Raw genomic sequence first — 141649 nt, forward strand, 5'->3', positions numbered from 1 at the left:
ACAGTTTAATTTCAGGAGAACAGACGTTCACAGCACAAAACCATTACCAAAACTTACAGGAACGAGATTCATCTGAAAAAGGTGAAGGACTTAATGGATTTGGAACCTGTGCTACCTCTGGGTCAAGCCAAAAGTGCCCTGAGGAGAAGCTTGAGCTGTCATGGGGAATAGGAGACTTTGATCTCCAGGGCTGTATCAATCTTCAATCAGCACTGAATTAACAAGAACAATTCAGAAGCAAAGTGAAGGCTTCTGGGCTCTTATCACAGCCAGTCCCCTGTGACCTTCACAAAAAAAGCTAGGCTGGAAAAAATAGTTGTGTAATGAAGGCTGCACAAGGGAAAGTGATGCAATAGCTAAACTTTAGAGGACAGCACAGGTCTGTAGTCCCTGCTGAAAGGGAATCCAATCAAAAACAGCCAGGGGACACCCAGTGGAGGAGATGGATAGCTGATGACCTCTGCTGCTTTTGACAGTAAATGTCATTGTTTGCTAACAAAAAAGATCAAAAGTCCCTGCTAAGTTGCTTTGGAGTACTTCTGCTTGCTGTTCTCAATCAGTTCCCTATTTTCACTGCATTTATTGTGATCTGTTGAGGCTGTTGCTGCCTTTTGGAAGGGGTGCAGGTCTCTGGTATAAGCACACACCTTTTTGCCAGGTTTCATCCTGCTGAAGTTTAGCTCTTGAATAGGCTGGAAATTATTTCTACGTTTGTCTGTGACATGAACACATACTCATCATGGACAAAACCACTTAAATGTGAATGTTTGCATTCAAATTCTACATAAATAAATAACGTGTGCTTGGAAGATGCTTAGATTCCTCTTTTTTTTTTTTTTTTTTTTTTTTTTGGTCCACCATCTATGGATGTATGGAGAGGGCTATTCCAAGTTATGAGAGTCTCCAGCCTTCCTACTCTATGACTACACTAAAAGCTGCTGTTTACCATAATTTTGACCTTTCTTGAAACAAAATGTAAATCAAGTTCTGTTGCAGCCCTCCCTGGCAGCTGTAACTGCCTCACAGCTTCTTTTATTTGTGGTCAGCTTCCCATGCTGTAGTTCCCAGTGTCAAATCCCTGAGCCATCCCAGCTGGCATAAGGCCACATGGGAAAACAGGAACACAGAGCTGCTCACTCACTTTTGTTGTGTCTAGGCTGGTAATCAATGTGCTATTTCTAGTGCTAGTTCTCAGGGATATTTTCCCTGCAGATTTCCATGAGAGGTGGAAAGTCATCAGAAATGTGCATCTTCCCCTCAGATGCACCTGATCCCACAGGAATCCTGAGTGACAGCAGGAGAAGGATGAATCCCCTGTGATGATCTGGCTGTACATGCTCATCCCTTGATTCCTGAAGACCTGGGAAGTGTTGGGCTTTTTCTGAGGTGCAATGATCCCCCTGGATTCAAACACACCTGCAGTAACCTACACAGCACAGCTGGGACATGACCTTGGAGGCCAGAGACACAGAGTTCTGTTGTACTTCACAGCCCTGCTGTTTCCAGCCTGGACTGATGGAAGCAAAGGTCCAATTTCTCTTCCCCAAAGGCTGGTTACCTCCAAGGTAAATCACAGAAGCAGAGAATGGGTAAGGTTGGAAAGGACCACAATGGGATGTCTCTGGCTCCTCAAGAATAGGGGAGCCACTGTGTTTGGATTATAGTGGTGGGTTGTGCTTTTCCTCCTCCACAAAGGTTTATTTTTTACTGGGATGGTGTTAATGTCAGTTCATGTCAGATTGTTTCACTCTCTCAGAAGACTCAATGTGGGCATCAGTGCAGCACCTCACCTGATTCATGACAGTGAATTCTCCTGCACAAACACCATATACACAGACCTAAAAAAAAAAAAGAAAAGTATTATAATGGAGACCTTGGCAGCTGCTACCTAGATCTCAGGGCTGGAGAAACCTTAATCAACCCCTGAGCCTGCTGTGATAAACACTGCCACTCTCCAGCTTCCTGTGAGGTATGTGTCAGTGCTCAGCCATTGTACATAAGATGTTTGAGAGCATAAGGCACCAATATAGATCAGTCCTGACCAGAACAGGACCATCTACCAGGTGAAAATTGCACTTGAAATAAAACTGATTTTCCTGTCCTGCAAATTTTTAAAAGTGTTGTTAAATGTTTTAGTGGTGTTAATAAATGATGCTTAAGGCACTTAGGAGAGAATAACAATCTGTGCTGTTATACTAATAATGTATACTTTTAATCTCTTATGCAGCAGAACATGAGAAAGCAAAGTTTCTCTTTGCTCAGGGCTTCAGCTAGCATTGTAATATTATTAGATAAAATGTTGAACAGGGAAGAGGCTAATTATTATTATCCTCAAACAGTTGCACATCATGTGCTGAGCTCCACAATAAATTAGGAGATTATAGCAGTAACAATCCAAGTAAAAGTGCTGCTTTTATTCATTTTCAGGTTTTGAGAATTTATAGGTCATCTCTTTTGGTTTTTCTGTGTAACCACGAAAACTAAAGTGTTTTTGTCATCACTAGATTGCAGGAACTGGAGCTATTTGCAAAACAGACAACATTTTGGAACTCACACTGCCAATAACATATTCAGAGGGCAATGATTGAAAGCTGAAAATGGGCAGGTTTTGATTAGATGTTAGGAAGAAATTCTTTACTCAGAGGATGGTGAAACACTGGCACAGGTTGCCCAGAGAGGTCATGACTTCTCCATCCCTGGAAGTGATCAAGGCCAGGTTGGATGAGGGTCTGAACAATCTGGTCTGGTAAATGGCATCCCTGTCCATGGCAGCAGGTTTGGAACAAGATCTTTAAGGTTCCTTCCAACACAAACCATTCTGTGATTTCATGGTTCTATACTCATGCAGACTGACACAAGAGCCAGAACTATTTGAATGAGTGAAAGTGCTGGTGTAGTAACTCAGTTGCAGAAGAAAGTCCAGTTTGTTTGTGCAACTATAGATTTATATGAGGGTATTTGAAACAAATCAAGTAAATCAATTAAACGAATTAATAAGAGTGCATGAGAGATCGCAACTAAGTAAATCAGAAAAAATAAATGAAGACAGGAAAGCGAAGCCGGCTTTCATTCAGTTTGATATTGTAGACAATACTAATCCAGGATGGTGAATGTCAAACTTGGCCTGTGAGGGTCAGAACAACACAGCACCTCCCTGAATCACACTGTGAGTCAATATAATCTACTGCACAATGCCATTCTTTGCAGTTGCGTCCCAATGTCCCCTTCTTTAACGGGAACAATTAAAACTGGATCTTTAACTTACCCCTACATATTCTTTACACCACTGGGCACTGAATGAATGTAGAGCAGCCATTAACACAGGACATCTACCAAATACTTTAAGCTGTTTGACTGTACTCATCAAGATCTGTGAGACAGGTGACGCTGCCGAAAGATCAATTAATCTTACCAATCTTACCTCTTTAAAAGGTAGCAGTTAGCTGCAGAATCACTTTCTCTTTGCTGGTTGATGGTGGAGCAGATCAATCCATTGCCACTCAGCTCAGCTGAGCCAGGGTGGGCTGTCAGACCAGAGCAGAGTAGAATCTGATCCTCCAGAACCATAAGAATTTCTATGCTGTAAGAATTTCCCTAGTAACAAACCAAGCCAATCTCATGAACATTACTTTGAACTCAAGATCTTGAGAATGTTGGAATAGATCCAAGCAGAATGTTTCACCCACATTTTGCTTTTTTGGTTTTAAGAGGTGCGGGGAGGGGGTAATACAACAAAGAAAAAAATAATTTGCTGTCCAAGGAGGGACTACATTCTTTAGAAAACTTTGAGACCCATGAAATTAAATTTTCTGGATTTGTGGTTTTATTTTGTTTTTCTTTGTGTTTCTTTTTTCTGGTTGGAGTTTGATTTTATTTGATTTTGTTTTGTTTTCACGTAGGAAATTTGTTAGAATAGCAACTAGGACAGGTTTGATGCTTGATAAATTGACTTTCTTTTTTTTTAAGAAAATATTTTCTCCAAGATTTCCTACCCATCTTAAGTCTTCTTCTACTCTTAGCATCAAAAAAGATAGTGTGATACTCTTTCACCCATCTGAATCATATCTAAAGTTGAATCCCAGGTGATACCACATAATGCATGCTGTGACCCAGGGATCAATGACACATCCTTCTATTCGTGTAATAGAAATGCTCTGGATTTATTTGGATGTATTCTCTGTCCTCTCTCTCAAGAGGGCATTCTATTCCTTGTATTTCACAATATCCACATGCTGCTGTGTTCTGACCACAGAACATGTTCCTCTTATCCCAGTCAGCTGCATTATGTTGGGACACCATTAAATATTTACCTTCTGCAGCATAATGCAGCACTTAAACACTAAACTTGCCATTTCTGCCAGACAAACATAAACCATAGCAGGGCTTACAAAGTTATAAGTTCCAGATGGTGATGAATAAGTAATGTTGCACCCTGGGCCTAATTGCTCTAAGTTTTTAGATACCTGCAAACCATCAATTATACATTACAAGTGCTGCTCCTTAATTGTTTCTTGCTGGCACTTCAAAAGAAAATGTAGCACAACAATGGCACTGTGTTGCAGGGAATTTCTCTTTGAAAAGTATTTCTTTGCCGTTGCTAGATTTTTAAAATAGTCTCTGGCTCTGAACGAAGTTTCCAAAGCTGGCATTGAAAAAGTTTCCTGAAGATGAAAAAAAGGGAGTCCTCACTGCCTGCTTTATGATAAAAATGGGAATTTACTTGCTGCATGACACTCATTTTGCCTAATATATAATCCAATAAGAGGCTGGGCACTGTGCTTCCCTTATTAGTGACTTTCACAGTTTTATCCAATTAACTTGGAATTTTACACTAAATCAGACTCCACCAGCAGCAGAAATAATGACTACTGAGTGTTCCATAGTTCACTGTATCCTTCCTGCTCCCATGTTCCCAGCCTGGCTGCAAGCTCAGCAGGGATTAGCTGCCCCCATCCTTCACAAATCAGCAGATTTGTCTTGCCTGGTGAGCTCACTTGTATTTCTGCTCATCTTGACACAGCCCTGTCCCATTGCAAATGCACCTCTCCCAGGAGCTGGGGGCACTTGCAGAAGACCTCTAGTGAGAACCATTCTGACCTCCAGCATCCTGTGTTTGCCTCCCCTCAGTGAGCACTGACCCAAACAAACCCTGGCAATGGCTGGGAATTAGTATGGGCAAGAAACTGCTCTCAGAATAAACTTGTAGGTGGCCATCTTCCTTGGAGATTGAGAAGTTTAATAGCTCAGAGAAAAGCTCTTCCAGGCCAGCTAGCCATGGAGCCAGAGAATAGAATCATAGAAATAGAGAATGAATCACAGAAACACAGAATCAAAGAAAATAGAAACATAGAATCAATCACAGAATCACAGACTCAGAATCATGGAATCACAGAATCATAGAATCATAGAAGATAGAACATAGAATCATAGAAACACAGAATCTTAGAATCATAGAATAGTTTGGATTGGAAGGGACCTTTAATGGTCATTTAGTCCAACACCCCTGCAAAGAATAGGGATATCTTCAGCTGGATCAGGTTGCTCAGAGCCCTGTCCAACCTGATCTTGAGTGTCTTCAGGGATGAAACACCTGCAACATCTCTGGGCAATCTGTGCCAGTGTTTTACCACCTTCACTCTAAAAAAATTTCTTCTCTAATCTAAATCAACCCTTTTTTAGTTCAAAACCAATACCCACAGGCTCTGTTGAAATCTTGTCCTCATCTTTTCTATAGGCTCATTCAGGTACTGAAAAGAGGCAGTAAGTTCTCCCCTGAGCCTTCTCTTCCCCAGGCTGCACGACCCCAACTCCCTCAGCCTGTCTTTCCGGGAGGGGTGCTCCAACCCTCTGAGCATCTTGGTAGCCTCCTCTGGACTTGATCAACTTAATTTTAACTACAGCAAAGATTGGAAGACGGCAAAACAAAATCCTAGTGTGATGAACATAAAACCTCCTTTCTGCTGAGAAAATAAATTTCACAGAGTTATTGAAACAGAGAATAAAATCAGAACAAAATACTTCACCTCCTGCTACCTTCATCTTGCCAGATTTAATGACAGGAAAAATAAACACAATTTTAAAAATCACTCTGCCAGAATAAAATGCTGTAGTGATTAGGATACCTGCAGCGTGGACCTGCTGGCTGATTAGGGTCAGTTCAAAAATTGGTTTCTTCTCAGGGAATTCACTGATAAATTGGACTAAGGAAATGTCCATGTCTTGGTCTCCACATCAACATCCTTGTCACTGCCACAGCTCTTGGATTCTTCATAGTAACTTGGGAACAAATATTTATTTCAGTGAATTTTTCTGCTGTTTGGTGTCCTAGGAAACACCTTTAGAACAAATGCTTGGGCTTCTAGCTGAAGTCAGACAAATTATTCTCATCAGAATATTAGACTACTTGAATGTCTACTTATTTTAAAGCTGAGTTCCAATGTCAACACTGCCATCTTGTCTCCATACTGTTTATTAGTGATCCAAAAGAGCACAGGAGCATAATAAAAACAAAAAAAAAGTAGGTGTTTTTGCAATTAGCTGCAGCTCCTTTAGTGTCTTCATAATAAATTTTGTCAGGAGAAAATGAACATTCATCAGGGAGAAACCTTAATTATTACTTAAGCATTCCTCTACTAATATATAGCATCTGCCCTGCATATGTAGACAGATGTCGAATATTTTTGTGCATTGCTGAGTTTTTTGTTGACATTTGCAATTTTACTATGAATGAATTCCTCTCCTCTCCTCTCCTCTCCTCTCCTCTCCTCTCCTCTCCTCTCCTCTCCTCTCCTCTCCTCTCCTCTCCTCTCCTCTCCTCTCCTCTCCTCTCCTCTCCTCTCCTCTCCTCTCCTCTCCTCTCCTCTCCTCTCCCCTCTTCATAGAACAGAGAGCCTGCAGTACTCTTTTGATTATTATATACCCACATGAGCTACAAAACAATTTTTTTTTTCAAAAGTCCTGTTTAGAGGGCAGATAAAAGCAGGCACTGTGATTCATCAAACGTTAATTTAAATAAGCAGTACGTACACAGCTACCTCCAGAATTTTCATCTCACCAAAAATTTCCCAAATATACAACCTTAATGCATGATTCCTCCAAATTATTATGTCCACTTCAGGACATCTTCTTCTGGAGAATATGTAGTCATCCAAGTATTAGTCATTTAATTAGTTTAATCTAGGTCTGTGTGTCTCTTATTTCACTTTCAGTTGACTTGAATAATTTTTCTGTGTAGTCTCTGACCCCACAGACATCAAACAGCAAACTCAGTGGCTTTGTCCCCTGTTTTGTGCACAGCAAACTCTTCCCCTATTCGTTATTTCATGTATTTCCTCTGACCCACCTGCTAAGGTTTCTTCTGAATGGGCTTTTCTTTCCTCTGTGAGTGCAAGTGCTTTGATCTTTTTAATTCCTTTTGCAAGTGCATGGATCAAACAATGACTTCAGCCTCTAGATCTAACCTGATGCCCCCATTACCAAGGGTCAGTATAGGATGTTTTGGTGAATTTTTCTCTCTTGGCAATGCAGAAGAAACTTTGGGCTTCCTTTCCCTCTGCTGGAACATGGATCCCAGCCAGTGACTTGGTAATTTGTCTTATCATTGTGAACCCAGATGCATATATATTTTATTTCAGTCAATCTGTCACTTCACAGCCTAATCATCCAAGTGCTGCAGAGCCCAGGTACCCTGTTTATCAAAAATACAAAAACAAAAAAAAATTGTATTAAAAAATGAGCATTTGATTTGGAAAAGATGGTCCATACCAATGAAGATGCCTACACTTTTGTAATATAAAAGAGGATATAGAAGAAGAGAATTGTTTGGGCTCAAGGAAAAATTTCTCTGCCATTTGAAGTCACTGGAGACAGAAATCAATAGACCCCAACTGTGCTCAGTTGCACTATTTTCTACGATCACAGATTTTAGAGTTGGTAGAGTTATATTAGGCTTATCTAATCCATTTCCTTGTCATAGAACTGTATTGTTATTTACTGTACATTCTCCACTGCCTTTCCTGATTTAACTTATAAAACATGTAAAGCTTAAAATAGCAGGTTAAAGACAAGAAGTGAATCGTTAACTTAGGCTTATTCTGTCCTTCTACTAAAATACAGCACTTTTCTCTAAAACTGTGACCTCTGTGTATTCCTCAGCTCCTTTGTGACATTGCATCTGCTTTACAGCAGTGAAGATACAAAAAGTTTAAGCTGATTTTGTTTGAGACTTAAGCAGATTGTCCCAGGGTTTTCCATCCATTTTAAAGAACACATATTTCTGTCTCATTGCTGAGTTACTCTGAGTGTGAAATAGCAGTGCAAAAAGAGAATCCCATGGAAGAAGAAACAAGGCTCAGGTAAAGTCTGGTTGTCAGCCAATATTGTAAAAGGTTATTCATGTCCTGCAAACAACACACAGCAGTTAGGAGCTCAGCATCTAGGAAGTGGGAGTTTAGGAAAATGGCTTTAAATGATAAAAGGGATCTGCAGAAACACTTAGGAAAATGGTACATGAAATAATGAGCAAAGCAGTTGCTGAGACCCTGAAGAGTTGAACATTTCATAATATATGAAATTTATCATTTGTCAGGTAAAACACCTTGGCCTTGATACTGATCTCACCTCCTCAGATGTTACAGTGCTGCCTTTTCACTGACTCAGAAAATGACCCCAATTTCTACTATCACAGTTCAGAGCAACATTTCTCCCTTTCACTGGAACACGAGAGGGCTATTAACCAATTCTTTTGCAAGTTTAACCTTGTAGCCCCTAAAGATTCTTGATATCATCTGTTTTAGGGGGTTATGAGTGAGAAAAAAAAAAAAACAACCTCAGTCAAAGACATATAACTAATAAATGTATTCTGACTTCTAACTGGATCCTGGATCTTCCCATTCCTTGGTATTCTTTCAATGTCAGAATGCTTTCACTTTTGACTGTTGTTGGCATTCTTCTGTTTCTTTCAGTGAGAATATTTATCTCATATCATATATTCACAACTTCTAGGTGCTTCTTTTTCAGCTCAAGCATTCAGAAAGTTGCTGTTTCCAAGTTTTTTCAATCAATTTTTTTTCTTCCCCACCAGGGACTCTCTGATACCTCTTTTCAAGGAAGAAAGAGAAAGGCAAATCTCAGTAGGCTGCAACACAGAATGACAGGATCACAGCTATTGCTGGCTCTTGCTCTCACCTTAAGGCATATGGAATGCAAGTTATCCATACATCTACATGGCAAAGGAGATGTTATACACCTATAACAGATGTAGGGGGATGAGAAGGTCCATTGAGAAATCACAGAATCATAGACACCCAGAATTGCAGAATGGCCTGGCCTGGACCTTAAAGATCTTGTTCCAACACCTCTTCTTTGGAAAGAGACACCTTCCACTAGACCAGGTTGCTCAGAGATCCATCCAGCCCAGCTCTGAACACTTCCAGGGATGGGGCAGCCACAGCTTCTCTGGTCAACCTATGCCAGATCCTCACCACCCTCACAGTAGGGAATTTTTTCCCTAATATTTAATTTAAACCTGATCTCAGCATTTTGAAACAATTCCTTTATTGTCCTGTCACAATATGCCCTTGTTAATAGAAAAAATCTCTTAGCCTTACCCATGATGTGCTCCATCCTGTTTGATCAGGGCTGGGCTTCACAAATCATCAAAATCATCAGCACCAGTTCAATGCAAATATTACAACTGTGCTTTGTAGGGCAGGCCAGCTGTTAGGAACTGCCTCAGAAGGAAGATTAAAAAAATAGCAAATGTCATTACACAGCTCTGTAAATGGATGGTGCATCCACAGATTGTATGTGATATGCTGTCCTGACTCCCCTGTCTCCCAAAGGAAGAGAGGAGCTAGAGAGCAAAGAGATTTCATAGAAATCATTCTTTTTCCTGGGACATAATGGAATGAGAGGACTATAACAAACTGTGCAGCACCTTAGAATAAGCATCAGTTGAGGTCTTTAATCCTCTGCTGAAATCTGTAAACTGAAGAATGGGTTTCAACATTCCTTGATCTCCCTTTTCATTACAAAACAGTGATTAATTACAGTTTCAAGTAATAACTATTAGAACAATGTATACTTCTGCCACCTGTAGGAATTAACTCTCTTTGAATGTTGCTAAGACCTTTGCATCAATGATGACGGAGGAAAACGTGCAGTTTTGCACTAAAGGTCCATTTTGGTCCAGCTGCTATAGCTGCCCATAAGAATGCAGTAATTGAGGCATCTGGACCAATGGAGCAGTGCATGGCTCACCCCTGGGAGGGGTTATGGCCCTCATGTGTCCCTCTGTGATTCAGCCAGCAGAGGGACAGCCGAGGTGCCAAAGTCAAGCAGTGCAGCCAGACACATCCTTGCCTCACAGGCATTTCCCTTCACAGATTTCCAATTCCTCCCATTTCACTTCTCGGCAGACCATCAGAATGAGAGGTCTTTTGAGCCCTGTGTCTCACTCCAGTGACTGGCAGGGATCACAGACACCAACATTAGAATGTTGCTTTTTTAAGCACTTCATAATCATGTGCAAGTGAGGAATCCAAGTGAGGTGGCCTGGATCTCAATATTTCATTTTTCTCCATGGAAATGGGAGTAGGTTTCCCAGTGGTAGCCTCCACCTTTGTTAAGTTTTTGATTATAAGCATTTGTAGAAGGGAAGGAATACTTATGGATCAACAAGGAGCCACTACATGCTATTTAAATAATGCCTGTAACTACAACATGTTCCAAATTATTTTGACATCCTGAATGGAACAATGACAACAAAATGACTGAACATTATATGATTTGTGTTAATTCTAGCTAGAGCAGCTAAACACAATTCCTTACAGTTAAGTTGAGAAGAGATTTGCAAATTCCAGCAAATAACATTGTCAAATAACCCCAGAATTTCCAGCTCAGGTCCTCCTTAATTCAAAGAAACTCAAATATTTCCAGATCTGGTGTGTGTTTTCTACTCTGATGCAACTACTCTTTCCTGCACATTCAGATTTAGAAGACTAACATGCTATGTTTGAAATTTTAATCTAGACACATAACAAAGTATGACCTGAGTATGAATGCAGAAGAACCTGCAGTTCGAATGCCATTGGAGCCAGATTTTAAGGGTATTTTTCTTCTCTCTGAGTTTCAGGTTCTTAAACATCCTTAACTATGTGGCTCTGAGAGAGGCTCTTTATATGCAAATGATAGGCAGATTAATTCAGTAGCTCACTTGGAAGATTTAAGGGAAGGAAGGGAAGACTTGCCTGCTGGAACACTGAACCCTGGGTACAGCTGTTCAAGAAATACAGCAAAGGACAGGTTTGAACACAAGAGAACATAATGTACAAGTTAAATAGGTTCTTTCTGAGCTTGTAGAAGACTCACTTTCAGCTTTCACTCCTTTCCAATTTGGCATCTGGCCCTTCTTAAAATTTCCCTCTATTACAGTGGAACAAATTTAAACCCACTCCAGAAGTACATTTAATTCAGAGCTGGTCTTTTCTCTCCTTTTCTGGTAGATGCTCTGTTGTCAAGCAAAATAATCCTGCCCCTCCCAGCAGAATGAGAAAGATTCCAGCTAAACGCATTGCCCTCCACCTTCCAGCAAACATTCAGAGCTCTCTTCCATTAATGAGAGATTTATTTCAGCTGAAGAACATATCCACAGGGGAGCAACTGGTCCAGCTCATTTTCATGCTGATATATTTTCTTCTCTGGGAACTGCAGAGCAACAGCATCACCGCTGCAGCACACAGCTTAGAAGCCACTCAAAGGCACTCCTGAAAACAGCATAAAAGGTTTTCTGTCCCCAAAATGTCTATTCTACACTGCAGTATGGGGGACCCTCTCAGTCTGAGGCAGATTAATATGCATCTTCTGAGATGTTGTGTTATTTCTGCTGATTGACTGAGTACAAATTTTTACTGAAATCGAAATCCCTGATTCAATCTAAGAAATTTGGGGCTCACGTCCAGCTAAATAAAGAGCAAACATTTTCAGGAAAAATGGGATCAGAAAGCATCACATCAGAAATCAGGGAAGGGAGATACAGCACAACAGCTGCAAGTTTCATACAAGTGTGTGTTCATGGATTCAACCAATGTCTTCAAACTCAGTAGTTATAAACTCATCTCCTGCCCACTGTATTACTTCATAATAACCCACAAATGGTGACAAACCCATTGTCACTGCTTTAGATAACTGAGCAGAGATCTGCAGTTACACAGATCTTGTTATAAGGGTCCTCAGACTGCAAAAGGTGGAAAATCATTTTCACTGTGAGAAATGGACTGAAATAAGTAAAAAATGAGTCATTGTTTGTCTAACTGTTTCACATCTCTTTCAGAAGGCAACTTATATTGCAGCTGACAGAAAGTCAGATTCAGTAGATAAGAGCATCAACCAGATCCTTTGTGCTGTGACACAGAAGCTTCCTTCTTATAGGAGATCTCCAGTGGGATGATGATATTTTAAATTTGAAGGGAGACATTGATGACAAGTTTTACTGAAGGCAAGAATAAGAAAACAAAAAAAGCCATGTTGAAATGAGTGCAGCAAAATCAACCAGTTTCTAAATTTAGAATTAAATTAATAAATTAAAGAACTGAATTATGTTTCTAAAGTTGTTGCAGACATCTAGGAATAAAAGCAGAGCAAATTGGAAACACACCTATTTAATGTCCTTCCTTCCTTCCTTCCTTCCTTCCTTCCTTCCTTCCTTCCTTCCTTCCTTCCTTCCTTCCTTCCTTCCTTCCTTCCTTCCTTCCTTCCTTCCTTCCTTCCTTCCTTCCTTCCTTCCTTCCTTCCTTCCTTCCTTCCTTCCTTCCTTCCTTCCTTCCTTCCTTCCTTCCTTCCTTCCTTCCTTCCTATCACAGCCTTTCTTAAATCAAGAAACCCCCATTACAGCTGCAGCTCCAGGCACGCCCAGCTTTCCCCTCATCCTGAATTCCAGTTTGGTTTTTGTTTTGCCACAGAGCACATCCTACAACTCCATAAAGCAAAGACATCTGTGGCAGTCATATTTTCTGGAAAAATCCCCTTGCCCAGATTTCTCTCCTAGGAAGCTGGGAAGCCTCAGAGAGAAAGGAAAACAATATTATCTCGTTTGCTTCTCCTGTGTTTTGCTGCTTTGGAATGTATCTGGAGATTGTTTATCCAACAGGTGGTTGTTTCATTGCTTACATGTGAATTGTTTTGACTTATTGGCCAATTATGGCCAAGCTGTGTCGAGACTCTGGAAAGAGTCATGAGTTTTTCTTTAGTAACTTTCTAGCCTTCTGTCTGTATCCTTTCTGTATTCTTTAGTATGGTTTAGTATAGTTTAATTTAGTATTCTTTAATATAATATAGATCATAAAATAATAAATTAGCCTTCTAAGAACATGAAGTCAGATTCATAATTTCCGTCCTTCATCTGGGAACCCCGCAAATACAAGAGACATCTGCAGGTAAAGACCTCAGAATCACTTGCTGTAAAATAAAGAAAAGATGGAGCAAAGTGTTTTTAAAAGAGACAGTTTCCACTCTATGAAAAAATTGCTGAATTTAACATGGTATAGGATGACCAATAAAGAAAAGTGATATGGCAATAAACCTATTTTTTGAGCTGTTAATCTTTCTTTATCATGGAAATTTAGAATATATGAACAGCATATTCATGAAATGTGATGCTGGAATGTGACTACTCTGTTATTAGTAATTATTCTACAAGCTGTATTTCATTAAGTTCAGGAATTGGAAATCATTGGAGGAAGGATTTCAACCACATGCACTCTACTTACTAGAATTGTATGTGATGTAGAGATATCTCAGTGGATTTAGTATTTTTCAATAGAGAATGTGAATTCCTGCACCATTTCTTTTAACAGCAACACACACACAAGCAGACAAGACCAAACAAAAATACCTTCCACCTGACTGGGTTTTTTATCACTGGATTGTACCAGCCATTATTTCAATGGACCCATTAATTTGTGATAGTAAAATTATCTCAGTTTTGATCCCAGCACTAGAAAAAGTCAGTTTTAGTGGACAAAAGTAAACCAGGTCCCTTAATACCAGGAAATTCTGAGGAATTTTCTCCATGTCCACTCATGAAATAAGCAGTGGGAATCCAGGTTGTCTGCAGTGGGATCCCAGACACACTTAATGCTCCTTCCCTCAGAAAAGCCAAGAGAACCAAGGTACTTCATCCTGCTCCCTGCACACCACTGGAGAGGAAAGTATGATGTCTCAGATATTTCAGAATACAAGATGATTTGAACATGGCTCGGGGGTTTTTTTGGTTTCTTTTGTTTTTTTTCTTCCCCTCTTCTGTATTTCCACCTTCTTCTGCATCTATTTAGGCTCCAACAACCCTGGAAAAAAACTGGGTCAGAAGTCAGTGGCAGAACTTTGCAAAACCCCACCATGGGTGAGGCTGTGACACCATGAAACCCCAGCTCCTGTGAGGAGACACCATCTGACTGCTGCCACCTCCCTCATGGGACCTGATCCCTCCTTGGAATCCTGAACTCTTTCAATTCAGGACAGTCTGACAGGCAAGAAAATAAGTTATCACAGCTTCATCCTTTTCCTGAGGGAAAAAGATGAAGAGTAATGTGGCTCTTTTCACCAGAGTCTGTTCTATTTGCAAACACTTTTCTCTGCTGTTCCATTTCAATCCCATATAAACAATTATTAGAAATGCAGATTTATTTTTCCAAATGTAATTGTGTTCTGCAAACCACTCGAGTGCTGCTAACCATGACTAATGTTAGCTGGCAAGGCTCACAGGGGCAGCAGCTCTTGGCTGTAGATGTGTTTGTGGCATTTCCCTTGGAAAGAAAATACAGAGGCTGAAAAATTGTGCATAAATTATTCCTTACACTTCCAAAAACACTCATTTACCATTGCTACCTACAGTAAAAGCAAATACACACTGAGGAAAAGCCTCCTACATAGGACTTCCTTTACAAGAAGGTTATGAGCACACTATAATTGTAGCAGTGCTGTGCAAGCTTTTTAACCAAGGACTTACAGGTCACTGCCACCCAATAATTACAATAAATTCAGTTTGCCTCTATTTATTTTGTTTTACTTTGCAAACTGGTACTGCAGCAGTGAAAAAGCCTGTGTGGCCACAAGACTGCAGCAGATGGATGTGCAAAGCAAGATGAAATTGTAAAAACCATCAGATTCTTAGAGATATCACAGGCAGAAAAATCAGATAAAATAACTAAACTGCCTTTTCATCATAACAGTCTGCCTTTTGTGGGTGTCTGGGCACAGTCAAAGCTCAATGATTAAATGTAGGCATCTGTATCAGGTAAGCTGGATCACACCTTTTATTTCTTTGCTTGTTTGACAGAACAAAATATCTAGGAAAATAACTTTTACTATTCATATTTACCTATAAACTTTTTTAAAAATTAGATCTGTATTATATTGCAATATTGTACAAAGATATATGATGAAATTCATATTAACTTCAGGACATTCATAAAGTATAATTATCTTAAGACAGCTGTACATATGACTACTTTATTAAAAAGAATTGTTTCATTTATTTACTATGATGTAACAGTTTGCTTGCCATAGAACAACTTTTCATTTTCATAAATACTCTTAACAGCTGGGGTTTGGTACATGCTAGAATGAGATCACTGCCAGTGTGAGGACTTGGCTTCAAAACCATCCTCTGGGAAATCACTGTTGTTTTGACAAGTTAATTGTTGGTCTAAATGCATACAAACATGCATACCATGGCATGTTTATAATAGGTAAAGGTCAGTGAAAATTGGGGGTTTCTAGTTCTCAAAACTGTCAGGATTTGTGAAATCTCCGTTTTAGAGATAAAGAGGTAGAAAATGTAGCGTCTTTTCCAAGGTTCAATGGAAGGTCATTCAAGAACCATAATTAAAAAGCATTTATTCTGTAAAAAGTGCTCCAACATTACTAGAATTGTTCAAGAATGACTTAATTCTCTAATCATTTTGTCTTTTTTTCTTCTGCAGTGTCACTGTTGGTCCTTGTCTCTGTGAAATATTTGAAACTTTCTAGGACTACATTTCTTTTTAAATCTTTGTGCAAGGACTTACACAAGGGAGTGCTGGAAGTTAACAGTGTTCTTTGGACAGGAGGATGATAAATAGCATTGAGAAGAATCCTGATTAGAAATCAGTTTTATTGCCTCCTAAACCTGCCAGCTCACAAGTTCAGTTGTTTCTGCGGAAGTCTTTTAATGACTTAAACAATATGCAAAAGAAAGACAATATTGATGGCCCTAATTGAGGCTGTTAATTACTCCAGATTTCCAAACTTCCTTGGTGGACTTGAGAAGAACTAAAATTCCTGTCATCAGCTTTGATTGTAGCAGAAGTTTAGGAGGGAAATGGTCAAATTTCTCCTCAAAATGGACATTTGTAAACTCAGGAAAAAATATTTTTTAGAACTTTAACCACAAAAAATATATGATCAGGTAGGAAAACATTTGAAAACTGAGCTGCAAAGACAGACAATTGAGTAGAGGAGATAGGTACAATTCCTGTCTGAAGGGTGAAATTAATTTCAAGGATATGAGATGAGGTAGAACTGTATCCACCCTCACTACAACACATACACAAGTGGGAAGAGATTTAAGGCTCCCTAGACCTCTACTAATTTAGTATTTTCATGCTTGTTAGCACTTCTCTTTGCAAAAAAAAACCTGTTTATGGGGAGTTTTCTTAAATATTTGCATATAAAAATAACACTTCTGTTTTTTAACTCTCTAATTTCTTATTTATAGCTGGAAATGGTGCCACAAACAAGGAAAGTAAAACAATGCTATACAAAGATTTAGCTCAGGCAGCTAATAGAGTTTGGGAAGGTCACAGAATAAAGTATATAATAAAACAAGAAAAAGAATCAAACTTTCCAAACTGTAATTTGAGCATAAAATGTAAAAGACCTTTTAGACATGCAGGTCTCATACTGTAAGCTGATCCCAAGTACAGTTTGATATGAATTTTCCCTTTTTCAGAATTCATAAGATATGAATGTGTGCATCTGTGGAGATCAAACATAATCCTTAAAAATTCATCACTAAAATATATAAATATTCCTGCTCTTTATATAAATTGCTGGGAATTTTATCATCAGAACTGTGGCACTTACAATTGTACACATCAGAGATCCAGGGAGATGTGTAAAAGTTTTGAATAGAACATAGTATATTATGGTTCTTTTAATCCATAGAGGTTTATGAGCTTTAGAAGGGACTCCATATAAAATTAAACCACATTCATCCAAATAAAATGCATTGAAATAAAATGGAAGAATCTCAGTGAATATTCAGCACTGCAATGCTTTTCCACTGCTCAAGGATAACACTGCTGAAGTCCTTGCTGCTAAATAACACCTAATGATTTTTTCTGCCAGCTAAAATATAAAAATAACTGTAAATATTTATCTATCATTACAGGGGCAGATCTCTATAAAGAACAAGATAACTACTGTGCAATGTTTACATATTTATTTTAAATGCAGTAAAGGCTTTCCTCCAAACCTAAAAGAGTGGCAATAGTCTTTTATACTCTATGTAAAGAGGAAATTTAGGTGGAGTTTCTATTTGTTGAACTTCCCAAAGGATGAATGATTAATAAACTCCCAAGCCTCCCATATTAAGAATGTTTAAATAAAAATAAAATATTTGGATACAATAGAAAGAATTAAATTAATTTCACATGCTTTGTATTTTAGATGCCTCTTTTTAAGATAGTCCCTCAACTGCTTTTATTTGTAGTCAGTGGAGAGAAATAGAAACTGAGATTTGCCTCATCCTACTGCAGAGGTTGAAAACAGTCCAAATTATTTCAAAAATATAATATTTCTCTTAGATGATAATTCTGTTCAAGATCAGTGGTCGTTGAAGCTACTAAACCTTCAGTGAAGCTGAGTGTGTGGAGCTTCATCCCTTACTGCAAAACCACAGCAAATCACAGCAGAAAGGCTGACTCAGGAATTTCTAAAAGTCAGTGAAGTCAACAAATTTTGAGGTTAGCACGGCTTGGGAGGAGTGAAGATTTTTATTTACTACAGCAGTTTAGTTTACGTTACAGCTCTGATCACACCCCACTTAGAGCAGAGAGAGCTTTAAGGTTCCACAGCAAACCCTTCCTAACAGATTGGTGGTGTCAGCAAGGTGCCAGCACCAAGGTAACACCGAACAAAGCTGCTCTTACAGCTCCCACAAGGCAATTATAATTAATGTTCAGGAGCAGTATTGCCACAAGAGATCAAATTCAATGCATTAAAGGTATTTTAATAAGCAAAATGCATGAACTTCCCCATTTGCTGCCAGATTAAACCTTACTTTACTTTGCTGCCCATGATTTTGCTCCTGCATAGTGCTTTTCTCATGCAGGCTCTTATGTGGGGTTTGCACCATGGAATGGGTTTGCATATGTCACAACAGCTTCATTTAAAAAAAAAACCCACTGTCCAGGCACAGTCTTAATGAAGGACAGAGGAAAAAAAAAGGTAGGACCAGATTTGCCATTTCACAAGAGCAAACAAGTCCAAGCTTTGGTGGGAAGTCAGAAGAGTTTTAGACTCAAGTGATACCAATAGTTTCACAATTAAATTTCTAACTGTTTCAGTGTTATGATCATGCACTAGATTCAAATAGGCTTTTATGATTTGCTCTAAACATAGTTAACTCTGCCTTGGACTCACCATATTCAGGGCAGTATGTGAATACAGGAGCTCATCTGCTTACCTATAAGGAAAGGAGAACTTTGTTCCCAGTGTTTGACAAGGTTCTCAGAAAAATTTTGTTCTAGGATTATCCCAAAGGCCACCAGGACTCAATGCTCTTCCCTGTGCATAACACACGAGGCTTAATTTTTTTGGCAGACGCGGTATGTCCCAAAGAAATAAAACATTCAGGACATTTAGAAGCATTTCTCTTCAGTACTTGGACACTTGGTGCACAGAGTCTGACTCCAGCACATGGAGGATAAATAATGATACACCTGCTTTCAGTGGTTAACACAGGGCACTGCAACCATGTGCAACACATGATATCAGATATCAACAGATATTCTCATGGACCCTGAAGATCCTAAGATCCATGCCCAAACATTCTGCTTTGAGTGTTTTCTGAGTCATGTCAAAAATTTCAAAACTCTGCTTCAAAGAAAGAATTCCAGAAAAACCAAAAATGCCCCTTTGTCCTCCAATTCACAGCAGTTGCTTAAAACAAAATAAAACCAAAACAAAAAAAACAAACAAGCAAACAAACAAAACCAACAAAAAAACCTCCCAAATAAACCCAATCCAAAAAGCAGCAGACCCTCAAAGTAGTAGCAGTTGTTACTTTCTGTGAGTAGTTACTTCAGCTCTTTCAACATTCATAAACTGTTTAATTCCTCTTAGGGATGAAATAGGTGTTTGTACTTGTAGGAGGACACAGAAGGACAAAATTGTCCACTGCTGTAAGTGTGCAACCACAGGCAACCAATAAAGCTTCTTTGATTTTCTGTCATATGTCATCAAGCTTCAGAACTTGTTTTAATCTCTGCTGCTTTCCCCAATGCATCCAAACATTTATGCCTTTGTTTCCCTTCCTGTTACATTTTTTTTGCTTTCTGGCTGAACTTTGTGCCCTGATCAGCACAACTCTCTGAAGAAGCTTCATCTGCTTCTGCATTGTGAGCTCCAGGGCTGGTGCAGAGCTGGTCTCTGCTCTAATTATGGCACCAGCTCTAACTATATAATTAAGTGTAGGCAATAAGAAGCAAGTAATACTTTCAGTTTATTTGCTTTGTGAGGAATCACACTCATCTGGGTCAAAATGACCTGACACATACTTCTGCATGCCATCTGTTTCTGTAAAACACACACACTGCTTCTCAGTGCAGTATTAACCCTCCTTCTTGTGTTTCATCACTTATCCTGAATTGCTTTTGGTGGGGCATTTTGTAGAGGCCAAACCCTGTAAAAGCCTTGACACTAGGAAGTAAAAATTTTAATGTCTCAGGGGAGAGAACCTCTCAGTGCATTCTGATCATTGGCATCATTTGTAAGACTGCAAGGATTTGGAGTATGTCAAGTTAGAGAGGCCCCAAGTCCAAATCTCTGCTCCATGCAGGACTACCCAAAACTAAACCATGTGGCTAAAAGCACTGTCTGGACACTCCTTGAACTCTGACATCATTAGCATCCTCACATTTCAACAGAATCTTGAGCATTCATCCTGTTTCATGAAGAAAAGCATTATCAAAATGTGATCAAAACTGACAGCACCTTATTTACTCATTCATCTTGCCACAGCCCCTTCTTAAGGTGCTGTCCCTTATGCTGCTGCCTTCAAGTTCTTGGTGATCCACTTGACAGTATACAACTAATAGCATTCCTAAAGTATGGTCATTGCCAAGCTCCTGTTGGTGGGCAGCACTTGAATTCAGCCTGTTCTGAATTGTGCCTCACTAAATACCCAGGAGTGTCACGTACCAGTGGTTTCTGAGCTGCAGGCTACAGAGGAATGGCTGCAGATACAAGGGGAGCATCTGTCCTCCTTCTAACCTTTTACTGGTGACACTGATGGCATTGGACATTATCCTCCAGAGAACAACCTATATTAAGAACCCCCAGGGCTGGGGTTGGCCAGAGAGTGGCTGCAGCGTTGAGGTTTCAGCACCTACAGTACCATGATAAAGCCTTTTTTAACGTGACTTTGGCCACATCTGAGAAGAACACACAGTGGCTGAAATCACATCCCTTGAAACAGCAGCTGTTCTAGATGTGTTCCTGTTTTCTCTCTGGCATTCTTACCAACAGTTTACCTGGTAAGGACAAGATAAAAAAAAATTAAATTCTATGATGTTACTTTTCTGGAATGACCATGTCTATTGACCTGACATGTATTACAAGGGCTGCCATGAGGAGCCAGACTTAGCCCAGATTTTGGGATCACAAGCTTTTCCCCAGTTGGAACAGCTTTGAGAAAAGAGAAACAGAACAGGGTAACCAAAGAGTTCTGTGTCAAGAAGTATTTTTGGATCTGTTTGTTGTGATGGCAAAGTCATAGCAACTACCACAGTCCCTGGCCTTCACCATGGGCAGTGGTTTTGTTCTCCTGCTCTGCAGGTCAAGGCTGTCCTGCTGTCACTCTTCATGAGGCCACTCTGTAACCAGAAGCACAGAAATACAAGGTGCAGAGAAGTGATAAATGAGCAGGGAAACAGAATGAAGTTCTCCAAGCAGTGTAGTCAGGGAGGTGGGAATATGTGTGATATGTGTGGGAGTAGAAGGAGAAGGCATGTATTTTTAAGACAGTTTTACTATCAAAAGTAGAATTTTGTTTAATCTCCCTTCTCCTTCAGCATCCCATTCAACCAGTTGGTGCTACAGCACACCAGATTTGGGGTTTGCTCTTTTTCTCACCATCCTTGTATGTGTCTTCTACAGTTTCTACATCTTTCCTCAAGTCTATGTTTGTACTTTGCCTGTTTTTTCGTGTTTCTATCAGCTGTCTTCTCTTGTGCCTTATTTTTTCACTCCCCCATTTACTTTCTCTTCTGTCTTTCTGACTTACTGTGTTCTTCTGGCCTCCTTCCAGCTTTGCAGCAGTATTTGTCCTCACAGCATCTTGCAAGGTTTTCCTTGTGCAGATAGGTCTTTTCTTTTTCTTAAAACATAAAAAATTCTAGGCCTTTTCAGACTTTCTTTTTCAAGTACAAAATTTTCAAGTGTGTATTTGAGACACTCCCACCAACATCTGTTCACCTATTAAAAAATCAAAAAAAACCATAAACAACTCTTGCTGTAGAGGTGTTGGATAAAAAAACAAAATTTGCCTAATGAGAAAGAAAAGCAGAAGGGTTCTCTAAGAGAAACAACTTTGCCAAAACCAAAGATGTAATATATAAACACATTTCTACCACTCCTCATTTTGGGAACAGTGACTCAGATTTCCCTAAACCAGGCACCTGGTGACTGATCGGCTGAATTACCCTCCAAACCCTGCTGCTCTCTTACCTTCTACTTTTACTCAGACACTTGGTTTCCATGCAGACATTTCCGTGCAGACTCTTTTGTTGTGCTTGAACTTGAGACTGAACCCTGCCCACAGAGCCCATCAAACTCGTTAAATATCTCATTCCAGAAAAGAAAGTCTTTCAAATCCTAGACCTGTTTCAGAAGGAATGAAGCGGCCCATCAGGGCTCAGTTCAGTCACAGACACAAAGCAATCTCATGCCCTTTGAGATGCGCTGGAGTATCCAAAGATAACCAGACACATTTGGCAGATGCAGCATTGAACCTACAAGAGATTTTTGGGATGTCACCCTCAGGCCAGGGAGGGTAACCCCAGGCATCTCAGACACCTCTGCTCAGTGGAGCTGCACTGTGAGCACCTAAGGAAGTCTGTATTAAAATTAGACAATTATCATTATCTCAGCTTTGACTACATGACAATCCTTCTCCTCCTCAGTCAGCACACACAGCTGTTCAGCTCTCACCTTGGAAGGTTCTCTTGGAGGATATTGCACAGTTTCCCACTGTAATCTAAGTCCCACTAAAATAAGAATTTTTAATTCTGAGGATGGTGAGGCAGTGGCAAAGGTTGCCCGGGGAAACTGTGGATGCCCAGTTCCTGGAAGTGCTCAAGGCCAGGGTGGATGGGCTTGGAGCAACCTAGTGGAAGGTGTCCTTGCCTATGGCAGGGGGTTTGAACGTAGATGTTCTTGTTGAAAGTGTCTCTCAACCCAAAAAATTGGATGATTTTATGATTTGTTCTTAGGTATAGTGGGGGTTTTTTTGCATTATATATATATATACACATAAAATTATTTCAGCAATGCATCATAAGGCTCATGATGATGAGCCTCAAATGATCTCAAACAATACTTCAACCTGACGTGGCCTGAGGCTGGACATGCAGCAGTGGTCCTGTTTTTCACAGCCTAACAACTGTAAGTATTTCCTTCACTCCCTTGCCTTTTTTGAAAATGTGAGCCTTCCTATTTTTTTGTTCTCCATGTCATCCCATTCATACCTTATTTTTATTTCTAAAACATTGTGCTATGTCCCCAGTGAACACCTTCCCAATCTGCTCTCTATGATTTCCCTTCAAACCTTCCCCTCCTGCTCAGCCTAGTTTGCTTGTTTCTTTCTGAGAGTTCTATTCCAAGCTTTCCTGTCAGAAACCCAGAGAAATTCTGAGTATTGTGTAGTGCTCTCTGTCGCTCTCACTTTATGGAAAACAAACAATTATGGCCAAAATCCAGCCATGAGATATTATTGCAGAATTAGATATGTCTTGAAATGATCATTGTTGACAGGGGCTGAGTCTTCCCATATCGAGGTCCAACTATTCTTAAACTTGTGAAACAAAATAATATTTGTACAAATTCAGTCCTGGGCTGACAATATTTGTCACTGAAATGAAAGTACAATAAACAAAGCATTCATACATATCCATAGAAAATTTTCAGACCCTTTTAGAAAAAGTTTTTCTCTTTTAGCTCCCAGTTTACCAGCATCTTACTCCCATTTGCAGTTGACCTGGTCATCCCTTGAGCTGGACTTTATCACCTCTTAACTGTCCCCATTCTGGGCCTCTATGAGTCAACAGTCTCTAAAGATGAACTTAGGTGTTAAATTTTCATTCCTCTTTCTGTGTTTTTCTTTGTCCATGGAGTATCTTGGCTAGAGGAAGTCTTTAGCACTATGGAGATGAGCTCACATTTAATACTGCTGTCCCTCCTTGAGCCAATTGCAAATGACTAGAGCGCTTTGATCTCCTGAGGGAGAGAATTTTCAATAATTACTTACTTCAGCCATATTAATTCTCAAAGTAAAAGGAAGACTTATCTCGCACTCCAGGACTGGGGAAGCAGACCCAGAAGCTGAGCCTTGAGGAGTTAGGAACACCAGGTTGTTCAGCTGAAATATTTTGCTTGGTTTTCCTTTTGTGCTGCAGAGAATACTCCTGGTCTGGCGCAGGCTTAGGAAGTAGGGCTTCCTTTGTTAGAAACAGTAAAGCCACAGTCACCTGGGACTGGCAGCCCTGGAAAGGACTCTGCAGTGAGGTGGCTGCAGAGGCAGTGAAGGACAGCCAGTGCCCCAGATCTGCCTCTGGGAACAGTCACACTCGTCCTCCAAAGCTGGAACATTTTCTGATCTGCACCTTCCTTTCCCACCCATGTGCTGGCAGCAGTCCTTGCTTTGCTGCTCACATGGGGAAAGTGAGAGTTCACAATCACAAAATCACCTTGTTCAGCTGCCACTGCTGCTGATGTAGCTGAGCAAACTTCTCTCTGTCTATGGAAGCAGTGGCAGATCCCAGGAGCGGCTCAGCTCAGGATCAACCGTGGGATGGCAGCAGTTTGGAGGATTTTGCAGCTGGACCGTGACAGCAAAGGGATGGGAGGTTTTACTTGAGGTCTGGACCACGGAGCTGTGGGCTACATAAATGTAAAATTCAGAAGAAATTATACATCACACAAATTATTTAATCATAGCTTAATATGAGCTCTTTGATGTCCTTTGATTTATGTTTGTCAGCATCTAAAGTTTAATAAATTATCTCTCCTGCCTGGGCCATGTGGAGTGGTGGCTTTGATAATTTTTGGTTTTCAGGACCAAGGAAAAGTACTGGAAGGCCACAGTCCATAGCTTGGAGACTGTGGAGGTAGACACTCAGAAATACATGAGCAACAGAGGCTGAGAGGGATTGTCTGGAAAAATATAAGCCAGACATTATATGTGACATTTCCTTGGTGTTGGTGGGAGAATTTTTGCTGTCCTGCTTGAGCACAGTGGATAATCAAGGAGTGGAAAGCACTGGGATGAAGAAAAGCCCTCAGGTATCCAAAGTATTTGATTAAATAAAATCAGTGCAATTTGCATTTTAAACATCTTTTGGGGGATTCTGTGGCTTGTGAATTGCTATATTGGATTGTAAAATCACTAGATTAAGTGTCCTGCACTTTGTGCAGCAGTCCAGTTTTTCAATTCACCAGTTATAGAGGGCTTCTTCTCTTCCCTCTTTCATTCCACTTGCAAAAAACCCAAACAAACAAACAAAAGATCCAGTCATGGAATCTAATGTTTAGTATTCTTAAATAAGTTGTTTGTTTTTTTTTTTTTTTTCCTCAAAGACCTCCTTTTTCATAGCTAAGGAAAAATTTTCTTAGAAAAACATGCATCTCAGCCCTGTTTTCATTCATTTTCAAATTATTTCAAGTGTCACTTTTAGGCCTTTTTAATTGGAGTGTAATGGGGCATCACTAGATTCTGTAACCTTGCAAGTCTGGCCTTTATCCCCTCTCATCATTTCACTTAAAGGTCAAATTCAGCAGGAGCTGTGGCTGTTTCTATTAAGACCAAATTAGACCCATGGATGGAGGAGAATAATATTAGACACCCATTAAAAATGAGCAGTGCTCAATGTGTTCATGGTACATTTTTCTCCTCTTTACCATTCTCAGTCTCTGTGTTTGTGAGACTCACCTGTCTTGCAGTCTCACAGTGCCCAGCAGTGAAGGCAACACTGTTTTAACACTTGACTCTACTAACACCCGGTGTGAAACCTATATTGACATTTAATAGTCCAAAAAGATTACATCCCAGCAGACATGATTCCTTTGTGTTTTTTTTGTTGTTTTTTTTTTTTTTCTTTCAAAAAGCTTCATTTCATCCAGTAAAATTTACTGTGAAATCCAGAACTATTCATGCCCCAATCAGCATATTCACATCTCAGGACTGTCCATAGCACCATTGCTTTCATGAATCTCAGTGTATCTGTAGATTGGTTAAACTTGCTTTTGCAGAGCCAGTAAGTGCTTTGCAATAATCCCAGAAATCATCTGAATTTACCACAGTTCTCACAGCTTAATTATGCAGGAAGGGCTGGCATGATACACCCAACAATTTGGAGGGAAGGTAATCGTATAATCATAAAAGGGCTTGGGTTGCAAGAGGCCTTAAAGATTATTCAGTTCCAACCCTCTGCCATGGGCAGGGACACCTTCCACTATTTCCACAGCTTTTCTGGAGAACCTGTTCATATTTGGTTAAGAAATTAAGTTTCAGTGACAACAAGCATTGCATCCATCCTGTATAAAGGGAAGCATCTACAATACCCTTAAGGCTATCTCCTTTGGTATTTTAGGGGTAAAATAGTGTAAAAATACTTTAAATTTCTCATCTATTCGAGTTATTTTAAAATCATTCATAATGTAAAAGCAGATAATAAACACACAATGATTAACTTTAAAAAAACTCTACATGGATCTTATGCAGAAGAAAAAGTTTGTCTTTTTTCCCCAACCAGAACAACAACTCAGCAACTGAACTTTCGTGTGGAAGTTAATCTACTTTGTTCCCTGCTCAATTCTATTTGTGAGCTTTCCCAAGTATTAAGTCACCTGTAAAGGAAAATATTTGTCTAGCAAACTTACAAGTGTTGTTTTCTGTTTCCATTCTCCTCTCCTTGTTAACATTTTGTGGGCATTGCAAAGTGAGTCTGAACAGCCTCAGTTCCTTTTGTAATTGACTTATTATTGGTTAAATTCAGAGACACTCCTGCGGAGTGTCTATTAATTGCATCCAGCGCTGGGGTCCCAGCACAGGGAGGATGTGTTGGAGTGAGGCCAGAGGTGGGACACCAGGATTATCAGAGGCATGGAGCAGCTCTGCTGTGAGGAAAGACTGGGAGAACTGGGAATTTTTCAGCCTGGAGAGGAGAAGCTTCAGGGTGACCTGACTGTGGCCTCCCAGTGCCCACCTGAAGGGAGTTGACAAGAAAGATTGAGAGGGACTTTTTACAAGGTCCTGAAGTGACAGAACAAGGGGGAACAGCTTCAAACTGAAAGAGAGCAGGTTTAGATTGTCTGTTAGGAAGAAATTTTTCACTGTGAGGGTGCTGAGAGAGGAACAGAGAAGCTGTGGGTGTCCCATCCTTGTAAGTGCTCAAGGCCAGGTTGAATGGGGCTCTGAGAAACCTGGTCCAATGCAAGGTGTCCCTGCCCATGGAAGGGAGCTGGAAACAGAGCATCTCACATGAGCTCACACCACAGATTTCCTGCCCTCTTTCTCCACTCCTGTGCACTCTGTAAAGTGCCAGCCTATGACAGGGTGAAACAAAGGTGGGGACAGCAGGGGAAAATTGGAATGGCACAGCTGTTCCTTTGCTTTGTGAAGGTTCAGACAACACCGCTAGAAATAGGCAGAGCAGGCTGGGCACAGTAAAGGCTGGCTGAGTTGAATATGAAGATTTCAGTAAAAAACACAGCTTTGTGAAGAGCCACATCAAGTGTTCACTGCACCCACAGAGCCTCATGATCCACGCTTGTTCCACTACAGCAAGAGTTTGTATTCATGCTAACAGACACTTCCTTCTTCAGTATAATTTCTCCTTATGTCCAGATATTTTATGCATTTAACAATATTTAGGATAATTGAGACTAAGCATCCATTTAAGTAATAGAAAAGGGCTTTACTCTACAGGTTATCAGGCAGATGGGGAGATCTCCACCTAATCCCAAGGAGAAAGAGAGAGTTAAAGTTTTTGAATTCGAAACCTGAAGTCTTCTTATGAATATTCTTGTTCCATTGGGCAAGTTAAAATTAATAGCCGGTGCTATTAATTTTAATGATGCTCTAAGACTAGCAGAGGCATCTCCTGTTACTGAGCATCCCTCACAGAGTGTGAGACCCACCTGCCCTGGCTCTGTCACCCTGAACAAGTACATCTGCATCAGAGTGTCCCTCTGTGCTGCACAGAGAAGTCAAGTTTTAAGAAGTTGGTTGAAAATTTAAATATTCTCAATAGCAAGCGACAAAGAGAAACAAGAAAATTACTAAGATTTGTAGCCTATACCTGGTCATTTTGCCTTAAGGGTATTTATAAATGATGAAATAAACTTTCCTAACCTAATTTTCTTACCCAAGTTGAAAGCAAAGAGAAAATACAATACTTGGGCTCTTCTTACTGGTTTCTGAGCCTTTTCTGACTCTAAGGGTACCACACTTATTATCATAGAAACATAGAATCACTAATGCTGAAAAGATTATCAAATCCAAGTGTGAATCTACCACCACCAGCATATTCACCACTGAACCATGTCCTTAAGTGCTATTTCCATGTTTTCTGAACACTTCTGGGGTTGGTGACTCCATCACTCCCCTGTGCAGTCTGTTCCGCTGTTTGACAACTCTTTCCACAAAGATTTTTTTTCCTGTTCTCTAATGCAAACCTTCCCTGGGGAAACGAAAGACAATTTCTGTATCCTAGGAAAGATAATCCAATATGCCTTAAATACAACCACTGTAACAAAACAGCCAAGGACATGCCTTGATTTTGGATAGTTTGACTTTGGGCTGTCTCTAAGCCAGCTTTCAGTAAGCTTAGATATGTAGCAAATGTTTTATAGGGAAAACTAGCCCAAGAATACACAATTGTTTATCATAGTGAGAACATCTCAACAATTTTAGAATCAAAGTTGTTTGCGTTCCTAACTTCAACCTTATTTATGATAACTATCAACCAGAATTACCATATTTATAATTTATTTTTTAAAACTGGGTGAATAGGACTATGACAGTTATAGACAAAGAATAGAAAACTAAAATTTATGAGAAGAACACAAAAATATGGGATGATTTCTCCCAAATTACTTTTCTAGGGAAAAATATAATCAATCATAATTCTCAATCTGGCTTTGTTAATATTTCCAGTTTTAATTATGCATAGACCAGAATGCTAATCAGGGAAGAAGCATACCTGTTAATGTATGATCAGAGGAGACAGCTTGTCCTAAACATTTCTGAGTGACAGTGGTCCAGAAATTAACAACTATCTCTACATACAGAGAGACAAAGTCATAATTAAAAGAGGATAGCTAATAAAATAAGAGCTTCTGGTGGACATATTTCTTCATCCAGCACAGGTCTATTTGTGGCATTCAATTAAAAGTGTAAATCAGTGCTACTGCTTTGTTAAAATTGCAATACAATATTTCTTGCAGTGGTGCATTGGTTTTAACATTGCTCTGTTCCAGCTTGCCAAGGTCATCAAAAGTAAATTCTGAGAAACCAAAGATCCCCACTCCTAAAAACAACTGTTTCCCATGGAACAGAACCTTGAAGGGATAAAATTCAATGCAGAAAGTGTAAGAGACTTTCCCAGCACCACCCTTAAATATAAGTTGAAATAACATATTTCAGGAGCAGGAAGAATAGGAAATCAAAGTGTTTTGTGAGACAATGGTGACAAGAGGTTTGGCTGCTTTTCTGTTTTTTTTTTTTTTTTTTTTTTTCCTGAGAGATCATCCTTCTGGGAGACATTGTGACTTAGTTTTGGGAAAGGAGAGTACAGCTTGCAAAAGGAAGAGTTTGTGGAAAACATAACAAAATTAGTCTGTAAGGACATGCTATAGGCAAATAGTTTTCTCCACAGGAGGCCAATTTAGCTCCAGAAATGTGGAGTCTATGCATTATTTATCTGCCAGAACACAGAAACTAAGACTTGGTGGGAGATAGATGACTTGAGCTTGTATGAAGGTACTCTAAGATGACAGAAGTCACAGATTATGGGAGAGGTTGTTGCAGGGGGAAAGCCTACTTAGGTGTTTAAGCTAAGTCAGAACAGAAGCAGTTTATTCATTTTTTATCAACACATGATTAACTGACAAATGGTGAGCTGTCTGCTCAGAGTCAGGAGCAGTTGTGTGACAGATGATGACAGGACTGGATACCTACAGATGTTAACTCCTTCAGGTTTCTCACTGTACTGTCCCCCCTGGCTGGCTACCAGATCCCTCCAGCATCCCAGGGCGGGTGTTTGGCTCAGCCTGGACAGGCTGGTGATGTCACAGGGCAACTTCTGGCACTCCCAAACCAGGCCCACTCTGCTACTCCTCTCCCTTCAAGATCTCTCTACTACAATACAAATGCTCATGCCACTGCTTTAGTTCTATTTGGGATGACTCTTAATTTCAGAAATCCTTTTATAACTCACCCGTTATTATTTCATATGGCTGATGGTCATCTTCTTTCTTACTATGATGAATTTGGGGGACACTGGCCTCCAGTTTGTGTGTTTATCCATGGTCCCTGTGTGCTCTGACACTCGAGGCCAGGGACGATTGTCCAGGCTGTTTGCCAAGTGGGCTGTGCAAGCTCTCCATAAAGGATGACAGCCACATCTCCTTAAACTGCATCTCTGGCTTTGAATTTTAATACTACAATTTTGCTTGTTCTACTTAAAAGATGTTGAAAGAGGCCATTTGCTCTTATAGTTTCCTGCTTGAGTTCCCAGTGGTCTTTTCCTCTTGAAGTTTATTCCTTGCATACAATAAGTCTTCCTTTTTTCATGTCTCTGTGTTTGTACTGATAAAATTGTCTTTAAATTTAGCTGCTTATTCTATTCACTGCCTGTGGGCTGAAGCCATAAATCTCTAACAGCCATAACCAGAGCATCTGGCAGCCATTTTACATTTGGTTCGCAGGAAGAAAATGCAAAGGAGACTTATGTGTAAAGCTTTCTCCTTGAGAATGTGCAGTTATTCCCTTTGTTTTGAATAGAAAAGGGGGATATAAATGATCCTAGGTGTCTCAATAAAATATTACAGGGCAAACCATATATTCCTTGCCCATGCAAATCACATTAGTGAGAGCTATGGATTAATTGGTCCAATCCCCATATAATTTTATCACATTTTCTTTGCTCCTTCCCTGCCATATAGCCTCATTAAACAGCTCTCTTTGCCATGTTGAGAGAGAAAAAAGTAGCTGCACACTATTATAACTTTGGTATGCGTGTACATAATGAATTTGAATATCTATTATTGTAGAAATAAATACAGATAGTGATCTCTCTGTTAACATTCTCTGTACACAAAGACAAATGAAAAGACAATGTTATTAGGATCCCAAAGAGAGTCAGTATTGACTGAAGGATGGCAGCTAAATTAGAAGCAGGGGCTGTAGAAAGTTTTAACTTGCTTTTCTCAGACTTCTTTACTATGATCAGATTTTTTCTGCCGTACTGATGTGTATCTTTTGGCAGGCCAGGCAAGGAGTTGTAGTACCAGGGGAACTATTTACAAGTGTAAAAGTGTACACAAGAGAGGATATGAGTGTATCCTCAAGTATGTTACTGATGTGCTAACACAATTTCATGGATCCCGGTGGACTGCATTATGTTTCACATAGCAGAAGCACGGTGCTGCTGGCAGTAAAATACACAGAGACCGCCACTTTTTTGGGCAAGTTTATTAGTTTCTGGGCTCAGCTGACTCTACCTGCTGCTCACTTAATATTTCTGCAAGCATTAGTGAATTGAAAAGATGACAGGAGTCTCTGGCCTCACTTGGAGCTCAGGCGACTCATGATGGGATGCTTTGGTGTGTTAAGATGCCACACGCTGTTGTGCTTCCTGCACTAGGTTAAAAATCATCTTGCAGACTTGTTTTTACTTCTGTGAGGCTTAGTAAAATGCTTACCAGGGGTGGGGAGTCTTGCTCTTCAGTTCTTCTCATCCCACTTCCAGATAAAGTCAGTTTTGGCTACTGAGCTTGCAAGAGATAAGCAAATCCTTGGGCCTGAGGGACAATTGCCTATCATGAGGTCTGCTTTTTAATTAAGAGGACTGAGAAACAGTGACCTTGCTGTATTTTCTCTGCACAAGTGCAGAAGTAGGATTAGTGATGCACTCTTCTGGGACTTTGCATTAATTTGAGGGAATCTTGCTTTGAAATGAGCATCATCCAACTTCAGCCAATTTCAGTTCTGTAGTCTCAGCAGTGCAGGACACATCACTTTCCCTTTACCCAAAGGAAGCAGAGCCTCCTTCATAAAGAGGTGGGTGAACGTCTGTGAGATTGACATCTTCAACTGTGGCCCTGGTGTTAGCAAGGGGGCTTGTCAAAGTGTACTGCAAAGAGTGTGAGGTGTGCTTGGGCCAGCTGAGGAGCCTGACACTCCACAAAAAATAAATTAACACAGACACATCTGATTTAACAGGAAACCTCTTCCTTGCGCTCAGTGATATGTGGTGGTTGCAAATGAAGAAATGGCAACACTGTGTAGTAGAGGTCTACTCTATAAAATATGGCCAAAACAAACATGTTCAACCTAATTTTTGAAGAGTGCTAAGCCACAGATGAGATACCACAGAGCATCCTCAGGCGTGACAGGGAGTGTGGGGCAAGTCTGCAGTCAGGGAATGGGATGTGCACTTCTGACTGCACCCTGATCCCAAGAGTCCCAGACTAAGTTTGGAGCCAGGCAGCTCAGCCAAGGCTGAGGAAAAGCTCATGTACAAAATCCATTTTCCAGCCTGAGGCAGTTTGTGTCACATTGTCTGGGAACACTTCCTATGTGATTGTGAAGTGAGACCTTAACTGCCCTTTGAAAACCTCCATCCTGATGGCTGATATCAGTAATTTATTCTGCATTATCCAAGCCACATCCAGCCACTGCTTAGAGCTGAATCCCTTCACCCTGAGTGCTCTAGTGAAAAGCAGTGGTGGTAAAATATCTTGAGTAAAGCTTTTGACATGTGATTGCAAAGCATTTTCTGTGATTGAGAAAAATACAGGCTGGATGAATGGGCTTAAATGGGCTGGATATTAGTTGGATTACCAGGCTTAAAGGGCAGTAATGAATAGCTCAGCATCCAGCTGGCAACTACTAAGTGGAGTACAATAGGGAGTGATTCTGGGACAATATTATTCCACATCTTTATCACCAGCCTGAATGATCAGACAGAATGCATCTTCAGCAAATTTTCAAGTGAAGATACAGTGTGTGGAAATATGTCAAATGACAGTAAAACTTCAAGTTACAAGGAACTTGATAAACTTGAGCCTGGGAACAACTGAAATCTCATGATGTTCAGAAATGAAACAACACAAAATTCTGCACAGGGGTCTTTCAAACTGCATAACTGGCTGCTACAGCAGTAAACTTCTCTTGCTTGTTTATAGGAAATTCACACCTGCAATGTTGTAATCTGCTTTGGATCTCCTATTCAAGAGTTGATTGGAAAAACTCTTGCAGAGTGCTAACAAAGTTGTCACGGACTTAGAGGATACAACTGTCAAGAGGATGGGGGAACTGAGTTTGTTTAACCTGGAAAAAGGAATCCTAAGAAGAATCTAATTGCAGACCACTTGAAGGATTTTAAAAGGGATGGAGCCAAATTCAGCTCAGTAATAGTGACTGGTGGTAAAACATTCAACAAAGCCATGAAGTGCAGCTTGGATGCTTGAGGTAGGTTAGTAGGAAACAATTTTCACTAGGTGGGTGGTGCAGGCCTGGAATAGCTTGCTGTTGAATTTCCAGTTTCTGAGGTTCTCAAACTCCAACCAAGCAATGTATGGTTGGCATGATTTGGTGACAGCAACAGCTCTGCTTGAGGTTGGATGCTGGATTAAGTCCCTCTGGAGGTCTGTTCCAGCCTAGGTTTCTATGATTTGTTCCCCAAAGGTACATTGACCACACAGATATGACAAATGCTAACCAAGAACAATTCATTTTCTCATCTCTCTCCAGAGGCTGTCCTAGGTAATGCTGGCAGAGTTATATTTTGTAGTCAGTATGCCATAAAAGTCCTTTGTACAATGGAATCATAGGAAAAATTACTGGATCTGAAGGGATAGCTGGAGGACTAGTACAAACCCCTTCTCAAAGAGATATCCTCAAACCAAGGTCAGATGGCTCAAGGTTATTCAGATCTTGAAAATCTCTAATCTTATCATCACAGAATCATAAAGTTATTAAGGTTAGAAAAGACCTCTAAGATCAAGTGCAAGTGTTAACCTAGCACCACTGTGTTCATCACTAAGCCCTATGCCCAAACGATAGATCCACACAGCTTCTGAAAATTTCCAGGGCTGGTGATTCCACCACTTCCCTGGGCAGGCTATTCCAATGTCTGACCATCCTTTCAGTGAAGAAATTTTTCCTAATATCCAATTTAAACCTCCCCTGGCACAACTTGAGGCCATTTTTGTCAAGCTGTTCCAGTGTATAACATTTTCATTATGAAGAACATATTGAAAAGAATATATTGTAACTTCTTCCTGCTGTCCATTTGCACTGTGTGTCTCTGCAAATAGCCTGTTTCTCCTGTAAGTCACTCATTAGGACATGGGAGATATCAGTGAATCCCCCTCATTGCCTTCTGTTTCCTGGCTGAATAAACCAAACACCTTCAGCCTCCCGCTATAGGTTGGGTGCTCCATCTCACTACAACAGCACACTGCTGAATTCTGTTCTGTTTGCTTTCCCCAGGACCTTTCTTGCAAAGCTTCTTGTTGGAGTAGCAACCCTGTCCTACAGGTGATTAGTTAGTCCCCAGGTTTTTTTTGCCATTTGCTGTAATCCACAAATTTGCCAAATCAGTCCAGTTTATCTGCAGTTTTTCTGTCCAGCCATCCTTGTTCTGGCTGCAAGGACACCAAGGGAGACTGTGAAAGGGCTTGCTAAAGACAAGAGGAAGAAACAACCACTTCTGTCCTGTCATTCTCAGAGCCCATCTTCTCTTCACAAAAAGCAATGGGGTCAGTACAGCAAGATTTAACCCTGTAAATACAATTGAATTATTCCCAGTCACCTTCGTGTCATTCAAGCACGTGGAAACAACTTCCTGGGAGACTTCCTGTAGCCATCTCTGGCAAGACGTAAGACTGACAGCCAGTTCCCCCTTTACTTTTTTCAGGTGGGAGAAATTATTATCCCTTTGTTTTATTTTATTTTATTTTATTTTATTTTATTTTATTTTATTTTATTTTATTTTATATTTTATTTTATTTTATTTTATTTTATTTTATTTTATTTTATTTTATTTTACTTTATTTTATTTTATGCAATCCACTGGGAATCCCCAATGGGCACAACCTTTTAAAGGTGTTAGAAAGTGTTTTCCATGAATCTGACCAACTCCCACAGCACCACAAAAACCAGGTAGTATAGAATTAAATCTATAATTACATTTTCAAAGGGATCTCAGAAATATCTTTCCCTTTAGCCAGAGCTTGTATAGAATTAAATCAGCAGATTCAATGCAGGGAAGCTCTCCCTCCTCCCCTTCCATATCACAATTCTAGTATTATTTTCTAGCTATTACTAAGAAATGAGGGAGGATATAAGGGCTAAAAATAAAACCAAAAGGGTTTAATTTAAAAAACAATCAGATTTTCAGAAATACATTTAAGAATATAAAGTGGGAAAAGCTTTGGAGAGAGCAAGAATAACATTCTCCTGGAAAATTTTCGGAAGCCAAACTGGAAATGAGCAGCAAAATAAACTGACCCATGAGCTCCTGTTGGCCTCCAGCAGGCAGCATGTCTCTCTTCATTAGAGAAGTGAGGGAGGGACAGATGAGCTGCCCTGGTTGTTCCTTTTGCATGGCTGCCAATGGTGCAGCAGACAAGTGTTCCTAAGTCTCCATACTGCACAGAACTCAGATTAAAATCAGATTTTTGGTTTTTAATTTTCACGTCTTTTTTTCCCCATCTTCTATTCATTCCTATTTTATTTCTCCCCTTTTCTGTGAAATTTGTTTATTTTCTTTTCCCCTGAATTCTTTTTACTGTGCTTCTCCTCATCATATTTATTTTTAATAGCTTTCCTGGCATGCTCTTTGATTATTCCGTGGTAGCCAGAATATTCTGGGTCCAGGGATATTCTGTGGTATCTCCAGCGCAGCATTCCACCCGCTGGCTTGTCTTCTATTTTACAGTCTCCAGACATACAGACTCATGGGGCACTAATGCAGATAAACTTTATTGCATGCTTGGAGCTCCACAGCATTATTGTAACACAAAAAAATAATACTGTTCCATAATGGTTAAGAAAATGTATTCCTATTACAAGGGAAAGTTACTGAGACAGTTTCCTAAGGCAACCTGCAAATTCGTCAGTTGGAAGACTCTGAGTTAGCTAGCCAATCTTCAGGTCTGGATAATCAGAATAGTTAAACACCTCTGATTATTTCTGCACAGTCTCTTTTCCTCATTGTTCACAGACAGAAAATTGAGTTGAATCCTTGTTATCCTGTCTCAATTTCTGCCCACCTTCCAAGCAACTCTACTTTTGTTTCCCATTGGAAATGTTTATCAATCCCACTTCTGCCTCCAGAGCTAAATCCCCTCCAGGATCAGGTCTGCAGTTCATTCCTCACTCTCCAGCGTGTGCTCACAGCCATCAGCTGCAGCCATCCTCACTCCCTGACTCAGAGGGAGCTGCTGTTCTGTTCCCTGAGCACTGCCAGGATTTATGGGAACAATCGCTCTTACTGCCTTCTGTCCCATTTTAACACCAGCTTCAGAGATGGAGACCCACAGTTTGAGAAACATCCCTGTCATGTGTCAATATTCTTCTTTTTGAGATTCTCTTTCAGTTCCTGCTCTCTTACACATCAAACTTCAGGAATGACAGCTTATGCCAGACCTGCCAGGGCTCTTCCATTCAGTGCAGCACAAGTGCTGCTCTTGATTTCAGCAACATGTAAAGTTTTCAGACACCTTCAGCTTGGTCTGTCATGCTAAATATCCCCATAAATACCTGGGAGCCAGCTTTATTGCTTCCCCACCTTCTAAGATCTCTATATGATTGATAACTAAAGAAAAAAAGGCGGGAGTTAAACTCTGCCAGCACAATAGCCTCACTTCCATGGCCAAAAGGCTTTTGGTTTTGAGATGTTGGTTTCTTCTCTCATACTGAGGTATGGATACTTGCAGGGGGGCAGGAAACCAGGCAGCATCTGGCAAATAAGAGAGTTGGGGCACCTGAACCAAAGTGGTGCTAATGTCCTTTGCATGCCACATTACCTGACTCAGCAGGGAGATTCAGTCAACATTTGAGTGTGTGTGGAAAAATTTGTCCTGTAAGCTCAGGTACAGGATGGATAAACAGGGCTTGGCTGGGCAGCCACCCACAAATCTGCACATCCATCACAGCTCTGCTGTTCACCTTGACTGCTCCAGAGCCATGAAATCACCAGGCTGCAGAAAGCCTCAGCTCCTTCACCAGAGCACCAGTCCCAGCCCTCGTCCCTCCCAGTTCCCTGGTGACTGATAAAAAGCCTTTCTGCAGCCTTTGCTGCAACCTCCTCCTATAGCACAAGCAGCCCATGGGACACTCAGGGAGAAATAAAATTCAGAAGCCTCCTCCCCATGCCCAGATCCCTGAGGATCTAAATCACTGCATGTGCTCTGAGCTTCTCCAAAGCTCGAAGAATGTGGCAGGAAGAACCTCCCATCCACAGATTTCAGAGGAGCCAGTTGCAGATGATGGGGATGTAGGATCCTGTAGAATTAGCAGTGCTAATGCCAGGTGCTAACACAGGGGAAGAACTGGAATTGGCAAACCTTCCTAGCGAAGGGGTTTTCCTGCAGCAGTCAATGTGTTAAATGCCAAAGAAACAACATTTGACTACAGGAGTAAAGATTTGTTTTAAAAACTAAAATTCTTTCTTTATTGCAAGAGAGATACTGTTGTCCAGCCTCCTCTGATTCCTCAGATAATCATAGGGGATTGTTTCCGTTTTCTGGTGATGCTGATTGTTTTTCATCTTCCCAGAAATATGTCTGCTAACTTCTGTCATCCTCTTGATGCAGTTTCTTGGCATCACTGCTCAGAAGCGTGGTTTAATGAGAGGGAAGAGCTGGAGTTACCCACTGGCACATGCTCTCAGTCTTTCTCCAACTTCTCTTTAGATTGAGTGAACTTCTGTTATGCCAGATATTAAATTGCTCTGAATTTTACACATGGCCAATTCTATTATTCTCTCTCTCTTGCATTTTTTTCAAAAAACAGTTGGCTACTCTAAAAAGGTCTTATGCTGTTTGCATGGTGTATAGGTTATATACTGTGCACAGTGGGTTTAGTGCACAAATATCCAATCAGGCCAGCAGAAACCAGTAACTGGGAATTTGAATATATATAACAAAACAGCCAAGAGTGCCAGTGTCACTAAACAAAACCCTGGTGCCAGAAGAGGGACCTCAGCCAAGGGTGACAGTGCAGCCAAGGAAATGTCCCCAGAGCATGAAACAAGATGGAGTCACAAATGCCAGCCAGCCCTTTGGTGTTCCTTCACCCCCACAAGGAGTCTCCTTCCCCCATGGAAAAGCTGTAGGTCAAGTGTAAGAATGGCTGTGCTGGGACATGCAATGGGGATGGGGAATCGTGGGGTTTAGGTTCTGGAGCTGTGACATTCCTGCTGTGAGCAGTTCTGTGTGATATTCCATGCTGCTCACCCGCAGTAGCTCTGACCTGTGACCTCCTGGGAGTGAGCATCCTGCCACTTGTAAGCCCCGTGAAAGGCATTAGGACAGCATGAAGGACTCCAAAAGCACAGATCAATAGATCAATTCTCAGGACCCCAGATCGATAGATCAATGCACAGGATCACAGATCAATAGATCAATGCTCAGCAGCAGGAGCAGCAGCGTGGAAGGGCTGGCTGCTCTCACCCGCAGTGCAGGCGATGCTTTGCTGCCTCCTCAGCAGCTGCCCAAAGCAAGCTCTGCTCCCCACCTAAACTGTCTCAGACCTCACCAAACCTTTGCAGCACCCTAAAGCCACACCAAACTTGCTGATGTCACTCAGCTCTGTGCTCTTGTCCTTTCCCCAAACTTGCAGCAAGCCCTTCCTTTCTTCCTGAACCAAGTCTGCTGCCACAGCAAAAGTGAATTTTGTCATCCTTTGGATATCATCCTAAGGCAGTTTATCTCATTCCTGCCTGCAGTGCTGAAAAGCCTTGAAATGGCTCCTCTCCAAAATGAAGCTAAAAGGGTATTTTCCTCTGCTGACGAACAGAGTGAAAGATTACTGAATGGATCCTGTAATTTTTGTTGGTTTCGGCAGGGTGGCTGCTTGAAGGGAGTACCTTTGCCACAGTCTCCTGCAAGGACAAGGAATCTTTTTCGCTGTGTATGTACCCCCAAATTCAGACAGTTTGACAGATTTCACCTCCCCAAAATCAAATCCCACAAATTAAAGCATGTGTAGCCAATACAACTCAATACCTGTGTGGAGAGTCAAATGCTTTTGCCTCTTCAATCAATTATTTTTCCACTACATTGCACTGGATCTTATATAACAACTATTTAACTAGATAAAATCCACCTAAAATGTTCAGTTGAAGGAACGGAAGGATATTCTTCATGACAGATGAAATATTCTTTCAACCTTTAGAAAATGAATCTGAACTGCATTGTAAAAATATTTTAAAGTAATTCTGAAAATGTCAAAACTACACTTGCAACAATTTCTCTTTCTTTTTCTCTGGGTTTTTAAATGAAATTTCACTAGATTTCCTGAAAAAAACCCCAGCAAAGTCAATAGTTTTAACCAGTCTTGCCTACCTTAGAGTTTTCCCACCTGCTCTAATACCTGATTGAAACAAAATGTGTTGTCTGCTAATTTCAAAGAGCTCTGTTGTGAAGTTCACTGGAGACAGTTTTTGAGGCCAAAAACTAACCATGCATTCAGCTAATGTTTAAAGAGTGATTTCATGGTGCTAAAAAATACTGAAGCAAAGCATCACATTCCTGCTGTGTGACAGACCAGTCTTGCAAGAAGGGCTCCTTCCAAGTGGCACTGTGCATGAGGGCTCACAGATTAACACCTGACACAAGTAATCAGGTTGGAAAATTGCTGCTACTGTAATTGAGATGTTCAATTGCAATTATTGTTGGAGGCAGAGAAGCAGTCAGATTCTTGTACTTGCACCTAACATGGAAATGCTAGCATGGAAATGTGCCTAGCATGGAAAACTGCAGTGCTGCTGCTTTGTTTCCCAGAAATTAGAGCTGATCTTCAGGGGAAGGGTGTCACTAAAAGATGCATGGAAGTTTATCTATGAATCCAGAGGAGACTGTTGAAGTGAATATGTCTAAATCAACGAGTATTGGGACTGATGTTCCATTGGATTCCAGCTTTCCTTGCCTATTCCTAATTTCTAATATCTTGGTATAAAAGAATCTGGAAGGAGAAACTTGTTGGGAATTTTCATTTGGTAGCACCCTCCTCTGGCAGTTGTTCAGCCATCTCTGGCTGTAAGGATCAAGGCAAATGAGAACCACAAACACACTGAATCTGATGGTCTGCTTTAAAAATTCAACCAGGTCAGTCAATTGATCATCACATTGCACACATCAAAGCATTACATCATTACAGAATTACTAGTTAGAACTATTTTTCAGCTCTTCCTTGAAAAGCAGCTTGAGGGTCTAAGTATATCAGGACAACAATTTTGTCTCCCCTGGCTCTGCAACACAAGCATAACCTCAGCCTTTCAAAGTACATGAAGCCCTATGCATGCAGTTAATTATAAACAGTGTTGAAATGGAAGCTTAAAAATGGAAGGTCGTGTTCCCTTCATCTGAACATTAAATCCCTTCAAGATCAGTCTGCCCTAGATAGAAGTGGCTGCATTCAGCTGTGTGGTATCTGTATTACAAAATGTTCTTTGAAACGAGCCGGTGGTGAAGGGAGTTTGACTTGTACTTTGCCAGACAGCCAAAGCAAAGAGGAAGGGTTAGGTACACAGCCTCTGCTAAGTGCTCAGCCAACAACACAGCATGTTTGTCAGAGCTGCCTGGCCTCAGGGCTGTCTAACAGAGAGCTCCTTGCTTTATCCCCCAAGATGGGATTCAAGGAAGGGCAAAGCCCATGAATCCTGGGGTATAATGCCTGTAGCCACTCAAACACACACAATGCACTTGCTGGTATGCCAGGGACCACTGGAAGGATTTATCAGCCACCCCACTTGAAACTAATATTCAGCCACAAATGTAAAACACTGAGAGTTGGAAATCTTTGCCAGTTTTCTGTCATTGCAAATTGACACGGGCCAGAATCCTTTGATTTTCCCCAAAGGTCAACAACCAGCAGAAAGCCATACCAACCCTGACTCCAGGTCATCCTTGGAGAAGGGCTGTCTCTGCTCCTCCCTGCAAGGGTTGTCAAGCATTGGAATGGACTGCCCAAGGATGTTTTGGAGTCATCATCCCTGGAAGTGTTTAAGAAATGACTGAACATGGCATTTAGTGCTATGGTTTAGCTGGCGTCAGGAAAGCTGTTCCATCAAAGAACTCAGTGATCTTGAAAGTCTTTTTCAGCCTAACTGCTTCTATGATTTGCTTTCTGCCCATGTTAACCTGGTCATTGTTAGATGTTTCTCATGTTGTTAAACTGCCAAAGACAAGTCCTGTGAACCAACTCCAGCAAATCTCTGTGGAAATAACTTTTCTGGTCTGACTGTACCACAGACACCAGCTCCCAAAGGACTGTTCCCTCTCACTAGAAGCTCTTTGCACCAGCTTTGCCTGCATCCTCTGAGTTGCTGAGGGGGTCTGGGGTCTGCCCGGGGTCCACCCACACCTCCCATGAAAAACAATACCAGCCAGAGACTGTGGGTGCTGCCTGGCGTCAGCTGTGCAGCACAGACACCCTGGGTTTGTGAAAATTAACCTCTTCTTGAGATTCAGCCCCATTCAAACCAGTTCAATCCACTCTTCTTCACTCCAGGAAGTACCCTCAATTATCTCTTGGGTGAACCGAATAAAGAAGCTGCTGCTCTTGCTTCTTGTGGAGAAGGTAGATGGGTCTTGGCATGGCCACCTCAAATTGCAGCCAAATACTTTTCCTGAGGTTAAATAATACATTTTTTAAAAAAATTGGTTTCTGGTTTCAATGAAAACCAAAAATGTGTCATTCCTCTTCAGTTTACTCTTTGTATAGTGTTTTTAAGAGCGGTGAGGTCAACTTTAGACCTTGGATTGATTTGTGTATGCTGTACTTATGTAGGATTACTTGGGAACTCTTGGAGGCTGTTTTGACCTTCAGCTACAAAGCTAGACTGTTCTGTATCTCTCCTTCCACTTTTAAAAACACAATAGTAGCCTTTTCCAGCAGAAGCCTGTGCTTTTGGAAGCATCCAAGTGCTATCCAGACAGCAATCAAGTATGATCAGTGAAAAGTTCCATTGCCCCTTGTGCAGAGTAACCATCACCTCTCTGGCACAGAGCAAGGCCAGGGCCTAAAGGAGTATGTGAATATTCCCAAATGCTGCCTTTTAAAAAAAGAGAAACAGCATGAAGTGCATTCCTGACATAAACCAGCAGAAAATCAACCCCAAAACAATGATGAAAATTTGTGATTCAGATTATGCAGGTACATGGGAATCAGTAGGATTAGATACCTTGACAAGGAAAAATAGGGCTGATACCTTTCACAAAACTATTTTTTGCAACTTCTGCTCATATTCAATAGAAATTGGTGCAACTCCTGCATTACAGTCTGATCAGAGAAGAAAGAAAACTATAAAGGATTTTACTGACTGGTGCCCCAAGGGCTTGGATGAGCATCAATTTTACCTGGGCAAACTCATTTTGCAGAGTCAGAGCTTTGCTTTTTGGACCTCATTGGCTATTTAGCTTTACTCTCTCCCTTTTCTGGCCAAAACTGTAGTATGCACTTGTCATTTAAAATTCCAGCACCATATTCACCTGATAAGAGTTCAAATTATAAAGAAGGTGCCATGATATAAATCTAGCACTCTGGCAAAAATCAGAATTGATAATGTGGGAATTGATAACATACAAGCTTAATCTATCCCTCTTTTAAGTTTCACTGTCATTTCAAGGCCCACCTGGGGTTGTTACATGGGATGGCTTTTAGGTTGGGTCAAGTTTATGAGAAGAGATTAATAAGTATCTATGGATTATATCAAAGCAAAGACAACTACAGTACACTCATCCAATTCTTCCCAATGGCACATGGATTTCATTACAGTAGGTATTAACTGATATAATCTTAAATCAAGATAACAGTTAGAAGAGGTCTGATTTTTGAAAATTCCTTTTATAAAAATTCCCAAATGAGAAGGGACAACTAAAACCAAACCCATCCAGAAATGAATCAACACAATAGAATAAAATCTAGTTTGATTTTTTTTTTTTTGGTCAGCTCCTAAACTGCCTGTCTTCATTCTATTTCCTATCCCTTTTCCCATCAGACACTGTGAGTTTGCACTCAGTGGCATCATGAGGCTGGAGGTGATTCCAGGGCACTTGAGGTGTCTTCTGCTCAGTCCTTCAGTCCATCCAGCCTGAAGGTATTTGTGCCATCAGAGGCCTGGAAGAATGTTCAGATGCCTACAATTCCCTGTGCCCAAAGCCTGGTGACTGCAAATGACAGTGGAAATGATATCCTGGCAATCAGAGCCAAGAATGAGTCACCTGCTGGTTTTAAATGGGACAAAGAAAACCAATCGTATTTCAATCCTGCAGGTGCTGGAAATTGCACATTGGGGTAAATCAGTGTAAAAGATTCATTTATTTTTTTGTGGTTTGTTGATGCTTCTGGAAAGTAGAAGCTCAAGCAAAAAAGCAAAAAAAAAAAAGATGTTTGGTTGAACTGAAGCAAGAAAACCTTCAGATAACTTTTGCTGATTTTCAAGTCAAAATCCAGAAATAAATATAATTTTAAATCTACAGTTATTTCAGTTTTGGACATTTCTCTAATGCTAAATCCAAAGAAATCTGAAGATTTATATAATTTTGGATCAATACTTTTTTGGCCATTGTTATTAAAGAAAGGTGACTATTTTTTAATTATATTATCAATGTTGTTTCAGGAACTGGAAATTTGGAAAACTTTGCGCAATATCATGAAATCTGACTTTTTTTTTATTTTTTTATTTTTATTTTTTTTTTGCAAAGGAAAAAAGATAAATCTGGAACCTTTTGTACAGTTTCAGTCTCGACATATGTGATATATTGAGATTCCCTGTTACTCAAGTTACAAATGCTCCTTCTGTTGCAATCACTTGAATTTAATAGTAAGGCTGTGCCTCAAATACAATTTTTTTTATAAAACAGCACTTTAGCTCAAGGGAAGCTGTCTTCATTTTACGTGTGTTTCTGCAGGCAGACGTTATTAACTTCTGTTTTCCATAAAGTCAAACTACCCAAAATATTGAGGGCAGCACACAGAAAACAGCTTTGTACCAGCAGAGCTCTGAGGAGTCCACGTCACAGAATCCATCCTGTGCCCTAATCCCAAAAGGACAAGACAAAAAACAGCCTCAGCTCCTAAAAGCAATAGCTTGTGATCTTTAGTTCTCAGATCCCTGATTCAGTGACTGCAACAGCAGCAAAAATAGCAGCTCTCATACACATGTTCTAAGTGCAGGTTAGGAATTGCAGCTGAAATTGTTTCAGGGGGATGTTTGTAATGCACAAATCTCTGTCTAACCTATCCCATTATCTCTGGGACTGCAGAGGTATTACTGCACTTCAAAAATATTTCATGACAATATTCTACAAAAACACTAAAAAGGTTTTTAGAAATCTGAGGAGAAAATCCTTCTCCTACCCACAGCTGGAAAGGTGCTATTGTCTCATTGATGATGGGAATAGCTGGACTAGAACTTAAGCACAAATGAAATCTGCTATCAGCACTGCAATTCATGTTTAAAAGGGGCTCTCACTCAGTAGCCTTGCTGATAATCTCTGCATGGCATTGTGTCTGTTTTACGGAGTGTAGGGCACAGCTGAATGTCTGGGACCTGCCCTGAGCTCCTCTCTCTTGAGCCTGAAACCCTGGCAGACCCCAGGTGTGGTAGCACGGATGTGTCTGTGAGACCTCACGGCAACATCAGGCTGCACATCCAGCACCTGGCAGGGCATAACTGCATCAGAAGGATCCTGTCAGAGGTAACTAAGGGCATCCTCTGGCTAGAAGAGCAGCAGAAGGAGCTGGAAACCTCTAGAAGAGCTGTCACACTGCTAAGCTCTGCCCTTGGGCAAGCACAGCACCCACAGAAGGCAGGAGAACTTTTTTAAGGGACTGGCACTTCATATTGCTGCAAAAATTAAATCCAGGCTGGCTCACCGAGTTCTGAAGGAGCATATCTTTAGAAAATTTCCTATAAATGTTTAATCATTTAATCTTGGATGGCATTTAATTAGCAATCTAATTAACTTTTTTGTATTTATCACTCTCAGAGGATCTTGGCACCTTCCACAGCAGGGCAGGGGATCACAGCATACACAGGGGGAGTTGCTGGGCAGGGGAAGCCCAGGGGAGTTCCAAGACCCTCCAGAAGCTCTCCAGAGCAGCTAAGGAGGCTTTGGGGGCCAGGGCTATAATGGCATCCACCCCCATCCCTACCCAGGACAGCCCTGGGCACTGAGACAGGGCCAGTGTCAAGGATCAGGATGGCAGCTTGTGTGGCCTCTGAGGCAGGAGGATGTGCAGAGAGGGCAATTTTTGACAAAAGGACGTTCCACTGGCTGACTGGAGAGACTTAAAGCCCACAAAACAAGCAGCTGAGCACCTCGGGGTGTGTGTGGCCTGCTGCCAGGCCCAGGGCACTTGCCCTGCCCTCCCCTGCAGGCAGAGCAGTGGGGAAAGGCTGCTGCTCTCCCAGTGCTGGCCAACACCTCCTCCACACAGACTGAGCTGCTGAAGGCAGAGGTTGGGTCTGGGGATGTCACACCAGTGCCCTGACAAAAGGACAGCCCTGTCCTGGGGCACAGCCAGCCCAGCAAGGGAGGGGATTGCCCACTTCACCTGGAGCTCTGGGGGCAGTTTTGGAGGATTTAATAAGGAGGATTTAAAGGTATTAGACAGCATGCACAGGAGGGCTTCAAAAATGATGAAGGCTCTGGAGGGGAAGCTGTGTGAGAAAGGGCCGGGGGCACTTGGTCTGTTCAGCTTGGAGAAGATGAGGCTGAGGGGAGCCCCCACTGAGGGTTCAGCATCCTCATGAGGGGAAGAGGAGGGCAGGCACTGATCTCTTCCCTCTGGTGGCCAGCGACAGGACCTGAGGGAATGGTCTGAAATCAGGGGAGGTTTAGGTTGGATATGAGGAAAAGGTTTTTCACCCAGAAGATGGCTGGCCAGTCGAACAGGCTCCCCAGGAATGATCACAGCATCAAACCTGACAGAGCTCCAGAAACACTTGGACACACTCTGAGCGTGTGACAATCCATGGTGTCATTTTTCAGAATTCTGCCCTGTGCAGGGACAGGAGATGGACCCAGTGATCCTTGTGAGTCCCTTCCCATTCAGGGAGCTCTGTGATTCAAGGCAGAGCAGAGCTCAGGCTGCAGGAAGGGCCTGGCCCTTTCTCCTGGGGCAGGGACAGGGACAGGGACAGGCAGCAGCCCTGCCTGCAAATCTGTGCCCAGGCAGAGGAACACCTTGCTTGCCCCACCTGGTGTACTCAGCCCATTGGCTTCTTCCACTCTTCTGACACAATTCATTCAAAGACACAAACCTGCTGAAGGTTTTCAAAGTAGCTCTCAGAAAAACATGAAAAGGCAGAAATTCATCAATTAAAAAACTTTTAATGAACTACAGAGGTGTTTTAATGGGTTTAATTAATTGGTATTTAAATGGATGTTATGATTGGCGTTTAAAATGAGCAAGTGAATATGTAATCTAGAGTGTCCTCTCTCCCTTTCATTGCTTAGTAATGAGGAGAAGCTTCAAAAACATCTGCTATTTACTTACATATCAGTACAGAACAAATATCTGAGAACCTCTTACATCTGCTACCAGTTTCCCTTTCACACTCTGAGTGCTTTGTCCATGCTAAATGCAAATTATACTGAGAATTTTCATTTTGAGAAGAGATGCTGCATCATTTGGTGCTTGATGATAGGAAACAAAGTTCCTAAAATGGCCAGAAAGAAGCCAGTATGACATCTATTAACAGGACAATTCCTGAAGGAGGTGATCTTTGCTATGTTAGCAGAAGAACCTGTTTTCTTTTGTTGTCCTCCTGCTCATTTTATCCCCTACAACAGCCCCTACATCAGTCTCTGATGAGTGCACACTTCAGTAGAGACTTTCAGAAGTAATTAGGGTTGAATTATTTTGGGGAAAATACTGAAGTAACTTGCAACTGTACATGTGTGAGACTGGATCTAGAAAAGAAATAAAACCTGGAATTAATAATGAAGTCGGTGTTACTGCCATTCAGTGACTACATTGATTCAATGTTGGATTAAAAAGGAAAAAAAAATAAAAAGGGCATGGGGACTAAGGACTGGCAATTAGTACAGGATTTTGGGGTATTTTAGCTTAAGATTGAACATGTTATTTGTGTGTTGTTCTGTCACATCTAACCTACTGTCTTTTGGTGCTCTGGGAAGAGAGAGTTTGGGACTCAGAGTGATGAAGCAGTTTCCTGATGTAGTAATTTATGGGAAAAGACTGCCAGGTCTCTGCTTTACTCCAAAATGTTTTAGCAAGACCCAGGCACTTGGGTGATCAGATCAGGTCTCCAGAAAGACCTGAGGAGGGACTGTCATCTATATCTTATTTATAACATGGTATTTTCTACTTCATCTAAATGAGACTGTACTGCATGTGCAAATTGCTCAGTGCCTGGAGGCCAGAGAAAATAGCACCAAAACTTCTTCTTGCTAAAGGGATGGAAATTACCTTATTTGCTTTCCAAGGTTTCAGGAACCTGAGAGAGATCTCTGAAATATATAAGGACATAACATATTGGCTTCAGTGGCTTCTGATCTGCCCTGTGCCAATGCCTAAATACATTACAGAATGACCAATCCTAGATCAACATTCCTGGCAATACCCTTATGCAGGAATAAAGTCTCAGCACTGCTCTATTTTCTGCTTCCAGACAGAAGGAAGGCAGATTTTGCTCAATAGTTAACACCACCGTTGATCTAAAAGCAGGTCTGCTACCTCATTGCAATTCAGGTGCCCCTCATCTTTCTGACACAGCCTTTGTTCTCTTGGATATTACTGTGTCCCATGAGCTATTTGCAAACCCCACAATGATCAGCAGTAATGAGAGGAAAGAACAGAATCAGCATCGTTGGGTCTGTCTCGGAACGAGCCAGGAGACATTTTGAATGTAAGCCATGTTCTTAAATTTGCAAACTGCATGAAAAAAAAGAAGAGAAGGGAAGAAGGAAGAAACTAGAACAGTCAGATCAAGATCAAATTCCCCAGCATTAGAAGTTTTTGCTCATGCCAGTGGGTTTCATATAAAGACTAATTAAATTGTCTGAAAAAGAGACACCAAAGACTACACGGCAGCAAAATCTGCTGGTAGCTGTACTTCTCTTCTTGTTAATTCCTGGAGCTTGAAAAATCTGGTTTCTGTTTCAGTGCTTTCAAAGGCAATTTTTTTTATTTACCATATTTCACTGATAATTATTTCATGCAGTAACTTTTATACAAGTGGTTGCTGGATGATTATGCTCCAGATGTCTATTAAAGTTGATGAATGTATTTTGGTATTAACATTCTGTAGAATGTAAAACAGTTGCAAAAGGACAGATGGCCTCTTGTAATTACTATTTCTGTTAATTATTTATATTTCTCTTTTGTCTAGAACTCCAAAGAGATGAGAAGATTGCTATGTGAGGTGCTGTTTATTCCCAGTGAAAGATATGGTTTCTGGACAAGGAAAGAGCAATTTGATAGGTAAGAGGGAGAGTAAAGATTTATTTTTTGTTATTGTACAGATGAGATGCTGAAGAATAAACATGAGAAGACCTTGGCTGCATTTCTACTAGCAAACTAACCGGCACCAGAGATTTTCTCCTAAACCTGAGATAAAATGTGCTTTTTTGTGTCCTGTGTGACCTGGCACGGATAAGGGGCAGGAACCACAAAACTATGGATAAATGCAAAGAATAAATTTATTTTAATTGGCAAACAGGGGATCCCTAAAGCAACACCCGGGCAGAGGCACACAAATGAGAATGCAGCCACCATGGAGCTTGATCCATCCTGGAAGACCAACAAACTTGCTGTTTTCACCTGTAGTCCAGGCATCCCCACAGGTGTAATTTATTGCTGGGCTCTGTTTTTTATCACAGCAGGTCAGGAATCACAAGCATGTTTGATAGGGTGCCTCTAATGCTGCCAGAAGCTTGTTATCTAAACACATATGTTCTATTTGTCCAACAAACAAGGCCAAACAACAACTAGCATAATATGTGTGGGGTTCGACACCTCAGCTACAAGTCCTTGAGCATGTTTACAATCTTTCTTGCCCATCTTCCATTCTTTTCCCACATGTCCCAACTCTTAACCACTCTTAACCTCCAAAGATGTCTGAATTAGTGTTTGCCTAGTGCTCACTTTCAAATTGTGCCTAGAAGTTGTCTGGGAGAGCCAGACTGGGAAAAAAACCAAGTTTCAACAAGTAATTTAATGATTTAAAATAGAGAAGGCTGAATTGTAGTGCCCCAGTGTTACCCTATTTGTGCATGGTGCTGTAGCACCATTTTAGCATGGGATCAAATTGACACAACATTGACATCTGCAATGTAATTGTCCACTTAGATGCTCTTAAGCTAGTGGAAATATCCTAAAAATACTTATCCCACTATCTAAGGGATTAAAGTCAGGTTTTTCCTGCTTTGGCAAAAGAACTAATGCAGCCAGACCTTCACCTTCTGTTTAAAGTTAGCAACAGCACTGAAATCAGTATTTTTTTTGTGCTTCTGAAGAAGATGAGATGATCCCAGATGTAATTCAGTAAGACAAGTTTGGCATGCAAACTTCATTAAAGAAATATTTTTTAAAATATATATTTGGGAAAATAAATGGGTTCTGCTTAGAAACTGAAATTGGACCAATAATCTGACCTCCTTTCTGCAACACCTGCATCCAAAATGTTTTAAGAATTTTTAGAGTTTTGACAAAAAGACAGTCCTTTAACTTTTTCTTGGAACTTGAACTAGTAAGGAAGAGAACATCTCCAAAGATGGAGATTTCAGATCCTTTGCAGGTAACTGTGATAAAGTTCTGATCACTCTCGTTGTAAAAAATAATTTCCTTATATTGAGTTTGAATTCTGCATTTTACAGATTCAATCCACAGCTTCTCAAACTGTCACTGCACACTTCTCTGAAAAGTCTTTTGTCTTCTCTGTGTCCCCCAGTCAGAGAGATGCAGACAGCAAAAAAATCACCCCTGAAGCTTTCTCTTTTTTAATTCACACAGAACAAACTCATTTTCCTCTGTTTCATCTTTTACATCTGGTACTGCTGCTCCCCATCCATCTGAGGGTTCACCTACCCTGACTCCACCCCGTGAGTCCCCTCCACTGGACTCAGACCAGTATCTCCATGCCTGTCCCTCACTGGGGAGCTCAGGACATGGTTCTCCAGGTGGGTGTGACAAGTGCTGACCAGAGAGAAGGATCAGTTTAACAAGGCATGATGGCTGAATTCTGGCTGATGCAGCCCAGGAGGGGGTTGCCTTCTTTATTACAAGGGCACATTGCTGGTCCCTGGTCAGTCTGTGCTCTGCCAGGACCCCGAGCTGCTCATCTCCAAAGCTGCTCTCTGAAGTCCCAGCCCCCATCTGGTGCTGGGGTTACTTTGTCCCAGGGGCAGAACTTTGCTTTTGCCTTTGTTGAACTTCATGAGGTTCCTGTCAGCCCATATCTCCAGCCTGGGAAGGTCTCCTTGAATAGCAAATATCTTCTGTAAACATGCTGAGAGACATCTCTGGCCCATCATCCAATTCATTCATAAAGTGGTGAAGCAGAAACTACTGGTCCCAGTATGGATCCCCATGGGATGTCACCAGGAACCAGCCACCAGCTGGACCTAGCACTTTGAATCACTCGCTGTTTAACATTTTTCCTTTTCTAGTTACATCAAATCTCTTCTGAATGAGGAAAAAATAAAAAGGAAGAATTCATTTCCTGATAGTAACACAACATATGTGAATAAAATGATCAAAAATATGTCTATAGCAATTAGTGGCCAGCTCTGGACTGAAAAAGTAAACTGATATTAATAATGTTTTTGTTGGGTTCTGTTTCCAGTGCCTCTGCTGACAGGACAACCTTGGATTAATTATACATTGAGAATTTTTTCACTTATACTGATAAAAGTTTTGAACAAACCAATTAATGTTATTGACAATATCAGTATATTAAAGCTGTTGTCTTACTTATTACTAGTCTGCAACTAGTCTTCATCTAGTTCTATAAAGTCAGTCAACTCAGACTAAACTGAGTTAGTGAAACAAGTCAAAAAATCTATTAGGATGGTCCGTTTCTTCTGTGAATTCCTCTGGAGTTTGCTTTCAGTTAGAAAACCATTTGAGTGTATGTGAATTCAGCATCAGGATTCCAGAGCAGTTCTGTAAATACAGAGCAGTAATGTTTCTCAACTTTAAAGTTCCTTATGCTGAAATAGAATACTGTTGTTTTGTTTTGTTTGTTTGTTTTTTTAATTTTATTTTATTTCCTTTTATTATCCCTATTTGAACGGTATAGGGAGACCACAAGAAAAAAGCACCCTGCTGAGTTATTGCATAACCTTAAGAAAATGATCTGTCCTTGTCTGGACAGAAGAGGGCTGATAACAAAAGCCCTTCCTGGGAAATATTCAGGCACATTCCTAAATATATCACAAGGATGAACATTTGCCATCCATAAAGTTAACTACATCTATAAATCAGTTATAGTACCTGGGCTCTAAGGGGTGGGTGTGCATTCTCTCCATCACCTTAAAAGCTCTGCTTGTGGTACAAATTATGACCTAATTATAAACACAGTATAAAACTCTGGTGCAAACATGTCTGTTTTCCTCCAGCAGAGCACCTGACAGCATCCAGAGCAGTGGCAGTGGTGCTGCTGGTAGCAGGTTTCTTGTTAAGACACCATCCCCTGATCATGCTTGATGTCATTCCCATTGTATCTGACTCCTATCACTCCTCTTAGCCCAGCAGCAGAAACCTGCAGCAGCATCCCACTGTTGTGAGGAAAAATTCATTTTATCAAACTCTATGTTGTCCCATGGCATCTTTCCCGATCGTTTTCTATTTGCTGCCTCTGAGTGAGGACATCAGGGGATGTCTTTTGGAATGTAACATCCAATTATAGGAATTTTCAAAGCAAGAATGAGGCAGTATCAGCCACGTTGCACTGCTGCCTTTGTGAACTCCTTTTAAGTGAACTTCATTCCAGATCCCAAAGGGCCCTTTCTTGCCTATCTTGCCTCTTAATTCGGTTCCTCTCCTCTCATTTTCCAGTGCTCTGTCACTTCTGTTTTATGCCATGTTTATAAGATTTCTTTTAGAAGTACTGTCTGCTCAGGTGGAGAAATATAGTCACTGTTCCCTCCACTATTAATTTTAATTCATCTTTAATGCTTACACAATTCCTTCCTTCATTGGTTTGGCCTATATATCTGTTTTCCTTTGGATCAAAGACCTTCCTTAAATCCATCCCCATACTTAATAATCCTGTTTCATTTTCTTTTGGCTTTATAATGAATGTATTTTCTGGAAAATGAAGACAACAGACCTCTAAAAGTTGCTGTCTCCATCTCAGTCTCTCAGACTGGCTTTCTTTACACAGGCTGACATTTAAAATGTATGCCTGTATGTTGTATGTATACACAGACAAGCATATATTTCTGAAACACAGGAGTGAAAATGCTGCCTGAACACAGCATGGTTAGAAATCCATCACATCTTAGGTCTGACCTAGTAAGCCAAAAGTTACCAATTCTTTCAGATTTAAATGGGGGTTTTTAATACCAATGTGCTTGATGGTTTGATTGTTTTTAGGATTAGTCTTTCTTAGTTAACTTTGGTTCAAATTATTGGAAATTCCATGTTGTTGTGGAGAGCTTTGGGGTCCACCAAGGGAAAAGATTTCCGAATTGAAACAGGATGATAACTCAGTATCAGGACAAGGCAGTGCTATTGTTTATACATGCTAGAGGTGTGCTAGTAACAGAAAAAAAGGATAAAAATTACCAAGGGAAATGCCACGTGGGAGGGTGGAAGAGTATCAAGACAGCATTAGACTGCAGCCCATCTCCTTTAAACTGAGTATCTATAAGGGCTACCTTCTGTATATACTTAATTGCTGAATTAGACTGAAGATAAAAGCATAGGCTTGCCCCCCTGAGGAAAAAAAGACTCTTTCAGGTATTCCAGACTCAGGACTCAAACACTGAGGAGTCTGTCATCACCTGAAAGTGACTTTCAGAAAGACCATGTCAATCTTTGGAGGATCACTCTGTTTGTAGCTTATAAATACTGAGTTCAGTCACTCCAATGGAGGCAGTAAACATTGTGCCAAGTTTTCACAGCCTGCATTGGAATAGCAAATAAATGAGTTTGCCATCTTCTTTCTTTGCCACCACACCAGGGAATGACATTTTCCCGTTAACCAGTGTGGGGGGAACCTGGTCAGCATATTACACAACACTGATATAAATGTTTTACTCCAGAAATTAGTGCCAGGAGAATTCTGTACCATGTTTAGACCAGGCAATGGAAGGGAAGGCCAGTTAAATAAGATGCTAAAGTCATTAAATGTTTCCATTATAAATATTTATCTTTGGCAACATAAACACACTGCTATTCCCTGATTGTCATCAGCTATTAATTGTATATGTGATTGTAAACACACTTCTGTTGTTTCCTATGCATTGTGGACTCCAAAGGCTGAGAACAGTTAAAAAGCAGTCAAAATTTATTTCCAAATAGCTTGTTCACTAGACAGATTTCCTTAATAGCTTTTTCCTTGGAAGGATTTGAAATTGCACCATATCAAATGTCGAAGCAACCGTCTCAGAGATGAATTTGAAACACTGAAGATTAAGGGGGCTTCAGTAAGTCTTCACAAACTCGTGGATGGGTGATCTTGCTGTATAAATTTCCTAAGTAATAACATAAGAGCACAAAAATGCCTATTTCAAGAAATCGTAAATGTCCATTTTTAGCAGCGTGCTGTCACCAACAACAACTGCAAGCAAATACAAACTGTGTAAGAGTATAACAAGAAGCTAAGTAAATGACATTTCCTCCTCATAGTCTGCCAGGTACTGGGAAGAGCTCTGCAGCACCACTTCTGTTCCATATAATCTGTGTCAGCGACAATATGGTCATCTTTAATATAAATAAACATGAATTATTAGTTTAGTGGTGAGGCTGATAGTTTTCACTCTATTTTACAGTCTTTCCATCCCTCAGTCTTTCTTTACTTGACAGAACCATTGGCCCCCAGCTACACCAGGCTAAATGATGCCTCTGAAGCCATAGGAATCCCATCTCAGAGGACTCCTAAGTCATGGAAGTGAACTCTTGTATGGAACAGAGCACCATGGGTGCTTCACCAGGCATCTTACACCATGTGGTGAATGTCCTTTAAAACTTTCTACAATCAGTGCTCTTCCATGGCAGTCTCCTGGCTGCCAGATAAAACTGAGGGTAAGATATTTACTTAAATTTTTTTTTTTTAAATACCTATCTTATACACATTCCAAATATGACTGCCAAATTGGATAATCAGTTAGAGAGGATAAAATCAGTTGCATCATCTAGCAGAGAATTAAGTGTAGAATTAGAAAATGGTTGGTTGAATAAAATATTGAAAGGGTTTGGATATTCTCTGGTTGGTTGGCCTCTCTCTTGCAAAGTATAATTGTGATTGTAGTGATAATTGTGATTATGATACTTGCTTTAAGCTGTGTGAAAAATATGATCTTAAGTGCAACACAAAGAACAAATGTGATTTCTGTAAAAAAGCAAAGGGAGGCCTATGAAGGCTGGTGGGGAAAACAAACTTCAAAAGCCCCAAAAAGGGGAAACGTTGCCAGAGGGAGAACTATTTGCCCAGCTGGTGGAAAATACAATGCTTATTCCATAGGATCATGTTAAACATTAAATAAAGAAAGGAACACCAATGTGCTGTTGATTAACCAAGTGTCCCACAAAACAGTGAACCAGACTAGTTGGGAACTAGTATTTGGGAAGTAACACCAAGTTCATGGAGAACTTTGGGGCTGATGACCACCAAGGATCTCTTGAGCCTCCTTTTCTCCCAGCTAAACACCCCCAGCTCCCTTTAGCTGATCCTCATCAGACTTGTCCTCCAGCGCCTTCACCAACTTTGCTGCTCTTTTTTGGATGGGGTGACCATTTCTGAACAGGGAGTCAAATAACCAGCCTCTGCTTTAGATTTGAGGCACAAGGACAGGCAGGAGTGTTGCAAAATAATGGGGAGAGCTTGAAGAGAAAGCCAAAACCTCAATCTTAAGCTCAGTGCAAGCTTGGCAAGTCTACGGAGAGACAGGAGAGAAAGCCAAGTGCTAGACTGATACATTACAGTTGTGGGATCCCAATGTTCCTTCAATTGTGTCTTTAGCCAGTTCACTTTGCTAATATTCAGGACTTTCAGGGGGCTTTCATTCATCCTTAAATGACCTCTCAGCTGCAAAGGAATCATGCAGCCTGCAAGTTAATCAGTCACATCTCAGCAGTGTAATTCTGTATAGCACAGGAAAGCCCAGGAAAGCTTTGCGAGTTCACAGTCATGGAATGTTGATACTTCCCTCTCCCGCCCTCTAATTGGTGCTTTATCAACTGCAACTCCTCCCCTCCCTGAAACAACAGCATTATTAATTAATATTTCACTTGGAAGGGATTTCTTTGTGAAGGTAACAATGTCTGTGTGTCTGTTTCTGTGTCTGCTTATCAGAGAATTGCAATGTCAGTGGAGCATTGCTGAACGCTGGATAAGTACACAAGATGTATTTGAAAAAAAAGCTTAAACCAGATTTTCACATTTACAGAAACACTTTTTCTGATCATTTTGTTTGAACAGTGTCATACTTTACCTTGATTTATGAAAATAATAACAGTAAGTTTGTAATTAAAAGAGGTTTTGTAAACAAACTCCAAAACTTTTAATTTCCAAAACCTCTAAAATGTTAACATGAGGGGGTTTGAAGCTTTTTCTCTTGATTTTTGAAATAAAATTTCATCAAAATCAATGGGGCTTGATGGACAATATTGAAAGTATTGACTAAAGTTTCTGGAAAATATCAATAAGTAAGTACAACCACATTCAGCATCTTGGAAGAAATATCTGACTATAGAAATTTGTGTGTAGCATTCCTATTAAAAAAAAACCACCCAGATCTGTTGCTGCCTGCTGTTAGGATCTGGTGAGTATCTCTGCAGATTGCAGACATTCCTGCAGTTTTCAGTTCCTCTGTTCTGCACTGCACAGCTCTTTACTTAGCACTGAATTTGCCTATAATGATCACACTTGTGTATAATTACTATTCATGTGCACTCGGTGCTTTGTCATCACTCCTAAGGACTGAATAACATCTCTTAGGATAAGGAATAAAGTAGAAGGAATTAAATTGTTCTGTCATTTAGAGGTATGCCATGGCTCACGTGAATGTCACTTGGTGCTGCCAGAAAATCTGAAAGTTGAACCTTATCCCCACTCCCTCTCTCTCTGCTGAATTGAATTCTCACAAGTCTTGCTCTCGAGTTTTTCATCTCTAGATTCTGAAATCATTAGAATGATTTTGGCATTCCTTCCAAGGAAAAGGTCAGGAAAAACTCAAGGTCTTACTCTAAGAGTCTGGTTGGAGCTGTGGAGGCTGTCTGTGTGTAGCCTACAAGCTGAGCTTCTACACAATGCTGAGAGATCATCACATCAGTCAGCTGAAATCTCAGATTCCCATATGGAAGGGCACCAGTGCTACGGGAAACTGCTACTCCAACTAAACAAATGAGACCTGTTCTGTGCTGAAATCCAAACTAAAAATATATGTGGTGCTACCAGCTGCCCTGGTTGCAAAAAGAATTCACATTTGTACTTCACTAAGGCTGAAATAATTCCTTCAAATGCTCAAGAAATATTATTAGAGATATGGTTTAGTGGTAAATTTGGCAGTACTGGACTGAAGGTTGGACTCCATGGGCATAGAGGTCTTTTTCAACCTCAATGATTCCACGATTTTAGATACTGAAAGTTTAGATTTTATTAGATAAGCACTTTGACATTTCAGAATTTTTGATCTTTCTCAAAATATTAGGAAATTTCTCTTTAAAAAATTATTTTGAAAAACGAGTGTACGAGATTCATCATGACATTTCTGATTTTTTTTTTTTTTTTTTCGTTTTTGGTGACCTTTATGAAAAAGACAGATTTTGCAAATTCTTATGTGGCAACTTCCTGCTTTCAAGAAGTGGGAGTCTCCTTTCCTTTTCCAGCTGGCAGGCCATGCTGGTTTTCCAGCACAGCCAAGTACTGAAAGACTGTTGGGTGCGAACAACATTCAACTCCCCCCCAGAGATATCTCAGACAGGGAGAGTGAATAATCCTCCTGCACTGCCTGCAGAGGGAAGTAAGGTGCCACCTTGGAAAGTACAGCTAATTTTTGGACATCCAGAGGGATGAATGTCACTCAGGGAAACCAAAGGAATTGGAATACTTCTATGAGTAAAACTTAACTTGGACAAAGAGCTGCAGTATTAAATTCACACTGTATTCTCACCTTCAAAACTAGATTAAAAACACCTAAGTGATCTGGAAGGTGAGGTCAGAAACAAAGAGTTTGGAAAGGTGAGGAAAGAAATATCAGGCATCAAAAGGGTTCTCATATTTAATTGTAAATAGGAAAGAATTGTGTCAGGATAAAATCTGACATATCTCAGACATTTCAGTTGTTACAAGAAAAAAGCCTATCTTTTAATCTCCTGGAAGAAGTTTGCTTGTTTCTCTCTTTCCTTTTAGAAAAAAAAAAATAGGGAGGAAAATCTTTTTTCAGTCTGACATTCAGATTTGCTCACCGACTAAATTGGTTTTGGAGTTCCTTATCAAAATATTCTGGGAAACTATCATACAAATGCAGTATATATTAGAAATGTCAGAATACCATCTGTGAGCAGAAAAGAAAGAATAGCATGGGAACAGAAAGGAAATATCTGTGGGGTGTTTTTAAATTAGGATGCCAATACTCTGATTTCTAAAATTCAATCAAAGCATGAGTGTTGGATATAAGTGAAATGCTGCACTTCATAGTAAATGTTTTGTATAATCAGCAACTTTACAAAGAGATTCATGGGGTGCTGGTTTATTTTTAAAATTTCATATCGACATAAAATACCCTGAACTCCCACCAAAATGCATAAGCTCACTTGTTTCCCAGTTGTCCTAAATTTAACAATTGTCTGTTGCTTCAGAAATTAATTCACAATGGTAACTCAAAAATTATTCTCCACATCTTAATGTGACAATTTTTGGAATTTGAATATAAAAACAGTGTCTTCACTGCAGGCCCAATATTCAAACTGTAGATGTCCAGAAAAGGCCTCAGGAGTGATTAAATTGAGGGATATTAATTAATCTGACTTCTTCATTTCCAGATATCTAGAGAAGAAAATCCAGCTTTATGTTGATAGTCATGGTCTTCAGCCTGAGGAAAGCCCAGTCCCTATGAAATAAAAACAGACAAACAAAAAATTGTTAATTCCATGCTGTAAGGCAATTCTGCCCATCCACAGAAAACAGCAGATCAACCCCAGATTTCAAGACTGAAAATTATCTTTATTTCAAACCACTGCAACAAATAGCTAAGTAGTGAACCAACCAGTGAGGAGAAATAAAAGAAGAGCCTTACAACATATCCAAAATATATGGCTTGAGTTTGACTTTCCTGTAATGCAAGTGAAAAATCTGAATTAGTCATTTTGAAATGAAGCAATAAACATTTTGTCACTCCAAAAATGCCAGCCTAAGGCATGATGATTTGATGTTGCTATGCCTATTTTACTAAGTGAAATCCAATGGAAAGCAGATTTGTTTAATGACTTTTATTTTCTTAATGTCATTTAGTTCCCCTGAGGTTTCTGTAAATTCTTCTGTACTGCAAACTCTCTTCAAAGCAGAAGAAATTCTGGATTGAAGATCTTCTGGAAAATTATTTTATCAACTGACCCACATCACTGTCAGAATGATTTTATTCAAGAGAGCAATGGGCTGAATTGAAACCACAGTATTGGTGCAGAATCATTAGCTCATGGCTTATCTGAATTCTATCTAAGAGATCCATCTAATACAACTGCTGCAGAATAAAGGGGAAAAAAATCCCTATTCTTAAATAAAATCAGCTAAGAAAGATGCACACAAAAATAACAATGGGGCTGCAATCCCCAAGTGATGCCAACTTGTTTGTTTTCCTCTTTATGGAAGAGGAATGCTGTTTACAGTGCTGTGTGCTCCAACAGAAACCCCAACACACACAAGAGCTTTATCTTTATTGGTCTCTGCTGCTGTAGCAGCCTCTCTTGGTTTCTTTTTGTTCTTATCAGTGTTAATGGCAAAGATCATTGCAAAGCACAACAGAAAGAGAAAATATTATCATACATCACATGGCACAGTGTAAGTCTCAAATTGGTGCTACTAACAATAACCAGAATTAATACTATGTTACACAGGAAAGAGTCAGAAAAAAACACAAATGTAATCAGTTAAACTGGGTTTCGGTTCAACCACCCGGCTGAAAAACACTTGAGTAAAAATAAGGCCACAATTAATACAAACCACCACACAAGTAATAAAGTTATGTATTGAGATGGTTCCTGTCAGTTGAATCTCATATAGTTCTAAATACTGTGTGACTTTCAGAGCAGCAGGGTGAACTGGATGTGGGGTTATATCACTGGGAAACAAACATTTTTACTCTTTTTTTTGACAGTATTTGTCAGTATTGACAGTATTTTGACAGTATTTTTTCACTATATATTGTGATCCAAAAATATCAAGTAACACATTTAAGAGCATCTGTCACAAATACAGTTGTGCACCTTTATCTGAATCAGATGAAAATTCCGTTTACCAAAATAATATAAAAAAATGCTGAGATCTTTCAGTAGGCCTTGCAGTATTTTTTATACTAAAATCCAGTTCCATTTGCTGCTAATTACTGCTACTCATGTATTAATTAATTTGATTTATTTTTACATTATTTCTTCTTCAGAATGTTATTTACAATTAATTGCATATTATTTTACTATGATATAATACAATAAGACCTAAGATTCCAATAATATAAAAAAATATTTAAATCCTATAGTTATTGCCATGAAAGAAACAAAACACTGATTGCTTTCCAAATTATTTGGAACCCAAATTTGGAAAAAAAACCACAAATTCTGAAACTTTTAAAGGAAAGATGAAAAAACTCAGTGATGTTAATACATTCTCTTCAATAAAAATAATTTCTTCAGATCCAAAATATATAATACTACTATGTCTTGGCTGTTGTTCAAAGAGTTCTTATTTCAAACACATTTACCAGGACATAGCTGTAGTTTTCATTGAGATTTGGGAGCAATAGGGCTGAGCAGACATGTTATATCCAAATTCACGCATATCCAAATTATTTTCAGAAGTATTTTATTTTTCCTCACAGTGCTGCTGCATATTTTGCTTAAGAAAATGTCATCATTTAAACTCACAGAAGCTTTTGATGGAAAATCTGTTTCTATGCACCACACCTGGCTCCAGATTTGATGCTGTGATTGATGTCAGTGACATCCCTGCTGTCACTCGCGGGGGTTCAGTGCTGTCAGCTCGTCCCCATCCCTGCTGCCCTTCCACAATCACCAAAAGGAAAGTTTCTCTTTGCCCCCAGAGGAGCGCCCTGGCCTCCTGGCCCTGGCCCGGGGCGTGCTAAATGAAGGGATTGAAATCACCAGCCTGTCCCTGAACAGCCCCTTTTGATGGAAGCTGGGGTCTGAGTTTCAGAGCCCTATTCAGTGTGCTAACACACATAATTGATGCCTTTTCAGCCTCCTTTGTTCAAGTCTCCAGTCAGCCTAATTAAGTTCTTGTGATGCAGTAATGAAGTAAACATTTCCACGAATATCTGCATTAGCTGGATGGCAGATGCCTGCAATTAAAATACTGTAGCTATATTAGAGCACACGTATTCCATATTGCTTTCAGATCTGTTGAAAACTTATCAAAAGACTGTTTGTGAGTTTTTTCCAACATGGAAAAACACCAGCCTGAGTCATGACCTAGGACCTGCCAAATACCAAGGGAAGTCAATGGGTTGTGGACTAGACCCTTACAGAACTCAGACTCACCTTTGATTTTCTTTCTGTGAAAAAAGCTTGGCCACGGTGATACATGATAGAAAAATTGCATAAAACCACATGAGCATTCTCTTTAGTTGATGAAATTTAGTCAGGGTCAGATTTAAGTGGAATAGATTGAAAAGTTGGGTGAAAAAAGGTGTGTGGAAGAAGGGACATGGTAGATAGCTCAGCTCCTTTGCCAAAACAGTCACTGACATGACTTGAGAGGTTTGAGAGCTCAGTAATGTACACACACCTCACGATGCCTTTGAATTCAGGACCAGAGGATGGGTCTAGACATCCCCTGTGGCATGGAATATCTTAATTTTCATTAAAAGGTGCTTGACTGCTATACTTAAAGGTTCTTGAACTGAACCCTTTATTTCAAACTACCATCCCTCACAGCCAAGTAGGCACTTCTAGCTTTGCAATTGCTCTGAAATAGGCACACTCGGTATTTAGGGGGGAGAAAACAGCTCCCATTTGCCATCTACACACAGCACCTAGGCTGGAGCTATCTCCAAATAAAGTACTCACCTCTCTGCCAGAGAGATGAGGCTGTGGCCTCATTAGCTTTGGCCATTACAAGGTAAACCCCCATAAACCCCCACCTGGAGTGGGAGAGCTTCCCTGGCAGGTTTTGTCACCCTGACAGAGCTCTGAAGGACAGAGTTCAAGAGCAGGGGAGCTGGTGATAAATAGGAAGGGGTCAGAGAAATCTGACAGACAAACCATGTGGAGCAGAGAGGTAAATGAATCAGAGGGCTGGCTTGTATTACTGCAGAGGAGAAAGAGGCAGCTCACCCAAAGGGCAAGAAATTAGAAAGGCTTTCACATTAAATCTACTGCACAAAAGTAATCCTTGATTTATACAAGAGGAAGGAAGGAAGGAAGGAAGGAAGGAAGGAAGGAAGGAAGGAAGGAAGGAAGGAAGGAAGGAAGGAAGGAAGGAAGGAAGGAAGGAAGGAAGGAAGGAAGGAAGGAAGGAAGGAAGGAAGGAAGGAAGGAAGGAAGGAAGGAAGGAAGGAAGGAAGGAAGGAAGGAAGGAAGGAAGGAAGGAAGGAAGGAAGGAAGGAAGGAAGGAAGGAAGGAAGGAAGGAAGGAAGGAAGGAAGGAAGGAAGGAAGGAAGGAAGGAAGGAAGGAAGGAAGGAAGGAAGGAAGGAAGGAAGGAAGGAAGGAAGGAAGGAAGGAAGGAAGGATCCATATGTTCTTCTGTCTCTTCACAGTCAAGGGGGTTTTTGCATCAGTAAAATAAATCCTTTTTGGGAAAATCACCATCACTGCTGGTCTGCAGATCTAACACATACATTTCTGCCTTGTTAAAGAAACACTTCTGTGCTGCATTTTCATCTTTGTTCCAGATTATGGAAATGGTAGGGACAGGGACATGGATAGCAAGAGCAAAACAAATAATAGAATCTTTTTCTTCTTCTTTCACTCCCTCCTTTCCCACTTCCCTATTAGTAGTTGTGTTCTTCCTGCATTGTCCTTCTACCATGGACTGACTGTGAGTTCCAGGTCAGAAGTAAGTCCTTCATTACTGTTACCCTCCAGAGCTTCCTAATGAGGGAATTACCATTCACAACTGTTGTGCCAAACACAGAAAGCAAATCCTCTTATCACCTGGTTGCTGATAACATCTGCAAGCCAGCTCCGAGCATCCATTCACCTTCATAGTCCCTTTTATTGCAAGAGAAACCAGTTTTCTGCAGCCCAAGCTGGAGAGGACACAGATTTTGATAAACAGCCCCCAGCCCACCAAGAGCTCCCTTCTGTCGTGCTGTTTTCCTGCACTACTCCCAGATCTTTGGCTGAAAGCTCTCTGGGAAACATTTCACCTTAATGTGCTAAAGGGAATGAAATACAGAAAACAGATTCAAGGCACCTCTTAGGGCTCCAAGGCACTGCACATTGCTCTCAGGAGCCTATTTTATGGTGCTTTGTCCAGTGCAGCTCTCATTTTGCCAAGGGGCTGTATGGGATCCAGGGGGAAATGGCTCTGAAAGTGAGCTGTAACTCTCTACAGGCAGTTAGGAACTCAGCAGCTAACAAATGGAGGAAAACTGCCTGGTTTGTTGTGCTACCACAACACCCAAAACAAGGCAACCCTCCTGGCACCAACATAAGTAGGCATTACTTTATACTGCCAGGAAAGCTAGAAAAACTACTTAGAAAAGTGTGTGCTGGAGTAAGAGCCTGGGTAAAGTGAAAATAAAATAAAAAGTGTGCTGAAAAAACTGGAGCAAAGTAATAGAATGGGGCTTTGACATGATTACAAATCAACTCTGCTCCACACCAAAGGGTGTAACAAGTGAGGAAATTAACTCTAGGACACTAAACCATGGCTGCAGCCTGCACGTGGTAGCAGTAGCAGGTCAGTATGTGACAGATTTTCCTCTTGGATTAAACATGTTAAATATTTTGTTTTGGAATGTGGCAGTTTTCCCAGAGGTACATTTGTTTCCAGATACTTATTTTTCAGGAGGTTTTATAGATTGGCACATTCTGCATCCTAAAGTTAGACACTGAAAAAATGTGGAAGCAGAGAAGGCATTTTTCCCCCCTTTTTATATTGCCATTTAAAAACATTTTCCAGTAAATGTGCCAAATTGTGTTTGTGCTTTAAAAAACTTGTATCAACAGTAAGTGACAATCTTCTTTCTTACCAGTCTAACATTTCTCCTCCTTTTAGGTTTTAAAAGGACTAAATAACAACACATCAAGACATCAATTCCACACAAAAACTGATGCTGAGTTTTGAAGCGTATGTTCCAAATTTGACTTTTAAAAATGTGACTTTTTGGAATATTTGCATCACACCACTCATCTTTTTGTCACAAATGAATGGTTAACAATACATTTCACAGAAATACAATCTAGGAATTTCCATTGTAGCATTTCTTATAGTTGCTTTGCTCCTGGTGGCTAGTGAAAGCCCTGCTAATTAAATGCAGGTTATCTTCATGCTAATATCTCATCTGAACTATTCAAAGGATTAGAAGTGTTTGCATCTAACAAAGATGGGTACAAAATCTAGTGACAGAGTGAACCAGCATAAACACCATATTCAGGCAGTAAATAATGTCTCTTAAAAGACCCCATTCTTATTGAGAATCTTTCTGATGGTGGTACCTTCAACTTCCTCTCCCCATAAGTTACTCCTGCATTTAACCACCCTTATTACATAAGATACAGGAATGGATTATCTGAAGGTCAATTTTCTTAACCTTTCTTTACCTTTACTTTCCCTTCTCTTTACCTTTCTTTACCTTCTTTTCCTTGTTTTGCAGCCTGTGTTTCCTGTTAAGCCATTGTCCATAAATTTGAAAACCTCACTGGTGCCACACATCTCTGCATGTAAAAAGCAGCACATAGGGATTAACTCATGTTTTCATTTTTAAATTTTTTTAATGGAGTGAATTAGGTAAGCTCCATGGAACTTTACTCTGTAAGGCTGGTTTCCAACGCTTGAATCCTCTCCTGAATTCTCTCTAATACTATTTTCACATCTTAACATGGGTATCCCACAACTAGAAATGGCTTAGACCAATCTTATCACACCCTTATTTATGGGAAGGAGCACTTTTTTATGCCTGAAATGTAGTTTTTTGCAGGTTGGACTCTAGAGACCCCCGGACATTCATCGAGTCCTCAGCAAGTCTCCACATGCCATGACAAAGCCTGTCCCCTTCTTTCCCTGTGCATTACTTTTTTTATCTGCACTGAAAGGTTAAATGTCTAAGTTTAGACAGGAAATTATGATATAGTCAATGCAGTCAATCAGATCCAGAAATTCAGTTGATCTAATATAGATTTACTGTGGGAAAAGCCGAACTCTCCAGGCTTGAAACCAAGATATTTGAATCATTCTAATAAATTATAAATTGCTCCATATTTGCTGTTATGTCAGTGTTCACATCATCTGTCAGTCTCTAAATTGCATTTTTATTTCCTAAAATATTGATAAAAATGTTAAATGCACTTGCAAAATTATCTGAGGACCCATACAGGTAATAGCTAATGAATAACACCTGTTTGAGATCTGGCACTAAGACAGTCTTTAACCCATTTAATACCTGACTACTTAATGAAAGAATTCCCCATCAAAATAATACTAAATCTAGTGATTTCCTAGTCCAAGGAAATTTAATTTCCATCCTATTTCTTTAACTAATAATAAATACACTCCTAGTCAGTGGGAAATTAGCAAGAGGCTGTGTGGGGTTCAGTTGCTGACCGGAGTTAAACCACAATGCTACCTGACAAATCTGGTCCTTGGCCTTTCTTTGAACTCTTTGATCTGAGTATTTTTAATAAAGAAAAGCACTAGTTTTACAGCTGCTATCATCATTTCAAAGATGTGCATATATGAAAATTATTATGGCTAGTATAAATTTACTGTAGTAACATAAATTCATTACTCTGTTAATTATTCCAGGTATATTATGTGCACAGAACAATATCCTGTATAACAGCTAATATTCATTTGGCCTCTTGGGTGATTCAGGATATAAACTCTTAATGCTTAAAGATTGCACTCCCTTATGCTGTGATATTCATGCAATAACTCACAGATCTAACCTTCAATTTCAAGGGATGCTTGCAAGAATTTTGGTTTTCCATTCGTCCCCCAAGCTATTAAGGCCATTTCTCTGAGGCCAAAAACTACATGATTTTACTGGTGGTCATATGTCAAAACTCTCCTTCCCCTGAAACAAATTGTCTAAATCCAAATTACCAGTGGGAATAGTTTCTGAGAAATGTGATCCCCAGCCAGTGCCAGAGCCCTGTCTGTGGCTGTGCTAATTATCACACTCCAAAAGTGTGCCAGGAGCTGTGCTGGCCATTAAACCACACAGGAATTTGGAGGTTGTGCCTCAGCCTGAATCCTGACACCAGTTTGTTCCTGGCTGATCTCAGCTGCAGTTTATGCACCACTGAGACTCTAATGTGGCTGATGTCAAAGCCAGGAAACTAAAAAAACTACATGTGGGCAAAAAACAATGTCTCAAGGATCAGGAAATTCCTTATCCACACAGCTGTCTCATGGAAATCATCAGTACCAATGTCAAGATGTTCCACTCTTTGGTTGACCACCCTGAGGATCCCATGGTGCATGTTTTCCTCTCCAGGGCTTGTAAGGGTAGGGAGGGATATGGGGATGTTAAAGTTTTTCTTGAAGTTTTCAACTCCTTAAGCCTCAGAGGTCACATTTTGCAGATCTAGCTTAGAAGCTGATTGCATCCTCCTCTGTTACCACCCTTTCTGTGCTTGCTGTGTCACCAGACTGATGTTTACTGTTTCTCCTGCAATGCTTCTAAAATGGAGCCATTGATTAGCCCTACAACATGAAACATTTCTTCAAAATAATCTGACCTGAGGAATGATTTGATCAGAACAACCCGGTCTTTGTTCTCTCTCAGACTGTTGACTCCCTCTTTAGTTACTTCATGGAACTTGCTGTGACACAAAACCATGTAGAGATGGCAAATAGCTTCAAGTTATTTCCCTTGATGCCTTTGTGGGACTGCTTGCTCATTTTAGACATCCAGCTTCAAACCTCTAGGGAATGGCAGACACACCAGGGTGTGCTAGAAATTGACAATTAAAGAGCTATATCTGAAAAATCTTGGAATAAGTAATAGCAAGGATGTCGAAAGTCAGTTTGGTGATTTAAAGAGCCTAGGACACTGGAATGAGAAAGTTTAGAGTTTGATTCGATTCTTCATGTGCTTGAAGTTTTGATGGACTCGTACAACTTTCATTCTCTGGCAATTTATACAGACACAGATTTGGAAAAGAGTTTTGCTGAGCTCTAGTTCCAGAGCAATTTATGCCACTTTCTCTCTGGAAAAATAGATCATAATGAAATGAATTTAGGGTTCTTTATTCAAAGGCCATTTAGTTCCTTCATTAGATTGTTTTAGTAATATAAATTGCCTGCTGCTGAAAAAAAACCCTAAACTTTTCAATCAGTTTTACCATGAGAACCAAGCCTGAGGAAAAGTCATTTAAAAAAAAGTCTGGCAAAACAGAAAAAATGAATGTGCCTCTACAGCTCAGCCTGATAATAACCTCCTCTGTAAAATTACATGAACTCCTGCTCTGTAAAATTGTGTGAACTCTCTGTTCCAGAACAATAGTATAAATGAGTCAATTGTAGATCTAAAAATTGTTTGCCAGCTGCTGTCTGTTCTGTTACCAACACCTGTTTTGGCTCATGCCCTCATTAATTAAAATGTGATGAGCAAGCAGACAAGTTCAAAACATAATGCTGACACTCTCTGTACAGCTGACATGAAATCCATATCCATAGTAGTTCTCATCCAAAACTAGGAAGTATTATGGCTCTAATGCAGTGGGCAGGGGGTTCATGGTTTGGGGTTTTGGGATTTTTTTCTTCCTTCCAAACTGCTACATTAATGAATCTGTTCATTAAGGCTACATTTGGTTGTGGTAAATTGAGGGGAGAAATCATAGGCTTTCCAGACCAGAAAAGCATCTTTAAAAAATTATACCTATTAAATACTACCAGTTAACCATTCCAAACATTATTTGGCCATTTAAAAATGCTAAAGTCATTACTATTTTTCATTGTTGTCTATTCCTTCATTTCAGGACTGTCATAACTGGAAAATAATCCCTTTTAAGAACTTGTACTCCTAAGCACTTTGCTGTGCTGCAGCAGAAGCCTTCAGACCCCCATGACATACAGTCCTATCTGTTTTTCAGAGTTGATTAGGCTGGTTGGAAGGATCTCAAAACTGTGAATGTCACCCTGCTCAGGCTGAAACTTCTCAGAGCTCCCTGCTCTGTTTTCTTCATGATGGGCACCACTTTTTCCCTAGAGATGCACAACCAACCAAGCTAAACCTCCAGGTTTCAGGACTGCCTGCATAGTCTAAAAAAGGTATTAAACATTGATAGAAATATAAGTAATCTGGCCACTTGTGCCAGCATCCTGTAATTTTTCCACAGGGTTGCATCCTCTTTAGTGCACTCACCCACAGAGTGGAAGGCCTTGTGCTGATGGAGAATTTTATACAAAATTCTGTTGGAGAGACTGAATAAATGGGTTGTGTCATGATAAAAACATTATACAATGCAATTTGATGTTGAAAGAGGAGAACAAATGTCATGGAACCAGAAAATGACCAGGCTGAAGGGAGTCTTGTCCTAGTTTGGGAGTTAAGGAACTCCTGGCTGCAGAGTCCCAGCAGTCCTACATTTCTTGTGCATTATATATTCAATATAGACATTTCAGAACCATCTGGACACAGTCTCATGCCCTGTGCTCTGGAATGGTCCTGTTGCAGCAGGAAGGTGGGACCAGATGAGCCACTGTGGTCCCTTCCAGTTCATTCTGTGACTTTGTGATTAGATCATCTGAAAAACCCATTCCTGCAAGTTGAGTCCCAAATCCCAGTTGTGCCCACTCACCAGTCACTGTCCTAACAGAGAATTAACACCTCCTTGTTGCTGTTTTTTCTGGCATTGGTCCTGTCTTGTCTGCACAGGGCCTTAAATTCAAGGGAAGAAGAAGTAAAAATAAAAAAGGGGAGAAATATTGAGGCAGGATATCCTGAGATATTGGAGAATGCACATGACAACCACCTCAGACCCCAACATTAACCTTTGTTGTCATGAAATGTATGACAGAGCTGAAAGAAGCATCCAGAAGATGCCAGATAAGTTAATGTCTAATTTCTCCTTCCTGAGATGTTAAAAAAAAAAAACCAGTTCTGTAATAAGAAAGTAGAATAATTAAAATTATGGAAAAAATCCCAACAGAGATAATTTCTCCAGAAATGTTTCTCCTTGTCTTGTTCATTTTCAACATAAAGCTTCTGAATATTAATTTGACTATGTACCATGAAACAGAATTAAATAATTATATACTATATCTGCTGTTTAAGAAGTTCTGTTTATGAAATTAAATTGATTTAGATCTTTCACTTTGGGGTTTCTTTCCCTAGGTTATTGTTAGTGTTGTGTTTTCCAGACTGTTGGAAAAAAAATAAACCATGTCTATAAAAGTGAGAGAAAGGGAAAGCAACAAACTGACCTTTTCTAGCATAAAACATAGACATTTTTACTACTGTTTATTTTTTTCCTGCCCCACATTCTGGACTTATCCAGCCCTAATGTGCATATCAAGTGAAGATGACTGTACAGAGTTCATCTCATCCATATCCTGGGGTTCCTTATGCCAAATATTGCTGGTGGGAGGCACAGTCCTTGCTTGGGAGACAACTCATATTATTCAGAAATGTCCTGAAAAATTAATTTGAAGCTCCTTTCCCCAGTGAATCTCTATGTTGACTGGCAGCTAAGTGTTCAACCCAGCAGGATATATGCAAAGGAAAACAATTCCTGGCATGGATTCTCTCCCAAATAGACATTTATTTCTTCATGGTCTTTAACAATGGCTGTATAGTCCCTTCCTCCTTGAAATTTGCAGCCTTCAGATATTTGCAGTTTTTACTCTGTTTCTCTCTTTTTACTCATGTGGGTTGTGCACAAATGAAAATGAGTGAAATTCCCATTTCCCAATGGTCTGTAACCCTTTTGATAGCAGCCAGTACCAAGAGCATGTATTAATTTTCCTTATTCTTTGAATTTCTTACAATTCACCAATCTATCAGTGTCTTCAGAGTCCTAACAATTGTTGTGTATTTTTAAACTAATCTCCAAAGAGGAGGCATGGAATTTTTTTCAATGGCAGATGAAAATATAGCAGTATTATTAGTTTTCAAATACACATGTAAAATTGTATTCAGGGCGCATAATGCAGAGGAAAGGTCTCTTACATCAAAGAGATTAATTAAAAAAAACACGAGAAAGCTTGAAACTGCTACCTGCATATACTCACTGCTAACAAGATTGCCAGCCTTTATTTAATAAATAGAATTCTCATGTAAAATTAGACAGGAAAGATAATGAAATTAAGCATATGCTTAAAGTAGCTCGATTCCATTATTTTAAAATCCTATTAGGAAATAATTATGTCTCTACACTTACTGCTTTTGATGTGTATCAATATTCAAACAGGTGATATTGGAACTGAAAAGTTTTTTGAAGGAGTTTTGATCCAGGAGCAGTTATGGCACAGCCCTCCAATTAACTGCATGTTTGGAGGGTGTTGTAAGGGAACAGAATTGAGCCTCAAAGCAACTCATATTCCTTGCAGCAGGCAAAAGTAATCAGGTGAGGCCAGAGGTATCTAAGCAATTAAAACTTAATTTTATACATTTAATTTGGAGTACTCCTCCTAACAGAAATTTTGTTTCCAAAAAAGACTTCACTGAGTTGTGACAGGAGAAGTAGAGCTTGTTGGGCACAATGGATCCTCTGTCACCAATCCAAAATCGAGGCAACTCCACCCTGAGGAGTGAGAGAGCCCAGAGCTTTATCTGAACACAGGGCACCATCCACATCAGGCAGGAGCCTGAGGACCCCAGCACTGCCTGACCCAACACCATTTCATCCCATGGAAACTCAGAGGTTTCTGATCCATCCTCCAATGCACACCACGGACAGGTCTGACTGTTCCTGGCCAGAACAGTCCATGGGATGGCTGGGGCAGCATTCCTGGGAGCCTGGTGTAGGTGGCTGCCTGAAGTGGATCCATCAGCAGCCCATCTTCCTCAGTTTCACACACACCAGCACAGGAGTGCACACTGTTTATGGGAAGGCTCTGGTGCCATGGCAGGTTCTGTCCCAGCTCCTCTGGTTGACTTTAGGTGCCTCAAGGGAGAACACTGCAGCCAAAACTACCATCAGTGTTTTGGGGCAGAGAGGTAACAATTCAGTCTCTTCTCATTCACTTCTCTACAAATTCAGGCTAACTTTATAGAAGCCATTTAGCATACATTAGCATAAAACAAGAATTGTGAGAGACAGGGATAATGAGGCTCATTAACTTTATATCTGCTTTTATGTGGAAGAATTGCAAGGGTGTGTACTGAGTGTGGTTGGGACTGAGCTGACATTCTCCACAGTGTTCCATTTTGGATCTGTGATGAGAGCCGTGCTGACGACACAGCCATGAGTTAGCTGTGGCCAAACACTCCTCCTCCCTTCACTTTTAACCTGTCTTTACCTCAACACACAAGATTTTTTGACTTTTTCTCTTCCAGCTCTTTTCCCCATCGTGCTGGGAGGGGGATGACTCAGTGTGTGGCTGTGTGGGTGGGTACCTGCTGGCCAAGGTAAACCTGAGCTCTATCAGAGATGGTGATAATTGCTGCAGGCTCACCAGAGGAAAAAACTGTTTCAAAGAGAGATTTAGGTTAGATAGTAGGAAGAAATTCTTCCCTGTGAGGGTGTGAGGCCCTGGCACAAGATTCCCAGAGAAACTTGTGCCAGGGCCATCCCTGATAATGTTCAATCAGTGAAGCTCTGAAGCAACCTGTTCTACTGCCAGGTGTCCCTGTTCATGTCAGGGGATAGAAACTGGAGAATCTTTAAGTTCCCCTAGAACACAGGCCATTCTATGATTCTATTATAAGATCAAACTATGTAATGCTTTATGTTTTTCAAAATTAGGCCACTGAAAAATTCAGATATGGATTTAGGACTGCACCCATATTCATCACTTGTGACTCTAATGTTTCTAAACATGTTACTGATGGATCATTTTTAGCACTAACTTTTCCTTGAACCTTAGCTAAGTTAGCTTTCCCTATATAGCTTTGAATAAATGAATAAAAGAAAATGAAGATCAGAGGGTGGTGAGGAGGGGGTGTCTGTGATCCCAAAATAACACTGTGTTTTATTTTATGCTTTTCCCTTCCTTGCAGCAGAAAACAGGAAGAGAATGAGCTGTGACATCACTGGGTATCTCCAGCTCTGTAGGACACCATATTCCAGCCCCAAGAGAGTGTCACTTTTAGAGGAGTGACCCAATGGCTGAGTGGTAAAAGTGACCAAAGCAAAGTCAAGGCCAAGGGGTGAAATTTGCAGTTGTTTATTGTGCTGAAAATAAACAACTAACCAGTGTGTTTAATCTAGGACCCGGCCAGCCATGCTGTCAGATGCACCTCCAGAGGGAAGGGCAGGCAGATTTGGAGGGAGGAGGTGGTCACTATAGAGACAGGCCAGGGCATCTAATTTCCTAAATTAAGTCATCTCATTAAGTGCTCTCATCTAGAAGAATGTACCTAAATTATTCTGTTCATCTTTAAAGCACCAGAACTTTGCTAGTGGGTGGATTGATACCTTTAGGTCACATGAAAGAGAGGCCACCCCAAAGAAAGTTTGGATGTAGCCACCTTGTTCTGGAGACTAGACAAGCCAGACATGCCTCTGGTGTATCTGACTAATACTGATGTAGCTAGAGATGACAGGAGATGGGAGAAAGGTGTTTCGTCACCTTCCACATTTCTCCCAGATTTTACTCTTTCCATTTAAACAAGGATTTGGTACCTTTGTCTCAACATATATCCATAATACAAGGTTTAGCTCTTCTGAGTGTTTTAAGCACTTTTTTCTAGGTAATTTTCAAGAAAAGTCTGGACTTTTGTACTGAAGTGAGTTTTATATCTCCCCCTTTTAAAACACTTTATTCTGTGGTGATCCTGCAGCATTTTTCAGCTGGGAGAACCTGCAGGGGGAACCTGAGCAGTGTCAGGTATTCATCTGGATTTCAACAGGTTTAATTACTTGCTGACCTGCTCCCATTTTTCTTTCTTGTATTTATTCAAGCTGTTTAAAAGAGACAAGGCAAGATTGCACCTTCTGCTTCCTTCAAATTACTTGGAAAGTTCTATGCCTCACCAATACAGACAATGTTGATTTTAGAACAACCCCTACAAATTGCCTTTCTGCAATTTTATACGTATGGGAGTATGCACAGATTCTAAAGCAAAGTAAATAGATAAAATCTCTAAACCTCAACCATATAAAATATTAATATTGAGCTAGCAGAGATTTTTCCCATGAAAATAATTCAGATTTTGCTGACGGGTGTTTTCACTGTGTTAAACCTCAGAAAACTTTGTGGGTTTCGTTGTTTCCAGCAAGGACAATTAAAAAGAGTGTCCTGGAATTATAAGTAGAACTTAATTTGAAATCTTCTACTGGCTGGTTGAAACACTAAACTTTTGCTGGTTCAGAGCAGCTTCTCTTTAAAACTGTTAATAACATTCTGGCTGATCCCAGGGTGTTCCTTGCCATTCCAGAGCTCCTGCCACTTCAATTCCAGTGAGCTGTCTTGTCCTGCCTTGAAGCTGATCACCCAAACAACCTGACATGGACTTTGTCAGTCACAAAACCTGAGACTGGAAGGTTTTAAAGGATAGAGAGAAGGATGCAGGAAAAGGAGGAGGGAGAGGTTGTGTAGGAGCTCCCATTTCAGTGACAAGCACTTTAGTGACACTGTTATGCTTAGTGAAGCATAATCACAAATCTCATTTGTAAATGTGGACTTTTTTGTACATGAGATGGCTTTTTTCCCCATCTTGCAATATTCTAGCTTGGCTGCCCAGTTCTAAGACAGTAGATGTGAAAAAGAGTAGTAGAGAAGGGGTCAAATTACACACTTACACCAGATACCTGTATGGATTTAGGAATTTAGGACTAGGAACCTCAGCCCCATTCTTTCTAGTTCAAGACATCCATATCAAATTAATGTAACAGAGAAATGTCTTGCTAAAAGTCCATTAGATCTGCTCCACCAGATCTTTGAAAGTCTCTTCCAGCACCTTTCTTTTGATAGTCCATCCTCTTGCTGAATTCCAACTTCAACTTCTTTATTATTTATGCCCTATTTTGTTCTTCTTGCACAACTATTCATTTCCTTCAACCCCTCTTATTCATTTTTGTTGCTCATATGACTGTTATTACACTTGACATTTTCTAGGGCCTGGGTCATGAGTAAGTTCTGCCTTATGGACAGACCAAAAGTTAGATATCTTTCCATAAACAAAGCTCTAACTTAGTTCTTTTTTTTTTTCCCACTTCTATTTCCTGCCTTACATGTTTGAGCTGTCAGGGATGTAGGGAAGGATATGCTTACACCCAAATATCTGCATGTGTTATCTTTAACAATCAGGGCCTTTGGAGAGTGAACTGGAAGTTAATGGAGATGACAAGGAGCAAAGGCAATGAGGAATAGCCATCCTACTTGCCTGTCACCCAAGAGGAAATGAGTTTGCATTCTTCAGAGTGCTGGCTATTGAGTGGCACTTCATCTTGGTTGATTTTTACATTGCTCCAGAGAGCAGCAGTGCAAATCCCTTCATTACTGACCTGGCTGATAACAGACACTGCAGGAGACAGAGATGAGATCAGTGTGGGTCTGTGCTCACAGTCTGAAAAGTCCTGAAAATCTGCTAATATTGACAGTCTTCTAGAATTACGAATCATTTTCCCAGGCACCACTCTCCTGTGTTGAACAATTATGTCAACAACTTCCAAGATCATGGGAAAAAATCGACCTTGCTTCCTTGGTGGGAATACTACAATAAACAAAGTATGTTGTAAAGACCTGAGCTTGAACAAGAATGGATTAAAACAAAAAAAATGTGCTCAGTGGAGATGTGTAAAGCACCTTCTGATGTGGTTGGTGCAGCGACACAAAACAGAGTAAGTGGCTGCCCTCCACTTTTTAGAAATAACCTTGTGGTTTATTTTATCACAGGATTACCATCCTGTGGAATTTGGTTCTAATAGTTCCTACAGAAACTCACTCAGGCTCCTTTTGTTGAATCTCAAGCAGTAAAATAATAACAAATAGGTCTGTGGTGTTTCAAGCATTCACCTTTTCACATCTCTTGGACATATCTCTCTTTTGTAGCCTCCTCTGAAACTCTGTGTTTGGAAAGTAAGCACAAATTCTCAACCAAAGTTTGGATTCCTCTGTGCCTCCCAGCAGGACAGCAAGAATAATAATGATATTCACCCTCAGGTGGTCTTTGCCATAATACTGAGGTTTGGGCTGTCTAAATGCACTGCAGGGATGTGCAGATGGATGTAGATGCAGAGCACATTCCAGATTATACTAGGCCCAAACTTAGGAGAATAAAATACCACATATTAAGAACTGAGATACATTCTGTTTAGGACAGAAAGAAATTTATGTCTACATAGAGAACAATCTAATGAGGATGTGATGTGGCAGAAAAAAAGATATTTCCAGCTTAGTGAGGAAAAAGCAAGCAAAGTATTAGCAAGAGCTTTGTTCTCCATCACAGTTCCCAAATGAATTCCAAGGTCTCATTTCTTTCTGCAGTTCATAGACCTTTAAACCCAAGGACTTTTTTTTTTTTTTTTCATATTACCATCCAAAACCCAAGTCACAAGAACTTTCAGAGACTCAAAGTTCCGAAATTTTGTATTTCTGGAACCTATAAACTGTGATACAAATTTCATACCAAAACTGATGTATCATTTATCAGGTATGAACAAGCTGTGACAACAGTTACTATAGAGAGATTAGTCCCTAACCAGACAGGAAATATAGTGATCTTCCAGGAGAATGGTTTGTCTGAATTTTGTCAAATATGCATGATATCATGCAGTAGTTTTTTCTCAAGTTCCCATTCAGTATCTGACTTTTCTCAGATTGTGATTAATCTATCGAATTCATACTTAAGTAGACTGAATTTGGACTTTCAAATGCAGAAAAACATTTGCAACTTAGCTGCCTGGGCATTGGTTTTGCTTTCTGGACAGATCTTTGCACACTGAATTGCTGGGAACATGATAATAATGAACAGCACTTTTGACATCATCAGTGCAGTTAAACAAGAAGACAGACCCTTTCAGGAGAGTGTGCACTGATTCGCTTTAGATCAGCTGGAGTAGCTGCAGCAAAAGAGAAAAAGATGAAAAAGCGAGATTGAAATGGAACAATTAACCTCTCTGCAGGAAAAAGGGCACAAAAACTACCTAAGCTGACTGCAGATAGCTGTAATTAAGGGATTGTAACTCTCTTTGAACTAGCTAATACCACAAAGACCAAGACTAATCCATTTAGTCTACCACCCCACCTCCCACTGGTCAAAGATAAAGGTTTATGGCCTGTGATAATCAGGAGATTAAGTTGAATGACCATAATGAACCCTCCTAATTTTCAGCTCTGAGGAAAGACCCATTTTCTTCCCCACACAGAGGTGGTGGTCCAAAGTAGGTCTTTGGACAGCCATCCAAACTTAGGCATCATCTGTGATTTGAGGTCCCTGAGGGTTTCTGTGGCATTGACAGCAGAGTGGGAAATGCAGGAATTCCTCTGAAGAGTGTCTGGTTTTCTGCAGTGGCAGCTGGAGTCTGGGTAAGGTTTCCCATTGCTGATTGAATCTCATTTGCTGCAAAGGCCACCATGTGAGGTAAAAAGCCCAAGCAGAACACAGTGATTGAACCAAATGTCACACAAGGAACAGGATGGAAAAATTGGTTTTTATGATCTCTACCTCCTGAATTGAGCCCTAAACTGAAATTTCACAGTATTGCCCTAATTAAAAGAGACAACAATTGAACTCATGTGCTGATGTAGATGGGTGGTGTTGGTCACAAGTCATGCTGAAACAAATGGCCTGTGAACTTCAGCAGATGCCAGAGGAGCAGAATGAGAGGAACTTCCTCCTGCCTCAAGAATCACAGCTAGAGCTGGACCTCAGCCTCACCCAGCTTCATTTCCTCTCATTTACAGGCATTCAGATCCAAGGCTTTCTGTGTTCCTGCCTGCAAACTCTCCATCACAAGCACCATTGTAAGTACAATTATTAATAGCACTGAGGAACTGCATGACTTTAGCCATTCTAAGAAAAAAAAACCCTGAAAATACATAATTTTTGAAGCCACACAGATATTTTTCAGCAGAGCAATTTTTCCTTCCAAATATAGTACTTCATCAGCAGCAAAGGATGAGCTTTTTTGTTGAAACAAGTGAAGATATAATTATATGTTTTGAGAGTATCTGAACTCTTTTTTCCAAATTACTTCTTTTTAACTTTTTGAGATGCCATATTCCATAACAAGTAGTTGTTAAAGCCTAAAATCAAGAGGAACATTTCAGGATTGTAGAGGCAACTGGGGAGGTTCAGTTGTTTTAGGTTTTTTCCTCTCCTCTAGAATAGTCATTTTGCTTCATAAATAACAAAAATTTCTTGGAAAGGAGATATCCAGTTTCCCCATGGCCTTACTGGCTTTGTTAATCAGCCTAAGAAACAGATAAATGAAAACATAGAGCTTAATGTAATATAAGGCAGCATGCTTGCAATTGCAGTGTGTGCCTAGAGACAAATCATTGCTTGACACCTCAGTGGAATGTTGGATTTCACTTCAGTGACTCAGTCCTGCCTTTTTCACGCTGGTTATCCCAGAAGGAAACTCGAGCAGGGTCCTTTCCATTCATCATCTCTTTTTCTATATAGGCCTTTGTGAGCACTCCCAGAAGATCACAGAGAAAAATGTTATGTACCTGTGCAAAATCATAAGAAACATAAGAGGGTCACAGTTCTGCAGGTCACCATATTTGGGGCAGGTGTTTGCAGAAATTACTGCTAAGTGCTGTGTTTCCAATTTGTCCTGCTTTCTGCACAGACATCTCTGCACAGCTGTAAAGGACACCCAAAGTAAAGGACCATGGATAATCACACCCAGCTCTGGTACGATGCTGTGGTACTGCTTCCATCATGAGATTGGTGCACCACAGGTATTCTTTGTTTGACTCAAATTTTCCTGGTACATCCAGGAAAACACAAAAAAGAGGAGAGGAGGAGAGGAGGAGAGAGGAGAGAAGAGAGAAGAGAGAAGAGAGAAGAGAGAAGAGAGAAGAGAGAAGAAGAGAAGAAGAGAAGAAGAGAAGAAGAGAAGAAGAGAAGAGGAGAAGAGGAGAAGAGGAGAAGAGGAGAAGAGGAGAAGAGAAGAGAGAAGAGAGAAGAGAAGAGAAGAGAAGAGAAGAGAAGAGAAGAGAAGAGAAGAGAAGAGAAGAGAAGAGAAGAGAAGAGAAGAGAAGAGAAGAGAAGAGAGAAGAGAGAAGAAGAGAAGAAGAGAAGAAGAGGAGGAGAAGAAGAGAAGAAGAAGAGAAGAAGAGAGAAGAAGAGAGAGGAGAGAAGAAGAGAGAAGAGAGAGGAGAGATTAAGACCATTACAGGTACAGTGTCAAGAAAGATTTGCTGCCTACAGCTGGTCATACTTGGCTAAAGTGGGAATTTCCAGCCCTCCCAGGTGGGCTGTCTTTCAGAGCCATCTCTTTCTTCATGTACCTTGTTCCTTCCAGTATAAGAAGTCACTACTCTTGGATGTCATCATCTGTGTTTGCAAATGAATAACTGTTTATGGCACTCTCAGAAGCTGTTGTAACTCTCTTTTAGTAATGCAGGATTCTTTTCTGCTAAATGGAAACTTGTTGCATATCCCATCTGCCTACCACCTCACCTTTGTCCACCACCAGACTTGTATTATGCCCAATTCACAGTCCAAGACAAGGACTCTTTCTCCTGAGTTTGTTCAATGCCTGTAGTGTTCCAGTTTGTATGAGAAATATCTTCTCTGAAAGGCATGACACTTTTCTCAGATATGTCTCATCTGTTGCTTAAGGATACTGTGATCTTCATCATATTTATAGCTGGGATAATAAGAAAACTTCAGAAATTTTCAACTAGCATCAACTAGTTATGTCTTTTAAAAATATTTCTGAATAGGCATATTTCATTTCTAAACAAAATCTGTATGGGTCAGATCCTATCACTAGTGTAGCTACTGTAAAGTAACAGTTCTGTTGATTTATGTTATCTGAGAATCAAATCCTCGTTAATGGGCTTTCCAGTTCCATGAAACACAATATATGACATGCAAGACTTAGATGAGGTTAATTATCTACCTTGCAATAACCTACTTTATAACACCATCATGTCCAAATTGGCTTCAGTAAGCCAAGTTGGTAAGTTCTTGGCTTACTGAAAATCTGACATGAAAGCAATGAGAGCTGGCCAGATTTCAGCACTTTTTGGAATCAACCCCTAATTCAGGGTTACCTTTGGTCCTCCCTGTCTGGATGAGAGAAGTTCCCCTTTGCCTTTTAATAATTCCTTCTGATGAAGCTCCTTATCATCTCCCCTCTTTTACTACAATGTCCTTTTCTCCAGCCTCCATTATTTAAGATTCACATATTTTATCCAGTACCAGAATTCCACAGCCCATAAAGATTCACAGGAGCTCTTATCTCTGATTTTCATGATGAGCTACGTTCAGTCTTGCACAAGACCCCATTTTCCAAAACACTGTATAAACACATCATTAGAAGCAGTCCCTTCAAGAAATTTTCTAATCGAAGCATGAAGAGGAAGGTGAAGGTGTCATCTCCCATCCTCTGCACTCAAGTGCCTCCTGCATCACCTCGACTTTCCTCTTGCTTTCAGTGTTTGGAAGAGAACAGATGTGGCTGGGCTGCAGGAGGCCAAGTCAGAAGCATTCTTTCTGCTCAGGAAGTGTAATAGTGTTTGGCTCTTCAGGGCTGTTTATAGTAGCCAGGACAGCAGGTGTGTTTGGATGGTTCAGAACACCTTCTGCCACTTTTGCAGGCTGTGTTCAACCATAACATCACTGAGCCTGCAAATGAACTGCTGAAGTTACTCCTGTGCTTGTCTTTTATACTACCTGTGCCAAGGAACATTAAGGGAAATATTCAAATATAAGGGGGACAGAATGGAAATGGAGGGAACCCCTACCCTTAATATACACGGGGTTTTGTGTCTCAGAAAATTGCTATTTCTACTTCCAACCTTATGCAAAAATCCAGAACAATGCTTGTTGTTGAAGATCCTGCTGGGAGGGACCATTTCACAGCTGCTGAGGAGGCTTCCTCAGCCATCCACAGCAGGAAGGATGTGACCAGGCCCCAGGAAGCTGTGAGATCACAGCTTACATAGGCACACATTCCTATTAAAGCAGCCTAAGAGAGACAATGGGATGGTGCTGTAACAGCAAGGGCACCCAGTGAGCTCAGTCAGGAGGTGTCAGGTTTTCTGCCATCACAGAAGTACTTGAATTATTGTTAGCTTGATTCTTGTGCCTATGCTACATAATTACAGCACAATTTCCTGATGCCAGCCTTAAAAAATTGTATCTCATCTACTTTAATTACTGGAATTGCTGTGCCAGTGCAGTGAGAAGGACAGCACCCTAAAATAGGGGAGTTGTCCAAGGAAACTCAAGCAGTGGGGTGGAGTGGGGTGCTCAAGGTGTGAAGGAACCAGAGGTGAATCCTACCCCACAGAGACTGTGTGGACATATAAACACATCCATAGATCTGAGTCACACATCTTGTCTTATTCCTACCAAGTTACCTGTGCCTTGTCTCGTTAATTCACTGTCCATCCTTCTCTCTGTGAGAAGACAGATTGTGGGAGATAGATGTGTTGCACATATTCATGAGTAATCCTGTGTATGTCTCTGTGGTCAGCATTCATTTACAGGATGAACACTGGATAGCATTCAGGAAAAATACCCAGAAATAACTTGCATTGAGAATAATTCCCTTCATTCAGCTGAAATGCAAACCCAAGTAAGGGTTTTCAGTAAGAAGACTGAAAGTTTAATATTGCAGTATGCAAAAAGTTTCTTTCATCACTTTTAAATAGGTGGTGCTATTCAGTTCTAATTAATTCTGCATTTCATTTCCTATGAAGAAAGAAAGTAAACCACTGCACTCATTTTATCTTTTTCCAAATACTATTTACTCAATTTGATTAATCATTATTATTCAACAGAAGTTCTTTAAAGAAACTCAGATTAAACTCCATTATGCAAAGCATTGTATATTCATACAGTAAGAGACAATGCTTGCCTCAAAGAGGTAACAGAATAAATAGATAACAGGCTTGTTGAAGTTCTCATTTTATGGACAGAATTTATACAGCAAAACCACACTGAATGCCCAAGGACAGAGAGGATTTCTAGAGCAGAACTGACTTCAAAACCTAGAACTTTTAGAATATGTCCACAGGGTTTAAGGGATTTAGGACCAAAAAGTCTCTCATAAAAATACCAGGCACAGACAATATCTGAAGATAGCACTAAGCAGCACTTGCAGAAATACTCTTCAAGCCAGAAATATCAATAGGATTCCCCTTTCTCATTGCATCTGGGCTTCATGAGTTGTCTATAAACTACACCACATGCACCTGCACTAACCAGATTTTTGGGATACAGTCCAAACAAGGCTGGACCTCTCATTATCTGTAGATAAGTTTAAGTTCCATAGAAAATAGTTGCCTGATTTTATCCTATGTAACACTGTGCCATCTGAAAGCTTGTACCTGGGGCTTTTGACTAAATGTGCCAATAGAACACAAATATTTACATCATTTTTTTTCCCTGCTGGCAAAGAACATCAAAAAGAGAAACATCATATATTTTTTCCCTTAGCAACTTTAGTCTACTCAGGATTGTGAGTTGTAGGTCATTAGAGCACAATATTTTTCCCCCAGGGCCTACAGCAGAGGAAGAACTGTTTATTCCTTATTTTCCTCTGCTGCAAAACATCTTATAAATTTCAACATAGTTAAAAGTAAGTTTTTGATAACAATTGAGTCCTTCAAACTGCTAGACTACATTTCTTCTCTTTATCAGCCTTGAGATGTTCTTTCCTTACACTGTGGGGAGCTACCCAGTTAAGAAACCAGCACAATAAACCTCTCTCCTAATTTCACAGAAGTAACATACCATAAAAACCATTTCAGTAGTGCCAGAGATCAGAAAATACCAAGCATTTCACAAAAAGTGTATTTAAACATAGGCCAAATAATGAAATACTTTTAACTTCTATAATTTGCTGTGAAATTGCTGCTTAAGACACTTCCCAGTAATGGAAGAGGATGTTCCTTCTTCTTCAATACATGCAAGCTTTCCCCTTTTTATAGGACATACTACTTGATTTTTGTCCAAAAAGAACTGTGGCATTTTCTGTTGTGTTTGCTGCACGTTCACTGATATCTCATCACTGCCTCTGACACCTCCAGCACCACACCAGGGTGAACAGAAAGGAAAGCACAGTGACTGATCTGGTGCTACAAAACAGCACAGGACTCTGATTAGCTAACGAGGGCTTTCATTAAATAAAGATTTGGATTGGAAAGGGGCTGTAAAGATCATCTAATCCCTACATCAAGTTGCTTAAAGCCTCATTCATCATGACTTTTAATGTTTCCAGGGATGGAGTAGCTACAGCTTCTCTGGGCATCCTCTTCCAGTGTCTCACCAGCAACATCATTAAAAATTCTTCCCTATGTCCAGTCTAAACCTACCCTCCTTCAGTTTAAAACCATTGCCCTATGTATTATCACTGATTAATCAATTTTCATAGCTGTGACTCTACAAGTCAGGCAAAGATTAAGTAAATGCTAATATTCAAAGGAAATGGTAAAACTACAATAAATATAAATATAATACTGGTACAAGGAAAAAATATGAAGCTGTATCTCACATAACTCAGGAAGTCACCTCAGAAGATTTTAATCAGCCTGGTCTGTTTTGGCTAGCACTGTGGTGGGTGCATGCAAAACAGGGGAAATGTTCTTTCTTTTATTGCTAAGGAACAAGACAAGGTGAGGGGAATGTGCAAAAGTTACAAGAGTAATGAAGTTCTCTCTTGGTCAAATAATCCCTTCCTCATCAATGCAGTGCTCCTCACTTCCCATGGTGTTTTATTCAGTCCTCATGCACTGTGTTTGACAGAGCATTTACCATTTCCCTTGCACACCTAATCTGCAGTCAAAACATCCTCACCAGGCAGGAATTGTTCACTATACCTAAACAACAGTGGAAGAGGGATGTAAAATGCCCTTGGTGCTCACCTGACCTAGGAAGGCAGAAACTGTTATTCTGCACTGAGATAAGGCACATCTGACCCCAAAGCCACCCCTGCCAAGGGCCATTGACAGGGGCTAAGGACATGAGTGCTGAGTCCTTCACCAGAGGGAAATTAGCTGCTTCTCATCTGGTGTTTATTATTTACTTCCAACGCTGCAGCAAGAGGTTTGACATTACCTCCTTGGTGTCCAGGGCAATGTAAGAAATATTATGCATGTCATGGATAACCTTTTTTCTTAATTTATTGCATTTTAGTCTTAATTGTACACTATAGGAAAATTAATTTCATGTATTGATCTTTTTCTTGGTTTTCTTGAGCTTTGTCTCACCCACTTTTCAATTTCCCATAAATCTATCACATTTAAAGTTTTTTTCTGCATGGTTTCATATGAATTTTCTACCCATAACATACAAGGACCTTGCAATGGTCCAATAAGTGAAGTAATTAATGTCTTCTGCTCTTTTGTGTAAACAGGCACACACAAGCCCTGACATTCTGGATTCTGGGTGGTGATTTTTCAGTGGTTTCCTTGTTATGCACCAAGAAGTAGTGCAATTTCAATGAACAACAGTATCTGATATCCATTTTATAACCCTAAGGCTGCCCTGTGCTTCACACTGTTCTTCCACCCCACAGCACAAAAATGTCAGTGTGACAAACTGGCATGATTCAGGAGGAAATTAATGAGGATCCTTTAAATAAAAGTATCTCAAGAAATGGGCTCTGTAGGTTTTGGAATTTAAAGACAAGAGCACAGATTCAAACCCACATTCTTCTGCTCTGGGGTTAAGAAAATTAAAATAGTGACACAGGAATAGCTGATTTGTGGAGGACCCCTGTTGGAGCTCGAATCAGCTGCTCATGCATAACTTAGCAAGTCATTTGAGATGTGCTAGAGTGCTCACCTGTCCTCCAGAGTCTGCACAGTGGCACAGCTCTCACATATGTCCTGTGTCATATAGAATCAGAATTATTTTGGCTGGAAGAGACCTCTAAGAGCATTGAGTCCAACATTAACCCAGCAGCAAAGGGGATCATCCTAATGCCACATGTGCACATCTGTTAAATACCTAGAGGGATGGGGGCTCAGGCACTTCCCCAGGCAGCCAGTTCCAATGCCTGACAATCATTCTGGTGAAGAAACTTCTCCTCATATCCCATCTAAACCTCTCCTGGTGAAACTGAAGTCCATTACCTGGGAGAAAAGCCTGACCCTCACCTGGCTGGACTGTCCTGTCAGGGAGTTGTACAGAGCAACTGCAATGAGGTCCCCTAAGCCTCCTTTTCTCCAGACTAAACTCCATTTCCCTCAGCTGCTCCTCATTAGATTAGATTAAATCATTAGATCCCAGTCTTATGAAGAGTCACTTCTAACTACCACTCTCTTGTGGATGTCTCAGGTGTTTTAAGGTACATCAAATGGCTGAAAATGCCCAGTGACCCTCAGTGACCAGCAGTCTGCAGATGCATGGGAAGGAGCTGCTCCTCACTAATGATACAAATGGTACCTAAGCTCACCCCTAAAATCCACTTGCTCAAATAGGGCATCAAGCAGCGCTTGGACATTTTTTTTTTCAAATTAAACTTCTCTTCTTGATGGTTTCACAGGCCATTAGCATCTCCCTGATCCAGCTGTAACTGAAATCAATTAAACACTGTAGGAGGTGTTAAAACATTTGTCCCCTCCAGCATCTCCTTTCTAGTGACTGTTGTGGGAGACCAGACCCCCAAATCTCAGTGTGCAAACCTGGGTGCTTGTGTTCAGAAAGCTCCTTCAGGGCTGGAGCTGCAGGAGGACAACAGCCCAACACTTACTCCAAAACTACACACGTGGTAGATTTTTACTTGAAACTTTTATTACTCTAAGCTTCTGCAAAATATGCAGCATCAAACCACATTATCATAGAGTGGTTTGGGTTGGAAGGGACTTAAAAATCATCTTGGTCCAACACCTTTCCATGGGCAGGGACACCTTCCACCAGACCAGGTTGCTCCAAGCTCTATCCAGCCTGGCCTTGAACACTTCCAGGGATGAGGAGCCCACAGCTTCTCTGAAGAACCTGTTCTAGTGTCTCACCATCCCCACAGCAAAGAATTCTTTCTATAATATAATCTGAATTTCTCCTCTTCAGTACAATTTCATTCTCCCTTGCCCTAGCACTGTATGCCTGCGAAAGAAGTTGCTCTCCCTCCTTTATTTCATCATAAGAAGTGTGAAGACTTTCAATTGTGTCAAGGGATGGTGAGGATTAGATATTAACATAGCAAACTGATATTTCTGATGTCTCAAAGAAAATACAGTCCTGTTACTACGTGTTTAAAGGATGATGAGGCACTAAAAAGAGACATTTCACCCCACAGAGCAGAGGTCTGCTTTTCATCTTTCTGATGATGATCAGAAGTTATTAGATTTATATCTGTTTTAATTGAGAGTCATGAGAAATAACTGGTGAGAATCATATTAAGTTTTTAAAACAGAACAACTACTGGGGAAAACTTTTGAGAAGAACATTCTTGGCATGTTCTAATTTGATTTGACTGTTTTTCAGTGTACTGACTATGACCATAGCTTATACATTTTATCAGCACAATGATGGTGGCATCTGCAGTGAGAAAGTGAGTCTTAAAATGCTGAAAAATAAAATATTCCATTCTAAAAACTCTGAAGACCATAGTCATAGTGGATTCATCCTGTAGATATAAAACAATTACCACATCTAAGCTTAGTTACTTCAGCCAGCTCTACTGGCTTTGGAGAAAACAAGGTGATTTCAGCACCTCCAGTGGGTGATTCATTTCAGACACCTACCTAGAGTGAACTGAGTAACTCACAGCAGATGTCACAGATTATATCTGCTCCTCTGCATGTAACAAGGCCTAAGAATCTTGTTCAGAAGGGGATTATTATTTCATTTCAGAAATCAAATTCCAACACCACAGGGTAAGAGGAATCCCACCCAAATTACCCTTGTAAAAAATTCCCTATTGTTCAACCATAACATAAACACTTTAAGTTAAATTGCCAACTTCTAAACAACTCAGTTTTCACTATTTTCATGCTGATTTTTTTTTTCCCTGAGGGGTACTTGCAAACTAAAGGGCTCTAAAACCAGCCTGAGACATATAAAAACATTAAGTGTTGCAGTACGAGCATTATTTAATGCTGCACTATTAATCAGTTGAAGGACCTCTGACTTTCAGAAACAAAGCTGTAAGTAGGTCACTTTCTGCTCTGCAGCAATCTCCTCTTGATTGCAGAGCACTTGCTTTTGTTAATAGGTCACTCTTTCAAATAACTGCTGTGTTTCAACACTTTCCAAAGATTCCTTGGAAAGAAACACAGTAGTCATCTTTCCTGAGCACTCATGTATGTCACACGGCTTCTTTCTATTTTAAAATATTTCCTATCAGCTCCTACTGTCACCAGAGCACTTAACAGCTATTTTAGTTTTCCTTCTGGCTGCCATGTGCACCACTTCCCATCACAGCACCATGTTCATCAAAGTGTAATTCCAAGAATTAATAACCTGAAAAATCCTGGTCCAATGCATACTTTTGGGACCTTGTCTAAGACCATTTCTTGTTGAGAGCCAAAGTCCACTACCTCTTCCAATTTTATTAAATGCTATTGCTCAAATGTTTGCACCTCCACCCTTACTTCCATTAACAAGTTTGTGCACTGGCAAATGTGATCTGTCAGGCAATGTTAATCACATCATCATCTTTCTGCAGTGTCCTGAGGTTTAGATTACAATGCATCAAATACAATACTCAAGAAAAGATGGATTGCACCACCATGAGTTTCACCCACACACCCTGTAATAACCCAAGATGCCACAGTTTTTGTCAGATGTGATTAATGTCTCAAACTCATGGTGCTTATTGCTCAGCAGGTCCATTTCCCCAAAATACTTACTTTTTCAGTCCCCTGCTACTAAACTCTAGCTACTGAAGTCAAGCTAAGTGGTCACTGATTTCCCACGTGGTCTTAAATATCTGCTGTGCTATTTCCATTCAAACAGCTTCTCACTCATTTTCCAAGAGCATTTTTCTCCAACTTGTGCATTGCACTCTATATGGCATTTTTGAGAATTAGGATGCAATCACCATGTTTTCCTCAAAGACTTGAAAATTCAGGGGTTTCATCTGGTGAGTCAGTGGAAGTGCTTTGCAGCCACATGTCTATCAGAAATCTATGGTGAATTATAGAAAGTGAGCTGGTGCTCTGAATAAAGACAGAGAACTGAAGCCATTTGCAAATGAAAAGTCTTCTCAGTTCTAGAAATCAACAGAAGAAGAAAAAACACATAACACTACAAACGTACAGGGATCAGAGTTGGAGTGGTAGGCAAAAGACATGAATTTCAACAGGCATTCAGACTCAAATAACCTTCATCCCAGGAAGACAGGGATTATAGGAGGAAGGCAGAGAGAAAAGAAAGGAGACAGTGGAGGAGGAAGGTTGGAAAAAACTACATAATCATTAGCAAAAAAATATTATCCAAAAGCCAGAAAACCAAATTAGCTAAGATGATGTCAAGCCTTGAGCTGTGCTCCATCCTTCACAGCAGGGAGAAAATTTAAATTTGAGAATGATGGATGCAGAAATGCATCAAAGAAGGTGGAAAAGGAGTTTTACTGCTCCTCTTGAACTAGAATGGAGAAAATTTGCCACTGAGGACAAGGCAGGGAAAAGGGAAAGGTGTTAGTGGCACAGAGGAAAACATGGATCTGAAAATTACCAGGACAAACTGCACAATTTGGAAAGGACCTGGGTGTGAGTTAGCATTCTGCATTGCAGTCTCCTCCTTTTCCCACACTACAGCTTAGTTTCCCAGAGTCAAATATTGGGATCCAGCAGTCTCTCTGACCCAGGCTCAGGGTGGGCTCTGGGCTGAGCACACGGCCCAGGCTGGGTCTCTTTGGGCTCTCCTGGGGTGGCTCCATGCCTGAGGGGACAAAGCAAAATACTGTCCCTTTTACCCTTTCAGACCCATTCTTCAAACACATAAAGTCTATAAGTAAACAACAGGAAAACATAGTCAAGGATGTTCCCAAATAGCAAACAGCAGCTTTGCCAGTTCTAATTACATTTTGCCTATAAACTTATTTTCCTTCATTGCTGGATCATGATATTTTTGTTAAGGAGCTGCAGTGATTGGGGAGTTAGTCAGCCCTTGGCACAGTGCAAAGGGGAAGATTTTTGTTTCCCAAGCCTTGGGAAACAGGTAAGCAGGGAAAGGAATAAATCTTTGCTTAAGGAGCAGGGTGAGAGCTGTGGCTGCAAACACATACCAGCAGGAAACCGAGATCTCTCATGTTTATATGGAAACCCACAGTGACTTTCTGTGCCCCTTACCGGTAAAACACCTCTTTTACAATGTCACAGTTGTGTCTGAATGGTGTATTGTGCTTCTCAGCAAGAATGGATTTCTTAAATAAAAGCATAATTACCTCTATACTCGTGAGTTTTGTCTGTACCATGGGTTCCTGGGCGTGCCCCTGCAGCCCAGAGGAACAAAGCTGACCCAGATCCCCCGGATCCCACACACCTCCTGCTCAATCAATTCTCTCTGTGGTGCTGGTTCCTGGCACTGCTCAGCCCATCACCTCTGTGCTGCATCACAAAGGATGGATGCACTGCTGCTCTGGGATGAGCACTTGTTCTCCTCCAGCCGCGTCCAGCAGCCAGCTGTGATCAGCAAGACTCTCAGGCAGCACTGCCCATGGGCTGGGATTAAACAGAGGTTTGGTCTGTTATGAATAGAAAGTTGTATTTTTTTTTTAAGTTTCAGAGTTAAAAAAACCAAGCCAGACCGAGTCAGACTCCTTTAGGTTCCCTGCGGAAGAAAAGCCCTTAATCACTCGTTGATGGCGGGTGATTAACTGATTGTTTCCCTGATGCTAGCTGTATGCCAAGGAGATGCCAAGGGAAACCCTCCAGGGTAAAGAGATGGGCAGTGACACCAGAGACAACATGCAAATGACAAATGCAGTGCACCCTGGGTTTTTACAGTTTTACAGTTTTTATAAGAAAAACCTCTAAAATCACGAGCCAAGAAGTGACTTAAAGTGACGTCTAAGGATGGGAGCATTGTCCCGTACCTGCTTGAATCTTTTTATTTCTCACCCTAACCTGAAAAGAAACTGATTAAAGAGACCCCCCCGGGTTTCTAAACCAACAAACCAAGGACTCAACGACTCTCCCGTGAGGACAGAGTCCCCAGTTCTGTCTGCAGACCAGCGGACAAAACTGCATCGTCCTCCTCCTTCGTGCCACGCCTGGGAGCAGCGGCGGCGAGGGCGCAACCCGTCGATTTCTCCCCACCTGAGCTGATTCTTCTTAATAAAGGCATTAAAAAGGAGAAAGATCTCCTGCCAATTTATTTCATGGTCCAGCAGCCACCAATGTTTGTGGCTATTTTTCTCAATTTTTTGAAGCCCCTTGCATCTCACAGTTTGGCTCTGGATCCTTCACTTCTGCTACCCACAGCCCTGCCTCAGGAAGAAATTATTAACATTAGCATGTAAATAATGCATGCATGTTTATTTTCTTCATAAAACTTTACCATGTCAGTCCTGTGCAAGGAGAAATTAATCTTATTTAAAGATGCATGAAAAAGTTAAAATCAGCAAGAAATCACCCAGTTGAAAAAGCTTTTTGGTTTTGGTTAGTGACTAATATTATAGTAGCACTTCAAATGCAGAAATCAATTCTTCATTGTGGTGGATTCTGCATAACTCTGCATTGGTTCTGCAGGGAATTAACAGGTAACCAGAAAGAAGGAGAATTGGGATCTATCCTTTTTTTTGACCAGCCATCTTAACTTGTTCTGATCTTTTTTTGTTTGTTTGCTTAATTTTAAGGCTAGAAGAAATTTATTTTAATGACAAACAGCTTTCAAAGATTTCTTCCCAGTGGCTCCATTTAAGCACCCTCTCACAGCTTTGTTGAGCAACAGGAAAGGTGTGAGTTGTTCTGCAGAAGTGCCCTCCAAACAGAGGAGTCCTTGACAGTTCACTGAGCAGGCAAATTGACATTGTTGTATCTGCAGATCAGCCAAGGGAAGCTCAGCTCTGCTTCCCCAGGTGAGCTCAGCCAGGGACATCTGCAAAGGCCAGGCCAATGCTCTGACTTCTGCGAATTTCCTGGAAGGAACTAAAAGTGCATTAACCTTTTGCTGCCATGGAGAGCTGCCCCTGCTGAAACTCTTCCTTTACCTCCCCACATCCAGTTCTTCTTTTGTCCTAAGCAACAGAATTCCCCTGCTCAGAACTGGAGCCCAGAGTGGACAACTCCACTTCTCAAGGGGAGTGATAACATTGAACAGACAGGTAAAGCTTCTCTGCACAGCAGAGATTTGTCAGGACAATGCAGGAAATCAGGATCATTTAACCCTATTCCAAGGTACAAACTGCTATCCAAGGCATGGATCAGAATAGACACCACAATAAATTGATCTCCAAACCCAAGCACCATCCTGCACACACAGTCCTCCCCACAGAGAAAATACAAGATCAGGATTGGCAAATATTAGTCATATCTTTGCAATAAAATGCACAGTGATGAGCTGGATCAGCAGGTATGAGGAGCTGAGAATACAACGTGCAAAGATTCATTTTGCTCACCTCAAGCAGTTAGAGAGAAAGATAAAAAGGAGGATAAGGCAATGACTGCTGGAAACAGTTAGGATTTTTTAGCCATATATACCAAAAAAAGTAAACAACTTTAAACACAGCTCCATCTAAAAAAAATCCCACAAAATAACAAAAATAAAACAAACAAAAAACCCCCAAACCCATGACAAAAACCAAAAACTAAAATATTTTATGAAATATTTTATAACAAAGGTGAAAGTTTTTTTCTCCTTCCAGAAGTACTAAACAGCCTCTACTTTCTCCAAAGTGCTGATGATCACAACATTTTCTGTGTCTCCTCTGGTTCCAGGCTGCTCCACCTCAGGAAGGGATCCCAGTCCGCTATGAAGCAGGATGATAAGGACCCCCAAGCACTGGCTGAAATGCAGTGGAAAAGAATCTGCAGCTTGGTCAGGGCAGTGAGAACATTGATCACATGTTCCTGTGGGCCCCTTTTCCTGAAGCACTCTATTTGTAAGCTTGAGGTGTAAAGTCTCAAGAGTAGAGAAAATCAAGGACCATTTTTGGATATGGTTGTTATGGCATCTTGATCATCTACCAAAGGTCTGTGCTGGCTGGAAATTAGCCAGGGTTATTCCAGTTTGCAAGGATGGTGTGAGGGCAGACCCAGGAAACCACAGGCCTGTTAATCTAACTTCAGTTCCCAGAAAAATTATGGTGAAAAACATACTGGGTACTACTGAAAGGCATCTAAAGAATAATTCTATCATCAGGCATGGACAACAAAGAGAAAGTCCAGTCAGACTAATTTGATGTCATTGATGAAAAGATGATCTGCCCAGGGGATGAAGGGAAGGGCTTTGATGTACTTTGCAGAGAAGGTGTTTCAAGTTTGGAACAGACTTCCTAAAGACCTGATGCCCCAAGCCTGCCAGTGTTCAAGAGATATGCCCTTAATAATCTGCCCTTTTGGCCAGCCCTGAAGTGGTCAGAAAGCTGGACTGGGTGATCATGTAGGTCCCTCCCCACTGAAATTGTTCTATTTTGTACAGGTCAGCAGGACTAATTTTGAAGAGGCTGCTTTTTATGCCTCCTGTACCTCCTCTCCTCTCAGCAATCCTCTCTCCTTCATGCAGACTTCCCTGTTTCTCTGGGATAAAGAACATGCTGCCTCGTGCTAGCAGTGCTTTGCATTTTTGTACTCTTTGCTGACAGGGAATTCAAGGGCTTTGAAAGACTTCAGACTAAAAAATGCTTGTAGGAGCTTGACAAAGGTAAGGAAATGGAAGCCCAGAGCAGCCAGCTGAATACCTAAAGATGGGAAATAACCATGGGGGAGTAGCTACACCTGTGCTTTTGGATCATCATCAAGCAATATGTGCAGGCAGATGCATATCAGTCTTTTAGTTACCAGTGCAGCTGAATTCAGAGCAGAGCTGAAGTTAGCAAGTGCTTAAATGAAATTACTCTGCATGGATTCCCCATGAGGCCCGTGATCACTTTGGTTACATCCAGAGCAGGAGAAAACATTACAATCCAGCTGAAGTGAAACCCAAATATGCATTGTGCTATTGCTGGATACCACAATGTTAATGCAGTGATTGTCAAAGATGCCTCAAAGTCCATCTCAGCTTTCAGTTGAGAAGAGTTTTACAATATTGAGGCGTTTTAGTACTGGCCAAGGGGAAATAAATATTAAGGAAAGCACAAACAGCTACCAGCAAGGCAATCAAAGAGGAAATAAATGGACAAAGACCAGCTACAATTCAGGCATTATTATGAAAGAAGCAGCATATTCAGCTAAAGGTTTTGACTTCAAACTTTCAGAAAGGCAGGGGCATCTCCTCTGTTAACAGCCTGAGAAGATTGTATCTCACTTCAAATGCAGATGCTGTTTTGTCTTCAATATTGCCACTTGACCATGTTTTCTGAGAAATGTCGCAGAAAAGTGAATTATGTAGCAATTCTAAGGATGGCACTTTACATTTTAAACATGCAGGCGGAAAAAGAATGTCTTTTGTTTATATCACGCTCCTTAAACTTGGAGGGCATCCACATTTCAGAGAGAATATAGCTTGAAAAAAGAAAGATCTTCATAGCCTAAATGCTCATTGAAAGGTTAGCATTTCTCGAATATGGTTCGGTTCCTAATAGTAACCTCATTAATTTAACTCTGTAGAATGTAAGTGCAAAGCATCTTTTGCTAGCCTAGCTCATAGCTAGGTTGATTCTGTATTTCTACAATGCCATATGCTGAGCAAAAAGCAGTTTATTTGCATTTTTATATCCTACTTCTGTTTTGTTATTGTCATTGCTAGTAATGTTCTTTTCCACATTCCCTCACTGATACTAAGTAAGCATCTGGTGTTTCTCCAAAACAAATTTATCCTAAATACTTAATAATAGTAGCCTGCACTTGACCTTCAAATACAACAGATTTTTGTCTTAAAAAATGAGAAAACCTGCTCTTTATATCATTCCCTACCACCTGTCCCTCTCATTTTCATTTGCCTATCACAATACTGCAATACCTTGTGGTATACAGATCCTTAAAATAGTTGTAATTATTTTTTCTCTGTTCTTCAATTTCTTATGTAATTGTCTTATTGAGACATCCTCACCCTACTTTGGTCTTGCAAGACATTTCTGTTTGATGTGGAGAACACTGAAAGTATCCCTCGTCCCAGGAATCACTGCAACAGAGCACACTCAGAGCAAGGAGACTCCTAAGAATGGCTGCCCCATGTCAAACCAAATTTGCTAGTCTCTGTTCAAAGCTTGTAGCATGAGCTTCAGGAAAGAGACAAGGAAGAAAGTCAGTGCAGAACAATCCACCCATTACAGCCCTGAAGCTTCTAGCAAGCTGCAGTTTTGGGATTTTCAGAGATAAATGTTATTGGTAAGCATATTGAATAGTCATTTTACGGCCATTTTTTCCCCATATAATTCCCCTGATTAATTTTTTGAGTCTCTCATAGAATCATGGAATGGTTTGGGTTGGAAAGGACATTAAAGTTCATATAGTTTTACATGCCCTGCCATGGGCAGGGCTGTCACCCATGAGATCAGATGGCCCAGGGTCCCACCAAACTGTCCTTGAACAACTTCCCAGTTGTGGGGGCACCCACAACTTACAGATTTATAACTCATGGGTAGGTAGATTGTCAGATTATCTTCAATCTCACAGTTTTAAGTCCCACACTTACCCACCCTGAAGCAAAAGTTCATTCAGATGCACCAAGAGGATGAGTAAAAATTCTCTGGTTGGTGTGAGTATTTAAATGGTGAAGGTATTTCTATGAGTAAGAGAACCTCAATACCTGCTATTTCTATGCTTCTCTGTTTTCAAAACTATCTAAAGAAAACTTAATAAACAGTTAAAAAATAAAAGTCCAGTTGGATTCTATAGGGCCAGATGGAGTAGATATATTGGGTTTTTGTTACTTAACCTAAAATTTCAGCCTGGATGGATCAAATCTGCTTTCCTTCAGCAGAGAATTTCTCATGCAAAGATCAGTCTGCACCATCTACCATACTACATTTTATCCACAGGGGTACCCAGGACATAGTCCAGCTCTGCTGATCCTGAAATCCATTGGATAAGACCAGTAGGACAGGCTGACCCAAAGGCACATTTTGAAACTGTGTGGCTTAATCTTGTGAAAGACCTAACTACTTCTATAGGGAATTGTTTCATGTTTAGGTGCCTTCCAAGCTTATTCAGAACTTGTCTGCAGTGTCACCATCACAGACTCACTATAATAAATATAATATAATATAATATAATATGATATGATATGATATGATATGATATGATATGATATGATATGATATGATATGATATGATATGATATAATATATAGTATATTATATCATATTATAATATATTATTATATATTATAATATAATGTAATATGATATATGATATGATATAATATAATATATAATGAAATATTATATTAATAACATAATAATATTTCATATTATGTTATGTTATGTTATGTTATGTTATGTTACCACACTTACAGCAAGGATACCATACCTCATCCTAGAAAGAACAATTGCTTTATATCAGGAGGGTGTGTCTGGACTGTTAGAAAATGTGGACATATATGTGCATGACTACACCTCCACATGGGAGTAACATGCTCAAGATATGCCCAAGATTTCAGAAATAATTTCTATATTCATATTTTTTAGCACTAAGAATACCAATATAACAGCCAGTGTGTCTGTGCAAACTCACCATTGTGTTTGATGCATTACAGGCAGCGATGAAACTACCATAGCTGCAGGAATTTTACATTTGTTAATGATCAGATCAATGTGTTTTGTAGCAGTAGTAACTACTGTTAATGGAGAAGTGACAAAAGCAATGCAATAGTTTCATTTCATTTCATACTGAGGATGTTGGTATTAAACCCAGTGCATGGGCAGGCTGTGGGTCCCAGGTGACATTCCTACCTGCCCACGCTGTAGTTAAGAGCTGCCAGGCCAGGTGTGCCCATAACAGGGTCTAGCCAGGTACAAATCCTTGTGGCTCTCTACATCTGCTGTCAGAACTGATTCCATTGCCTAAAAATCACGGGATCACAGACACCCTCAGCCCTCTGGCAATACTTTGCCTAATGCAGCCCAGGATACTTTTAGCCCTCTTTGACACCAGAGCACTCTGCTGGCTCGTGTTCAGCTTGGTGTCAAACAGGACTCTCAGGACCTTTTCTGCACACCTGCTTTTCAGGAATAAATTCTATGGTGGTGTCTGAAGGCAAAAATATTTCCTGAAGGAAATTAAACACAGAACAAAAAATATTTGTTAATGTTCACAATTCCATTCCTTAAGTCATTACTGAGTGGTGATGCTGAACATTTTGTAAGGGAATTTTCCTTCTTCACATCTTAAGCTTAGCTGTGTTTATTTGGGGGTAGGTGGAGATTATTCAACATCTGGCTGCTGGAAGGAGGATGACAGTGGTTCAGCATCACTCTGTGTCATTTGATGCTGCCCACTGTCAGCCACTGGAAACCAGTCCAAGTAAACCTCAGGCCTGATTTGGTACAACACTTCTAAGTGTGGAACAGCTCCAAGACTAAAATCCTTCATGGCATTTCTCACCCTAACCAAAAGTGAAAAGTAACACAATTTTTCAAAGCTACTAAAAGGTGAAACTCTGCTCTGATTAACTGCTCATCATCTTCTGAGGCACACAAGGCACTCTAGTCCCTCTGGTAGGCTGAGATTTAGCCTGACATCCAAAAAGGCTGATATATTCCACACAGTACAGTATACAGTATAGCTTCTGTTAAGTGATTTATATAACTCATTATAGGGGAGATAAAAAAAGGACACCATCACCCACCTCCTGAATGTCAGATTTCACACTGAATGGTTCCTTGATTATTGGATATACATTCATTTTGAAAACTATGGTCGGGAGACAAAATCCAAACTCAAAATATTTTTATTTATTTGGTTGAAACACTTCCAGAATTTCTTACAGTGTTTTTGTCTCAGATAGTCTTTTATGACTTCATTCAAATTTTACCTTCCCCTTGCTGACCCCTCAAAGTGGTTTCCTCACTAAAATTGTCATCCTGCACAAATGGTGTAGTCATGCTTGGTAAATCACACAGACCTCAAAGCAGCTGTTCCTTCACAGCTACAGAAAGAGTTGGAGATGGGCATACAGGGCTCCACACAGGAATCTTTGGGCACTTCCCAGAAGCACAGGTGCAATGAAAGTCCATGAGCCTGGTAACTGATTACTCTACAAGCTCACTGAACGACAGCTGTGCAAAACTACCCTCTTGTGTAAAAACACAAGAAAAATGGGACAGTTGGCTTGGCAAGATGGAGATGCAAAAATTGTCTATGCAAGTAAATGTGCATGGCACGGGTCACACAATCAGTAAACATGGGCTGGACCAGAAAGATCATTTGTTCCCAAGTCCTTCAGAACTAAAGCAAAAGCAGAGGTCAAAAATAAGTGTCTCTGCCTGATGTGAGCAGCTGATTCATTCATCAGACAGTGCAGCCTGACTTGCCACACACAATGGATGGCAGCGTCAGTGGGAACAGAGGCACTAAAACTCTGCATGACACCCACAGCCCATTGTCAGCAGGAATATTTGAGCCACAGATCATCACCACCCTGGTTATAACTCTTTCAGTAAGATGTACAGTGCCCACATTTGTTCTTTGAGCCAACCTTAGGCCAAGCAGAGCTCTCTGCTCAAAGCCAGGCTGTCAGAATCTCCACCAACCATTCCAGGGTGGTTGCATCTGAAATGTCCATTGAACATGGTCCCTGGTCTCTGATAATGCCCAAAATTAAAGCAAAAATCTTTCATCAGCTGCTAAGCCAACCATGCTAAAGGTGTGCCAAGAATTGTGCTGACAGTTTGGCAATACAGAGGGTTAAGTTTTAGTGATTAAGAAATCCCCAAGCAGTGTTTGAGTTACTAGTATTGATTATCTTAATTATCCAAATCAACTGCTGTTTAACAGCACAACTTGCTCTGCCTTGAAAGACAGAAGGTGGCCATGTCCCATAGCTCCTAAGTGCTGGATACAGGTGACTGAAAGTATTATTTTTTACTGCTTTTGTATTTGTTTGTCTTTTTGCTTTGCTTGGTCTCTGAGGGTTTTAACTTCCTTTTGTTTTTTCTTCATGTACAAGGAACAGACCACAGACATCCTCACTCATTTCTGAGTTTCGCTACTTACTGAGTTAAAAAAAACTGACACCATAAAAAATTTATTCCAAATGTATGTCCAACAAGTATCAAGGAATCTTCTGCTCTTCACCAAGAGTTTTCATAAATAAGAGCTCTGCATTGATTTTTTCCCCTACCTTCATGATTTTAAAATTCTGGTTCCTCACTGTTCTTTTTCCAAACCCCATGACATTCTTCTTGAGATGTAGAGACCCCAAGTCACCAGAGTGCATGGAAGTTTTATGTAGCAGCAAAAATACATCCTAGTCCATTCCTCACTGCCCTTCCTGATGGTTCCTCTGTTCCTGTTGGCTTCTTGCTTGTCACATAAAGGCAATGATTTCTGAGCCCTCCAGCAGTGATGCCAAGGTGTCTCTTGTGAGCTTATTGTAAGCATCAAGGAGACATGATTTACATTATTTTCCACAGATGGCCTATTGCACATTTACCTTCCTCTGCCATGCTCTTTACCTTTCACTCAGTTTTGTTAGATCTTTCAGGAGTTCCTGCCTGTCAATGAGACATTTGTCAAAGATAGTGAAGATAATCTTTATTATCCGGAAATCTGGACCTTTAACAGCTTGTTCACATCAAGATAACAGATCAATGTCAAATAAAACTCAGAATACCCAATTTCTGGCTGTAGAGCTGGAAACTCTTTCATTAGTAGACCAGCCCTAAAGGCCATGCCTGTCATTGAGAAGGGAAGAAAAATCTCACTAATCCATACAAACCAAAATACATCCCATACCTGCTACCATCAGCATAAGCTGAGAATGCTGTGAATACCAACAGTGACTGCAGCAGGTCCCCCAGCTCTTGTAGGGTTATATTGCCAATCATGTAATTTCCATGTTTACTGATACAGGATGAGCAAGGTGACACCAGCACACATGGTCACAAGCAGCATGAGTGATTCAACACTCAGCAGGTTGTGCATGCAAGTTTTTCTGCCTGGAGTGGCAGAGTTGGAACAGTGCAGCTGGTGTGGCTGCTACAGCAGGAGCAGCAGGAGGATGCAGCAGCCATGGAAAACCTGAGGTTTGACACTGGCTGAACTGTTCTGCTGACAGAAGTGGGAATGGGTCAGGCTTTGTCCTCTGACAGAGGGACAAAAGGCATTGCAAGAACAGCATGGAGTGATAGACTGATACAGGAAACTAAGAGAGTAAACATGGCATTATTAAATTCTTTTTGTGGGTTCACTTCTTCTAGGTACTTTTTCATACTCCTCCTCTAGCAGTTTAAAATAATTTCATTTTTTGCAGTGAAACACAGAATTCCCTCATCACTTTACAGAAGGGGTTCAGCAAGAGGCATCCATGGTTTTGAAGTCTGTACAAAACAAACATAAAGCTCTTCCTGTCCTAGCTCTGAGTGCCACCTGTGATGAGAACAACTACAACCAAAGATGCCTTATTTGCATTTTCCTTGCAAGATTCCCTTAAGGAGTGTTTTAATTGACATCTGTCTACCTATCTCCTCTTCTTCTCACCACCTTGGATCACCTGATATACAAGATAAATCAATAATGTTTGGGCTAAAATCCTCTTAAAACCTAAAGAAGAAAATGTAAAGCAATTCCCAAAGTCCTGCAACAAATTAAGTCAATGCAAATGGTGGATTCTCCTCTCAGCATTCCAGACTGATTTTTTGTAGGGTTTTTTTGGGGTTTTTTGGGGGTTTTTTGTGAGTTTGTTTTTGCTTTTTTTTGTTTTTAGCTTTTAGGGATGACTCAGGTAGCTGCCATAAGTGTTTTTATTATGATTTATTTTCCTAATGCCAGCATAAGCTTTGTCAGTGCCTTACTAAATATGGATGCAGTTAAAGCATAATGAGGTTTTAATATGGTAGTGTTAAAGGGTAAGGCCCAACCCCTGGAAGAAAAGAGATTAAGTTGATATAGAAACACATACAGCTGCAAAGCTCTTCATGCCAGTAAGGGTAGCTAACATGATACAGCATTCAAGCTCAGCCAAGCCCTCAGCTTTAAAGTTCTTGGAGGTTTGTGCCCAGTAAATCTATCATTTCTGACACTTGAGTGACAGAAATGGAGTTTCTGCACTTTAACCACTTATTGCTTGTCAGCTTCATCGAGGTAAAGGCCACCCTCACTCTGTTAGCTGAGAGAAAACATTACCTGACACCACCAGGAACCTTTGGGTGGTAACTGAACTGAGGTTGATGCATCCCATTCATTTGGGACAAAAAAAAAAAGTCATATTTCTGTAAGAAAGGGCAGCATAACTCTATGGAGGAATCAAAGCAATCTAAGCTATCAGAGGATTTCTCCCAGGTGCAAAATTATTATCATCACAACTTCCCAGTGAAAGGGTAACAAATTTTAATAAATTTTGTAAAAAGAGACAGCAACCAACTCTCTCTTTAGTATAGTTTATAAGCAGGCTCCTTATAAACTATACTAAATGACCCATTCACACAAATATTATATCCCCAGGGGGAAAAAAAAAGTTGAGGCCCCCAGGCAGAAATCAGATGAGGTCACAAAGGGATTTGGATTTAAACTCAAAGTAAATGTATTGACAGAGGACTGGTGACATGGAGAAGAATAAAAAAATCATAAAAGAAGAGGAAGATGTGTCCCCAGCAACAAATCCACATCTTCTCATCAAAAGAGCTGCCAGTGAGGAGAAAGCTAAAATATCCCCAAACTGAAGAACTCCTTGCACACATTTCTCCTCTGGAAAGAGATGGCATTGATCTCAGGTGCTCTCTCAAAGCTCGTTGCTTGGGAGAATGCTGGGACAGGCTCCACTGATGGGAAGGAGCACAGGGACACTGGAGAGATGAACACAAACAGAAGGAATCCTCTGGATAAAAGTGTGGAGCCAGCTGCTCTCCTATGCTGCAGCACCTCACTGGGCTGTTATTCATGGATAATTTCTCACAGGCTCAATCCACAGTTCCACTTCCAAGGAAAAATTACTTGGATTCTTCTGAGGGTAACTACAAAATCCCCAGGAGCAATAGTATTTTCCTGGAGGAGAGGTTTGCCATGTGAAGACAGACAAGAACATCCAAATTCATTTCATCCAGATTTTCTTATTGCCCTCCATGGATGTTAGTTAGAGTGCTATTATTTTAGCAATTGTGTGGTACAACACGGTATAGCTGCTGAGAGAGCTCTCAAAAGCAGCAGTTGCCATTACAGAGGTGTCAGCATGTACAATTTACACTTTATACACTCATTTTTATTACTGTTAAAGTAATTACCCCTGAAAGATTGTCCATCACTACTGCTTAATAATTTACACATCAATTTGATCCTTAGCAGAACTGGCACCCAGCATCAGACATTATTGCCATCAAAATATTAAAAAACCCCAAACACTTGTTTACTGAGCTACTGTATAGAAGAATTGGGTTTTGTCCAGTTGCATAGTGATCCAAAAATAACATTTGTTAATATTCAATAAACCTTTTGGCAAGATTCCCACTTCTATTTAATTTTTTTTTTCTACGGTGTTAGGCAGAAACAAATATTTTGGCTTTCCATTTAAAAACTGAAAATAGTCACTTTAGTAACTAGCCATGTCTAACTAATGCTCTGTTTTACTATGATTTTAAATTACTTATTCTTTTCCTTGCTGGGGAGCAGAAAACAAAGGCTCTTGAAATCACTGGCAGAGACCACTGAAGAGCTGGTCCTCACCCTCTCTTGGCTTCACAGATGGATTTTCTCTTCCTTTCCTGCCACCACAATAGCTGTAAATCTATATCCTAAAAGTCTAATGTCTGTGTCTGTTCTTAATGAGCAGTAACTCTGGATGAAAACAACCAGAGGAATTTCTCTCTCTGAAATGAAAAGTTACAGCATTCAATAACTGAATTAACTGAAAAAATTAGAGTGTGAGGACCACAAGTGCTTGCATCTGCTCCTCTGAGCTCTCCATGCAGGGCAGGGGCAGCGTTCAAGGTCTTCCCTCCCAGCCCTGTGTGGGATATTTTGGCAAGAGGTTTCCACTACTGCTGACTCAAACCATACATTTAATTCCCCTGCACAGCACACAGGAGCTCAGATACACCCACAAGAGTTTCACAAGCACTAACAGAAATTAAGAAAACCAAAAGAGAAGGAAATCATACACTTCAGTTTATTTGATTTACACATTATTAGCTAAGCCAAACATGCTAATACTGACATGGGACTCTCAGGATAATGAAGAAGGAGGTCAGAACTTCACTGTTGGGGACAAGCAGGCACCTCCTCTGTCCCAGAAAGGCAGATTCAGCAAGAAAGGAGAAAACCATTCATCATGGAAATGTCAGACTGGTACTGCTCAGTCTCCTCACAGCTTTTCTGCAGGTTCTTGTCCTTTTTAGGGCTGCAAGGAAACGACTGGATCATTCCTTAAGCCCCAGGCTAAGTTAACTGAATAGGACATTGAAACTGCTGGACAGGACAAGAGCAATGTGCAGAGCTGACAAATGTCACAGCAGGTGGAGGGATGACTGGGTTCCCATTTCACAAACCGTTTTGCCAGCCAAGGGAAAGGCATGTGAGAAGTGGCCAAACTTCACAGATAATTGAAGGGGGCCTTTTGGGGAATAAAGTCTTGCAAGGCCACAGTGCCTAAGGAACCTGTCAGTAATACCAGCAGCAGTATGCACAGTATCCATAGGCAACAGTTCTGAGAATACCAGACTTTGATATTGATGTAGCAAACTGGGGCCATTAGGGAAAAAAGTCAATTATGGATGGTTTGTTGATATGGAATAAGATCAGGTCAAAGAAAAGGAGGTACAAGGATTCTGAGCAGAAGAATCCAGAAACAGCAAAGTTGAACAAGCCTCAAACCATTAAAAAACTTCAAAACTATTCTGCTTTTTAGAAGACTCACAAAGTTTCTGTATTTTCACACCCCATATTCAGCCCACATTTATAATTCTGTGCATCAGAAGATCCCAGCTTCTTAAAGGTCTTTCCATCCTGGGAAAAGACGTCTTCTTAAAACATATTTTACATTATCTCACAGTTTTTCCTGACTGAAAAAGTCTAGTCCAAAATGGACTTTTGCAACTTTAAATCACCAGTTTCCTAGATATGACACAGTCAGAATCAAAATGCACAGGTAATGAAGTACCTGTGGATGAGTCTATAGGGAAAAAGCAGTAAACAAAGATGTTCTGATTTAAAACAAAGACTTCAATATATTAGAAGCTGACTGTGTGCAATTACTTTGGGTGAAAGTTTCTAAGTTGTCTGAAGGGATTGTGTTGCTGCTAAAAAATCTATTTGAGCCATGTTTTCCTGCTTGCTGATATATAAACACAGCCCACAGAGCAGTCACTGCCTGGTATTTCCTTTGGGATCAAGCTATAATCTTGCAATACTATACATTTAAGCTTTGAATCCTGACACATCATAAAAATAAAAAGCAAACAAACAGAAACAACCCTCAGACACAGTGAATGAATTTTAAAAGAGAAGGAGATTAAGCTCATAGAGCCCAATCACTCCTTGCAGAGCATTTTGTCAGTTTGTTTTGTTGCTATCACACAGGTTCCACTCCACCATGTCCTTCAGACCAGCAGTTCATTTCTTTTTCACTCTCCCAATCTCTGCATGTATGCATGGTTTTCTACATTTCATTCATCCCCACCTTGAAGATGATCGATGTCCATAATTCCCGACTTCTCTCACCCTTTCTTTGCTTAATGTACTGAAAAAACATGACACTGGAGCAGGAACTGTGGAGTTTGACACCTTTGCCATGACTTTGCTGGACTCTTTAAGTGTTCTTTGGACGTAGCTTGGTTGTAAACCCAGTTTTCTACATAACTTCATAATACCTCCCACAGCAGCAGCTTGATCCTTTTATCAGCAAGGTAACATTCCATATTGAGTCACAGTAAAATCATCATTTTACCTCTCATACTGGATAAATCATTGTCTGATCACCAGCACGGCCCCAGGTCTGTTTGTCCTGGACACTATTTTGTTTCCATGCACAGCACAAATAAGTGCTGATCTTTTCCCAAAGTTTTTCAGTACTACTATGGAACAATTCCACCAAACTGGAGCTATTTAGAGGTCATAAAGTGGAATTTTCAAAGGATCTTAGTGCATTACTCCCTCAGATCTTTCTCTTTTTAAAAACTCCAATCTTATTTTCTAAGAAAAAATCTTCCACCTTTGAGTTTTCAATGTTTCTGAAAGCAATTATGATTCAAACCCTGGATTTTCCTTTCAGACATGATGCTGTAGAATTGCACTGATCTGCAATTTAAATATGACATTCCTGTCATATTTAAAAAAGGAAAGGGCATGTTTTTGTACTTTTTTCTACAGTCTGGTACAAGACTCCTTTTGCCTCTCAGATGTGTCCCTAATCTCTATTTCCCAATAAGATTTGAATGCATCCTGTTCATCCAGTGCTGACCACCAAGAAGCTGCACTTCACAATCAACTCCCACAGACTTAAATACAATCAAATGATACAAGATGATGGTGTCTTGGTCTATGAGTCCTAAAGTGGAGGATTACATGAGAAAAAAGATTTCCTGTACAGACCATCAGGGCTACAGACACAGGGTTTATTTATGTCTGAGACAAAGTCTGGCACATAGAAAAAGCAGCCTCCAGATAATCTGTAAGAAGTTTCAGGAGAAAATAATGATCTTTGGGAAAGTCCTTCTTGTTGTACAGAGTTTTGGGTTTTTTTAAGTGTACCTTATAAATGTGTTTACAAAGACAGAAACCACCAAGTGTCTATATTTTTAATCAAAATGGAGAGGGAAAATAACACTTTCTTAGCACTGCAAATCATAAAATCGTTCTCTTGTCATCCTCCACGGCCAGAGAACTTTCCCTGCAGAATCATTCCAGAATGTCTTTTATTAAAAACTAGTATTTACAGAAAAACAGCAAACAATTTTTTTTATCTGACTCTTTTCCACCTGCTTTTTACCTAACATTTTTTCTCTTTGCAGCAGGGTTAACACAATGTGAGTGCTGCAGTTGACTTCTATCAATGCACATCTTATAATTAGGACATTTCTGCCCTGAAACTGACAGACTGACAGCAGTGACCAAGCAACGAGACACCAAACATGACATGCTGCAAGGCACCATGGATGCCTCCAAGCCAGGTTGTATATTATCCATCAGAGCTGGACCCACCATCCTCTGAGACTCTGTAAAGGACCAGGTGGGTTTGAAAGCTCAGTGAGACTGCAGGCTGAAATCCATTTCCTCAAACTGCTTTGTATGCCTCTCACTCCCAAGCTTCTTTTACATTGCTTTCTTGTGGTATGTGGCAGATGTCTTTTACTGGTATATTTATTTATTTATTGTGTATGCAGTGCTCACTGGAGAGAGGTGTGTGCTCAGCTGTGTGGCACAGTGTAACGTCTATCAGTGAATTTCTATTCTAAAAACAAAAACCTAGTTTTTTATTGCTGCCTGAAACAATCACTATCTTCCACCAGTATCCCCAGCATCATCACCCGTTCCATCAGCTGGTTTTGTCTGCAAGACACAAACTTTCATATCAGTAATATTCAAAGATACATGTGCAGGATGTTGGTGACTGTATAGGAAAATGACAATCACAGGTCAGAGTTTCTCTTCCCTGAAGATGTAATTACTTTTACACAGAGGAAAAGCATTAGGCACAACACAGCACTGACTTTGTACATAGATTTTGTGCTGGTCATTACATAACAACTGGTCCCACATGTGTCCCCCCTCTCTGTGACGTGTGTTTTCCTAGCAGCACTATGAAGGTACACACTGCAAAAGTCAGGCTTCATCTGCCAATAAAACTCTTCCTCTTTCTGAATACTTTTAAGTATTCCCACACAAACCTAACATAACCCAAAAGGCCCCAAAACATTTTTAATGTCCACAGATTGTTTGTTTAGTTGTCTCATTGCAGTTGCTTGGCTCAGACTACACATTATTAAGTGTTTAATAGGTCTTTTGGGAGTTATAATTTCTGGACATACTGATTTAATACAAAAAAAAAAAAAAAAGAGAGCATTTTTTGACAATACAAAGACAGATCAATGGATCTTTAGTTCTTTTTGTAGAGATCTGCACACTTTTCAGTATGTGCTCTGCATACCCTTTCACAGGGATTTATCCCTTGTGGTACCCATGCATTCAAGCACGATGATGGGATTTGAGCCCTCCAATTAAGTGCTAATACATTCAAATTACCGATGGGAACCACGACTTGGAGGTTACATCTCTATTAACCTGTTCTCCAGCCCTGAGACCAAGTGACAAAGTCTGCCCACGTGCCTATTGTTACACCCCTTTAGCCTCCAGAGCAGGGTAACACATCCAAACAGCCATTGGGGAGTTCATACAATTATAGGAAAACTAGAGACTGACAGGAAATGTAAATTGCCTGCAAAAAACTGTTCTATCCTGAGAGCAATTAAATGCTGACAGAGTAGACCAGAGAGGCTGTGAAAAGCTCATCCTTGGAGATGTTCAGATCTTGACTGGGCACAGCTTCTGAACACATTGCACTGGACCTCTTTCAAACATGGTGTTAAGACCAGATGATTTCCAGAATTGTCTCCCAGACTAATTTATTGTAGAAATAAATTTTAGAATTGTAGAAAATTGTAAAAAATTATTGTAGGAATAGTCCTTGGTCCTTGCTAACTTACAGACAGTGTTTGGGAAGTGTTTGAGAGCCTGTATTTAGTCCAGACAGAACCATGCCAAGCACTATACTAAAAATTTAACAGGAGAGAGGATCAAGTTCCTGTGCTCAGGGATAGTCTCTGTTGCTGGTTAGAGATGTAGACAGAGGTGTTGGTATTCCCAAAGTCATTCAGAATGTCTGTAAGAGAGCAGGAACTTCAGTGCCCACCTTCCTGTCTGAGGCTTACTCTGCATCACTGACATTCCTCTTCTCATTTTTTGCAGCATCCAGCTTAGACTGTGGTAGATCCTTAACATGGCTATTATTTTAACTATAATGTGGGGTTTTTTGGAATATTTTCAGATACAACTGTTTCTTTGAGATACTAATCTCCAACCCAGTACAGATCACTTCTTTTGTAAGCGAGATTGAGAGACTCCAAACACAGCCTGTGTCAGGAGGTGCTGTTGACAAACTGGTTCTAATGTGCTTTTCAGAATCTGGAACTTGGTGAAAGGCTTGCAGTCACAATAGACTAAGAACATCACAGACCTTTAGAATAAAAGCTTTAGAACTAAAGCTGGTACCTCACTGTAGGCTTTTAAATATGACACATACCCCAAAATCTGCACCCAGATTTATTTCTCCATATTACCAGCCAATGTGTGTATCTCTACAGCTTTTGCTTTCAGGCAGGTGAGCATTTTCTTTGCCTTCCTTCTAGGATTTTTGGATACTGGCAAACTGATTTTGAAATGTTGGGATTAAAATCAATGGGAGTAACCACATTGTGAGCACCATTCTGCATAGCTCTGCCAGGTTCTGCATCAGCCTGTGTTAACATCAGAAAAACCTTGCAGACAAACTGTGCTTCACCTTCCATGGGTATTTTGGAAGACATAATCGGGAGCAAAATTGTGGCATCCATTTGGGAATTTGCTGTGTTTATTACTCTGATATTTGCATGTATGAATTGCTTTGCCGTTATTTCACAAGCAAGGGAAAATGATAAACCTGAGGCCATGCAGTTTGCCAGTGGCAGACCTAGGACAGCTTGATCTGTCAAGTGCCAGCAACCAACAGCATAACTTCCACTTTTTCACATTTGAATTTACTATTTCCCCATTTACTAACAAATCCCTTTACTGCTGTGGCTCATCTTTCCCACTCAGTGAGCCATAGTAGTTGATTAGTGAGGGATACTTTACAAGGGCAAGGACAATGCCAAAGGGGAATGGCTTTAAATTGAAAGAAAATAGGTCTAGATTGGCTATTAGGAAGAAATTATTTACAGTGAGAGTGGTGAGGCACTGGCACAGGTTGCCTAAAGCTGTGAATGCTCCGTGCCTGGAAGTGTTCAAGGCCAGGTTGGATGGAACTCTGAGCAACCTGGTCTAGTGAAAGGTGTCCCTGTCCATGGCAGGAAGTTGGAACTGTGTGATCTTTAAGGTCCCTTCCAAAGACAAACCTTATTCCATGATTCTGCATTCAGGCCCTGTCCCTTAACATCGCTGACAAATGGCCATATCAGTGATCTCTCTGTAAGTGGAAATGTAATATCGCTGTTCCCTCAGCCCATTGGAGCAAAATATATTTATTATCCACCTTGAATTTGTTTCCTTTGCAGGTTACTTTGCACCTTTCAAGAGGAGTCCCTGGATGCCATTGATAAAGGAGCAGCTGTTTCTGGTTGCTGGCTTAGAGGCATCCAATAGATCAGCAGTGTATGAAACAGCAAGGACAACTAAACAAGCTGGGTGATTTTTCTGCACTAAAAATAAACAGTGAATAAACATTTACATTTAAATAAGCACATTCAGCATGTTCACATATTATATTCTAATTACTTAATAGCTTGAACTTTGTTAAACGGTGCATTTTATAGCATGCATTCAATCTTTCTTACATTGCACTGATGATGCTGACAGCAGCAAGTAATTGATCTGGGCTGTGCTTCAGGTACTCAAGTAAATCTTGATGTTTCTCTCTTCTTCGTACATTCATTCAATTAATTTCTCCCTAACTTTAATTGACATTCCTCTTTTTTTCAAGGGTTCCCAAACTTTATTTCCCCAAAGATGCTTTGTCATTGAACTTGTTTCCTAAACCACTTCCAATTTGCACACTTTCGTTTTCCTCTTCTGGCTGCAGATGTCTTCCTTAAATTGTCCTTTCCCTCAAGTTCCAAAGGTCTTTTCTATTTCCAGTCACCTCAATTATTTTGCATTTTTAGGGGGTCAGGATTAGGTACTCAGTTGCTGTGGCTGGTGGGGTAAAGGAGTCCTGCAGAATCTATAGATTGGAATATTGTTGCTCTTAAGCATGATAAATACTACTAATAAGCTCATATTTGCATGAGAATACAGAGAATGTGGTGGGTTTTTTTGTTTTGTTTTGTTTTAGTAAGACCTTGGGAAAACACATGAAAAAAGAAATGTTGCTGCATTAACAAAACTTAAATAGGTGCCTCTCTGTGCTGATTGCCTACCTTGCCCCAGGGTCTGTGAATCTCAGGCTCCCTCCAGACCATGTGTGTTAAATTCCTTCTTTCTTTCATAGTAGAGGATGCATACCTTGCACAGATCAAAAAACAATACCAGAACAGTTACTTAATGTGGAATTCTCCCCTCTTTTTAAAAGAAATCCACTAACACTAAGGAACAAAAACATTACAGCAAACTTATACCTCAGGGAGGTGGTAAAATCACCCTAGAGATTTCTTTAGTCCATTTGTTCCCTAAAGCCAAATGTCAGAGTCAGTTGCCCACAATAATATTCTATCTTTGACTCTTTGCAGGCACAAACCCCTGAAGCTCAAGGCACAATTCGGACCCTTTCTCTGACAGTCCTTATGACTGCAATAAGTATTTTAATGTTATGAACATCTACTCTGGATTCTTCTAATGTCTTTAAAAAGGCAGTGATTCATTGCTTCAAGCTACACTTCTGAAAGCATCTTATTGCTGGGTTTTATGAAAAGTATTTTTATCAAAGTATAAAAAATAATATGCAGAATTATGTTTCCGGCTGTTGGAAAAGCTTCCAAGTGGTTCTTTTACTCCTCCCAAAAAAAGGAAGTTGAAAATCAAAGCAGAATAATTTTAATAAGTTTGGACTCATGAAGTTTCTCTCATATTAAATCCTGCTCTTAACTGGGCTGCTGCAATAGCTGTGTAGGGAAAGAGCCCTCAAGATCTACAGGAACCAAACTAAGCATGCAGCTCTGTGCTGTAAAACCTCCATGGGTAAAGATGGACTGCAGTTTTAGTTTTCCTGGAATGCACCTAGCAGTCCTCGTGTTTTTGTAATTCCACTGGCATTCCACAGGAGCTGATCTTACTCGTGCTGTAAAATGCCCAGGACCCTCTCAAAGTGTGATTGGTGCAATAGAAGCCAGAGCTCAGAGTCAGCCAGCATCCAGCCCCCATGGCACAGCTGTTAAAGGGAGCTCTGCACTTCAGAGCTGGGTTTTGTTCATTTTATGGTGAATTCCTCATCTATTGTGTGCCACTTGTGCATGTTTCTGATAAGCCTGAAATAACTCCTCTGCAAACAGAGCCTTCGGTACTGCCTTGATTAAATATACATAACAAAGGACAATCTAAGTATTTTATCAGAAGGCATCATTTATACCTCCTCTGTAACAATTTAGGATGATAACATAAATACTCACTGAAAAAATGCTGTGAATGTTCTCATTTCAACAGCAGCTCAGGCCCTGAACAGAGATGAACTTAAACTGCTGGGCTAAATGCTATAGAAATCAGGAGAGCACAAAGGCCTTTTAAATATAAAAAGTCTTTTTATTAGAAGCTGTGTATTTTAATAGGAATTTTTAGAATGTAAATCATGTTTCCAAAGAATAAATATAACTTAGATTAAGAATGGAAACAAAGAAAAACAAGGGGACTGGCTTGTGCAGTTTTAGCAGGTCATGTATCAATCATGTTTAGGTCTTAACCCTTATCTGAATCAAAAATTATATATATTTGAGAAAAGTTGATCCCCACACACATGCTTACACCTAGTAATACTTAATTTAATTTCTTTTTTGGGGGCAATACAGAAGAAAAATTTTCTGGCCTATTTAGAACAGAAATAGAGTAAGAATAGTTCATCTGGAAGGGATCTACAACCATCTAGTCCAATCACCCAACCACGGTAGACCTGACCAAAAGTTAAAGCATTTTGCCAAGGGCATTGTCCAAATGCTTCTTAAACACTGGGGCATCCACCACCTCTCTAGGAAGTGTGTTCCAGTGTTGGAGCACCCTCTTGGTAAAGAAAAGCTTCCTAATGTCCAGTCTAAATCTCCTCTGGGGCACTGCTGAGACTTTCAAACTAATCCTGCCTCTGGATACCAGGAAAGAGAGCTCAGCACCTCCCTGTCCATTCCCCACCTCAGGAACCTGCAGAGCCTGAGACTGAACCTCAGCCTCCTTTTCTCCAAAGCAGAAAACCCAGTTATGCACTCCTTGTACAACTGGCCTTCCTGCCCTTTGCCCAGCAAAAACAATATGAATGTCAAGCTTTATTTTGGGAAAAGCTTCACACAGAGACTGTGTGTGGTGTGATTGTGAGGCTGCCTTCATTCATGGCTACAGAAAGCTTCCAGCTGCCTGAAGGAGCATGAGAGCACACAGGATAGAGCTTTGTGGGCAACTCTGGGTCAAGCATCACTGCAATTGCCCATCATCTTTCGTCTTTCACTCAAGAAGAAACAATTAAAAATTATAAAAAATGCAATATTAATAAATATATATATCTCCAGTTTCTGCCACAGCTCCCCACAATTAAATTGCAGGAGGCATCTCCCTGTGTTAGAGTAGCTTTGCTCAGCATTATTGATGCTGTTTGAACAGACATGCCATGAATTCCATTTTTCTGTGACGCATTCAGTTTGGGAACAATAAACACTTCCTTTCCATCTGCTATGAATTAAACTGATGTGCAGTTTTCATTCATATAATAGAATAATTAGAAATGCAGAATTACCAAGAAACTTCTCCAAAAGTAAAAGTTCAAGTATATATTTTCACTGTTTTTTAATAAACTCTGACAAGGTCTCTGACTTTCATTCATTTAGACATCTTGGAACTCAGACAGCTGATCATAAACAACATATTAGGAAATGTTTTTTAAAGCCTGTTCCTTCTTCCAAATTTATTTTTCAAATAATACTCAAGATATAAAGACTCATTTCAGGCGCCCTTCTCAAATGTTGTGCTTCAAACATATATTCTCTGCAGCAAAAATACACTCCAGGAAAAAAAAAACAGGGCAGAGAGCATTTTGTCCTTGCTTTGGGAAATGTTCAGCTGTCAAGCCTGGAACTCATAGTGCTTTTAGAGAGAGAAAATATGTATATATTTTAGTAGAAATTTTTACAATTTCCAAGGTCTGAGCTTAATTTCCTATGAATACTGTGACAAGACAGCCACAAAACTCATCAGAGATTGCAAAAACATATAAACCACTGTACAATAATAAAGAGTCTTTTGACTTTTGTTTGGTCAGAATGAGTGGAGTCCTTTAGAATTTGTTTCTTTTGAAAAAAATAAAAAAGAAAATAGCTGAGGGAAAAGCAAAATATGCAGTAAGCAAAATGATGCAGTAAATTGAGCATCTATGGGCCCATTTCCAGCTTCCTACTGTGAAACAAGACATTCCTTTTATGTGCACTGTCCATGTATAAACACCTGTAGTTCTTCCCTTTCCCCTTTGAGACAGAGTATTCTCCATGTTCTGGTATCAGTCATCAGATCCTTTTGTGGACAGAACAAGCTGGACATTTGCTGAAAACATCACAATTGCAAAGTAAATGAGTGATGTGTATGAGCATTTTAAAAACCATCACAAGTTTTGTCCAGCTGAGCATGAATTTCAGAGGGCAGTGAAAAAAATCCCTTTTCTACAATTTCCAGAAGCATCAATCAGGTTGGGATGATTTTAATTTCATCTGTTGTCTGAAATTATGGGAAAAGCAGAAATAACTTCCCTAATGAACAAAACTGGCTTGGGCAAAGCTGCTACAGGGCTTGGACAACAAGAAGCCACAGAACAGAAGTTTGGTCTGGCAAACAGCAAAGTTTCATTGCATCTGCACAGCAATGCCAGCTTCTGCCTCCAGCTTTGCTTCCTCTCCTCTTCCAACCTGTCTAGCAAGTGAAGAAACCTCATTAACAATTAATCAGCTTTTCTGGGACTCAGATTCCTGTGTGTGTTATGGAATGTTTCTAATTATGGATGGCTTGATTTAAGAATGCATTAAATGCTCTACAGATTTGAAAGGAATTCATCACAGTTTAATTAGGCTGATAGCTCTTTGGACATCAAGTGTCCTCCTATTTCCCTCCCGATGGTGGGTGGGATAACAACACTGAAAAATGTAATAGCTGGCTCTAATGACTAACCCCAGACAATTAGGCATTGCTTAGAATAAATTGCTTGCAGGTCACAATTTTTGCTCACCACTAACAATTTCTGTCTTCACAGAAAGCTGCCAATCAAAAGTGGTTTTGATCCAGAAGCATCCTGCAATATCCTCCAGCAGTGCAGAGCAATGGAAGAGTGTCCAGATGAGGAAGCCCTGCTCAGGAAGGGGACAGCCAGTAGCTGATCTCTGCTGGTGACAAGGTGTACTTCAATCTATTGCATTTCTCCCATCAGAGTATGGGTTGGATGCTGGTCTAGGCCAAGGCACTGCAGAAAAATAACAAGAGAGTTATAGAGCTCAAGCAAAAAATGCCAGATCTACAGAGACATCATTTATTGCATTTCCAGGGTAGGGAAATGGTTCATTTGGAAAACTGTGTAACATTTCACTTCAATGGTCAATTCCCAAAAGTGAAAAGAAGGAAGGAAGAAAGGGACTATTGGTTCAGTCAAAGACAATTACTCTTTTCAAACAAAGAAAAAAACCAAGAGAACCTCTCCAAGTAATCATTTTGCATCAGACTAAAAGCTATTATTTTCATTTTCCATTATTAATGTCCTTCGATTTTTTTTCAACTTAGTCAATTTTGACATGAGCTGCTGTTTCTAATAACAACAAAAAAAAATACAACCATCTTTTCATTTAGGTCAAAACAAGCTTTTCAACATTTAAGCCATTTCTCTCATTTTTGGGTAAAGCTACTTGTTTCACAAGAAGCATCATTTTCCCTGCAATCCATTTTCAAGCAAATTCAATAAACATACACAGAACTTGCCTGCTTCACTTCCCCAGAAAAGGAATTTCAAGTCAGGATTCTCTGTCCTGCTGCTAAAAACAGCCTGTTTCCAGAGCTGTCACCTCCCCTGCAGTGAGGGAGCCTGAAACATCCCTAATTCTTCCCCACATCAATTAAGACTCTCCTGGCAGGCTGGCAGGCTGCAGGCAGGAGCATCCTGTCTGCTGCAGTTCTGACTCACTTCCTTGGCCCAGCCTCAATCAGATGGGGAATCCCTGGAGGATGAAGGTGTTGGCAGCACAGCTCCCTTGGCCATGTTTAAAGGTTAGAGCAGCCCAGAGATTACTGGGAGAGGTTTTCCTGCAGCCACCTCCAAGGAAGCTATGGAAGCCTCTCCTGATGCCAGCACCAAGGGCACCAGAGAAGGATTCTTCTGCCATCACACTTGCATAAGCTATTCAGGTTATTTCAACCCTTTATTTCTGTATTTTTGTCCCCAAAGGAAAAAAGCATTACTTTGAAATCCAAACTAGGTGGCAATAAGAGTTTTGCCCACCAGACACTGCTTCAGGGCTGCTAGAAGTCCCCTGAAGGGACCTGAGGTGGTGGAGAGCAGCAGAGCATCCTCTGGGGTCCAGCCAAAGTGGGTCCAAGTCCCACTGGCACCATTTATAGTCCTGCACACAGCAAGGGTATGGGGGTGGACTGAGAGAGACACCCCAGCCCCAGCAACAGCTTCCTTCTCACCACCCATCAGTGTCCAGGGATATAAAGCGTATTTGGGAATGAAAACCTCCTTTCTATCATCAAAAACATATAAAGCTTTGTGCAGCCTGGAGTTGAGCAACAGAGTTTAGGCCATTTCTCATCCAGATATGGAAATAAGGGCTGGCAAGTTTGTCTTGATGGCATTAATTGATAGGCTGCCTTTCTAACAGAAAAAAGAGATTAGCTATTTCATTCCCACTTTTTCTTAGTAAAACATTTCAGTGTTAAAATCAAAATAAAATAACCGTGGACCTAAAGTTAAATTTCAACACCTGAGTGTACCTAAAATGCAGTTACATTGACTTGTTCATAATCCAGACTTGAAACAGTTGAAACCTGTTCATTAAACAGTTGGTTTGATCTTTTCCTCAACACCATCTCTGATGATTAAAGACAGGAAGATGATGTCTGGAATAGGTGTATGGAGCATCTATTGATTTCCATGGAATGGAATAGACTGTTGGACACACAGGGCATTAATAATCCATTGTGTGAACAGCCTAAAAGCAAAATTATACTGATTCATGTAATTTAAGTGAAAAGGAAATTGCCCTGCTCTGGTTCTGGTACTTTGATAGATTTACCTATTTGGTTACAGATTACAAGGAGGGGAATGGAATAAAAAGCAGGCACAGTCCCGCAGGCTCTGAGCTACCCTTCACAGAAGGGGCCAGAAGACATCTGCAGCTTCAGGAAATGAAAATGTTGGGTTAGCACTCTCTAGAGCAATGAGGAGGAGGATTTTGCACTGAATCCCTGCAGAGATGTGGTAAGTCTGTATCCCATGGAAGGAAGGAAATGTGCACACTTCTGGGATAACAGGACAGCAAGCTTATGGACCTGCAATAGGGAAAAGGGGATGCAAGAAATGAGTTTCAGAAGTTGTGAAATCGGTCAGAAAGTTTTGCAATGAGAAATTTAGATAATTTCTGAATTCATCATAAGCTTCAATATAAATATTTGGAGATAGGATATATTTCCAATCTATTTTCATCCTTATTTTCGTTGTTGATATCAAGACGGGGTTGTCTTATTGGCATCATATGTACCCATGCATTCAGGGATGGGGAAGTCAGGCTTGGTTTTTTCCTCTAGTTTGGCAATATTCCATTACACTGACACACTTCTTTTTTTCTAGAGCGACATTTAAGTGAATTGATTTTGAATCTTTGACATTGTAATCGATACATGTAAAAGAAAATATTAACTCACAACTGCCAGTTTCTGCTGTGACCATGGTTTTCTTCCTTAGCACCAGACAAGATCAGTACCTGTCTAAATTAAAAGTGCTGAGTAAATGCATTTTACCTAAAAGCAAAGCTCAACCAAAATAAACAAGGACAGAAAGATCAGCAATCCTGAGTCTTTCCAGTTCTATGATGTCCCAGATAACAGAGCCCTCTCACCTCCTCTGCACTCTGGGCTCTCCTCTGAGCACCTGCCCCCTCCATTGGATTGATACAGGACTGGTCATGGGTCATGGGAAGCACACAGAGACTGATCTTCCTTCTGGCTGCAAACAAAACTATGCAAGACAGGTCTGCCTTTCCATCCACAGCAATTTTATTCCCCCTCTTCCTCAAAAAGCATCATTACACTGATGCATTGCTTCCCAACATTGAATGGGTGGGTGTGCTACACACACCTCTGCAGTTACAAATGCAACGTGAGATTGGGAGTTTTTTTGTGGAGACTGGGCAGAATTAAAGCAGCTTTTGTATTGCCAAGGCTCTTACAGGTTATTATGTGTCACTAATTAGTCAAACAACAGATGTAACTACTGAAGCATGAGGAGCTGTTGTTTCTCTTGGTTTTCAATTTTTTCAATTTTCAATGTCCCTGTGAGTTGGGACAAAGTGTGTAAAAGATGAGGTTATTGTTTTGTATATGTAGCATCCCTGTGAAAAGAGATGTGTCAGGCTCCATCCTGAAAACTCAAATGGAGCACAAGAAAACAGACTTTGAGGCTGTGTCTGTAATAGCTAATTTAGAATTTCCAGGCCAAAGTGCTGGAAATCAATCCCTCCACTGCTGCCTTGCTAGAATGGTTCTGCACCACTCTTTCCTCTTGGCCACCAGTCCCTTCTGCAGCAGAGGCCAAGGAGCAGTGCCTGTGTCCCCTGCTGTGGCACGCCTGGCAGTGCCCTCTGCTGCCTCCTCCATGCCAGCTGACCTCGGAGCTGGTGGGTGAACGCTGGTGCAGTGTCTGCCCCTGGACACATTTCTGCTTCTTCTTACAAAGCCGTGCTGGGCACTGCACCTTTACAGAAGTTTCCAGCTTTTTCCTTCTTTCTAGGCTAAAAGGCCAGTTCACAGCTTTTTCTTACTTTTAAGTAAGTAAGTAAGTAAGTAAATAAGTAAGTACTTCTTACTTACTTACTTGCTGCTTGTTACCTTCTAGTGTTTATTTCCTTGGTGGTCACGCACCCCTGCTCGCTTCTCCTCACCTGGTTTTCCAGTGATCTCTGTCCTCTTGGTTGTTGTTTTATAAGGATGAATGAACCAGCCTCAGCTAATCTCCTGTGATAGACTAATGCTCCCAGTCACCACTGAAAGCAAAGCAATGATATGGCTCAAGATCAGCCCCCACTCCTGCTGTGGGAACCAGAGGTTTCCTGGGCCTCTGTGCCCAGAGAGTGAATGATGCTAATAAAGAAACATAGTTCCCTAGCATTAGGAAAAATAACTCTAGTTAGTACAGAATATCTTCCTCTGTGCATTGATATGACTTTATATTTTCTTTTGTTTGTCACAATTTGGGAGAGATCTTGAAATATTTTGCCAATGAGTATGGACAGGAATTCAACACATATCATGGGTTGGACTTCCCAGTCAAGGAAGAAACTGCTGACTACCTTAACAGCATAAATTCTTTCAAGTTTGCTTTTTTAGTAACTAGTTTATTTGTCACATTTATCTTAAACTTTTTAGAAATCATTACTACTGAAAACTAGACTTGTAAATAAACTAATGACTTCCTTTCACCACAGTCCTCACTTTCTTTGCATTCCATTACTTGTGGAAAATTCTGTCTCTGTCTTTCCAAATTACAGTTTGGATTCTGACATACAACATTTTGAGAAGTTCCCCAGTTCTCCTCAGCTGAGAATTTGCAGGCACCACCATACCTACATGTAATCACCCTCAAAATTTTGCCCCTAGATAATGAATATTTCAGTGTTCTTCATTATGGAAAGACAGAAGTCAAGAGTCACAAATGAAGCAGCTGTTGATTAAGACTCTGTTGAGAGCCCTGAACCTCTCCACAGTTCTCTAAGAGATAAACTAGGGAACAGCATTTGATCTTGGTGATGTGTCACGTTGTAGGGCTGGAGAGGTTTCCTAAATAGCCTGGAGCAAGCACTTATAGGAAGGGTCAGAAACCAGGCTGCTGTAATTATTTCAATGGATTGTTCAGGTAAAAGGTAGAATTTGGTCAAAAATAACCCAGAGTACATGCTCCAAACCTCTATTTTCCAATGCAAAGAGATATTTTGCATTTGCAAAATCACCAAGTGTGTTATTAGCATCCTGAGTGCTAATCTCACACCAGAAAATTGGGCTGTGCTTAACACTTGGGTGCTAAATCCCAGCTGTCCAAATGCTGTTAGAATGGTGCCTGGCCAAATGCACTTCCCCAGACAGCTCCTGGATGTGCTTCAGAAATTAGCATAAGGCAGGAACTATTCCTAATCGGTACTTTGGATGCACTTGCCCTGATTTGAAGGTTAAGATAGTTTAATAGTATAGATGCAGGTCATTCTGTGCCAGTTGGCTTCAACTACTCAAATCTCTCCCTCACCATTTAATTAGCTATTGAAGATACAGCCAAGACCACCAAAGTAATCTCTTTTACTACTTTGACTTTAGTTGTAGGAAAAACACTAAATACAAATACTTCAAACATTGTGCTAGGTATGTAAATAGTTTACAGGTGTTAATGGAGGATTCTGAGTTGTAGGAGATACAAAGGATATAGTTTACAATCACAGAGGCAGCCTGCAGCAGAAGAACTTGGCTCTAGACTTCTCACAGCCCAAGTGAGGCAAACATGCATTGGGGGACCCATCCAGCCCAGTTACTCACTTCACTGGGGGCTCCACTAACCTTTGTCTGATTGCCTTGCTAAAGGTTTTTTCTTATTTCACAATATTTTAGTCCTTCTGCTTGTGTTGTTTGTTTAGGAATTTCTAATGTAAAAACAACCTTTTTCATATCTCTTTGCTCATATTGTTTTCACATACATGCAGTGAAGCAAGTCAGATGAGCAGGGAGACTCTTTTCACAATTTTCCGCTCTTTACCTCCCTGAATACACCAGAGACAATACCAGCTTTGTGTATATTAGTCCATCCCTAATATTTAACCCTAATGTGTGGAAGGGGCACTCAGGGATTCTAACTGCCTTATAATATTTTTGTTGATTATGGTAAAGTAATTCAAGGCATTTTACACCCAGCAGTAAACAGTCCATGAGAAGGAGAAAGCACAGATCAAGCTGTTGACATCAAGAGAGATAAGCACAACCTGAGGTGCTCTCTTCAGCATCCTAAACCATGTCCAGCAATCCAGACATATTAAATGCCCATTTAAAATAAAATAATTTTAAATCGTAGTGTTTTGCCAACTCTTCTTCATTTCCATTTCTCTAAATAACGCAATTTCCCCTGAATAATTGTTGTTACGAGCATAATCTATTAATTCCAGCCCAGCTGCCCACTGGATACCACCAAGGATCATTTTCTCATGAACGATACGTGCCCCTGCTCATTTGCAGACATATAAATGCATGACGTTCTGCTCCTCTCCCACGGGGGAAAAGCAGTGCCACATCTTCCATCAGAATTGCCTCTCTCTCGCCTCCTGTTCCTGCTAATTTGGCTGGAAGAGCTGCGGCTGCTGAGATTTAAAGGCTTGAGGAAATGCAGCCATCCTGTTGTCAGTGGAGTTAATAAGCCAAACAACTCAGATGGTTGAATCCTGCACTCCTCCCCCGGCTGAAATCGGTGGGAAAAAAGCCAGAGGAGCCTGTGGAAGTTTGATAATGCACGGCTAGCAGTCAGTCTGCCTCCATGTGTGCAGCCACCAAGAAACAAACATTGATTAATCTCTGCTCTTATTGAGGAAGTTTAATGCTAGCCAGTGCAGCAGAGGTGGGATGAGGCTGAGAAGCTTGAAAAAAAAAAAATTCTTTACACCTTTGCAATGCTTTTTTTACTCCTCAGATAGAAAAAGGTCCAGAGACAGAAAATCCTGTTCAGCAGAGAAGACACTTGATTAAATCACACCAAAGAGAGATTCAAGAGGACTAAACAGTCAAATAGGACAGTTCTTATGACATTTGAATGTCCAATTTAATAATTTTTAGAATAAAACCTTATCATTTTACCTTATTGGAACCCTTTTTCATTTTTTATACACTAAGCAAAAATAGAGTGACCTATTTTGCCTGAAGTGAAACTACTCTTTTATACCTCAGAACTTCACTGAAATATTTAAAAGGGAAGACAAATTTCAGAAAAGATCTAAAAAACACCTGACTTCCCTTTGTTCCATTCATCCCATGAATACATCCTATAGAGATAGAATGGGTGACATCCTCATCTGTAAACTAGGGAAACAGGCACATGTTCCCTAGGGAAATAATTAGGGGCAGTTAAAAGCAGCCAGACTGAGGAAGGGATCACTCAGGTTGTGCTCAGCACTGGAGAGGCCACACCTCAAATCCTGAGTTCAGTTTTGTGCCTCTCATGGCAAGAAAATCATTGAGGGGCTGGAGCGGGTCCAGGGAAGGGAACAGAGCTGGGGAAGGGTCTGGAGCACAGGTCTGATGAGGAGCAGCTGAGGGAGCTGGAAAGGGGCTCAGCCTGGAGAAAAGGAGGCTCAGGGGGGACCTTCTGGCTCTGCACAGCTCCCTGACAGGAGGGTGGAGATCAGCCTTTTCTCCCAGGTAAAAAATGATAGGACAAGAGGAAATGACCTCAGGTTGCACCAGGAGAGGTTTAGATTGGAAAAAATTCACAGAAAGGGATTGTCAAGCACTGGAACAAAATGCTCAGAGAAGTTGTGGAGTCACCATCCTTGAAGGGATTTAGAAGACATGGACATGTGGCACTGGGGACATGGTTGAGTGGTAGAATGGCAGTGCTGGGTTAACACTTGGACTCAAAGATCTTAAAGGTAATTTTCAATCTAAATGAGTCTCTGATTCTCAGGTTCTATGAAATTAGCAAAGGAAATGCCACGTGGTCATCAGTAAATCTTTATGTCTGTGAGCAGGTCCACTCAAGATGACAAGAGATGTGTTTGACTCACAAAAGAAATTTATATCATCCCCTTAAGCATACACGAGGCTTTCAGGAATGTTGAAAATCATAGAGTCTCAAAGTTCTCTTGGCTAACCTGTGTTTTACACAGGTTATCCAGCTACTCCAAACCACAAACCACTGGAGTTAAGAAGACAATGCAGAAGGAATCAACACCAATTTTCCTTCTCACATCCTTCCTTTCCCATGAACTATGGAACATTCTGCCTGGAACCATTTCTTTTCAGGACTTTTTAAAACTTTATTTTGGGACAGGAAATGGAAATTTCCTGAGAAATGAAATTTCCAAGTGTCTTTTGACCATCTGCAGTGATGGCAGGTTACAGGACAATGTGCAAGAGAGACCTTGCACACTGTCCTCCTTGAGACCTTCTCATCACTGTTCGGTATTTTACCACTCCAGCACAAATCCATGTTCATGATGTGACACAGACCAGTGCAGCCACAGTGCAGCACAAACCTGCTTTTCTCCAAAAGCTGCTTTTCTTCAAAATACAACTTCCAGACATACCCCACCACCTCAACACTTTGAGTGACAACCTGATACCACCAAAGTCAAACAGAAGTTTTTCCCATTCAGCTGAATTAAACTGAGATTGTTTTCCCAGCTGACAATGGAAAATGCATCAGCATTCTTGACCTCGGCAATCTGTAGCATTACCATCTTCCAAAGAGTCAATCAAGTACTGTTTTGAAACAGACATTTTCACTTCTGGACTTTCCTTCCTGGCATTTGTGAGAGAGGCTGCAGGGAGCTCTCTAAAGCTCTTCCCAAAGCCTTTGGCCTTGGCATAAGCACAGATAATGCTCTCATGTCTGCCCAAAGTATTTTGCAAACCCCCAGCCATCTTGGCAGAGAAAACTCTTCTTTGGGCAGGAATGCTTCCCCCCACGCGAGCAAGATCTGAAAATAAGTTGGATATTGAATGCTAAACAGTAAAAATATACATCAGCAATTTCTCCAGTTGAAAAGGAGGAAACTATAGTCTGCAGCAATGCTTTCCTCCTCCATCCTTTTGGATTTGTCAGGTTGTTGCTCTAGCTCTGTCTAGCACACACAGCAAATCCTCCTTCATTCCCCTGCAGGGCCTCTGTGCCTTGTACAAAGGCACTGTTCCCATAACTTGTGTTCTCTGAAGGAACTAGAGCTGTGTTCTATCACCACAGCAAGAGCAGAGCTGATCAATCTGCTGACCAGATTGTATGTTCCTTCCCCATCTATCCCACAGCCTCATAACTTGTGGTAACTGCAAGCAGAGTCAAAACACAACTAAAGGACAGCAATAATTTATTAGGTTTTGAGTTTAAAAAGTCTTTTATGCTGAAGATGTTTCATGTCCTCAAGACCATGGCTGGAGCTAAGCTACCTCACCTTGTGGCAGGTCTACATCAACATCTTAGGTGGGAGAGTGACAACTCATGCTTGTCTAGTGATTCATGTCAACAGTGCTTTGAAATCCCTCAAGAGAACCACAGAGATGAGACTTACCAAAGAATGGAACCAGACAGGAATTTCCCCTCTCCCAGAGCTGAGCTGGGCAGGACAGCACTATTTCCATGCCCACTCACACAATCTGCAGGGCAGGAACAAGACCAAGAGCTTCCTTTCAGTGAGACCCACTAATGTCTCACCTTAGCCTGAATTTATTCTCCTCTAGTGAACCACATCCCAGCTCCTGCATTCTCCCTGCAGATGAGGCAGAGGATTGATCCTGAGAGAAGAGTTATAGAATTATAGAAAAGTCTGGGTTGGAAAGGACTTCAAAACTCATTTTCTTCCAACCCCTCTGCCATGGGCAGGGACACATTCCCCTAGACCAGGGGTCTCAGAGCCCCATCCAACCTGGCCTTGGACACTTCCAGGGAAGGAACATGACTCCAGGTTCTCAAAGTCAGAAGCTCAAAGCTGATTCCTCCAGCACATCTCCTGCTCAAGATCAGCTCATGTAGCTTCACTGCAGACCCCTCTTTTCCTCCTTCTGATTTCCTCCACCTTAAACCCTTCTCACATGAGCCTTTCCCCCTGTACAGTGGTTCACACAGAATTGTTTTCATCAAAAAAAAGCCCCTGTGTGACTAATTCTTTTGTTAGATGGAACAGGGTAGGTGTAATAATGGCTACAATTGGGTACTATGTGGCTGCAGGGCAAGAAAAATATTAGAGAAATAAATTATTAATATTTCAAACTTTATTTGGAATAAGTCTAAGAAAGTGCTTTTAAAAGCAATAATAACAGTTATAATTAATGAATGCACTGCCAAGTATTGACCAAAAGATTCTTACAAGTTCACCTTTCATTTTCTCAGTCTCTGACTACTCAGTTTGTTTCCTTATTAAAATCCAAAGGCTTTGTGAAAATGTCTTTGAAAATAATCCTCAGGATACAACTACTCCTTGTAAAAAAATCATCAAGAATCAACTTTTATGCACAATTTTCTGGTCAATATCTATTTTTTTAGAAGGTTTACATGGTATTTTAAAAGTCAGAATAAAAGTACTCTCATATTTGCCTGTCATATAAATTATGTATTTTCAGGCATTTGTATAGACAATGGAATTACTTTGGGATCTGCAAAATATCTGATTCGGGAAACTCTAAATGCAAAAAAGTACAGTTATTTGGAGAATTAGTAGAATAGGAGTCAATCCAGAGGAAAAGATAATAACATGTTAGCTGATTTTAATTGCTGAATAACAAAAGGCCAAACTTTGTTGTCCAAAGCATAATCCCAAACAACAATGTAATAGAGAGGAAAAAAATATCGATGTGCAAATCACAATTCTCAGGCTAAATTTAAATCATCATTTTCTGGACATATTTTGCCATTTGTGTTTCCATTGATAGTATTTTATGCAGGCAAGCCAGAATATTTAAATAACTCAGATGTCCCACAAATGGATGGTGGGTGGGTCCTTCCCAATCCTTCCACAAATAATTCCAGAAGGCACTTTTAGTGTCCTCCATCAGTGCTCCCATGGCATCATATGCTTGGGTGAGCCATGGGTCACAAGGAGTGAAATCTTGAGCTCGAGTTTAACACATTTAAATCACAGTTGCTTGAAACAAAACAACTGTAAGTAAAGACTTTCATAATCCAGGTGGTAAGGGGAGACAAATACATGCCTTCAGTACAAATGTGGGACAGACAGCTGTGAGAATTGGGACGTGAGGAATTCTTGCTTCTATGCAGAGCAAGGCCAGAGAATAGATGTAAATTATGTAAACGTGGTGATGTATTCAATTAAATATACTAGCAAGGCTGTCTTACCTGCTGATGTGTCAATATACAGAATTATTTGCATTAAGTTTTATCTCTGTAGGTGAGACCTATTCAGAAAAGGGAAGTTGCATAAAACTGGGAGTTTCCCCTTCCTTTGTGGCAAAGAACATGCATCATACAGGCATTATCAACAGGCAAGTCCTCTGTTATTGCAGTATCCGCATTGTAAAGGCCCTTTGCTGTAGGTCCCTGACATTTCCAGAGCCTTCATGTGTGGTTGTGTTCTTTTGCTCTCAGGCTGGGTACACAAAAAGCCATTGGTGCAATGGTCTTTTAGCCATTGGTTGCAAACAATCTCCTGAACCTCTGTAACTCTTGTTCCATGGTATCCATCCTTATACCCAGCTGTCCATAACCCAGTTTGCCTGCAATTATGAAACAGACAGATTTCAATCTCCCACTGTTCTTCCCATTCCTATATGCTCTAATGTCATGAGAAGTTACCTCATCATATATCTGTATGCCAGATTGTCAAACAATGGCAATTTCCCATTTTTGCCTCTGTGTCAGATATGCTGGACCAAAAGGTTTCCCTTGCTAATGAGGATATAAAAAGCAGGCTTGGCATGTGGGCTTTGCTTCCATGTGCAGCTGCCAGATGGGCTAGAGCAGAGGATGCCTAAGCATGTGACTGCAGCAGCAAGCAAGGCAAATACACAGCCTCCCTAAAAATAGAAACACTCTCTGCAGGGAGGTATTGCCCTTCCTCTACAAATCCTAGAGCCAGAGAAATATTTAGGTTGAAACAAACCTCTTGGATCATCAAGTCCAACTGTTAACCCAACACTGCAAAGTCCACCACTAAACCATGTCCCTAAAAAATATCTGGGCTTCTGGAAAAGGGCAGAGGTAAGTTCTGTGAAGGCCAGAATGCCAGGGGAATCTGAGTCCATGAAGTGTGCAACCTCTGGATCAAAGCTTTTGTTTTACATTGCTGCCACTGTGATATGAGCTAAGGGGAACAGTGTGTGAGTAAAGATGATAGAAGATTTCCAAGATGTTTTCTTGGATAAACACTGGATTTCTGCAAACATCTTCCCTACACAGTGGAGCAGACACCCCAAGTTGGCTCTGGGGCTGGATATTGTACAAAAAGCCTCCCACAGTGTGAGTCTTTCCTTTATATCAATCACAGCAGCTTGTATACAACCATTCCAAAATACAATGCCCCCAGTTCTGGTTTGGCTGTAATAGCATCTGAACTAAGGCTTGAGAGGCCTTTAGCCTCATCCCTCTCTCAAAATGACCTCTTCACCTTCATCAGGTGTGGGCAGGTGTTCACATTTTACCTCCTGAGATGGGTTTGAAATAGCACTTCCATATCCTAACTGGATTCCCTAAAACTTTAATATCATTCACCAACTTGCAGGTGAAATGTAGGACCAGACTTCTTTACTTCCTTGAACTAACTATCTAAATAATCTTCCAACACCACTGAAATGCATAATTTTTTTTTTTTTATTTGTTTGACCTTCCAAAAGGTACCAAATGAATGTGCTGGCAGCTGAAAAGCCAGTGGAACCCCAGCTCTGACTTTTTTTCCTACTTTATGTGTTTTCTTTGTCCTTTAACACCCAGCTACAAAGTGAGTGATGATAGATGATTTTTCAATTTGAATCATGATCAGTGTTAGATGTTAAGGGACAAAGGAAATAAATCATCTGAAAAGACATAAGGAGGTGGTGGTGTTTTCATTATTCAAAGCCCTTTCCAAGTTGTTGGCAAATAAAAGTCTTCTTTGACAATGGTAATTTCATGTTCTTTATCTCTCCTTGAGGAGGAAGTGCATTTGATAACTTGGAATTTTTGTTATCAGCCTGGTGATTTTTCAGGGCAAAAAAGGTCAAAACCTTGCATAACATTGAAAAGAAAGCTCTGAATAAGAAAGAAACAGTGCAGGTGAAGAGGAGTTTTATACCTTTTAGAAATTCTGTAAGAAGAAAAAAGTCTCTCATTAGACTATTTTTTCCTTGCAAACTAGAGGGGGGGCGGAATCAAAATTCCAGTCAAGGAAGGCTTTGAAGTTTTTGCCCCAGTGCAAATGCTAGCAAACCATGCAGGACCACATTTCACTTGTGACCATCAGCTGGAAAGCTGGAGGTGCTGGATGCAGCCCAGTTTGGGTAACTTGGGCATCTTATCTTCTCTGGGTCTCTGCTTCCAAATCAGTGAAGCATTGATATTTATGTCCTTCAGCCATGATAAACCATGATTAGGAATAAGGTTTTGAATGCTGAAAACTGTGCATCTACAGACTGTTCTGTTGCTCATCTCTTGATCAGCAGTGTTGTCAGAACCAGCTTTGGTTTATTCTCAGTGTCCAGGAAAGGAAAGGATTTCTTCTGAGTCTCCTTACAGAGGCTGAAAACAAAAACATTTTGCACTTTAACACAGACTCCACTCATCCTCCTGAAGTACATTTAGAACAGAGTTCAGCACAAATTCTCCAGTTCTAGAGCTGTATTATCCAAAGGTCTGGGTAGCTCTAAATATTTACACTCACCACATCTTGAAGATCATGAACATGTAAACTCAGTTGTGGTGTTGCTGATGAAAATATTCCTTCCTGTGCCATGTGCAGTGATCCACATTTACCAGAGCATTAAAATCAGAGTTCTTGCCATTCTTTTTAGTGCAGATGGAGCATTCCTTACACTAACACTGGTCCACTGGAATCCCTGTAGGATTGACATCTGGGAAATGCATCTGCCTGTGACCTGGGTATTCTGAACAAATGACAGACTGGATTCTCCAACAAGGCATGGGAAGGTGAAGATACTTAGAATTTGCAGCGATATTTTTATCTTCTGACGACGGTAGAGCAGCCTGTGGGTTACATTTAAGTTCTAGAATGAACCAAATCCAACATGTAATAACTGTTGCTAATAAATTAGCACATAAATATAAAGCCTTACATCAGCATATTTCCAGAAATTGTGGAATCCCCTTGCTGCCTTTTTGATTGATTTTTGCAAATGCTTATTGACACCATACCAAAAAAGCCCTGCTTTTTCAGGCAAAGGTATCACAGCATAAATCCCAAGCAAGAAAGTGAAACCTGTAGAGACAGTTTTGGTCATTAACTTTTACTGGCAAACCAATTTGATTCAATTATCATATGTTGCAGGTAATGGACAGAGTTTACAGTTTTAAAAAAATGCAATTTTTTTCACCCATCACCACACAAAAATCCTTGAGCTGAAACACAAACCAAAGCCCTGCTCTGTGCCACAGTGGTGTCCTGGGCTGGCAGAGAGCAGTGTAGGCTGTTGTAGCTAGAGAACCATGCTGCTGGTAACTGGCCATGGTGGATTCTGCTGCAAATAACATCAAAGTCTTTCCTATAGATTTTTAAAATGCAGTCAGGGAAGAGAGGTTTCTTTCTGAACTCACACACTGAGGGGGGTCATCCGGGTTACTAAATCAGCACAGCTCCTTATTTAACACTCCAGAGGATCTGGAGTTAGAGGATATTTGTAAGAAGATGCAATTGAACTGTAGCTCTACTGTTCACATTTATTTAGTTGCTGTACTGCCTAAGACACTACTGAAACACTAGAGATTTCTATCATCTCTGTGTCATAAGCATCACAAAGCAGCCAATTTAAGCAGTGTTATTGATAGTGAGTACAATGCAATACTCACTCTTTCATCTGTTACAGAACAGGTGTAATAAGATGTTCCTTTCTTTGTATCTCCTTTTCCTTCCAGCATATTGCATGTGTCTCATCAATGAATCACCTCTCCATCTCATTAACTATCTGTGCTCAGAAGACCTCATTTTTTTCTTGCTTCTGTTCATTAATTTCTTTCTTCTTCTTTACCACTGTTTCCCTCTGCCATATGATTTTTTATGTCTCTGGAGTCATATTAGGGGATGGCTGGGGGGAGAATTTGTTTGTGATACAAATGATATAGTACACAAAATCCTGGTTTTTTTCATTTGAATAAAAGTCTGCAGCAGATCTGGCTTAATTTGTCAGCAGTCTATGTGTAACTGTGTTTTAGAGGGGCATAGAAAAGATTTGATACCAACCTGTTTAAAACCCAATTAGAGGGACATGGAGCTAGGTACAGGTTAATGACTAAAGTCAAGGATGAAAAATACACAAGTCTGGGGTGCTTAAGCTGCAACATTAATAAAGGCAGAAAAAAAGGAAGCCTGAGATAGCAGTCAGGTGAGACTGCACTTTTTGAACTTCAACTTTATAGCTCAATGCTTCCATGTAAATTTTCCAGGGAAGGAAGGTCCTCAAAAAGGCTCTTCCTTTTCTAGATATTTCTGATAGTAAGAAAGCAGGTCTTCAGGCAGAGAAAATTGAAAAGAGCTGTTGAACAAAAGAATACCAGGATATCATGTAATACAAATCAGCACCTTACCATGGATATCAAAGGAGCTGTGGCAAGCCAGAGTTAGAGGTCTCAGAGAGAAACCAAAATGGTATCAGTCCACTTTTGGAAGGACAGTGCTGTCCATCTCTCTGAAATAAAAAGTATTACAGTTAAATAAAGAGCTCTAGCAACAAACAAACAAACAAACAAACAAACAAACAGTCTTGCGCCTTTGTCCTTGGCCTGCACAAGCTGCAGAGCAGCTGTGGGAGGAAAAAAGTCAGGAATTCTCTGCACAGTGACCATTACATCTGAGGACAGCATCACCCGTGGTAGGAGGATTTGGGTTTAAGTTTGTTGAGTGTTTTTTGGAAGGAATAATGCAATTATAAATGGCAACTTGCCATCAGCCACATTAAAACTTTAGTAGATTAATAAGGTCCCAGGTTTGACCATCTGGATAACATTAGTAAGATCATTCAATCCAGTTGCTCTTTGTACACAACCTTTATTTTTAAAATAGTGTTTTCCATGTGGCCAGGCTAAAGGTACCATAGTGGCCTGATCCCAAAAGAAAACCTTTCCTTTCTTTAGCCCTTTTCAATCACCTTTCCCTCAACAATTTCTCTACTACATCTTTTTTTATGATACAGAATAAAAAAGTAGGATTCAAGGTTGAGATGCAGCCCTGACTTATATGGAGCAATTAAAATTACCTCAAGAATTCCTATACTTTTATTACTAAATAGTAATTTCAGCATGTCCCTGGGTATTACTGACCTTCAATAGCAGCTCCATGCAATCTCCCAATGCCACAGTGATAGCCAAGCAATGAAAGTCACCCTATTTTTTTCTATTTTTTTTCTCCTTCCCAAAGCTTTCTGAGCTGATATTAATCTAGGCAGACAATGAAGTCTCTCCCTGCAGTGTTTCACAGTCACCATTTCTGCAGTTAAGGTGGCACTCATTGATCCCCAGCTGTAAGATGCCAAAGCACACAGGAGACACGAGCAGCACGTGTTTTACAGGCTGGTCACACACAGAACAAGTGCCAGCTGTGGCACCCCTTGTGACACAGGACTGTCACCTCTGCCTCGAGGAGTGCCTTCTGTGCTGTGATACAAGCCAGGCCCAGCAAGGAAGGCTGGGATGTGCTGCCTCAATGGGAGCATTCTAAAATAGACAGGCAGTGGTGTTTCAGGCACCTGAGACCAGGTGAGGGGACAGGCTGCACTCAGAAGTGATGCTGGTGCATTTCAGAAACCTTGGAAATTATTTCCTCACAAGTTCCATCTCCCTTGCTTCTGGCAGGATCACTCATGCTGTAGAAGTGAAGAAAATGTTCCCATCAAGCCCATCAGGGAGAGACACCAAGGTGTTTCTCCTCTGGGAGGAGAGAGAGCAGAATGATTTACTGTTCTCTGCCTCTCTCTCTGCCCAAGGCAGGGCACACAGACATGTCACAAGAGGTGGGAAAGGTTATTTATGTGTTTACCACTTCCCTGGTATCCTAAAATGTCCCCTCCCCCTGGCAAGTCATCTGTTACTCCTCAGCATCTCTGTTAGAATGGGGTGTGACTCCAAAACTATCACAAGAAATTCTGTGATTCAGTGCCAAGTGCAAAGAAATAGCTGAATTGGAAGGATTTTAGAAAATATAAAACTTGCTGCTTGAATATCCTCAATATCCTGTGGCTGGATTTCCAATCAGCGGGATGTCATGCATGGCTCCTCAGAAGCTTGGGGAGATAAAAGTAACCATGTTCTCCTTTAACTCTCTTTTAAAAGCTTCACATCTCTTTCCTTTCTTTTGCTTTCCACACAGACAGACACAAACAGACCCTTCCCAGACTTCCTCCCATTTTTTTCCAAACATTCTTAGTTATAAGAGCAGAAACTCAGAAGGCAAAATAAGCCTCTACTTAAATAACCACATTCAAAATCTGTCTGAAAGGAAGACACGTAAGTGTGGTCGTGGTACATTCAGAGTGTCATAGGACTATTTTGAGCTCCCCTTTTTCTGGTGTTTTTGTTTGTGTGTTTGTTTGTTTTATTTGTTTCTTTGTTTTGGGGGGAGTTGGGGGTTTTGAGGGTTTTTTGGCGTTAGTTTTTTTGGTTTTTTTTTTTCTTTTTTTGATCTCAAGTTTAACGATGACATCACAGTAGCTCTTCTGAGAAGATGTAAAATAAGAGGATGCTTTTGATCAATAAAACTATTCTTTCCTGTGATTAGCCTGTAATTATAAAGGAAGATAAATATTACTAAACTCTTCCACAGCAAAAAAAAATCAAACAAACGGAAAGGGACAAACTCTGAGCAGAGAGTACATCTGAGAGTACTCCTCAGTTTAATGCTGACTGAAGAGAAAAATTGAAATAACCTGCAAAGAGGGCTTACAACAGGGTGTGTTTTGTTGGCAGTGGTGATCAATTTCTGTGCCATCCCTGGGTGTCCAAGGCCAGGCTGGATGAGGCTTGGAGCAACCTGGGCTGGTGGAAGGTGTCCCTGGTCCTGGCAAGGGCTTGGAATGAGATGGTCTTTAAGGTCCTTTCCAACCCAAAACATTCTGTGGTTCTCTGACCCCAATTACCAGGGAATGCAATTAACTAAGAAACTGCTTCTTAAAACCTCACAAAACGAGAAGTACTCCCCTCAGAAAACACAACATTCCCAACAGAGCATTGTTTCTCTAGAATTATTAAGACAAAAGGTGGCACTGCTGCCTTTGAGTTTCTTGCTATTCAAGCTGTGTTATCTACTCAGACATTCTTAAAACTCTTGCTGTATTTGACATTTATTATAAAACTCCAGCTACAAGAATGGTGACAGTATGGAAATATCAAACCACCTCTGTTTTTTATGTGTTTCCCACATGCCTGGCAGAAGCTATTTCATAAGAAGCAAATATTGTGTATCCCTTGGACCCAAACATTCAGAAGTTTAAAAATCCTTAGGAGACCTTTTCTTCTGTAAAAAAAATTTCACAGACTTTGTGATACTGTTTCATGACTTTGAAATGGTCTCTTTTGTGCTTTTGATTATCAATACTAGGAACAGCTGCAAGGTTTAATTCTCAGTCTCAAGATAGGGCAAATTAAACCTGAGAAGACAGAACAAGTTGTTTGACTTGTTCAGCTCAATAAAAACAAAGTCATCAGCTTCACTGTTAATTTCTAGCAGAGACATCCATCTATGAAGAATATGAGACACAGGCAGGGGACAAAAAAAAAGACATAGATCTTTTCCATCTGGATCCCCAGACACAATCTCAGTTACTGTGCTGGGTTGCTAACACTTACACAATAAATAATGGTTTAAATTTATCCCAGGTGTAATTCAGTGGAGTTAGCACAGGAATGAATTGCTCTGTTCAGATGTGATTACCCACATTTATTATAAACACTTTTGATAACTTGTTATAAATCTGGAGCATTTCTAGCTTCCATGCCAGCAGTACTGGTGATATGCTCCACACAACTGCAGCAGGGGTGGCAGCTTGGCTGACAGAGAGAGAGGTATTTGGGCACAGATGCACTTTGCTGCTGTGTGAGACAAGATAAAGGCTGCATTTGGAAAAAGAGGTCATTTTAGAGCAAGGAACTTCATAGTTTGAAGCATTTGTATAGCATGCAGTTGTTGGGAGGCCTCCAGAGGTCTCCAGATATGCCAAACTATTCTGGTTTTTTTCAGATAAATAAGCAAACAGAAGGTCTGGAGTGGAAAACTGGTCCTGATGTATGGATGTGCTGTATGCATTCCTCCTCCTGCAAAGCTGGAAGACTCTCCTGCAGCAGCTGCCACCAGCATTCAATCCTGTCACACATTGTCATTCCCTCCACTTAAGCCCCTCTGGGAAAGGACCCACTCCAGTTCCCAGGGCAGGACAAGGGACTCTGGAGTCTGCAGGTGGTTCTATTCCCAGTTTCTTATCTTCACAAATAGAACCCAAAGAGCAAAGGGATTCACATCACAGCCAGGATCAGGCTGAATAAAAGTGTAGAAGAAGCCCGGAAATGTGTAATGGGAAGAGGCAGCTTCCAGGGAAAAGTGCAGCACCTGGGTTGGTACTGCCAGGAGCTGCCCTGTGCCATCACCACCCTGCCCAGGCTGGGACCAGCGTCCTGCCCTGCAATGGAGACACAGCACCTGCCCAGCAAGGGACAGCCAGGGGAGGGGAGCAGAGCCCCCAGGGCTGTGTGTGACCTCACAGGGCATTTCACCCCAGCAGGTACATCCAGAGCACCCACATCACACCCCAAGTATTACCCCAAGTCTATTATTGAGGTTGATCCATTGAACTAAATGACATTGAACCTAAATGTACTGTTCAGCAATTATCAGCTAATGGCCTGTCATTATTAGTATATTTCCTTGAACATGATTTGGGTTTAAAGCATATGAATAAAATCGTTGCAAAAAAACAGTGGCATTAATTTTTCATTCCACCAGTAAAACATGCCATCATATTTAATGGTGACTGGGATGCTCAGCTCCACTAATCATTTGTTAGGTCTCACAGGGAACATAAAATACAGTGTAATAGCACTGCAGTGTAATAACATCATCCTCACCCCTTGGGAGCTAACAAAACTGTACTGAAACGATTCTGGTTTAAAACTTGTAGCTCATTTATCCATTTACTAAAGTGCCTCAAAACCAATTTACAGTTAACCACCAGGTGGACCTGAACAAAACACAGACCTAATGTGGCAAGCCATTGTGTTGCAGCCATTATGCTTCCTTCTTCAACAGTAACATATTGCATCAAATTAAATTCAATGCTGAACCCAACTACTGCAAGCAGAACCTTGCCAGCTTCCTCTTCACTCTCTTAAGGAAAGCAATTTTGCAAATGGATATGGCAAAATCCAAATCCCTAGCGCCTTGTTTCCTTTGCCTGGTAAGTGATGGGTAACCCTGGGGTACATGTATGCATCACCCTGATGGAGGCTGGGTTCATTTGTAGGTAATGGGTTTCCTTTCTGAGACACTCAAAGGCTGTTTCCTCCTGAAGGATGTGAACATGAGACACAGGGTGAAAACCATTTAATCTGTATAGCAGAAAGAGGTGAGAGCCTGGTTCAGGATCTGACTTTTCATCCAATCATTCCTCTAAGAAGACCTACATGTGTTTGCATACTTTATTTAATTGAAAAATACTGTAAAAGAAAAGGTTTAAAATCAGGATGTTTTCCTGGTTATTGATTTTTAAGCTTTTTCATGTTCTCTTTTGCAGCAGCCAGTTTTGCTGAAAGCTCTACCTTGTCTAAAATACACAAAGTGAATAAAATTTCCCCTTTTCCTGTTCTTTGTCAGTCAGTGTCTTCCTAAGCCAAATGTCAAATTATTTTGTATAGCTGTCTATGGATTTTTTTTCACCAGAAGGAAGCACCTGCTTTTGCATATTTGTTGTGCTAGTGTGGTAGTCTGTATCCTGGGTCTGAAATGCCACAAAGAAATAATAATTGCCACAGAGGGGATAATTATCATAGAGCCCAATTCAAAAATTTGCAAGTATCTGCTCAAGTCTGAAGTATCTCTGGATAGAGTCTTTAACAAAGATTTAATGTTGCAGTGCTCCCATAGTGGTCTGTTCTCTTAAGTGACAGAACACAGGTTTTTAGGCCCAGAGGATGAGGTCAGTCCTTACTCCAGCTATAACGAAGTCCTTCACGTGCATCTGCAGATTTTTGGACATTTGCCACCTGAATTTAAGAAAAGAACTGCAGAAGTCACCTTCCCTCAAGCACATGTTTTAGCAGATGTTGCATCAGCAGTTACTGATGCAACAGAAAATAGGATGTTTCAGGAACAAGGCAGATTCAAGAACACCATGAAGACACCAAGACACCTGATGGGAACGTGATTATCATTCATCCTCCCTCCACCAGAGCAGAGGACAGCAGAGGTGTGCCCCTGTGGAGCCAGGAGGCGAGGGAAGGAATGCCTGCCATGGAAAGATACACCACACAGAGAAAAAACAGAACCCATCTTTCTTCCCTTGGCAAGTGGAGACACAACATTAACTACACAAGGGCACAAAGAAATAAGAGACTGCAGTGACCTGAACAGCAAAAATTTGCATCCTAAGTTACCTGCCTAAGACTGGCCATTTTTAGGTTTATGTGTGATCAATAGGCTGAGATCCTTTAGCTTGTGGATAGACTGCCTGCTACCCCCTCCCATCAGCAAAGGGAGGGGAAATGGAGTGCTCACAATGTCAGGCTAAAAGCCTGTCTCCTCCTGACATCAATGGGAAGAGCAAGGTGGCTCCTTTCAGAGCAGCACACTCCTGAGGGGAGGAGAGCCTCACATCCTGAGTGTGTTGGAGGAATCTCCTACCCATTGTGCCTGTTCCTTTTGACCACATAGTGACCCTGCACTAACAGCAGCCTTAATTTGGCCATCTGCTGTCATCTACAGAGTAAATATCAGAATTTGTTCCAATCATCCAAGCTCTGAACTCCGTGGAGACTCACTTTGAACTCAGTGGATATTGTGACCACCCTGAGTCCTTTTGTTTTGCTCTCACTTCAGCAAAGAGAGCAAAAATAGATAAAATTGCCCATTGCTTTCCATCTTTCCTGAACAATGTCTAAGATGATTTTTTCAGATGCAGACACACACATTGCAGGCATGAAAAACAGGAAGGATGGAATTCCATTCCTGAATAAGGTGAGAGGAATCCCATCAATATGAGCCTGTGCTCAGTTAATTCAATATTCTGCTTTTGGCAGTAGTAAATTGCTAAAATGCAAAGAAAGACCCAGTTTGGCTGGGCTAACTGTGATCATTGCTGACTTTAGACACCTTTCCAATTAATGAACCATTCACAAGAAATGCTGACTTTTCATCTAACATACTTATGAATTTTAAATATCCACCAAATAGATTCCAGTAAAGATGACGTGACTTGCAAAATATCCATTTCAATTAACCCCCGTATGCACAGGATCACAGAGTTATCTATATCCCCTCATTCCATGTTTTAAACAGTGGCCTGGTTTAAATCCTAATGAAGATGATGAAGAAAATACATTGAATTTTATAGGTTTTGCCTCTTGACCAAGGAGAATATCATAGGATGATTATCAAGGTAGAAATTCCCTAGTACTGATCTTATGAGAAATGCTTTTCCAGTAATCACCAATGTCCCCACAAATACCTGATTATTTTCTTTAGGGGATGTCAGGCAACTGTGAAGGACAATAAACTGACAATGGCATTTTTCTTCATGAAAATTTTGTCAACCTCCAAGCACAGTGGCTCTATTGCTAAAAATATGCAATGCCTGCAAGTGTTGAATCAATCAGTAGTGCTACAGACAAAAAGGAGATCTCCTATAACTCCAGGTATTCCTTTGCCATGCTGGCAAACCTGAAATTTTCTCTCTTATCTTACTGCATATGGTCACAATTTTGACTCCAAATTTGATGGTTTTAAGATGTCCTTGGTTTCACACTTTATTGGGACATGGACTGGTCTCAGGCCATTGGTTGCCAATTCATAAAGGTGATATTTTCTCTTCATGTCTTTCTGTGAAACCTCCTGTCAAAACCTTTTCCCAACCTGCCTGTGTCCCTTGACACAGCAACACTCTCCATATATCAACCCCAGATGAATTTTCAATCATATCAGATATGATGCTGTCCACGAACTTGCTGACACTGCACTGCCCCATCATCCAGGTTATAAATAAAGATATTAATCAGTTTTTACCCCAGCAATTTGCTTTCAGGGTTGCCACTAAAACCAGCTGCCATTTCTACTGCTTATCATCTCTCCAAGGACAGCATCCCAGAAAATTTTTCACAATTTCTTCCCTTGTCTCCTCATCACGGATGGTAATCAATTATTAAGCAGTATGCTCAATTTCAAATATTTTGATTTGTTGGATTTTTTTTTTTTTTGTAGAGAGAAAAAACAGTGGGAATAGATGTCATAGACCTCTAAGCACCTAAATATTCCCTTGACATCAATCATAAAAAAACATTGAAATGTCAATGAAAGCACAAACAGCATTTTCTCCTGTGTGTTGACAACACTAAATATATCAAACCTATACAACTATGGCAAGAAGAGAATTTTATTCTGTGCCTTAGAGCTGAAAGGGACACCATGACTAGCATGATTTTCTAGTACTTCAAATTCTGTGTTCCCAGCTTGAAATGATGGGCAGGTATGTGGCCCAAAAAAATGAGGAACCTGTGCTGGAGGGCTAAGCTAGTTCCGTGACCCATGGAGGGTGCGTGAGGTTTGCATTTTATTTTCTTTTCAGTATTGTTGCTAAATGAAGATATCTTTATTGGGGTTCTGAGCCCTCAATATTAAATATTGGCTCTCTCTAACTTGAGAGAAAACAAAGATTTCCTGGTCCTGCACCTCTGCAATGTTCTGAAATTAGATCCTCTGTGAAGCATGAACTCCTTTTTCATTTGCCATTGTTGATAAAAGAAAATTAACAGCACTGGGGCACAGGTGCAGGAATTCAGCATCCATGATGGTAAAAAGATGAAGTAGCCACACTCTGGTTTTGGCCCAGACCAGCCAGTGGCTTCCCAAATGGTTGGTTCCCCAGCATGATTTGGGAATCAGTTCAGAGCAGGGACCTTTCCCACGAGGCTTTGGAGGGAAGGGAATGGCATGGCACAGCCTGGCTGTGCCAGCTGGTCCCAAAGCTCCCCAACAGCTCCCAGCACTGCATGGTTTGCTGACTGTGGTACAAGTGTAAATGTTTTCCCAGCCAATTCAGAAGCAAATCCAGCATTTCTCCCATGTTGTAACTCAAATATTTTCCCTCTTCCCTCTGCCAAGGATTTCTCCACTGTCATTGAGAAGTTGGTACACTTTCCCCAGCATCTGGGCTTCTCAGCACCTGACCTTAAAGTTTCCTCTGTGTCAGACAGAGGCTGCTGCTGCCTTTGAAGGGATTCAGAACTAATAGCACTGTCTGGCAGGGAGTGACAGGCTCAGAGGATCAAAGACAAGAACATAAATCTAACAACCTCCAGCCCAGGAGCCATCTCCCCCCTCCCTGCTGATAAGGATGCAAGATTGAAGAGAGGTGGAAGATTTACTGGGAGCAGAAAAGTGTATGAGGAATGAAAAGAGAGGTAACCACTATGAAAGCAGGGCATTTCCCTAGACATTGATATGCACAGATCCTTTTTAAGTCCCTCTGAACCCTCTTTAGGTGATTTGTTTTGCTGTATTTTCTCATCCTGGGGCAGGGAAATCCCATTGCTGTGACACTTGGCAGGCTAAACAAGGTCACATTCTCCCTTTCCCATGGGGACATTCCAGCCAGGTTCTGACAGCTTGCCTGCTCCTGGTTTCACTTAGGGATAATATCTCCCTTGGCGTGATCAGTGCAATGTCAGAGCAATCTGGATTCCTAAACTGGAAGATTGCTGGACTTACAGACACCTCCAGGAGCTACAGGCTGAGGTATTTCTTGCTCCCTCTCTCTGCTCTGTACCAGGACAGACTGCCCTTTCCTCCCTGGGAACTGGACAGCCCTTGTCAGGGAACCACGTGCATCACAAGATCCCCCACACCAAAGCTCCTCTGGGGTTCTTTGTGTCATAGAACCATGGAATTATGTGGGTTGGAAAAGACCTTTAAAATCATCATGTCCAACAGTTAAGCCAGCACAGCCAAGTCCACCACTAAACAATGTCCTTCAGAGCCACATCTACACATCTTCTAAATAGCCCCAGGGGTGGTGACCCACTTCCCTGGGCAACCTGCCCCAATACTTGACCACAGTGAAGGAACTGTCCCTGATATCCAATCTAAACTTCCTCCATTGCAACCTGAGGCCTGGAGATGTCCTTCAGTCTCTTCTTCCTGTTTTCTGCTCTCCAGTCCTGCTAGGATGCACTTTGGGAGAGTGACATCCATATCAGTGTCAATGGATATACTGGGGTCTGTTAGATCAGTGTTTCAAGGGCAGGAGAATTTTGAAAAGATACTTGCACATAGCAAGGGACCTAAAAAGTTTACTGGAGCCCTCCACTGTTTTCATTTCTTCACCCCAGGCGGATCTACTTAAACTAATTTTTTTTAGTTATAATGTTAATTATGTTGGAAATCCTTGTTCAAACAGACAATGATCCCAAATGGACTCTTTACCTGGACTAGTATAAATTAAAGCATGAAAGTCTTTCTACCTTCAGAGACTTCTTTGTCCCAAAGGAGCTCAGCTATTTCAGCCCACAGAGGAAGGATGGTCCCATTAACAACTATAACACCACTGACACTGACTCCCAAGAATTGGGCCCGTTCCATTTTTTAGGCAGTGGAATTGACTGAAGGACAGTTTTGGGTTGTGGATGGTGATTTTAACTAAAGATAAAGTAAATGTTGATCTCACCTTCCACGTAATCACTGACTCCCGTCATAGGAGAAAGAGGAAGACCAGACTACACACCAGTGCTAAACTCAAGTGACTCAGCTGAAGAGCAGGCTGGGTCAGGAAATGCCTGGCTGGAAAGCTGGCCACAGTGTAAAGGTCTGCATACCACTAAAATACATGTAAGTGAATTTTCTTGGTATTGTGGAAAAAGTGCTGATTTGCAGGCTATAACAGATGAATGTAAACAGTCATGACAATCAGCAGCACCATCCTGGGTCAGGACTGGAAAAATAGGATTTTTAATCTTGTCCTAGAAGTGAAATTGACTGACTTTTTTCCTAAGTGAAAAAGCAATTACCACTTTCTCCCTGTCACCAAAGCTGCTCCTGCCTGCCTCCTATCTCCCATAATTAAAGCAGACACCCATAAAGTTTGATATTGACACTGAACACCACTGAGGGGAGGGAAACCTCTGGGAAAAAGAGCACGTATGAATGGGTGTCTTGGAGTTTTACATTATCTTATGTTGCAGCCTCCTAAAACTGTGACAAAAACATGTAAATGACTGCAAGATAAACAGGTGGTCCTGTTGCACTAAAGTCTTTGAACATGACAGTTGTATTGAAAAAATTGAGGGTTATTAAATGGAAAGAAATGAAAACATCAATAGGGGTTACTGCAGAGGATCATTTGCTGCGCTTTGTACAGGAATTTGGGATTTGTACACACAAACAACATATATGTCAAAGTTTTACCCTACTATGTTATAAACATTCTTGTTGAAGATGTTCTGTACAGATATAGAAAGAAATTATTTTCTTTGGTTGATAAGCTTGAATCAACTACTTAAAACCACTCAGTCCCACCCCACCAGTTGTATTCATATAAATTGCTTTTTAAATGCAAACAAATCAGATTGAATGAAGATTAAATCCACATGTGTGTGCTGAGCCACTGGCTTGTATTTTCTGCCGCCTTTGGTCTGAATTTCAAGTTCTAGCAGAGCTTCCTTTATATTCTAGTTATTGCAGTCCAGTCACAGTGGGCTTATGTGAGTGTCTTCTGGTCTTCCTCAGTCACTGCTTCCACAAAGTGTCTGAATAGTAAATTGAGAATATTTAGGATGCTTGTTTTGTGTATCTGTTTAATTGTACCAGACTGCACAGCCAGTCACTTTGCAAAAAGACCAAAACCAACACATTTTCTTTTCTTTTTCTTTGGGCCAATACCAAAGAAATTCTTTGAAGTTTCTGTATTTTTTTTTATTTTAAATAGAGGGGAGTGAGAATCAAATTTCTGTGTTTGGCATTCAAAGACTTGAGGTTATTTTTATGGTTAACATTTTTTTTTTCAAGGATTGTGTCTATTAAAAATATATTTTAGAATTCTAGTGGAAAGCAATCAATTGTAGGGTCTCTGTGGCCTCTCAGAAACACCAGTTTGAGTACCAGAATGCCATGTTCCCTGCTGCTGTGCAGCCAAAATGGAAATCTCACTGCAGCTGTCATTTTCAGGCTCTCTCTGTAGTCATTATACAAGAGCAGTAACAGAAAAGGCCCTTAACTATAAAATCTTGCACAGAGGAGTAATAATAGAAACTTCCTTGCTATAAATTTTTGTGCACTACATGAGTAAGGAAGTTTATTTTTTACTGGTAAAAAAGCCAACCAAACAGACAAACAAACATAAAAACTGAAGAATAAGTTGTAGAAGAATATGTGTTAGAATAGGAAACCAGGAAACAACATTCAGATATGGGTTGATATAGTTGGGGATGGAAAAGGGGAAGAATGGCTCTGAAAAGGTTGGAGGTTAAAGGAGGATGGGGATATGAACAACACAATCTAGTCCATGGCAGGGAGGTTGGAATTAGATGAGACTTGAGGTCCCTTCCAACCCAAACCACTCTATGACTCCTTGATTCTGTATCCCTGATAGCTCCAGACAGAGCCCTCTGAAATGGGGGTGCTCCCCAAAGATCTGAAGTTACTACAGGTGATGGCTGAAAGGAGTAATTAAGTTTTATCTTACTCCTCTGAGGAAACCCTCCAAAACATTCCTTGTGTATTAAGCTTCCAGTTTAAAATTTGCCTGTGTTACCTCTTTTCCCAGCACAACAGCTGCAAGAATTCAGCAGCATTCCCTGCATCTTGAAACTTTTTTTAGACGTTTCTTCCAATTTTTACAATAACTTGCCTACTATTGACTGGCTGGGTCACCCGCCATCCAAAATGTCATTTGCCCTAGGTCTCTCCGTTTCCACACCTGCACAGTTCAGTGACATTTTGTTCCATCTGTCCATCTGGTTAACACACCTGCCTTCCTTTCTTTCAGATTCAGAAGCTGATGACTATGACAAATAAAAGTTTAGACTGAAAAGCAATGCAGTCTTGTTCCTTCATCACACAAGCTATTTTTAAAGGTAAACGTCAATGAAGTTCCAACTCACTTTTTATTTCAGCAGTAACGTTTCCCTGAAGATTTGCAGGGACTGAAAGTCAAAAGCAAGATATAGGGAAGCAAATCTATTGTTTGACCAATGTGAAGCATCACAGTCTGCACAAGAAATGGATCAGTTCTTTCATTTTTAGATCACATTGCCCTCTCTATTATAGGCTGTTCCAAAATACCTTTATGCAGTACAAATTTTACTGTTACTTAAGGAGTTTCAAGACTTTTTCAGCATAAAGCAAACATTCAGTTTGGACTGGAAAAGAAGACAAAAGTGTAACTAAACCATAAGTTTTTGTCATTTAATATAAAGAGGAAAGGCATAGCCCCCACACTACACTGCAAGAGGATCCACAATATGTATTCCTTATAGGCAATATGCAAAGGAATTTTTGCACGTCTGAGAGAAAAAGTACAGAGAGAGAGAAATTTATTAATTTGTGGCTTTCCTTAGCAGCATTTCAAAGGAAATTATTTTATTTGTCCATGGCCTCATGACTGATGGTACTTTATTTTCCCAAACTGTGCTGAGTAAAGGTGAGAGATGTGATTCTCCCAGTGTCAGTACTTTGCCTGAGCAAGACTGAAGTAAGGGAAAACATCAACATGCACAGAGGAAATGTTAAAAGGTGTCTCAGCTCAAAGGGATCTATGACATGTGGCCATCCCCTCATTATTCAGCTTTTTACTTACTGACAGTTATTTTTCATATCAGTTGAAACAGTTCAGGGAAAAAAAAATATGACTTCTGCAATTCCAGTGGAGTTCAGCAAGCTGCTCAGTGCCTGACCACTCTGTCTGCAGTGAATTAGGGATCTGATTCAGAATCTCACACCAGAAAGGATCAACATGAAGTAATTCAGGTAGTTCTCACTTGCACAGGAACAGCTGGGATGGCTGCAGAGATGTTTTATCATTTTAGATAAACAGTAAAAAACCTGGCTAGAAAAAATAGGAAAGTATTAAACCTGATCTAACTACTAGACTTGCCTGTGAGTAAAAGTTTTCTTCAAGTTTCCCTCAGTAAATGAGCCTGAGTTTCAGGAGATGTGGCTTCCTCTGACCATGTTTGGGTATGAAAGGTCTGTCTGTCTAGATGGAGGATTTAGATCCTGCTGCTCCCGATGAAAACAAAGGAGCAGAGGGTAATTTCTCTTACCCTGAAATACATGTTTACAAGATTAATTGCTCTCTGATCCTCAGCAAGCCAATCTTTCTGCAGGATCTCCAGTGAGATGTTGCACCTGCCTAAGCAGCTGGTGCCAAGGGATGTCAGACAGGATTTCCCTCTAGAAGCCTTCAAAGACAG

The 141649-nt window shown here is 40.6% G+C and overlaps 7 long non-coding RNA genes across 11 annotated transcripts; 3 read left to right on the forward strand and 4 right to left on the reverse strand.

Annotated features, from left to right (window-relative positions):
- Positions 1-1652: 1652 nt before the first annotated feature.
- On the reverse strand, positions 1653-5377 carry LOC135297882 (uncharacterized). Its single transcript, XR_010359805.1, has 3 exons — positions 4995-5377; positions 3422-3524; positions 1653-1838 (listed from the first exon to the last, which is right to left on the reverse strand). It is a non-coding gene; the product is annotated as an uncharacterized LOC135297882 (long non-coding RNA).
- Positions 5378-45376: 39999 nt separating this feature from the next.
- LOC135297883 (uncharacterized) lies at positions 45377-58782 on the forward strand. Its single transcript, XR_010359806.1, has 3 exons — positions 45377-45602; positions 48357-48448; positions 58178-58782. It is a non-coding gene; the product is annotated as an uncharacterized LOC135297883 (long non-coding RNA).
- Positions 58783-70890: 12108 nt separating this feature from the next.
- On the forward strand, positions 70891-77507 carry LOC135297885 (uncharacterized). Its single transcript, XR_010359810.1, has 4 exons — positions 70891-71107; positions 71699-71814; positions 76549-76608; positions 77442-77507. It is a non-coding gene; the product is annotated as an uncharacterized LOC135297885 (long non-coding RNA).
- On the reverse strand, positions 76867-79717 carry LOC135297884 (uncharacterized). 3 transcript variants are annotated; one of them, XR_010359808.1, is made up of 4 exons: positions 79624-79717; positions 78291-78391; positions 77157-77319; positions 76867-76890 (listed from the first exon to the last, which is right to left on the reverse strand). It is a non-coding gene; the product is annotated as an uncharacterized LOC135297884 (long non-coding RNA). The 3 variants fall into 3 exon arrangements; XR_010359807.1 differs by lacking the exon at positions 76867-76890 and having other exon boundaries at positions 77051-77319; XR_010359809.1 differs by lacking the exon at positions 76867-76890 and having other exon boundaries at positions 77051-77319; positions 78278-78391.
- A 26724-nt stretch (positions 79718-106441) lies between these two features.
- Positions 106442-107458, forward strand: LOC135297886 (uncharacterized). The gene is made up of 3 exons (XR_010359811.1): positions 106442-106618; positions 107145-107193; positions 107280-107458. It is a non-coding gene; the product is annotated as an uncharacterized LOC135297886 (long non-coding RNA).
- Positions 107459-112275: 4817 nt separating this feature from the next.
- On the reverse strand, positions 112276-115231 carry LOC135297887 (uncharacterized). Of its 2 annotated transcripts, none has more exons than XR_010359812.1 (3): positions 114999-115231; positions 114805-114863; positions 112276-112354 (listed from the first exon to the last, which is right to left on the reverse strand). It is a non-coding gene; the product is annotated as an uncharacterized LOC135297887 (long non-coding RNA). The 2 variants fall into 2 exon arrangements; XR_010359813.1 differs by having other exon boundaries at positions 114805-114867.
- A 10242-nt stretch (positions 115232-125473) lies between these two features.
- On the reverse strand, positions 125474-137083 carry LOC135297889 (uncharacterized). Of its 2 annotated transcripts, XR_010359814.1 has the most exons (5): positions 136953-137083; positions 127580-127680; positions 126115-126257; positions 125703-126025; positions 125474-125560 (listed from the first exon to the last, which is right to left on the reverse strand). It is a non-coding gene; the product is annotated as an uncharacterized LOC135297889 (long non-coding RNA). The 2 variants fall into 2 exon arrangements; XR_010359815.1 differs by lacking the exon at positions 126115-126257.
- Positions 137084-141649: the final 4566 nt, after the last annotated feature.

Source organism: Passer domesticus, chromosome 3 (assembly GCF_036417665.1).
Source record: "Passer domesticus isolate bPasDom1 chromosome 3, bPasDom1.hap1, whole genome shotgun sequence".
NCBI lineage: Eukaryota > Metazoa > Chordata > Aves > Passeriformes > Passeridae > Passer > Passer domesticus.